The following is a 144179-nucleotide window of genomic DNA, read 5'->3' on the forward strand; positions in this document are numbered from 1 at the left end:
CCAAATGATGTGTCTCCCTCACATTGCTTTTTCTCTTTTTCTGTCTCTCTTCCTACCTTCTACTTTCTCTAAAAAGCAATGGAAAAAATAGCCTCGGGTGAAGATTAACCAAATAAATAAATAAATAAGATTTATTAACCCTGTTAAATTTATTAATTTTTATGATCCATCTGTAGATTCTTTTGGATTTGCCACACATGATTTTATCATCTGTGAAGATTAACAGTTTTGTTTCTTCCTAATAAACCTTTTACTTTTCTTGCCTTACTCCACTGGCTAAGGACATTCAGGGACAATATATGTAGCTCACTTTTTTTAAAAAAATATTTTTATTGATTTCAGAGAGGAAGGGAGAGGGAGAGAAACATCAATGATGCAAGGGAATCCTTGATCGGCTGCCTCCTGCACACCCCACACTGGGGATGGAGCGCCCAACCCGGTCAGGTTCCTAGGTGGATGCTCAACCACTGAGCCAGGCCGCCAGGCTGTAGCTCACTTTTAATCACTACAAAGTCCTTTTGCCTCAAACCAACAGCTTTGGAATTGTTGGTTCCCTGCTGCAGGGTCAGGAGTAAGAAGCCCACACTCCTTTTCCAGCGTCTGCAGAGAGAAAGGCAGAGTACGCCTCTATAAACCTTCTTCCAATCCCGAAGAAGGAGCGGGCCGGGCCTCCGGTTGCCACGCAACGGCGTCGTCCTGACCCGAAGTCGGTGCCTGAGGGCTCAGGGCACGTGCCTCCTCTTCTACATTCTGGGACTACAACTCCCACAATGCCGCGCGCCGCGGGCCGTTCGCCTCCGAAGAGGGGGAAGGGCCCGGGAGGCGGAGCGGAAGCGGAGTGCGAGGGACAAGCAGAGTAGAATCTCCACAAGCTGGAAACCAACCTCGTCGCCGATTCCCAGCCGCGTCCTTTCTTCATCCCGACCTGGAGGCTGCTTCACCAGCGCGGGACGCAGCTGACGCCCTCTAATCGGCTTTCGCTGCGCCGCCCAGGAGCCTGTTGGCGGCGGCGACGGTGACAAGAAGCCCCTTGGCAAGGTAATGGGGAAGGGGCAGAGGGAAGCCGGGGCAGAGGCGTCCCAGCCGGCTCGGCCCGCGTCGCTCGCGGAACCCCTCCGGCGGCGGCCGCCCCTGCTCCGTTGTGCCCCGCCTCCCGCCGCACCCCGGTCGCTGCTGCTGGGCGTCCGAGGAGACCTGGCTTGGGGACCGGCGGCGGCGGCGGCGGGGGGTCGGGGTGGGGAAGGGGGGTAGACGGCTCTTTGTCCCTGCCCCTCCGGGTCCGACAGCGCGGAGAACCGAGCGTGGCTCTGGCTGCGTGATCCGAGCGGGGCAGGCTGGGTCCCGCGGCCGCCGGCGCGGGGGTGCGCGGACCTGAGCTGCAGGGATGGAGCGGGCGCTGCAGCCGCGCTCACTTCTTTTTTTGTGTTTTGACAGCTCGGCTCTGTTCTACTTTGTCGAGGTTAGAAACGTTCAAATCTGTAAGAAGTTTTTGAGTTTATTTGAGCCACACTGAGGTTAATTGTCGGGGAGCAAAATCTCCACAGATTGATAAAATGCTCAGGGCAATGGCAGTTTTGCCACTTATTTTACATATCGGAATCAAAGGGTAAAACCTAAGGGGGTTCCATGAAATCCATTGGTGATAGATAGCTTAGGGAGATGGGAGAAAGCAAAGCAGTGACATCTGAGATTGGAAAAAAAGTAAAATGGGTCCACACATACTTTTATATTGGCGGTATGGGATAGGTAAAACAGTCAGCAGGTAACAATAACAATGAAGGGTTCTGTGGTCTGTACTCTGATGCAGTGATTGTACCCTGAGGGGTCTGGAAAAAGGGAAATTACCATGACATTCCAAAGGTATGTTAGATGCAAAAAGACCACAGACAGGTTCAGTTAAGGGAAAGATGGACCTTTGTCAAGGAAGATGGCAGCCTAGGACAGGACTACCCTTGCTTTTAGTTAGGAAGTTTTAATTTCAGACCATCCTATGTGGTTACCTCTGGTCGCCGAGTTTGTAAGGTTCACCAAGCAGGCTTCCCCCGAGCTTCTCAGGTTTAGTGTGTGGCCCCTTTTGCTTCCACAACTTGGAGAGATAAAGTCAAGTGCCTCCTGCCTCCCCTTAAACTGTCACAAATAATTTTTATTTTTTTGTTACTCCTCACCCGAGGATATTTTCCCATTTATTCTTTAGAGAGAGTGGAAGGAGGGGGAGAGACACAGAGAGGAACATCCATGTGTTTCACACCTATTGGTTGCCTCCAGCACGAGTCCGGGCAGCCTGCAACCAAGGTACTTGCCCTTGACCAGAATTGAACCCAGGACCCTTCAGTCCGGGGGCCCAGGCTCTATCCCCTGAGCGAAACCAGCTAGGGCTCAAATGCCTCTTTTTAGCTTCCTCTTCAAAACTCAACTCCTGGGTGAGTGGTAAGCAGGAACTGAAACTACTCTCAAAAGTGTGGCTCAGACAGCCTGGGTTCCAAGCCTGAGGCCTGAGTTTTCTCATCAATCAAATGGCAATAAACTGCACACCTTTACGTTATTAGGATAAGAAGTAGTATACTTACAATGACACTAATTCTTTATTTAACAAAAAATAAATCTTTTGAATATGATACTTTCATTAGCTACATTGAAGTAGCCTCTGGATTTGTGAATTTTGTGTTTTTCTTTCTTTAATCACTATCACTCTAGTGTTCTTCACTTTATGCCTGTGCACCTTAAACCTAAGCAAAGAATTTTATAAAACATGCTGTTGTAATTTACACTGTTTTAAGATGGCTGAGAATGTTCTTAGGAAATTGATGACTCTGCTTTTCTGTGGATCAGCTTTGGAAACACATACAAGGACTCCTTCACCCCCCTCTCCCCTGCTTTGTCCTTTGCGGGATCCTTAGAGGAGCTTAAGTGTTTTGGCAGAGTAAGCATCTGCAATCCTGACGAGGGGTTTCACCATCTTTTCAACTTCACCATCTTTTCAACCCTGTATCAACTTCTTTTTACTTCTTTCTCACTGGTTAGTCATTTCCTCCCTTTGGGATTTGTGTTTCCAAGTTGCAGTTTTTTGTTCTCAGGACAATTGATTCAATGTAATACATTTTGTAAGGAAATGACTTGAAATATTTCACGTTAGCCCCTCTTTCGTTTGAGTTGTTCTTGCACTGTTTTCTCCTAAATTTTACTGATATTTGTGATGAGTTTTTCTTCAAAGAAATCTTTATGGTCCTTAGTTGAAATTTTTTTTTCATTTAAAATGTCTGTTTTGTATTATTTTGAGTTTGAACACTACTGTGTAATAGGTAAATTATGTCCTGAGTGATGCTCTACTTGAATGTACAGTTATAGTGGGGCCTGATGAATATTCCATGCAATGTCTTTAGTGACAGATGTATTTAAATTTTTTTTTCAGTAGAAAAGGAGATATCTAATGACTGTATTTCATAAAGCCAGAGAGTATGCAAGTGGAAAACGTAAACTGTGGGAGATGGCATATGCACATAAAGATTGCTGATTCATTTAAAAACGTGGCAAAAATACTTGTTTAGAAAAAAATATGTTTCCATGTTGGTGTTATTTAGAATAGTGTAGGAGAGGGTAATGACTACAGGAATGGGAGTCCTTGGTTCTTGTCCAGCTCTGTCACGATCTGTGTGACCTTTGGTTCCGCTGTGGTCCTCAATTTCCTCCTCTCTAAAATAGTGTGTTGGTCTGATTCCAGGGACTCTTCTAGCTCAGACTTTCAACGATAAGGGTTTTTAGACATTCTTCCTAATGTGGAAAAAAAAGCATGCAAACCTTTTTAGTCATTTATTTGTGTCTTAGGGGTGCATTTCCACCGTGAGGAAGGCAGTACATGTGAAAGATCTAGAAAGCTGCCACAAACCAGAATCTCTTTCATGAGCTGCCTGTGCTTCCTCGGCATTGTTGATGTGCTTAGTTTTCTTCCTCCTTACTTCCTGCTTGGACCTCTGTTCTTCTACTCATAGCCTCAGTTTACCTGTTATGTCTGCTTCTTTGTATACAACTCTGGCTGTCAATCCCCGCCCAACCTAACTTCATTGTTTCTTTTTTTCTGAATTCTTTTCCCTTTTGCTCCTGCTCTCAAATTAACATTCTGGTTTTCTTAAGGGCCTCTTTTTGTCCAAGGCCTCAGGCAAAGGTGCACAGTGCTAGTCTAGTCAGCTGTGGAAGGGGAAGTGGGGTCACGTGGCACAAACATGGTTGGCTGAGGCTGTGGGCAGGTCAGACTCCGTGACTGAAATATCCAGTGCTGCATAATATATTTTAGATTAAAATTTTACTGTGGCATAGTGACTGAGTAGTTTCCCTTTTGCCTTGACATGTTCTATTCTTAACCCTGACTCACTTTACCCAGATTTTTCTATCTTTTCAGTCTTCAGTGTTACAGTCTTCTCTCCCCTCTCCCAAACATGCCATCTAAAAATGATCTAATATCTTTAGCCCTAGCCGGTTTGGCTCAGTGGATAGAGCATTTGGCCTGTGGACCAAAGGGTCCCGGGTTCAAGGGCGTGTATCTTGGTTGCAGGCTCCTCCCTGGCCCGGCCCTGGTTGGGGAGCGTGCAGGAGACAACGAATCAATGTGTTTCTCTCTGTTTTTCCCTCTCTCTTCCACCTCCCCTAAAAATCAATGGAAAAATATCCTCGGGTGAGGATTAGCAAAAAACAAAATAAAAATGATCTAATATCTTTAGATATGATGTTTCTGTATCTCAGCTGGAATTTTAGGGTAGCTTTTCTCAAGGCAGTTCACATTTTTAATCTTATAGCTAATTAGGAGTGAATGACTGTGTCCTGTGTTAGTTAAATCCCCCCCCCCTTCCCCCAGAGATTAACCTTAGGCAATATTATGTAGAGAAAGTATTTTAGTAATTCAAGACATTTAGAAATGCCCTTTCCCCCTGAAATTACATTCCAAGATCAAATCGGAGGAGAACTTGTTTCTGAGCCTTTTTTGGAGAGAACTCTCTGAACCTCTGAGCTCTGGTGAACATACTGTCTCCTTTTTGTAATAAAGATCTGCTTCTCTAGCTGTAAATTTCTTAGGAGACTAATAGCGATTCTTGCAGTGTAGTACCTTTGGCTAAGTGATAGGGTCTCTGCTTGCTAGTTGCTGATATTGCTGAAGGTAGTTGCTTTAGCTGTGGCTATATTGGTTCATGAAGCAGATTGTCAAAGAAATGCAGAAATGGGATTTGAAGGAGAGGTTTTTAAAATAGGATTAGACATCCATTAATGTTTTTTATGTTGCTATTGCAATGTTGACATAAAACTACAAGGAAGTATTTTAGGACAGGTAGTGTGAAATGCAGTGGTTTTAAATTTTTTGACTGCAGCCCATAACAAGAGTCTTTATGTCAAGACTCCATAGATGTATAGCTCTGTGTGTGCATGTGTGTACCTGTGTATGAAAAAGATATATATATATATATATAGATAGATAGATAGATAGATAGATAGATATTGATATGTAAACAGAAAGAAAAGTTTTGCAAAATGAAATCTGTAGTGGGCGCAGTCTACTCTGATGGTTTCTATTTTATCTTGTTTTTTAAACAAGTGCCAGTTGCAAACTATTAAGTTGATTTTGTTTCTTGTTTTTGGAAAACATTGGAGTCCTGGGCTGAAAGTTTGGATTCCTCATTTTCCCCTTTTGTTTGATGTTGGGTAGTCAGTTCTCTTTGTGCATCACATTATGTTTATGAGTGTTCTAGTTTAAATATTCACTGATTATCTGTCTTTATTTGTCCTTAGCAATAATGTTAGATTAATATATTTGTCCTGGCTAGGGAGAAACCACTGATAATTTGCTTAAATATCTAGTTGTTTGATGTTTGCTGTTTGGCAAGTGACATAGTAAAATTTAAACCAGATCTTTGGAGCTTCACAGATCTCCAAAGGTCTTGCAAATTGGAGTGGGGACATTAAGTCCAGTAATAAATACAAAAATAAGGAAAATAATTTCCCCAGGTTCTTTGTTTTTGATATGTTTGTGTTCTTTAACAAGGAATATTTTAGAGTTTGAAAACATTAAAGTAAAAATGCTTAATAACAATGATAAATTAACATGACAGTGGATTGCTACCTAGACTTTATTCCACACCCCATCTTGCCACTGCCCCTTTCATATTAGAAAACACCAATAAGAATACATTTTTCTGTGTAAAGATCACCCTATTAAATCATTATTGTTCCTGTATATTACCAAACAGCAACTGTCATTCTCATAAGAAAGGGGAACACAAAGCTTTCTTTGCTTGTGGCTTTCTTCTGTTCACTTTGGATGATTTCTGCAAACCAGGCCATTCCATGCTGGGGACTGGGATCCCTCTCATTCTCATTGGTTTGTGCTAAGGAGGGTAAGAGTAAGGAATTTACTGTCTGCTCCCAAGATTCTGGTCAGAAAAGAATTCTAAAGGTTTTAGTTGAAAGGTAATTGGAACCAGACTTTGTACTTCCTCTTCTTTCTCAGATCAGAACTCCGGTCTTCCTTGACCTTACACCTCCTCTAGACTCCCCAGACGTTCTCACATTGTCCTGCTTATTTTCTCCATAGCAATTTACAGGCTGAAATTAGTTTGTTTCTGTGTATGCTTGTTAATTGTCCTACTTCTACTAAAGCATATTCTCCAGAAGAACAGGGATCCTGTCTTACCTCCCTCGTTTCACCTTTTACATCTCCAGTTTCTGCCACATAGTAGGTGCTTTAAATAAATGTTGTGAGTGAATAAGTGAGCAAAATGAATGAATAAACCAAGTTCTTTCATGCTTTAAATGAAACTGCATGTGGTAAAGGCTGTGCTTGAGCCTAGGCCTTTATGCATCCTCCCCTCAGTTCCTTCTCCCCAAGTTCTTTTTTTTGAAAATGTGTTCTTTCTTCTTAGTGTGTTTGCTGGTCATGGTGAAGTTGTCTACATCCAGAAGACCTTGTATTTATCTTTGTTTTACTTCATATCTTTTCAATTGTAGTATTTTGCCTATGTAAAAAAACACAAAGGTCTAAGATTGCTTAAATCCTTTTTGTAGCAACTTTGTAATACTTTGATTTATGTGAATAAAGTATATTTGAAATGTAAATGTGCCAACTAGATAATTGAATGAAATAACACAAGTTATATATCTTAAGAATTTTGAGATCATTGCTCTAAACTGCCATTACTATTTTCTGGTTATATTCTTTTTTTAAAAAATATATATTTCATTGATTTTTTTTTTTTTTACATACAGGAAGGGAGAGGGATAGAGAGTTAGAAACATCAATGAGAGAGAAACATCAACCAGCTGCCTCCTGCACACCCCCTACTGGGGATGTGCCTGCAACCAAGGTACATGCCCTTGACCGGAATCGAACCTGGGACCCTTGTCTGCAGGTCGATGCGCTATCCACTGAGCCAAACCGGTTAGGGCTTCTGGTTATATTCTTTTATTTTTTATTTTTTTAATTTAATAAATCTGTATTGTTCAGATTATTACAATGGTTCCTCTTTTTTCCCCCATAGCTCCCCTCCACCCAGTTCCCACCCCACCCTCTGCCCTTACCCGCCCCCACTGTCCTCATCCATAGGTGTACGATTTTTGTCCAGTCTCTTCCCGCACTCCTCACACCCCTTCCCCCCCCCCCCCCGAGAATTGTCAGTCCACTCCCTTTCTATGCCCCTGATTCTATTATATTCACCAGTTTATTCTGTTCATAAGATTTTTTTATTCACTTGATTTTTAGATTCACTTGTTGATAGATATGTATTTGTTGTTCATAATTTTTATCTTTACCTTTTTCTTCTTCTTCCTCTTAGAATACCTTTCAGCATTTCATATAATACTGGTTTGGTGGTGATGAACTCCTTTAGCTTTTTCTTATCTGTGAAGCTCTTTATCTGCTCTTCAGTTCTGAATGATAGCTTTGCTGGGTAGAGTAATCTTGGTGTAGGTTCTTGCTATTCATCACTTTGAATATTTCTTGCCACTCCCGTCTGGCCTGCATAGTTCCTGTTGAGAAATCCGCTGACAGTCATATGGGTGCTCCCTTGTAGGTAACTGTTTTTCTCTTGCTGCTTTTAATATTCTCTCTTTGTCTTTTGCCCTTGGCATTTTAATTATGATGTGTCTTGGTGTGGTCCTCTTTGGATTCCTTTTGTGTGGGGTTCTGTGCGCTTCCTGGACTTGTAAGTCTATTTCTTTCACCAGGTGGGGGAAGTTTTCTGTCATTATTTCTTCTAATAGGTTTTCAGTATCTTGCTCTCTCTCTTCTTCTGGGACCCCCATAATTCTGATGTTGGTACGCTTGAAGTTGTCCCAGAGGCTCCTTACACTATCTTCATATTTTTAGATTCTTTTTTCTTTTTGCTTTTCCTGTTGAGTGTTTTTTGCTTCTTTGTATTTCAAATCTTTGACTTGATTCTTGCGATCCTCTAGTCTGCTGTTAGATCTCTGTATAATATTTTTTATTTCAGTCAGTATATGCTTAATTTCAAGTTGGTCCTTTTTCATATCCTCAAGGGTCTCGCTAAATTTATAGGCGTTTTTTAGAAAATTCTTGAAAAACCTTATAACCATGGTTTTGAACTCTATATCCAGTCATTTGCTTTCCTCCATTTCTTTCATTTGTGATCTGTTTCTTTGTCTCCGCATTTTGGCTGCTTCCCTGAGTTGATAGAGTGGCTTTGTGTGCGAGGTGTCCTGTAGGGCCCAGTGGCTCAGCCTCCCCAGTTACCTGAGGTGGACACTCTTGGTGCACCCCTTTGTGGGCCCTGTGCACAGTCTTGTTGTAGTTAAGCCTTGATTGTTGTTGGTATCACTGGGAAGAATTGACCTCCAGGCCAATTGGCTGTGAGGATCAGCTGTGTCTACGCTGGGAGAACTTCTGTGCTGGAGAAACCCTTATGGGAGAAGACTTGCAAAAGCCTCTGTGCTCAGCTTGAATGGGGCGGAGTCTCAGGGCAGAGCAGACAGCATTGGTTTCCTGTCAGCCCTGCCCTGTGAAGCCCCTGGGTCTCAGTGTCCCTCGGTAATCGCTGCAAGCACCTCTGAGAGAAAGCCGCCCTCAAGTTTTGCCCACTGCCAGACTGTCCAGTTTCTCCCCGAATGAGTCTGGGTCCCCAGAGTCTCACCCGGAACCGGAGTTCAGCGCAGTCAGGAGCTTTTGTCTCCCCTCTGCTTGAGAAAGCCAGCCGCGCATTCAGTTGCCAGTCCTCTCCACGCGCGCGTCTGTCTCAGTACCTCTGCCTCCTGCAGCTCTTCTGAGCCTCAGTGTGCTTTTCTCTTTCCTTCTAGTTGTAGAATTTCCATTCAGCCAGCCTTCCTGTGGTTCTGGATGATGTCCGTTTTGTCTTTTAGTTGTAGTTTTGAAATTGTTGTGCGAGGCAGCAGTTTAGGTGCTTACCTATGCCGCCATCTTGGTTTCTCCTCCCAGGCTTATTTTTATTATTTATTTTTTTAATTTTTTATTTTTTTTAAATATATATTTTTATTCATTTTTTACAGAGAGGAAGGAGGAGGGATAGACAGTTAGAAACATTGATGAGAGAGAAGCATCAATCAGCTGCCTCCTGCACACCCCCGACTGGGGATGTGCCCGCAACCAAGGTACATGCCCTTGACCAGATTCGAACCTGGGACCCTTCAGTCCCCAGGCCGACGCTCTATCCAGTGAGCCAAACTGGCTAGGGCTATTTTTATTATTTAAAAAGCAGTTTGAAAGCACTTGTGCTAGGACAGTGGTCGGCAAACTTATTAGTCAACAGAGCCAAATATCAACAGTACAACGATTGTTGCCAATGTCAATATTAAAGGGAGTAAAATTTAATTCTGTTACAGTAGCATTAAGAGGTTTTTTAACAAAGGCTAACGTTGCTTTGCTGTTTCTGAATTCCTGAAACCTGTTGAGAAAAGCTTCCCTCATATTTAAAAGTGTTGTTTTGAAATAGCAAATTTCAATATCAGAATTATTTTATTTTCTTTTTTAAAATATTTTTATTGATTTCAGAGAGGAAGGGAGAGGGGGAGAGAGATGGAAACATCAGTGATGAGAGAGAATCATTGATTGGCTGCCTCCTGCCCACCCCTAACTGGGGATCGAGCCTGCAACCCAGGCATGTGCCCTTGACCGGAATCGAACCTGGGACCCTTCAGTCTGCAGGGTGACGCTCTATCCACTGAGCCAAACCAGCTAGGGCCAGAATTATTTTCTTGGTGATGTTTCAACAGGCTTGGAAAGTGAATCAAAGTTTCTCTTTCAAAATCTTGAGCAAAAAGATAATTTGTTTTCTAATGAAATAACTTCTTCTAACATCGAAAAAATTGTGTTTCCTTTCCCCTGTAGTCTACGATTAAGCTGATTTAGATGAGAGGTAACGTCTACCATGAAATAAAATTTTTGGATCCACTGATCGTTCGTTAGTTCTGGATAGTGAACACCCTTCTCAAGGAGAAATGCTTTAATTTCTGTTAATAAGGAAGCGAAACGTTTCAAAACGTTTCCTCTTGATAACCAACGTACCTTGTTATGCAGCAGAAGATCTACGTACTCACTCTCCATTTCAACTAAAAATTCTTTAAATTGGCGATGATTAAGAGCTTTAGCTATAATGGAGTTGATAATGTTAATCACCAATTCCATAACTTTGCAAATTTCTTCTGGAAATGTCTGCGCACAAAGCGCTTCTTGATGAATGATGCAATGGTAAGTAAGTATCTCGTGATTAATTTTTTTCTTTCAAAATAGCAACAAACCTGTTTCTTACGCCGGTCATACTTTTCTCCCCGTCTGTTGAAATTGAGACAGTTTTATCAAGTGGAATATGATGTTTTCCAATGTACTCAATTATAGCATTTGCTATATCCTCTCCACATGTTTGACCTTTGAGTGGCAATAATCCTAAAAATTCTTCTTTAGGACCTGTAGATGAAATAAATCGTACAAAAAGTGAAACTTGTGCTCTCTCATTTATGTCACAAGACTCGTCAACTGCTATTGATAAAACTGAAACCAATTTAAGATCTTCGACTTGCTGGTCGGTTATATTTGAAGACATTTTGACTGTTCTATCTTTCATTGTTTTAGCAGACAACGGTAACACTTTAATTTTTTTAAGAATATCTGCTTTGGCCGAAACCGGTTTGGCTCGGTGGATAGAGCGTTGGCCTGCGGACTGAAAGGTCCCGGGTTCGATTCCGGTCAAGGGCATGTACCTTGGTTGCGGGCACATCCCCAGTGGGAGGTGTGCAGGAGGCAGCTGATCGATGTTTCTCTCTCATCGATGTTTCTAGCTCTCTATCCTTCTCCCTTCCTCTCTGTGAAATATCAATAAAATATTAAAAAAAAAAAAAAGAATATCTGCTTTGTTCTTAAAATCCCAAAATAGCTCTTCGGATGCATTTATAAAACAACTTTTTATGTATTCACCGTCTGTATATGGCAGTGGTCGGCAAACCGCGGCTCACGAGCCACATGCAGCTCTTTGGTCCCTTTAGTATGGCTCTTCCACAAAATACCATGGCCTGCGCGAGTCTATTTTGAAGAAGTGGCATTAGAAGAAGTTTAAGTTTGAAAAATTTGGCTCTCAAAAGAAATTTCAATCATTGTACTGTTGATATTTGGCTCTGTTGACTAATGAGTTTGCCGACCACTGGTATATGGTTTTCCTCTCTTAGCAATCTCTTAACCACAAAACTTGCAATATTAACATTGTTGGAAGATGGCATCAATTCAGAACTTGATTTTTCTTGACTCTTCTGAAGTTCCTCAACTGCTTTCTTCCTTGCACCACCAACAGGATATTTAGTACTAAATGACACGTGTTTAGTTGTAAAGTGTCTCTCCAAATTTGATTTCTTGTTATGCGCCAATTTTTCCTGACAAATAAGACAGGTCGGAAGGCCATTTAAATTTTGAATAAACGTGAAAGTCTCGGTCCATTCAACTTTAAATTCACGGTTTTTGTCTTCCATTTTTCTTTGCTGCTTCTTTGTAGCCATGTCAAACAGGGCACCTAAAAAAAAGTTTCACTTTATAATAATAAAGCCAACAACACAAAATAATTACAATTCTTAAATTGATGACAAAAATACCTGTAGGATTTGCAGCTGGTTGGAAAAATACAGGTAACTTTATGCTTCGAGTAGGCACTTTTGTCACCGCGTGATTTGCGGACGCGACTAGCACTAACCACTGCACATGAGACTGCTGACTGACTGGCTCACTCAACTCGTGCATGAATCGCGTGCGCCTCCCCGGCGCTGCGTATCCCGCAGCCCGGCTGCGCGGCGTCTCCTGTCGTCCCACCGACTGACACCCCCACTTCCTCTAACGCCACTTCTTCAAAATAGACTCGCCCAGGCCGAAAACCTACTTCTGCGCATGGGCCACGAAGTTTCAATTGCACTGTACGTGCGCACCCGCACGTGGTATTTTGTGGAAGAGCCACACTCAAGGGGCCAAAGAGCCTCATGTGGCTCGCGAGCTGCGGTTTGCCGACCACTGTGCTAGGAAATAAATTTCTAGGGCAAGAACATAGTTTCCCCTAGTACCTAGTATATACTGTCCCAGTAAATATCTGTTAAGCTGTGACATGTATTTTTTGACTCCAGGTATATTTCTACCTAAAGAATATACTCCATTAAACATAATTAAAGATTACATAAATTATATAAATTAATTTAAAAACATTTAAAAATTTAATTTATTGGGGTAGCATTGGTTATGACATTATACAAGTTTCAGGTGTACAGTTCTATAATACGTCATTTGTATGCTCACCACCCAAAGTGTGGTTTCCTTCTGTCACCATATACGTATTTGAACCCCTTTACTTTCTTCATCCTCTCCCCAGCCCTTGAAGAATTTTCTTCACTGGAGACTTTGGTGATTCATACAAGTTATTACTCTTCAGGTCTCTAGATGCTGTAATTATCATCACCTTTCTTTTCTTTAAAAAATTGAAGTATAACCTTTTCTTTTTTCTTTAAATTATAAAAATACATACCTGCATCATTTAAAATTTAGAATTGTAAATTTGAAAATATTTTAAAAAATTAACCTGTTTTAACACTTGTCAATATTTCTGGCAAGTGTTAAACTTAGATGTATAAACTTAGACCTTATTATTATTTTCTTTTTTTAAATTTTTTATTGATTAAGGTATTACATATGTGTCTTTTTCCCCCCATGGCCCCCCTACCCGCCTGCACATGCCCTCACCCCTCTAGTGTCTGTTTCCATTGGTTATGCTTATATGTGCACATACAAGTCCTTTGGTTGATCTCTCCCCCTTCCTCCCACCCTCCCCTGCCTTCCCTCTGAGGTTTGATGGTCTGATTGATGCTTCTCTGAATCTGGATCTGTTTTTGTCCATCAGTTTATGTTGTTCATTATATTCCACAAATGAGTGAGATTATGTGATATTTATCTTTCTCTGACTGACTTATTTCGCTTAGCATAATGCTCTCCAGGTCCATCCATGCTGTTGCAAATGGTAGGAGTTCCTTCATTTTTACAGTAGCATAGTATTCCATTGTGTAGATGTACCACAGGTTTTTAATCCACTCATGGGCTGATGGGCACTTAGGCTGTTTCCAAATCTTAGCTATGGTAAATTGTGCTGCTATGAACATAGGGGTGCATATATCCTTTCTGATTGGTGTTTCTAGTTTCTTGGGATATATTCCCAGAAGTGGGATCACTGGGTCAAATGGGAGTTCCATTTTTAGTTTTTTGAGGAAACTCCATACTGTTCTCCACAGTGGCTGCACCAGTCTGCATTCCCACCAGCAGTGCACGAGGATTCCTTTTTCTCCGCATCCTTGCCAGCACTTGTCATTTGTTGATTTGTTGATGATAGCCATTCTGACAGGTGTGAGATGGTACCTTATTGTCGTTTTGATTTGCATCTCTCGGATAATTAGTGACTTTGAGCAGGTTTTCATATGTCTCTTGGCCTTCTGTATGTCCTCTTTCGAAAGGTGTCTATTTAGGTCCATTGCCCATTTTTTATTGGATTGTTTATCTTCCTTTTGTTAAGTTGTACGAGTTCCCTGTAAATGTTGAAGATTAAACCCTTATCGGAGATAACATTGGTAAATATGGTCTCCCATGCAGTGGGCTTTCTTGTTGTTTTGTTGATGGTTTCTTTTGCTGTGCAGAAGCTTTTAATTCTGATGTAGTCCCATTTGTTTATTTTCTCTTCAGTTTCCATTGCCCTAGGAGCTGTATCGGTGAAGAAATTGCTTTGGCATATGTCTGAGATTTTGCTGCCTGTGGATTCCTCTACTATTTTTATGGTTTCCCGTCTTATGTTTAAGTCCTTTATCCATTTTGAGTTTATTTTTGTGTATGGTGTAAGTTGGTGGTCTAGTTTAATTTTTTTTGCATGTATCTGTCCAATTTTCCCAACACCATTTATTGAAGAGACTGTCTTGACTCCATTGTATGTTCATGCCTCCTTTGTCAAATATTAATTGCACATAGTGGTTTGGTTCGATTTCTGGGTTCTCTATTCTATTCCATTGATCTATATGTCTGTTCTTGTGCCAGTACCAGGCAGTTTTGAGACCAGTGGCTTTGTAGTATAGCTTGAAATCTGGTATTGAGATCCCACCTACTTTGTTCTTTCTCAGGATTGCTGCAGCTATTCGGGCTCTTTTTTTATTCCAGATGAATTTTTGGAAAGTTCGTTCTAGGTCTGTGAAATATGGTGATGGTATTTTAATGGGGAATACATTGAATCTATAGATTGCTTTGGGTAGTATGGACATTTTGATGATGTTGATTCTACCAATCCATGAACACGGTATGTTCTTCCATTTGTTTAATGTCTTCCTCTATCTCTTTTTTCAGTGTCCTGTAGTTTTCCCAGTACAGGTCTTTTACCTCCTTAGTTAAGTTTATTCCTAGGTATCTTAAATTTTTTGGTGCAATGGTAAATGGGATTGTAAATGGTGTATAAAAATGCCATATATTTCTGGGCGTTAATTTTGTATCCTGCTACATTGCAGAATTCATTTATTATGACTTATTTTTAATCTTAGGATTAATGCTTCTTAAGATTCTCTAATTGCCATTAGTAATATCTTCTAGTGACATTTTCAAATATTGGCACATTTACTTATATTGTAGTGTTGTTTTTTTAAGTCAAACAGGTATTTTGATTTTCCAGTGTTTTACTTTTCCTCATTTCTAACTTTAAGTTTGGCATTTTTTTTAAAGAGGAGGAGGAATAGTTTTTGGATATTCAGATTGGTGACCTGTTTTGAATAGACTGAAATCTCCTATAAATCTTACATTCATAATTTTAGCTACAAATGACAAGAAGTCATTCAAAGAATTTTATGATTATGATGGTATTTTAAAAAGATATTTTCAATGAATCGACATTTCTGTTTTAAATTTTTGAAGAGCTATGTAAAGGAAACTGATAAAGATCTGAAAGTTTGCCCTGACTGGTTTGGCTCAGTGGATGGAGCGTCGGCCTGTGGACTGAGGGGTCCCAGGTTCGATTCTGGTCAAGGGCGTGTGCCTTGGTTGCGGGCACATCCCCAGTGGGGGATGTGCAGGAGGCAGCTGATCGATGTTTCTCCCTCATCGATGTTTCTAGCTCTCTGTCTCTCTCCCTTCCTCTCTGTGGAGAATCAATAAAGTATATTTAAAAAAAAAAAGGTCTGAAAGTTTGCTGAGTGGTGGAGAAAGTTGGCAAAGAGGATGATACAGTTTCAAATCAAAACTATTTATAGAAATTCTTCTTAAATCTGTCATTGTTTATTCTGTTACTGATACAGGTTATGACTAATGGCCTTTTTTCTTCTCAGTTTTACAGAGGTAATTGAGAGTTGGCGGCAATCTTGTTGAAGATGAAGAATATACCATATTAGCAGAGGAGGAGGCGGAGGGAATTTTTTTTCCCTTCAAAAATCTTGATCGGTGGCTTGCCTCTAGTTACCACTCTTCAGCTTAGTCTGTTTGCTTCAGGAGAAATGATTTTTGCAATCTCCAGAAAAAATATGTCCCAGAAATTGAGTTTACTGTTGCTTGTATTTGGATTCATTTGGGGATTGATGTTACTGCACTATACTTTTCAACAACCAAGACATCAAAGCAGTGTCAAGTTACGTGAACAAATACTAGATTTAAGCAAAAGATACGTTAAAGCTCTAGCAGAGGAAAATAAGAACACAATGGATGTTGAGAATGGCGCTTCGATGGCAGGATATGGTAAGTTAGCGTAGACTATTTCTAGTTTTCTCCTCTTGAACCTATCCCTATTTAAAGATAGTCATGGAAAAAGAAACAAAATAAAGATAGTCATGGAAGTCTAACTCTACTTAGTGCATAGGCCTTTACAAATAATGTTTTCTTTGTTTTTTATTATGAAAAATTCAATTGTACTGAAAAAGAAATAATATGATATTCATATATCCATCACTTTAATTTAGTAATTATTAATATTTCGTAGTAGTATGTCTAATTTTTTTAAAAATATATTTTTATTGATTTCAGAGAAGAAGGGAGAGAGAGAGAGATAGAAACATCAATGATGAGAGAGACTCATTGATTGGCTGCTCCTGCATACCCCCAACTGGGGATTGAGCATGCAACCCGGGTATATGCCCTTGACCAGAATTGAACCCGGGACCCTTCAGTCTGCAGGCTGATGCTCTATTTACTGAACCAAACCAGCGAGGGCCCTGAGACATCTTATTAATATAAACTATCAGGTGTAGTCACAGGGGCCCACCATGAGTAACAAAGTCTCTTTACCACTCAGGAAATTCCAAGTATTTAGAGCTACCTCCCAGGAATCCGTGATAAAGGCCAGCTAATTCTTTATTATACAATGTATTGTATTCTTTGGGGTATCCCGAATCTTAGTGTATTTAGGTTTTTCCTCTTGACCTAGTCAAATTCCCTAGAGAAAGAGTATAGGTCTCCCAAGTGTTCTGGGACCTGAGTAAGAGGAAAAGACTGGGGGAGAAGGGGCAGCCTCAGCACTTACTATGTAAACTTCCATTACGCCCCAGTGCTCAGTGTGGTCCCCAGGTCCTCAACTGCTTACTAGCCTCGGAAAATACATGAGATTTTTTGCAATGGGGAGGGGCTGTTGCTCAGTTTTGGAGTGGTATAAAGACTTTAGGAATCAAATTGCTTTATAAATGTTCATCTAGTCCTGTTTTTTAAAAAAATATATTTTTATTGATTTCAGAGAGGAAGAGAGAGATAGAAACATCAATGCGGAGAGGGAATCATTGATTGACTGCCTGCTGCATGCCCCCTACTGGGGACCAAGCCCACAACCCAGGCATGTGCCCTTGACAGGAATCAAACCTGGGACCCTTGAGTCCACAGGCCGAAACTCTATACACTGAGCCAAACCGGCTAGGGCTAGTCCTGTTTTAATTCCTTCTTTACCCATGTTTTTATTGGTACTTGGTACTGGGCCTTTTAGGGTGGGGTTCGGAGGAGAAAATCAAATTGCTTCTTGGTATTTTTCCTCTTTTAAGATCCAACGTTTCCAGGTCTGCTAAGTCAGTTAGTGCTCATCTGCTTTTCAGCTTCTGGAATTTTGTTGCTATTGTCTCCTCTTGTTATCTTTGGCCTCCTGGGTTTAAAAAAGAAAAAAGAAAAAGAGAAAAAAACACCTTCATTGTTTTGGTGGCATATTCAGAGTCATCAGAGGTTAAATTCCTTTGTTCAGTTTACCATCTTTATCTGGGAATGCCCTGGACACTTGCCATTTTTTCTTCTCCCTCTTATGATGTTTTTTATGAAGTGATGAGGGTCAAATGTAGGTGACTAGAGTTGAAGGAGTTGGCATAAATTGAGATTGGTGTACTTGTGGCAGATGTAGATGCAGGCTATATTGTTTTGCATTCTGCTTAGTCCAACAATGAAGAAGCAATTCTTCTGGAACAAGAGAAATACTTGAAAACAAAATTCATTCTACTTGAGCAAAATAACTGTGATATTTTAAAAAGTAGAGCTGTCTATGCTATGCTGCCCAGCTTTGTATAACAACTCAGTTTTAAAAGCAAAAAGGAGACCCTCTACCCCTGATATTTTATAAACTGTTTAAAAATATATATATGTATATATATATTTTTTAAAATATATTTTATTGATTTTTTACAGAGAGGAAGGAAGAGGGATAGAGAGTTAGAAACATCAATGAGAGAGAAACATCAATCAGCTGCCTCTGGCACACCTCCTACTGGGGATGTGCCCACAACCAAGTTACATGCCCTTGACCGGAATCGAACCTGGGACCTTTCAGTCCGCAGGCCGACGCTCTATCCACTGAGCCAAACCGGTTTTGGCTAAAAAATATATATTTTTATTGATTTCAGAGAGGAAGGAAGAGGGAGAGAGAGAGAGAAATATCAATGATGAGAAAGAAACATAGATTGGCTGCCTCCTGCATGCCCACTGCTGAGGATTGAGCCTGCAACCTGGGTATGTGCCTTGAGCAGGAATCAAACCATGACCTCCTGGTTCATAGGTCGACCCTCAACCATTGAGCCACACTGGCTGGGTGGGATTAACTTTTTAACCAGACTTTAAATCTGTTTTATTGCTCTGGAAAAGTGAGAGTTCCCCCCATATTTATAACACTGAAATTCCCTTAAGAAGCTCTGATGCTATTGATTACAATAATTAGGCCTTTTCTATTTGTGGTCTGAGTGCTTTCTCTTTAGTATATTTTCTTTCAGATGACTTAATAATTGTTCACTTTTCCCCTCAAACTATGAAAACACAAATATTAATGCTAATGTTTAATATGGTTTATTTTTATTTCCCCCCCCCCCAGCGGATCTAAAAAGAACAATTGCTGTCCTTTTGGATGACATTTTACAGCGGTTGGTGAAACTGGAGAACAAAGTTGACTATATTGTTGTGAACGGCTCAGCAACCAACACTACCAATGGTACTAGTGGGAATCTGGTGCCAGTAACCACGAACAAAAGGATTAATGCATCTGGCAACATTAGATAACAGTTAAAGATCACCTTGTGCTGCTGCATCCCCATGGGTTAGGTCCGAGGACAGAAAAGCTTTTAAACCGCTGGCTAGGATAGAGTAATACTTCGCAAATACTCTGCATTTTCAAGGAATATGCTGGAATCATGGAACTCTTATTGTGTATATAAATTTTTAAAAGTTATTAGTTTGCTTTCAGGCAAGGCTCTTCAATGCTGAACTATATCCTTAAAGGGAATTTGGTAACATGGTTGATGTGGTATGCAGATAGGTGATCTTTATGGAAACCTTTTGTGTTTGAGGTCAAGCTGAAATAAAAACACTGAAAGACATGGCTTCATTTCTAGAAAATATTTATTTAAATATATAACATGTTTTTCAGACAGGTGAAGAATATTGTTATTGAATCATTCTGTCATTTTTTCTCAATATATGTAATCTTAGACTGATACTGTTAAAAATGTGCTTATTTCCAGTACTATATTTTGTTACTCAGATTATGAGCAGAGCAAGGAAGTATAATGTTGAAAATAATGTTTTGAAATCATGACCCAAAGAATGTCTTCATTTGCACTATCCTTCAGAATAACTGAAGGTTAATTATTGTATATTTTTAAAAATTACATTTGTATGAGAATAATCTTGAAATGGGTAGTAGCCACTGTCTGTAACCTATTCTTAACATTGGGACAATTAAAGAACATTAAGATAGTAATTTCAAATCTCATATGTAACATTTTCTTACATGTATTCTGAAGAACAAATGATATTTTTATGATGAGATAAAAATACGTATTAAAAGTTTAACCCGTTGAGTGTCTATGCTGTCAGGGAAGCACATTATTTCCATATTTGGATAATTTTGCCTTTATGTTGGCAGGGGAAGGGAGACGGAGATATTCGTGAGACTGGGGCTCTTAAAGACTTTAGCCAGATGCATAGATGTATAAAGGTATTTGTGCTACATTAAATTGCTTGAAAAATGTTAACATTATATAAGAGTATCCTGCTTTATGAAATTTTGGATTTGTATAATAGATACATTATATGTTCATTTTATGTAATGACCACTTAAAATAATTAAAAACATTTAAGATATAATTTAAATTATGAAGATTGACTCTTCTTTCAGGAAAACAGTTAATGTATATAGCACAGAAGATCCTAATCTTGGGTAATTCTAGCATAGAGCAAAGGACACCTTTATTTAAATGTCCCTTGTAGCAGATTTAATTGCCATATGGTGCCCTATATTTCATAGTATTTATTCTCTATAATAACTGCCAAGTGCAGCTAGCTTCTAGATTTAGACTATATTGAATTTAGTTTTGGATATTACATTGTTCATTATTGCAATATGCTACCACACATAGTAGCAATAATTAAAATGTTTTATTAAAATAAGTATGAAAAAAATTTCATGAAAGGGAGCTTTCCAAACTTTCTCTGTACTCTATGTGAAGAAATGAATTATATACCATTGCCAAGTGAAGTTTGGAATAATTGTTCTGTCTTTCTTATTAGATGTGGACATTTTTTTTTGTTTTTTTGTTTTCAGGGATGAAATAAAATGTATTATTTGTACTTACAAAGTGTTATCATAAGTTTTGTTCTTTACTGGTGATTGTGCATTTAATAACTGGTTAATGATTAAAAGGAATCTTAGAAAATTTGGGTTTGTTCCACCAACTTGAGATAACTTTTTCAGAAGAGGGAAGTGGATGGTTGTCTTGTTTAGGATAGGAGAGACAGTGCAAGGGTTCATGGGAACAAGTCTGAGGACTGTGAGCGAAGGCAGTTTCCTAGGTTTCATACCCTCAAGTTGAAGTTTATTAAGTTTTTCTAAGTCATGCCTTAGTATTTACATATCAAGTTAATCTTAATTGGTTATTAGCACGTAAGACATCACTAAAGATACTAAAAACTTTAAAATTTATTTCAGAGTATCTTTGAGTTTACTCTAAAAAGCAATTTAAACATTTTACATAGTTGATGATGATAACTTGGGTCTCATTTGTCTTTCAAGAAACACTTAGGAACTTGGCTCGATTAAGTAGATTATAAAGGCTTAAGTCTATTTTTTTTTTTTAATCCTCACCCAAAGTTATGTTTTTATTGATTTTAGAGAGAGAGGAAGGAATATAGAGGGAAACATTGATGTGAGAGAGAAACATCGACCAGCTGCCTCCTGCATGCACCCTTACCTGGGATTGAACCCGCAACCCAGGTATGGTCCCTGACCAGGAATCAAACCCATAATCTTTTGGGGTATGGGACCATGCTCCAACCAATGGAGCCACCTGGCCAGAGCTCAAGTCTGTCTTTTTTTTTTTTCAAAATATGTATTTTATTGATTTTTTTACAGAGAGGAAGGGAGAGAGAGAGATAGAAACATCGACGAGAGAGAAACATCTATTAGCTGCCTCCTGCACACTCCCCACTGGGGATGTGCCCGCAACCAAGGTACATGCCCTTGACCGAAATCGAACCTGGGACCCTTGAGTCCACAGGCCGACGCTCTATCCACTGAGCCAAACCGGTTAGGCCATCAAGTCTGTCTTTTTAATGATAACCATATTCTTCCATATTTTGATTTAGAGAATCTGCCTCAGCTCATTTAATAATTTCTCTGAAACACGAAGTGTTAACAGCTTACAGAGGAGCCCCTGACTTGCACCTTATGCTTAAATGCAAACCAAGTTATTTTTTACACCACTTTGAGCTGCATAGCTTTCAGTGCAGTTACAGCGTTTCCCCCCACCCCCCCCCCCTTTTTTTTTAGAGAGAAATGTTTATCTGAAAAGGGGACATGATATATTGGAAGAGACAAAAACAAACAAAGGAGTTAATTGAAACTATTTTTTAATACTTGAAATCTCGTAATGATTCTTAACTTTTGTTTGGAGGAATGGTAGGATTCATCTTTTGCGAGAGCTCAAGAGATAGGGAGAAAAGAGAAATAACTGAATGTGAAAATTAGGATATACAGAAAAGCAAAATGTGGGGAAAAAATCTGAATTTTTTTTTACCCAGGAATAACTGCTGTTGACATTTTAGTATATAAATGTGAATCTGATTTCCCCTTCTGACACTCTTCATTAACTTCTCATTGCTACTTAAAATCCAGCATTCTCACTGTGGCCTCAAAAGCCTCATTTGCTCCCGATTATCTTGTAACCTTGTACCAACCTCCTCCTCCTTAATTCCTCTCCAGCCATGTTGACTTTTTCTTTCTAGGGCATACCAAACATGTTTTTGCATCAGCAGCTTCAAACTTCATATTTCTCCATTTGTAACTATTATTCCCAGATATCTTCATGGTTCCCTCCCTCACATTCAGATGCTCAAATGCTACTTCTTTTTTTAAAAAAATATATTTTACTGATTTTTTACAGAGAAGAAGGGAGAGGGATAGAGAGTTAGAAACATCAGTGAGAGAGAAAAACATCAATCAGCTGCCTCCTGCATACCCTCTGCTGGGGATGTGCCTGCAACCAATGTACATTCCCTTGACCGGAATCGAACCTGGGACCCTTGAGTCTACAGGCCAACACACTATCCACCGAGCCAAACCCGTTAGGGCTCAAATAGTACTTCTTAAGGGAAGTTGTCTTTGACCACCTGCCTAAAATGGCATACCTCTAACATTCTTCTAACCCTTTTTTCTTTTTTTTTCACAGTTGTGGTATATATAACATTAAATTGTATATTAATTTTTTTTCCTGATGCTTCTTAGAATATGAGCTCCAGGAAGACAAGAACTTCATTTCATTCACTGTAAAACCTGGGCATATACAACGTGTCTGACCCAGCATAGGTGCCTGATGAATATTTGTTAAAATGAGTTACTAAACCATTCTACACTTTCTGCTTTGTGCATATATACCTTTATTTATATTTTTTAAATTTACACTGTACGTTCTTTTTGTGCAACCTATCATGAACTTCTTTACATTACTTTCACGGTTATTCTGTTATTCTGGTTATGTCACAGTTGATAATCATCTTTCACTCAGGCATTTCTGTTGCAGTTGAAAGATTTAGACCTAGGTGTGGAACAAGTCTAAGGCCTGTCCTCTTCCTATTATGTTATGCTAGATGATCATCCTCAAACCTTGTTTAATGTCATGAGCAGCAGGCCAGACGCATACTGCATAGTTGGAAAAAGCCTGGGAACACACTGTACAGTGGCTAATCCATAATTGGATTAGAGAGCTGGGAGGGGATTGGTTAGTGGTCAGACTTGTGCTTAATCAGATCAAGTTTGTCAACTTACAGTTTTTCATTTAAAATGAATCAGTAATACTTGTGTATATTAAAATAAGGCAGTTAAACCATAAAGATTTTTTTTAAATTAGAGTGTTTTAGATTTTACCAATGCTAGCATCTCTTAAACATTTTTTTCAGAATGAGTTTAGGATCTCCAGTGAGGCCTTACTAGGTCAAGTGTAACTTCACATTGCTTAGCAGCATCATTCATGTGAATAAACCATTATTCTTCATTTAACTTTCTTGGGTGCTTACATCATCACCCATTCACACTATCTTTAGTATCTACTGATTTTTTTAGGCAAAGAAATAAACCATGATTGTGAGGAGTCTTTTTTTAAGTTGGGGGTAGAGGATGGGGGAGAGGTGCTATGGTAGATAGGATATCAGGGCTTGAGGAAATGAAACATTTTGAACCACCAGTGCTTAGGAATTTACACATAACATTAGGTTATGCTTAATTTTGATATAAATGTGTTTGTTTTGTTTGCTTGTTTGTGTGTCATCTTCATGAATTTGAAACGGAGGGGAAAAGTACCTTTACTCTTTTCTTCAAATTTGAACTGGGAGTCTGAAAGCCTTGACTGATGGCTGGAGCCGGAGGGCACAGATAGGGGACCTCGGCCAGGTAAGGAAGGCCTCTGGCTCTGCCTCCTGGAGCAGGGGCTATGTCTTGCATATTAAATTAAAACTTTTCAAAACAGCAAAGTGTTCCAGGAGGATTTAGAGCAGGAAGGGTTTGGAGAATTTGTTTTTAATAATGTCTCCCATGTAATGGGATTGTTGTAATAACAATTATTGAGCATCTACTCAGGCTCTGTCCTGTGCCATCCTCTTCAATATCTCATTTAATCTTCAAGACTTTGTGAGGTAGGTTCGGTTAGTGAGGGAGTGTGGTACAGAGAAGCTGGAAACGGGGGCTACAGTCACACCTTATAGACTGCATAGCAGAGATTCACACCCAGAAGGGTCTGTCTCGAGTCTGTGCTCTTGGCTGCCAGGTCTTACTAGCAGCTCTGCTGATCTTGGCATGAGTAAATGCAAGTATTCCCTTTACTCCCATCATCTAGTCCCTGGGACCTAGCAGCTCCTCTGATCCAAGAGAAAAATGCTTCTCTGTCCACTCCTCACTTTGTCCTCAAGGGGTCAGCAATGTGCAGAGTCTGCAAAGATGTCACACTTTATGCATTTGGCTCTCGGGCATTGGTGGTAGCCCCCTCACTCAGGCTGATGGCCAAGGATGGCTGGGGTTGGGGGTGATGGGACACGAATCAATTCCTGGGGAGTTAGTTGGAAGCACCAGGGTATGGTATTTGGGAGCTTGTGGCTGAACCTGCCACATAGTGTCTCTCACATTTGATATAAAGGGAAGGTAGGGACACACGAGTGCATATTCTGCAGGGTGAACCGTCTTCTCAGTCTACCCTCGAGGCCATTTTCTGCACCCACCGTGGGACTCAGGGCACTTTCAACTCAGCTGCGGCAGTTCTCTGGTGCTAAGATTTTATTTGCCAGGTTTAGGTTAGGGACTTTCTGGGATCAAAATATTTCATTTTCCACTTCCTAGAGGCTAGACAAAATGGTATGCAAGACCACACTCTTGGTCTATTGTTTTGCTCCTTTTAACCTCTTTATGTTTTACAAATGGATCATTCGGTGATTTTTTTTTTTTTTAAAGAAGCCTGCAATTGTCTTAATAGTGACTTCACTGTGTCTAAGATGATCTCTCTGGGTTTTCTAAAATGCTAACTGGCAGAGCCTTAAAAACCTCAAGCTCTTTTTCCAAAGCTTGGTGCTGACTTGCGAACATTTTAAATTGCAGAAGCTCTGGATTCACCTTTCTGCTTCGTCTGGGATGGTTCATGCACTGGTCCCCAGCCTGGATTGATCTCCTGTGGAGAGGTGAAGTGAAAGTGACATGGAAATCCTCTTTGTGTTTAGCATTGTCCATTATTACTGGCCCATATAATAAAGGGGCAGCTTTTTCTTTGGTCTGCCTCTGAACCTGATTATTAAAAAAGGTAAAGAACGTAAACAGGGCTTATTGGGAACTAAGAACATTTAGCCACAAATGCCCTTCTCTTATCTTCCAGGCAAAGGCACACTGAGAGGAGGAAAGCAGGCAGAAGTTGCAAGGGGTGGGGTGGGAGTGTTTGATATATTAATGTAGTTTGTTCTTTTTTCTCCTCAAACAGGTTTCTGTCATTTTTTACCTTTGAAAATAAATGGCTCCCTGGCCAGTGTTCCTAAGTGGTTAGAGCGTTGTTTTTCTCCCCCCTCCCCCCGTCCCCGCCCTCCAAGGGTCACAGGTTCAATTCTGGGTCAAGGGCATGTACCTGGATTGCAGGTTCTATCCCTGGCCCTGGTCGGGGCATATGTGCAAAGCAACCAATCAATGTTTCTCTCTCACATTGATGTATCTCTCTCTCTTTCTCTCTCTCACCTCCCTCCCACTCTCTAAAAATCATTGGGGGAGAGGGGAATAAGTGGTACTTGGTATTAAACTCTCCCAAAGAAAGTGGTATGAGTAGTGAGAGTTTTAAGTAAAAAACACTTTCTGCCTCTCAACATGATTTAATTCTGTTTATCTTCTTTCCTAAGTATCATTTGTTAAAAACAAGATTGGGTTTAAATACAGTGCAGAGTGCCCACGGCTACTAACGGAAGAAAGCTTAATGCCCACGGTTATTAACAGGAAAAAGCCCTTTCTCTGATGAAAACAAGTGACTTTTCTGACACAGCCTCAGCTGAGGGGCTGAGAGATGGCCGAAGTGGCTGCTCTGCCCTCTGTTTCTAGAAAGATGAGCTTTTCCTGGGGCTAAAGGAAGCCAAGGCCAATTCCGAAAGGGGGACGTTTTCCTTATTGTTGATTAGTATTCAGGTGACTTTACCAGTGACAGGATGAGCTTGGTCCTTGCTTTTACCATCAGGAAGATTTAAGCTGTACCTTCCACTACCTTCTTCTTCCCATATCCTGGTGCCCAGGTGAGGACAGTTGGTTTCGTCACAAACCAGGCCAGATGGAAAGTAGTATTATCCTTTGCCTCTGCAAAACCAAAATAGCTGGTTTTTCTTGCTGGTGATTAGACATGAGTGCGGGCCAGGCAGAAAGTGCCCTAACTCTGTCACAGCAGGGCCCTTTGCCATATTAGAATGTCCTGTTGGAATTCCAAGCAGATGAAGCTGAGCCCAGAGCTGGTCACAGTATAAAACAATCCTGTTTTCTATTGCCAGGCTTTGCCCAATCTATTTTATACCATATACAATAATACTCCCTTCTTATGATTTGCCTTTCGCAGTTTGTTATCCAGTCAACTTCGGGCCTCAAATATTAAATGGAAAATTCCAGAAATAAGCAATTTAATAAACAATTCATAACTTTAAATTGCATGCTGTTCTGAGTATGATGAAATCTCTCGCTGTCTGCTCCATCTCTTTGTCCAGGGGGTCTGTGCTGAATTCCCTGTCCACCCCTTAGGCACTTAGTGGTCATCTAGGTTATCAGATTGTTATCATAGTGCATGTGTATATTAAGGAATACACTTTTTGTGCCATTTCACATTCTCACTGGTAACAGAGTTTTGATTGGATGTCTCCATGTTCCCTCATGTTTAGGACAGGTAACAAGCAATGAAGGGTTGTAATACTTCACTCCTTTGAGACATTCACCCCATAGTGCTCATAGAACATTTTGAGGACCTGGGTAAATTTAATTAGAGAAAGGGTATGAGATGAAATTAAGGAGCTATTTTTATTTTGTTGGAGTAATAATACCACTTTATTTAGATAGAAGAATGTCCTTATTTATTTTTTTAGAGTATTTTGGCTTTAAATGTCATAATGTGTGATACTTTGAAACAGCTCAACCACAATAAAAAACAACATAGATTGCTAAATCAAGGGCACTAAAAGGATGAGGGCATCTACACCATTTGTCTGCATGAGAGTTTGCCTTTGGGACCTGAATTATTCAGGAGAGTAGCTTTAAAATATTGTAGTTCAATGAGTTATTTTTCTTGTTTGTGGATACTCCCTCCCAGGTAATTTATAGAGAGAGGTCAAGCTGATCTTCAGGGAGCATCAGAGTTTAATGACTACTGAGCAGTGATGGATTTCCTACCCCCTTTTCAGGTTATTAACCCAAATTATGGCCAAATTACCAATCACATGGTAATTCAACTTTAAAAAGGACTTTGTGATGAATATTTCTAAAGGTTTTTAAAAAAAGTTTAAATTGTTTTTACTTTTTCCCCTGCTTAAACCTACAATTCGCTTTCTTCAGATATGTAGGTTTACACCCAAACTGGAAGGAGACACCAAGGACTACCAGTATTGCTTTTACATCACTGTTTTTCTTTAAAAACAAATTTTTTTTTTTTATTGATTTCAGAGAGGAAGGGAGAGGTAGAGAGATAGAAACATCAATGATGACAGAGAATCATGGATGGGCTGCCTCCTGCACGCCCCCTACTGGGCATGGAGCCTGCAACCTGGGCATGTGCTCTGACCTTGACCAACTGGTACATAGGTCAGTGCTCAACCATTGAGCCACACTGGCCAAGTTCTATCACTGTTTTTTAAATTCCCATTTGGAAAACAGGGCTGGCGATTATGGGCAGGCAGGCCATATCCAGACCCTCCTCAACACTGGAAAAGCGCTGTACAAAGAAATAAGCAATGTTCTGTGCGTCCATTATATGCAAGGAATTGCACTCCATGTCACTTTACAAGGAGACCTGCCAGACTAGGGAAAGAGATCGGCAAGGTGTGTGGAGGGCGGTGAAGAGCATCCCCGGTAGGGCGGGGCTGTGCTTGCAGACAACGGGTTTCTCGCGTCCGCGTGGGCCGCCAGGTGGGAGCGCGCGCCCTGCGGCGTCACCGCGGTCTTCAGGGCGGACCAATCAGGAGGCGGCAGGGCGGGGGCGCGGCCGGGCGGGGCGGGGCCGGCTCTGGCTGCTCCGAGGTCCTCTCGCGCGCGCAGCTGGGTTGGAGCGCGCGGCGTCGGAGCCTTTGGCTTCCCCGCGGGCCATGGAGCGGCTGACGTTGCCTCCGGGCGGCGCGGCGGCCGTGGACGACTACCTGGAGTACCGGAGGTGAGGCGGGCCCTCCGCCGGGCCCTCGCCAGCCTGGGCGCGGAATTCGTTCCCGGGCGGGCTGTTGGGGAGGCTTCCACGGATTGCGAGTTGCGTCTTTCTGTAATTAAATATCGCAATGACACGCAGTCCTGTACTAATAAGCCTCTTCCGAGGCTATTTACGAGGTCCCCGCTTCGACCCTCCCAAGAGGGATGATTAACGCTAGATTTACGCAAAGGTCCAGGGCCCCCGCCCCCAAGGGCATAGAAGAATTACGCATTGAGTACTCGGGGCGGGTGAAAATGAACAGACATTAAGTTTGCATGTTAGTGTAGCAGACGGGTAAGCCGTGAACTTGCAAACGTGCTCCCAGTCCCGAGGTGCTGGTTTTGGGAGGACACCGGCTGGTGGTGGAGTTTCGGTGGTTCTGGAGATAGTTCCCCCCCCCCCCCCCCCCGAACGGGAAACGCAGCCGCCCCTTGGGCCCTGACAAAGTCTGGCGCTCCTGCGACGACGGGTTCTTTTTTCGGTCTCCCAAGGCAGGCTTATGACAGTTGGGAAACGCGGTGAGTGGGAATTTCACGGGCAGGAGGATGCGGGGTTGGAGGGTGGGGGGAATGAGTGTGCATAAACGGGACGCGACAGAATCACAGCCCCACCTGCGAAACCTGAGCAAGAGGGGCCGCGCCGCTTGAAGGTGGCCGCCCCAAATCACCCAGGGGTGTTCGGGCACACGGGTTTCCTATCTGACTGCACTCCCTCCGACTGTCTCGTGGTATGGGGTTGGGTAACGCCTAGAAATGCCTGGTAATTCTGAGACAGAAAAATGTGGGCGAGGAACGTGATTGATGGGCCAGGCCTCATTCTGGGTTCGGGTGGGTCCAGGTAATGCCCGGAGCCCTATGCCCAGAACAGCTCCCACCCAGCCCTCCCCTCTCTGGCAGAGCCGGCTCCTTAGCCGCCAAGTCTCCAGGGCTTTTCACTGGGACCAAGTTGCTGGGCCCTGTTGTTGACTGATAACTTGGGTGTTTAGATGTTTAGATATGCAGATCGTGGGCCTCCGTTGTAGTCCCTTGCTTATGTTAAGGCCTGGTGGAAAATTACTTTTTTGCAAACACAAATGACCTGGAACAACCCCCTTTGAAAGTTAGAGCCTGCCATTCAAAGTGTAGCAACCGTGGACCAGCCAGGTAGGAATCCCCTGGGAGCTTGTGGGAAACGCAGACTCTCAGGCCCACTCTGGACCATGAATCTGAATCTGCATTTGACTGATTTCCGTGAGGATTGTGTAATGCAATAAAGTGTGAGCTGCACTGGGTTAGAACTTAGATATAAATGATCTCTTTTTTCAAAGAACTGAATTGATCTTTAAGTTCTTTTCAGTACCTGTTGGTATACTTCTTGGTAGCTATAATAAAGTGAAATGGCTCAAAAATGATCTCAGAATAAAATGTCCCTTTGTCTTTTTTACTATTGTGTATCTAAATTATTTGAGGAAGAAGGTTGTGATGGTTCCATAGCTTCTGAATTGGTTTTATTCATCTTCCTCAAGCTAAAGACTTGAACGTATGGAAAAAGGTATGGATTGTAGAACAAATTATGTAGCATTCTGCAAACAACACTTTTCATGACTTTTAAGAGGGGCATGTAGTCAAGGGGAAATTTCTTCAATTTTGAGGAAATACTTTTAATTGTTGCTTTTCCTCTGGAGAGGCCAAATCTCAGTTTCTTAAGAAATTAAGAAATATTGGTGACTTAATTTCTCCCATACAATTTTGAGGTCTTCTGGAATTGAACAGTGATGCACCTGGTTTTGAGCTTATGCAGGTCCAAGGGTGTTTATGATCTCACACTGAACTCCTGGCCAGGGTTTGGGCTCAGGTGTGGAGATTAGTATGTTGTCTTCTTCACTGATTTTTTTTTTGTACTTTTCTTTTTTTGCGGGGGAGGATGTTAGAATTTTTAGTTGTTTAGGCTCCAGCTTTTAATGAGAAGAATGAGCATGTTTGCTTCAGAATCAAAGGAGAAATTGAGATGAATATATGGCAGTTCTCCAGTGGTAAGCTGCCATAAGGAAAGTCAGATGTCATGAATTCATTGACTTTCTTATTTAGAATCCTTTTTTATATGGGAAGCAAAAGCTTTATTACCATTGTGTGCAATTTTGAGATTGACATAAACCTAAAGTAAAAAATCAGTGCCGTGTCATTCTTTCCTTTGACTGTACAAGTATAGTTTAATTAGTTAATTATCATTTTTTTGTTAAGCCTCTCCTGAGGATATTTTTTATATAGGTTTTTAGAGAGAGTAGAAGAGAGGGAGAGAGACAGAGACAGAAACATCGATGTGAGGGAGACACATCTATTGATTGCCTCCTACACTCACCCCAGGGATGGGGCCTGCAACCCAGGTACGCACCCTTGACTGGAATCGAACCCTGGACTCTTCAGTTCGAGGGTGAACCCTCTAACCACTGGGCAAAACCGGTCAGGGCTAGTTTAATTTTAGAGTATAGTATTTTTAACATGGAAGATAAATAATCAAGGCTTAAGAGAAGGGTTTTGTTGTTGTAGAATTGTAGGTGAGGACGATGGAGGGAAACTTTTTACTCCTGAAGAGTATGAAGAATACAAGAGAAGAGTTTTACCTATGCGCTTGCAGAATAGATTGTTTGTGAGCTGGCGATCCCCAACTGGAATGGATTGTAAACTTGTGGGCCCAGAGACACTGTGTTTTTGTACACACAGGTAAGATATTTTATTGCTAAGTTCTCTGGTGATCAGAAAATATAAAACTGTAGCAGAGCGTATCTTCCTTCTGTAAGTAGCATTACATGTGATAATAGAGAAACATTTAAATAGGCCTTTGTGTTATACACTAGAAATTATCTAAAATTCTTTTAAATGTAATTTAAAAATCCTATTATTTCCTATTAGAACTCAGTACAGTCCATGACCTTAAGTATCTCTTCTCTTGCCTTTGGTAAAAACGGTATTGATGCCCCGGTGGCTTTGTCAGGGGCCTCTCACCGAGGCTGGGAGCACCGCTGCCGCTTCCACCTCTGGACAAGGTGGTTGAGGACGGGTCCTCAGACGGCAGAACTGCTTGAGTTGACCCACATCGACCAGGTTCTCAATCTACGCAAAGAAGCATTTCTCCTCCAATGTCCTAATCTCACTTTATGCTTTAAGAAACACGTTTTGTCCCTACCTTTCTTTCAACAAACAAAAACACTGAGCTCACAGCTTTTTATTACGCTTGGTCCGTTTCCAAGCAACGCACACGGAGCAAAGGAAATACCTGAGGCCCCACGCCTTGAGGCGTGTTGCCTGTACCTGAGGTTTGCATTTGGCTGTGTTTGTCGTGTTCCACTTTACATTTCACTGCTGCAAAGCTCAAAAGGACAAAGCTGCTGCAGGGAAACAAATCACTGAACCCGTGATGTGTTTTTAGGTAACAGCTCTAACTTTCTGTTCCCAAGCAGCCGTGGAAGAGGACCGGCCTGCTCTGGTAGCGTCTGGGCCTCTGTCACGAGACACTCTGTGTAGTTGCTATTTACAGACTCGCAGTTTGCCAGAGGTTGTTAGGCAGTTGCTAGGATGAGTAATGTTGTATATAGATTGATTTGAAATTTAGTTAGTAACTCCAACTGAAAATACTGTGGAGGAAAGGAAAATGTGAGTTGCATTGATATCTTTCAGAATGGATAAATTTGTGTTAGTTTTAATTTTTATTCTTATACCGATGTAGTGCCTGTCTCTTATCTATAGAGCATGACATTAACCTTCAAAATGGACCCAACTCAACTTTAAAAAATATGCATATTTTTATTGATTTCAGAGAGAGAGAGAGAGAAACATCAATGATGAAGAGAGAATTGTTGATTGGCTGCACAGTCCCTACTGGGGATGGATCCCACAACCCAGGCATGTGCCCCTGACCGGGAATCAGACCATGACCTCCTGGTACATAGGTTGATGCTCAGCCACTGAGCCACGCCGGCAAGGCACCCAACTCAACTTTGATGGAAAAGTTCTTAAGTACCAGAACTCAGGTCTCTGTCTACATAAGCCCCTCCCCCCATAATAAAAGTTAAACATGTTTATTAAGGAAAATGTAGAGGATTATATAGAAAAGTAGAAAGAAGACTCACCACCCAAAGCCAGCTGCTGTTAATATATTTTATTATATTCATGTAATTTATTTACATAGTTTATTTAGTTAATTATGTGTGAGTATAAATATTGAACCAGTTTTTCATGACAGAATCACAGAAATATGTTTTCACATTATGTGGTAATCACAAGCAAGATTTTTAATACCTGCTGGATGTTTGAGCTGGTTCACTGTGTGTTCCCCAGGGGTGTGAGTGTCTAGGGCAGCCTTGGGCAAACTACGGCCCGCGGGCCGGATCTGGCTGTTCTATCCGGTTCTCTTGCTCTCCCCTCCGCTCCTTTACTTTGAATTTATATTAGTTCACACAAACACTCCATCCATGCTTTTGTTCCGGCCCTCTGGTCCAGTTTAAGAACCCATTGTGGCCCTTGAGTCAAAAAGTTTGCCCACCCCTGGGCGTACCAGGTGGAAGGGTAGGTTAGGGGAAGGGCAGACTCTAATTCTGGCTCTTTGCCTTGCTTCAACCAATTCTGCTTTTATCTATTTTATATATTATGGTCTGTAAAAGATTTTATTTGAACAAAGGGTTTCACTAGTAAAAAGTTTGATAACTTTTGTTTTGTAATTTACTTAATCATGCCTTTGTTATTAGTGGTGTGTGTGTGTGTGTGTGTATATGTATGTGTATGGTTATGTATGTATGGGTGTATACGTATATATTTGCTATTGTAAGTACTGTTGCTGATACTATATTTATGCCCACACTCAATACATGGAATTATTTTCTTAGGGTATATTTTAAAAAGTGAACTCTCTGGGTTAAAGGATGGAGCTATTTAAGTTAAAGGATGGATCTGTTTAAGTTTCTTAAAACATTAAATGGAATTGGTTCTTTTTTTGTTTGTTTTTAATCCTCACCCAAGGATATTTTTCCATTGACTTTTAGAGAGAGGGAAAGACAGAGAGAAACATTGATGTGAGAGAAACACATCGATTGGTTGCTTCCTGCACTGCACTCTGACCAGGGCCCAGGCCAGGGAGGAGCCTACAACCGAGGTACGTGCCCTTGACCAGAATTGAACCCAGGACCTTTTGGTCCACAGGCCAACACTCTGTCCACTGAGCCAAACCGGCTAGGGTGGATTGGTTCTTTTGTAACACTCTTGTCAGCATTGTAAATTATGTAGAGTTTAAAAAAAGCTTTGGCTCTCTTTGCTAAGTGAAAAATGGTATCTTGTTCTTTTAACTTCTATTACCTAGATTAATACTGAGAATAATAAATTTAGTATCATTTTACTGAATACCACCTTATGAGAAAGAAGGGAGTAGTCTAAGAAAATTACTTAGTATTTTAACCTATAAAAATAAATTCAAGTAATGTGCTTTAATAAAAAGGATTTTTACAAAGAATTTATTTGTAAGAGTATGGGTGGCCTCCCATACTCTTAGGTTGTGCTTTCATTTAAAAAAATCTGTAGTGGTATGTACTTTAAGGGAATCATATAATATTTATAATATTTCTAGTATATTGCTGTGATTACTAAAAATAAAAATCTAAGAATGAAGGTTTTTTTGATCAAAGTAATATAGCTGCCAGAAATACTGCAAGTAGGGGAGTTTATTTTCACCTTACCAACAAGAACAATGAAACAAAAATAAAATGAAAAAGAATCATTTTGCATTTAACAGAATAGAAATAATGATTTCTGACATTACCTGCACTGTGTTTTTATCTCCCTCCCGCCTTTTTTTTTTTTTTTTTTTTTAGGTACAAACAGCATAAAACTGACTTTGAAACGGTTCCACAGCAGCGCCCCATTAGTTTGCCTTGTCGAGTGACCGGCTGCCAGTGCAGGGCTTACCTTTATGTGCCTTTGAATGGCACGCAGCCCATTCGCTGTAGGTGCAAACACTTTGCTGATCAGCACAGCGCCACGCCTGGCTTTATGTGCAGTGCCTGTGAGTGACATTATTGTAACTACACCAACAGAATGTTTTTATTTCTTTATTGAATATTTAATGTGTCTTTGTGCCAGTTTTATTGTCAATATGAAACAACTAAAAATTTTTGCTGGGTAGCTACTCTAAAATTTTATTTTATTTTATTTTAAAATTGCCTCCCACACACACCCTGACTGAGGATCGAACCTGAAATCTGGGTATGTGTCCTGATCGGGAATCAGACCCCCAACCTTTTTGGTGTATGGGACGATGCTCAGCTATCTGAGCCATCTGTCCAGGGCCTTCTTTCCCTTTTATTGTTTTACAGTATTCTGTTGCATCCTTTCTTTGTCTATGTGTTGGCCTCCCAATATGGCTTTCGTGGGGAGTTGACCCATAGAAAGGCTTTCACATTATCTCTTCACCTGGACCTGGCCACTGGTGTCCCCACCACACCTGCTTTTATCTCAGTATTTGAGGAAAGGGCCTGCATTCCTGGCTCTCCAGCGTTCAGCCCAATTTCTTTTAGTCTTCATTGGCTTTCCCAATTTTTCCCCTGCTAGTATCATTACTGCTTTAGAATCTTAGAAGTAAGAGCAGTGGCTGGGAGGGGGTTCAGGGTCTGGAGATAACAGTTATCAGGGTTAGAGGACAGCACACGAGGAATCCAGATTCCGGTGATTAGGCCACGCTGAGCATTTTTGGAGCAGGCAGCTCAGTCCCTACATTTAAGAACTTAACTCCCTTTACACCTTGATTCAGGTTCCAAGTGTTCAGGATTCCATAGTTGCTTCACTTGTGCTTGTGGTCAGCCTGCGTATGCCCATGACACAGTAGTGGAAACTAAGCAAGAGAGACTGGCTCAAGGAAAACCAGTGGGACGGGATGTTCCTTATGCAGCAATGGGAGGATTAACCGGCTTCAGCTCACTAGCAGAAGGCTACATGCGGTTAGATGACAGCGGAATTGGTAAGTGATGCAGACGTGTGAGCTTGTCATATTGTTTTTATGTGTGTGGACAATAGTGAAGCCTTATGTTTGTTTAGCACTTTATATTCTTCATGTTTTTTTCCCCAGAAAACATTCTCTTATTTCATTTTTATTTTTTAAAAAAGGTTTAATTGCCACTACACAATATAGTTATTACAGAAAATTTAGAAATCATAAGAGAAAAGATCATTCTTTTCCCCAATATTTGTACCCAAATCCCAACCCATAAACAACTGTTGTTTGTAATAGCTGAATAATAAATAATATTTCCTTTATTTGATATGATACAGTTTACCTATTATTTTATTGTCTGCAATTTTTACCATTATAGCCATCTCATTTTGGAAACATACTAGTAGGCTTATGTCTCTGTGTGAATATGTACATGCATGTATATGCATGTAATCACATCTATAATAATGCATGCTCACAAGCATGTATATGTATGTACAGAACCTGCAACCTTTTGGTATAGCGGATGATGCTCCAACTGAGCCACACCACTCAGGGCTAATTGTTTTTCTTCATAGTGTGTTTTGATATTTGGTATGGTAAATTCCTCCCGTTTGTTTCTTTATTTTTTCAAGATTGCCCTGATACATTTGTGCTTCTCTTCTAACTGGTTTTACAAGTAGCTTGTTAAATTCCGTAAATAAACCCTTTTTCAATATTTATGGATACCTGATTCTATTAGGTACATGCAGTGATTACAGAATACACAATTACCGCCAGCAAAAAAGAATTATAATGATGTTGATGATGACCAGGGGTTGTTCCAACCTCTTTACATCTATTACCTCATTTATTCCTCACAACTATGAATTAGGTGCTATTACTAATCCCATTTTACAGATGGGGAAACTCAGCACAGGAGTAAAACATCTTATTCTGCGTTATTCAGCTAGTAAGTGGTAGGGTTGGGTTCAACCCAGGTTGTTCTGGGCACCTTAGTCTGCCTTGTTGTCTATTTCAAAAGCAAATGTTTTATGCTGCTTTTGTTACTAGTCATTATTACTGTACTTAATCTGGGAGTTTTAAATAGGTGTTCAGCTAACTTTGCAAGTAATGGTATTTTTGCCTCTTCCTTCCAATATTTATGAGTCTCCTTACTCTGACTAACCAAAATGTCTGGTACTTTTAGAACGATACTAAGTAGTAGTGGTAGTGGCTGATATCTTTTTTCTAGTATTTTATCATTTAAACATTTTTATAATATAAAGAAAGAAACCCTGCCCCTTTTGGCCTTTGAGGGAAGGGGAGGGGAAGAATGGTGAGTGTGAGGAGAGGAAACATAACATATTTTTGTCTGGACTTCAGATATAGGGGATCCAGGGTAAAGGGATGTCTGCTTGGTTAGCTACGTAGAGTCCTGGACAGAGATGACCCCTTGCTGGAATTTGGTTTCTCAGTGTTGCAGAGGGAGTCCAGAATTCCCAGCTCGTAACTGAGTTGTGAGGCTGGGGGCCTGCCACGGTCTCTGTCATAGCAAGGGGCAAGGGTGACCTCAGAGCGGAGCTAGAGGTGGGTCCCCTGAGCTCTGGGGGATTCAGTAGAGGAAGTGGCAGGCATCGAGGGGCCTGCACTTCTAGTGAGAGTAAGAGTGAGGCTACCAGGCCCTACCAAGCTGAGAGACTGAATTGGCACTTACGTCAGCCTCGCCGCGTTTGAGGTCTGTAGTGCACGAAGCAACCAGAGGAAGGCACAAGGGCCTGGCTGGACCTGAGCACCCCTTCCTGTGCTCCACCAGCCACAGGGTAGAGGAGTGTGGAAGGAGGGGCGGGAACCTGAGAGACTGAGCAGCTGCCCCACGCTGCTTCGTTATGAGTAAGGACTAACTCTTAAAACCAAATAGGACTGAAAGTGTTTTTGCTTTCCCTCTACCGGCAGGATGGAGATAGGGGTGTGGGGGAGGGGAGGTTTGTGAAGAAGATAGAGCACTTATGCATACATTTTCTCTGCACTTCCTTCCTCAAAAGTCAATTATTTAGCAGTTGGTCTTTGTAGGTTGTGGTTTTGGGTTGTGATGTTTCCTCATTTCATTGAAGAAGGTTTTTTTTTTTTTTTTTAATACTCTTTGTAGTTGTTTTTTGAGTGAGGGATAGAGTAAAAACACACTTATTCTTCCCTTATTGCAAATCTTGCTTTTGATAGTGTTTTATAACTATGCTAACATTTTGCACTCTTTGCTGATATTCAATCACATTTGTGCATATATATTTTTTTTTCTGTGAAAAAGGTCTCTGAGAAATTAAAAAAACTCTTTTACCCTTCTGCCCTTACTTTATATGGATGGTAAAAATCTAAAACAAAAATTTCCTCTTTATAGAATGGATTTAAAAAATACATATTTTTATTGATTTCAGAGAGGAAGGGAGAGGGAGAGAGAGATAGAAACAACAATGATGAGGGAGAATCATTGATCAGCTGCCTCCTGCACGCCCCACACTGGTGATTGAGCCTGCAACCTGGGCATGTGCCCTGACCGGGAATCGAACCGTGACCTCCTGGTTCATAGGTTGCCACTCAACCACTGAGCCACGCCAGCCGGGCCAGAATGTATTTTTCTAAGGATTCTGATAGGTTCTAATTTATTTCGTATTTGAAATAACTTCTTTGTATCATAACAAATAGAGGTTTATTTTTCATTTTTCATGTACTTTGTTATCAGGTGCACCTTCACCTGAATTTTTAGACTCTCCAGGTACGGCCGTGGACCACCCATTTCTAAAGGCGTTTCAAGCATCATCTACTTCCCCAGAAACACTAACAGATGGTAATGAAATTAAATTGAGAAATATATTTGTATGTACAAAATAAGAATTCAGATTGAGTCATTGATAAGCTCTCGTTGCCCCCGGTATCCACAATTTGATTATCATTTTGTTTTATAATGGCCAGGCAGTGAGAAAAAGCAAGAAACTTTATTTTTTATTGGGGAAAATTGCTAAATCTGAGAATTATGAGGATTCTGATAATACAATAATTTGAAGTTTTAAAACCTTACTGCTTTGATGTCTGAGTAAGAGAGCCCTCTAGTGGACTAATTACCTTGATCCTTTAGGTTGACAGAGTGTGGTTATACTCTGTGGTGTTTATTGGGAATTACATGATTTTTGTGTTGCTGGTTGAGGGTACATTCATGTGTTTTGTTTTTTTAAAAATATATTTTATTGATTTTTTTACAGAGAGGAAGGGAGAGGGATAGAGATTTAGAAACATCGATGAGAGAGGAACATCTATCAGTTGCCTCCTGCACACTCCCTACTGGGGATGTGCCTGCAACCAAGGTACATGCCCTTGACCGGAATCGAACCTGGGTCCCTTCAATCCCCAGGCCGATGCTCTATCCACTGAGCTAAACCGGCTAAGGCCATTCATGTGTTTTAAAAATGAGAACAGATGTTCAGGTTGATACTCTATTTTGGATGTGAATGAAGGGATCCAACCAAGACATTCACCTGAAACGAAGGTGAACTTTTCCATGGAACTGGGCTCTTGGTGTACCTATAAAGAAAACCAGATTTTTCTTCTGAGGCAATTAAAAGTTTCTTTCAGCACATACACTAGTGCTCTTATATGAAAAAGCTATATTGTGCTATTTAATATGAACCAGTTGAATATTTGCCGAACGTTTGTCAGTGAAAGTTACTTTTGTGTTATGATGCTTTGCTTTCTAAAAAAAGAAGTAATAGGAGCAATTCTCCATTTAGGCCATTTCTGGTTTGAAAAATAAAAAAGTCATCACCAGGTAGGAGGAAAGTTTTCTGTTTTTATTTCAGGAAAATTTGTAATTATGGAAATATATTACTTAGAATTGTTTATTTTCTTATTAGTAGGTACAAGTAGTCAAGTTTCTTCCTTAAGGAGACCAGAGGAGGATGATATGGCTTTCTTTGAAAGACGATACCAGGAAAGGGTAAGTCTGTGGAGAAATCTGCTTACGTTAAGCAGTTACTTGTAACAGAGACACCATAGAACAATTAAATATTGATTGTGGATTGTTCTGAAAAATAATTTATGAAGTCTTTACTTATAGGTGGTGTTAGGCCATGGGGCTTATTTAGAACAATTCAGAGAGAAACAGGACTGATGTGTAATATGATAATACACTGGTTAATTTATGGAGCTCATTAAGATTGACTAAATATACAAATAAAATTGTCAGTAATAACCATCAACCATCAGCAGATTTGTAAATTATGTGTGTCTTGAATTCATAATATGTGGTGGTTCTTCTTCTTAGCGACTTCTAGGTATATCCATAGTGAAGTTAAAATTTGTATCTATTTTCTCTCTTTCCACGTCCAGCGCGGCTAGAGAGCGGGTTCAGTTCCTGAGTAGAGGAGCTGGGGATTGAGAAATAAAAGAAAGAGACAAGACACAAAATGGAAGGAAAAAGCTGGGACTGGGTGGGACCACCGTCCTCTTCTGATGGAGGGACAGGGACCCAGAGCCAATCCAGCAAGTTTATTTTATACCCCCACATACCAGGAAGTTTCACCAAAAGTCAAGACAAAGAAGATTATTTGCATTCTTTTTTTTTTTTTTAATATATTTTATTGCTTTTTTACAGAGAGGGAGAGGGATAGAGAGTTAGAAACATCGATGAGAGAGAAACATCGATTCAGTTGCCTCCTGCACACCCCCTACTGGGGATGTGCCCGCAACCAAGGTACATGCCCTTGACCGGAGTCAAACCCGGGACCCTTGAGTCCGCAGGCTGATGCTCTATCCTAGCCGTGGGCAAACTATGGCCCACTGGCTGGATCCGGCCGTTCGGCTGTTCTATCCGGCCTGCTGAGCCAAAAGAGCGGAGGGTTCTCTTGCTCTCCCTTCTGCTCCTTTACTTTGAATTTATATTAGTTCACACAAACACTCCATCCATGCTTTTGTTCTGACCCTCCGGTCCAGTTTAAGAACCCATTGTGGCCCTCGAGTCAAAAAGTTTGCCCACCCCTGCTCTATCCACTGAGCCAATCTGGGGAGGGCGATTATTTGCATTCTTGAGTAGGCCCGAGCATTCCTGGTGCTTGACTGGATTTACATATCAAAGACACACTCCCTGATACCTGGGCAAAGGTAAGAGTCAGTGCTGATAACACATCTGCCTTTTTGGTAAATGTGTATCCAAGATGCGGCTTTGCCTGTCGCCTTGGGTTCTGCTGACAATAATTAAAGAAATGCCCATGTGCCTTCCCAGGGGCCCTCTACAAAAATTATTCAATAGCCTTTAAGAAACAGAACACGAATCATACATGCATTTTAGCATTTTCTAGGGCTCAACAACTACAGTATTAAAGTGTTCCTAGATTTCAGTAATGATAGTGTTCATCAGTTCTCCACCACACTGTAAACTGCTTAGGGCTAAGAGTAGTCTTTTATTCATCAGAACTAAGTACAGCGCCTTGTACATAATATGTTTTCAATAAACATTTATGGAAAAAATAAACATCATTGATATTCCTTTCTTTTCTTTTTTTTTTTTTTTAAAAATATATATTTTATTGATTTTTTACAGAGAGGAAGAGAGAGGATAGAAAGTTAGAAACATCAATGAGAGAGAGACATCGATCAGCTGCCTCCTGCACGCCCCCTACTGGGGATGTGCCCGCAACCCAGGTACATGCCCTTGACCGGAATCGAACCTGGGACCCTTTAGTCCGCAGGCCGACACTCTGTCCACTGAGCCAAACCAGTTAGGGCGATATTCCTTTCTTATATGTCATCTGATTACATATTTGATGTGTTTCATGTGTTCATATTTGAGAGTTTTGTTTTTTTGTTTATAGATGGATGAAAGCATGTTGGCTTAATGAGGTTTGGGGGTGTTATCCAGCCATATGGCACATTCCTCAAAGTGCTTTCTTTAGGATTATTTTATAGTTGCCTTGTGGGCATTTTTAATTTCTCCAACTAGGTAATAAGTGCCATGAAAGAAAAGACACTCTTGTCACTTTTTGTCCTATCTTCCACAACTCTTAGACAAAAAGATGAAGAAAAAGAAGACTATTATCTAAATTACCTTCCAAGTGAAGAGGAAGTGAGTAGGGGACAGAGATAAGCTTGGTTTTCCTGCTGAAGAATTTTGAAGCACTGGGGAGAGTCATATGATTTAAGGCAGAGCTAGAAAATGGAAGTTTCCACAGTGATGGGAATGTTCTGTATCTGTGTTGTAGCCTTGACTCTGTAAGTCTAAATTAAATAAATTAAAATGTACTTCCTCAGTCACACTAGCCACATTTCTAGTCACATGGGGCTAGTGGCTACCTTCCTGGACAGGTCTAAGGGAAAGCTCTGGTTTAAGGGAAAAAGGGGGCAGTAGGAACCCAGGAGGAAGATGACATGATCAGAGTGAGAAAAGAAAAGGTGATTTTTGCGACATTATTAAGGATCAATTTTTAATCAAGCTCTATTCTTGGAACACACACTGGATTTACATATCCAGTTAATGGCTGAATTTTAGTTTTTCCTCATAGGCTTATGAGGGACAGGGTGCCAGAACTTCTCCCTTCCCTACTCCAGAAGTCCAGGTAGTGTGGGCTGCCTTGAAAACATGCCAGTGGGATTTGCTTGTGGGAAGATAATGGAGGGGAGTTCTTATCTGTGAATGTTTTGGAGGATATACCTGGCCCACCCAGGCTGCTTATTATAACCATCCAGACTGCTTATTATATCTAGACCTAGAATTTATGGATTTATGAGATGTAGTTTATAATTCTTTGCCTTGTGTGATTTATGGATTTATGAGATACAGCTTATAAACTCTCCAGCCTGTGTGATTTAATAGAGTATAAAAACTGAGAAGCTCAGACTTAAACTACTTCTGAGCTGACATGTGCTGTACACATTGTTAGTACTCTTCTGTTATTCCAAAAAACCAAGACATGCACCATTGTAGAAAAGGGGGGATTAGGAAACGGAATCTGATGGGTTCAGAGCAATTACAAAGTAATGTTGTGCTTGTACAGACCTACCTGGGAGGGAGCTATTGTGGGTTTGGTTTTCCAGCCCTCCACAATAAACTGAGTATCGCAATAAAGTGAGTAGTAGTCTTTTTGCTGGCAGAGGTCTTGCCTTCATTTTGTAAAAAAAAAAAAAAAAAAGCAACATCTGTGAAGTGCAATAAAGATAAGTACAATAAAACGAGGTGTACCTGTATTTCAGTGAGCAAACACTTCCTTGACTTTTGTTTTTTTAGCATCTTTCCTAATTTTTAATGTTGCTATAAATCTAACACTTGGTCCTAAATGAGAGAGGAAAGGAGACTAGTATTTGTTGAGTGCTTAAGTATGTTGATCTTTATATATACGATCTTATTTACACCTTTAGAACAACCCTGAGATGTACCTATTACTATGACCCTTATTTTCACAAATGAGAAAACTATTGGTTAAATAACTTGCCTCAAATAGTTAATAAATGACAGAGGTGGGGTTTGAGTACTCTTCCCTCTGACTCCAAAGCCTATAATCTTTGCCTTGGAATAGGGTGTTTTTTTGGGGCCCTTCAGATGACCTTTTGACTGACAGTGTGCAGGAGTGATATGAGTGTATGGTCTCTGAATGAGGTGCCAACTTAAACAGGAGCGAGAAGAAAAACGGGGAAGAGACAGAGATGAGATTCATTCAATTTTATTATTAGGAAGTTATTATTTATAATTTGAGGAGATTGGGAAGACTGGTTTCCTGATATTATTCCTGTCACCTTAGAGGGTAGGAGGCCCTGCCTGCAGCTGCCATGCCCCAAATGTTCTCAGCCTTCTCTTGCCCGGAGTGAGGCAGTGGTGCTGCCCCTGGGAACGGGTGTGTGTGAGTGGCAGGAAGAGGCAGGTGGGTTTTGTGTTGTCTATTTTTGTTGTTGTTTTTCCCCTATGGAAAGTGATATATGTTTCTGAAAGGTCGGAAGGCTGCTGCTTAGGGTATGCAAGCTTCTTTGCTGCAGTTTCAGAGGAGAAGGACAGCCTTTAGGAAGGGAACTGTGCAAATGTAGAAATGAGAACGATAGGGAACTGCCTTTAAAGCAGCCCACATTCCAGAAATACCCGGCTGGCTCAGGTGTGTTCTGTAAGTGAATGTGTGTAGACTGATGGAAAGTTAGGTATTTCAGCTTTTAGAAATTAATATTGAATGGCCTTTAAAATGATATTTATTCATTTTCTTCAAAGAAGTACTCATTATACATTCTTTTTATTAACATGCTTCTGTAAAGTTGAATTCAAACCATATTTTTAAAATGCAATTAGGTTCCTTCAACTCTCAGATTTTGGCATTAGTATTCAGTAGCTTAATAACTGCTACGTAACTGTATGAAGTGGCTGTGGTAAGTAAAACATGAATCCAAGTGAGGTATGTGCAACCTTTTCTTTCTTTAGAACGGTTTACAAATTATTCTATCAACAAATATTTTACATTTACAGATAAAAATGGAAAAGGCTGCTAAGCATAAAGGAAAAGCACCAGTGCCATCAAAAACAAAACCTTCATGAAGATTATTGGGGAAATTAAAACCATCATCCAAATATATCTTTTTTTGTGTTTATTTAAATATGCTATAGTTCATTGTCTCTTAAATTGTTTACTTCTGTTAGTATATAAAATGCCTTTTTGGATGTTTTCTTAATTTAAATAAGTGAAATACCTTATATTACTTTTATAAAATTTTATGATTTACTATTTTGTCTATACTTTTTTTCTTATCTCTCCTAACAAATGAGGCTATTTTCCTATTAGTCAAAAGAATAGTAAATATCTTTAGTCTATCATAATTTAACTTTTTCAAACTGTGTATCTAAAAATTAAAGTCTGCCTTGGCTGGTGTGGCTCAGTGGGTTGAGTGTCATCCGTGGACCGACACGTCACCAGCTCCATTCCCAGTCAGGGCACACGCCCAGGCTGCAGTGCAATCCCTGGTCTGGGTGTGCACAGGAGGCAGCTGATCAGTGTTTCTCGCTCACATTGCTGTTATTGAGGTTTTTGAACAAATATATAGGGCCACTGTTTCAAAATAGTAAGTTAAAATGATCAATTTTTTGTTTTTTAAACTTTGTAATGTTGATTTATGTTTTTAATAAAAAGCTATTTCAAAATTGTATAATCATTTTCTAGCAGTATCTCCTGATTTTTAGGTTGTTTTGTTAACTATGCCTTGCATGTAACTGTATTGACACCTCTTGTGTCCACTTCAAAATCTCTTTGCCCTGCCTCATCCTCCAGTCCTGCTGTGAAACACTTCCAAGCAGGCTTCTGTATTGGGACCATGTCAAGACTCTCCAGGGATCCTTTGACACTGTGGCTTGGGATACGCACTGGGGGAACCCTTTGCATCATACATGTGTAAAAGATATGGGGGAGTTAATGACATTGGGACCACCCTTGACTAACCCCCAGGGGGAAGCCAATAGATAAATACTCCCTCGTCTTGTCTGTCTGCTGGGAAGGCAATCCTGAGATGCCTTTCATAAGCTTCCCCAGTCACCCCAAATAGTGGCCAACTTCATAACGTATCCTTATTTTAGCTTTCTCTTTCCCCCCTTTCCACTCCCCGATTCCTTCCCTTTGGTTCTGTGGAGGAGAGGCTGTTCCATGATGTGACCGCTGCAGACCCACAAGATGGACCTGGGCCAGAACAGAGAGTGCTTCCCGTAAACCCTCTCAGAGACTGTCTGATCATAATCGGTACTTTCCTTCTGACGTAAACCAGGCCCTCTCCTGTGTCCCCTGTTGTGCTGGTTCCTGGAACAGGCCATTGTCCTGACCTGGCAAGTATGTACGGCACTTTTCCCGCACCCGGGACAGTACCCCCATCCATCTCGCCCTTTTCTGTATAATTCTTGGTGCCTGGAGGATATCCACTTCCTTTTGTAGCCGCCACACCAAGACATGTCTGGTATGTACGTTTCCCTGAATAAACTGTTAATTGCCAGACTCCAGTGGCCTGCCCTCTTCGGTCTTTCCCTGCCCTGCTTTCAGGCTTGGGGCTTTTTCTTGGGAATATATGTACGAACAGGTTCTCTAAGATCACTTTCCAAATAAATTACCTGTATGTATTAACATTTGTCTTAGGCTTTGCGTTTGGTTGGGGCGGTTAAACCAGGCTAAGAGGGGTACCAGGAACACAATTAACAAAACTTCAGGATGGGGTCCTGTGACCAGATCCTTCACTGGACAGCTGACAATAAAGACCCCACAGGTGTGGGTAAGTGGGACACTGATAACGCCTGGCAGGAAGCGTCACAGTTACTGCACTGGATTTGGGTGAAGTGCGGGTGGAAGGTGACATGTTAGGCCACACAGTAGCTGTGGCATTACAGTGGAATAGGACTGGTGGAAATGATAAAGATGGAGATGTTTGTGAGCTATTGCTCACTGCTTTAGAAACCTTGAACGAGGAAAATGACATAGGTTCATGTTAGCCGCTTACCTCAAGGCATGCCGTCCATGCCAGACTGCCTCGATGGCACCCTTTACGGAAAGTCTGTCTCATCTCCTGCAGATGCAGACAATCTGTGCTGACAGCTGGCCCACAGTTAGTAGTAAAGTGCCAAGGCTGCGAAGGAAACAATGCACAGCCACGTTCATCCCCTCCAACCAAGGCCACATACTGACAGGATAAGACTGCCACCCGGAATCACGGGATGGGGACATTTGTGTTGGTGAGCCTGATCTTGAACCCTTGGGTTTTCTTGAACTGTTGAATTGGCAGAAGCAGCTTCCCTGCTTTTGCTAGAGGAGAGCAGCCTGTGCTTGCCTGGAGGTCCTGCAGAGACTTTAAGGCACTTGCATTGTAAGGTGACACTGGTCTTCCTCCATAGCCACCCCTGCCACCTCTCATTCACTTCAAACTGATAACTAGGATCAGGTCTCAGCATACCCTAGGTGGGGACATTCAGTCCTTCCTATAGGACGGGTAGGGAATGTCCAGCTCCCAGGCCATATAAGACCCGAGAAATCATTTGGTCTGGCCGTGCCAAGGCATTAGGGGTGAGTTAATTAAATGTTTGACTAAATGTAGCAGGCTAATTTTTAAGATGATAATTTTGTATGGCCCACAAATGATGTGATAAATATCCAAATGGCCCTTGGCAGAAAAAAAAGGTTCCTCCCTCCTGCTTTAGGATCCATTAAAATCTGAAGGAATTGCAGGTTCTGGTTAAAATGTATTGGCAGGAAATATGTCTAGGGGTAGATCTCGAGGGAGTTGGATCGAGGGATGGAGGGCTTTCTAGGAGAGAGTGACGTGGATATTCATATGTAAAGAAATAATGCTTTGCATCTTACATAAAAGTCAACTCAAAAAAGATTTTAAGTCTAAATGTAAAACCTAAACATGTAAAACTTCTAGAAAATAGAGGAGAAACCTTTTGTATTCTGGGTTAGCCAGAGACTTCTTAGAAACAAGACAAAAGCATGATCCATAAAAGACAAAAATGGTAAGTTGTATTTCATCAAAGGCTCTTTGAAATACCCTATTTTAGAGAATGAAAAGTCAAATTGGGAGAAAATCTTTGCAAATCTAAAGAACTGCAAAACTCAACAAGAAAACAAACAGGAAAAATTTTGGACACTTCACCTAAGAAGCTATATAGATAGAAAATAAATGACACTCAATATTTTTAGTCAATTCAATTAAAAGCACAAAAAGATACCACTATACATAAAATGTCTAAACTTAAAAATACTGATCATGAAAAATGATGGTGAGGATATAGAACAACTACAATTCTTGAACACTGTTGGTGGGGATATAAAAATACTAAAACTACTTTGTAAAACAGCCTATCAGTTTCCTGAGAAGTTAAACACACTCAACTATATGACCCCACTTTTCTACTCCTATATATCAACCCAACAGAAACCAAAATATTTGCCCATACAAATACTTGCACCTGATTGTCCATAGCAGCTTTATTTGAAACAATCCCAAACTAGATACAATCTAAATGTCCCTCAAAAGTAGATAAATTATATTGTAATCATTCAATGGAATAGTACTTAGCAATGAGTAGCAACAAACTATTCATACAGGTGACAAAATAGATGACTCTCAAGAAAATTATGCTGAATGAAAGAAACCAGAGAAAACGTATGTACTGTATGATTTCATTAACATAGAATTATAGAAAATGCAAACTAATGTATGGTGACAGAAAGCAGAATCTGCCACTTGGGGTAGGTAGGAGAGCCAAATAGGAGAGGATACTATTTTGGGGGTAAATGAAATGATTATCATCTTGATTAGGAGGATGATTTCAACAGTGTATACATGTTAGGTTTACTCAAATTGTGCATTTTCAATACCTGCAGCTTGTTAATTATACCTCAATCAAGGAATTAGTGGAGATAATTTTAACTGTCGTACAAGGTTTGCCACAAACTGTATTATGTGTATATAACCAGACACCTGTCCTAAACTATATTAATTCCCCTCCTTTCCTTCTGCGCCCCCCCCCCCCCACTCCCCGCAAGCGGTGGAAAAAGCCGCAACACAAGAGAGAAATCGAGAATACTTGTGAAGCTACGAATCTGAAAACATTTTTATGCACCAAGGTCATTTTCTCCTTTTCCTCTTGTAAAACGAATGTTGGCATTTTTCTAATTTCACTGTTTTAAAATTGGAATCAGCGCGAACAAATTAGGAAAGAGCACAAAATTCACGCCACTACTTGACAGTCTTCGATGTCTTGCGAAAGGAACCTGCCTTTACCCGCAGATGCGAGGTAACTCCCCCATATCTCCCCCACTTCCCATCTCCCCCCGCATCTCCCACCCCACCCTCCCCCCAACCCCCTGCACCCCCCCACTCCCCTGCACCCCCCCCCAACAACCCTTTCCCCCCTCCCCCCGCAACCCCGCTGCACGCAGTCCCTGCGCAGGGCTCTCCCTCGGCGTCTGCGTGGCCCCGCTCAGCGTGCCCTGCGGGGCCCCAAGCCTCAGCGGCCACGTGAGCACGTGAGCCTACCGGGAGCGGGATGGCGCAGGGCGGTGTGCGCAGGCGCCACTTGGAGCCCCAGCGGCCGAGGGTCGCGCGGTAAGTCTGCGCGTGCGCCACGGGGACGGTGAGCCGTAGTGGCGGGAGAGGGCTGCGGGCCCAGCATGTGGGGCTGGGAACACGCTCCTAGGGACTGTGCCGCGGAAAGTGTGAGGTCAGTAGTCGTCCTTCGGGTAGGTGCGCTGGTGGTCGCTTCCAGGACCACAGCGTGGCCCCTGGGTGCCGGTTAGGCCTCCGAGAGGGCGCGGCCCACCTCCTGGCCTTCCCTCGCCCTCGAGCCGCCGACCCGCTTGCGAGGGTGCGGCCCCCAGTCCCGGGCCCAGAGGCGAAACCTGCTTGCAAATACCTCTGGCCGAGGGTTCTCGGTGAAGACGGTGGAATTCTCTCTTCTGTGCCATTTAAACTTCAAAATCTCTCGAAATAGTTGTCGAGGAGCGACCTGGACTCACTCCAAATCATCTGGAGATTTGCGAGTGCCCACTTGGTAACCCAGGTTTGCAGAAAAGTCGTTTTGACCCACCCCCCACACCTTAAATTAAGATTTAAAACGATTCTAGAAAAAGCTTCTTAGGTGTCTGGTGGGATTTCCAAAGCCAACATTTTCATTTTTACTAAATTGAAGTCACGGTGTCTGTCCTTAAACTGATTCCAGCTTGGTTTTATATTTTTGCTCAATTTAAATATTAACTGTTGACCAATATTAGAGGAAGGATCCTTGTTTTGGAAAGGTTTTGATGCTGCTTAGTGTATGTGAAAAAAAGTTTTTAAAGCTGTAACAAAAATTAGGAGACTAAAATTAAAAAAATTCTCCCCGCCTCCCCCCCCCCCCCCCGACAGAGTTAACTTTTACCTCTTTCAGAGAACATTTTTTTTTAAAAATTTATTTTATTGATTTCTTACAGAGAGAGGAAGGGAGAGGGATAGAGAGTCAGAAACATCGATGAGAGAGAAACATCGATCAGCTGCCTCCTGCACACCCCCCACTGGGGATGTGCCCACAACCAAGGTACTGTGCCCTCAACCGGAATCGAACCTGGGACCCTTCAGTCCGCAGGCCGACGCTCTATCCACTGAGCCAAACCGGTTTCGGCATTTCAGAGAACATTTTAAACTTCAGTATAGTTAGATAACTTTAAAATCTCTTAAATATATACTTTCAGTTTTCTTTAAAGGACTAACATTTATGCATGTGAAGTGCAATATCTTAGTGTATTAAGTGTAAAATTATAGAGCAGTAGGTATTTATTTTGAAATATTTTGCAGTTGGCAAAGTTTGTTATGTAATAAAAATTATTTTAATCCTCACCCGAGGATGTCTTTATTGATTATTTAGAGAGGGAGGAAGGTGGGGGCGGGGAGAGGAGGAGAGAGGAGAGAAACATGGATGGGTTGCCTCCTGTAACCGGGGATCGAACCCTCAACCTTTTGGTGTACAAGTCGATGCTTCAACAAATTGAGCCTCCCAGCCAGGGTTGAAAATTATTTTTTAAATAATGGGCAAAATTTGATTCTTTTTGCAAGTCTCTAATTGCAAGGTATCTTCAAAAGCAGAAGCCACTGTACCTTTTAAATAAAATTGATTACCAGTCTGAGGCATTTGTTCTCTATATATTTGTAGTGTCTCTTCTTGTTTAAATTATAGAAGGCCTGCTCTTGTTTTGGGAGGACATCAATTAATTTAAAAGAATATGCACATTGTTATGAGGTATTGATTTATGTAACTGATCACAACGTGCATGAATTATCCACTTTGGTGTAAATTTGTAAGTTTTGCTGGAGAGATAATTTCAAAGATGGCGTTTGTATATGGTGAAATTGGAAAATACAGTATACTGAAAACAAATAAAATAATTATTGAACAAATATTTTTGAGGTCTTTTTAAATACAGAGTTGAATTTTGATAACTTTATTTAGTGCAAAACATATTTGTAGGAATTTGAACATTAGGTTTAGTCTTTTTTTTCACTGCTAATGGACAGATTATTAGAACCTAATTCAAGATATTGCATTGTTTTAGTTTTTCAGGCATTGTCCAAATGGATGAAGATATACATTACAATAAAGGTACTTACACTAAAAATTATTTTTGGATGTAAAAGTTAGATGATCTTCATTAATTTCTAATTTTCTTCGCATTGTGATTTGGTTTTAGTTGAAGATGTGGTTGGAAGTCATGTGGAAGATGCAGTAACATTTTGGGCCCAGGTAAATAGCAGCCTGGTTGATTTTCTTTCCCATCCTTCCTCCACTAACACAGGTCCTCCCCAACAAAAACAAAAATAAAAATCCCAGAATATATCATTGTCATTCTCAGTTTCTAATTTTTATTGACAATCATTTAACACAAGGCATTATTAGAAGACAAATGGCTACAGCTGGAGCTTAATACCTGAGTTCTGAGTTGAATGTTCATAATATACTAAGTATAAGCAAACAAGAGTGTAATCATGGTTCAGAATTACATTGAATCTAACACCAGTGATCTAGGCTGCATAAATTACTGAAGATGCTGAGAAATTTTTATTTGTGAAGTTACAGCTCCATCTAGCGATATTTTATAAGATTGTTTCTTGAAAGATAATGTCCTTTTTTTCTAATGGCTTAATTTTGAATTTGATTTACAATATCTTTATCATTGCAAAATTGAAAGCAGTAATGAAGTACTAGTAAGTTTCTATTTACTAGTAAGGCTTCAAGTCAGATACGTTTATTCAGGTTTAAATAAAAAGCCCGGCACCAAAATGCATGTGTTCCTGAATTTAAGATGGTGAATCCCTCTAATGAACATAAGTACTCACTTTTAATTTTGTGAACTACACATGAAGGGAAGGGAACGACATTTCTCTGTACTTCCTACAGCATGAGAAGTCCTTTTTAAAAAAAAATATATTTTATTGATTTTTACAGAGAGGAAGGGAAAGGGATAGAGAGTTAGAAATATGGATGAGAGAGAAACATCGATCAGCTGCCTCCTGCACACCCCCTGCTGGGGATGTGCCCACAACCAGGGTACATGCCCTTGACCGGAATCAAACCTGGGACCCTTCAGTCCGCAGGTCGGACGCTCTATCCACTGAGCCAAACCAGTTAGGGCAAGAAGTCCTTTTTTTGTGTGGGTGGAGTGAATTGGCAATGTGGGAAATAGAATTTATGAGAAGAAAAGTTATAGAAGAATCTGGTTAACCCAGAGTTCTTTTTTTTCTTTAAATAAATATTTCTTGTTCAGATTATTACAGGTGTTCCTCTTTTTTTCCCCCATAGCTTCCCTCCACCTGATTCCCCACCCCACCCCATGCCCTTACCCCCCGCCACTGTCTTCATCCATAGGTGTAAGCTTTTTGTCCAATCTCTTCCCGCACCCCTCACACCCCCTCCCCCCTGAGAATTGTCAGTCCACTCCCTTTCTATGTCCCTGATTCTATTATATTCACCACTCCATTCTGTTCTTCACATTTTTTATTCACTTGATTTTTAGATTCACTTGTTGGTAGGTATGTTTTTGATGTCACTTTGTTGTTCATAATTTTTATCTTTACCTTTTTCTTCTTCTTCCTCTTCTTAAAGAATACCCTTCAGCATTTCATGTAATCCTGGTTTGGTGGTGATGAACTCCTTTAGCTTTTTCTTGTCTGTGAAGCTCTTTATCTGACCTTCAATTCTGAATGATAGCTTTGCTGGGTAGAGTAATCTTGGTTGTAGGTCTTGCTGTTCATCACTTTGAATATTTCTTGCCACTCCCTTCTGGCCTGCATAGTTTCTGTTGAGAAATCAGCTGACAGTCGTATGGGTGCTCCCTTGTAGGTAACTAACCGTTTTTCTCTTGCTGCTTTCAAGATTCTCTCTTTGTCTTTTGCCCTTGGCATTTTAATTATGATGTGTCTTGGTGTGGTCCTCTTTGGATTCCTCTTGTATGGGGTTCTGTGTGCTTCCTGAACTTGTAAGTCTATTTCTTTCACCAGGTAGGGAAAGTTTTCTGTCATTATTTCTTCTAATAGGTTTTCAATATTTTGCTCTCTCTCTTCTTCTGGCACCCCAAAAATTCGGATGTTCGTATGCTTAAAGTTGTCCCAGAGGCTCCTTACACTATCTTCATATTTTTGGATTTTTTCTTTTTGTTTTTCCGGTTGGGTGTTTTTTGTTTCCTCATATTTCAGATCTTTGGTTTGATTCTTGGGGTAAGCTGATCTACAGTTGAGTTTCTGTATATTCTTTTTTTTTAAAAATATATTTTATTGATATTTTACAGAGAGGAAGGGAGAGGGATAGAGAGCTAGAAACATCGATGAGAGAGAAACATCGATCAGCTGCCTCCTGCACACCTCCCACTGGGGATGTGCCCGCAGCCAAGGTACATGCCCCTGACCGGAATCGAACCCGGGACCCTTCAGTCCGCAGGCCGACGCTCTATCCACTGAGCCAAACCGGTTTTGGCTCTGTATATTCTTTATTTCAGACAGTGTATGCTTAATTTCTGACTGGTCCTTTTCCATTTTTTTGGTATTCTCATTAAGATCCTTAAAGGTCTCACTAAGTTCCTCAGCGGTTTTTAGAAGATTCTTGAGTAACCTTATAAACGTGGTTCTGAACTCTATGTCGTCCAGTAGTTTGCTTTCTTCCATTTCTCTCATTCGTGACATGTTTCTTGGTCTCCGCATTTTGCTGCTTCCTTGTGTTGATGGAGTGGCTTTGTGTGGTAGGTGACCTATAGGGGCCAGTAGCTCAGCCTCCCCAATCACTTGAGGTGGACACCTTTGGTACACCCCTTTGTGGGCTGAGTGCAAAGTCTTGGTGTAGTTAAGCCTTGATTGCTGTTGGTACACTGGGAGGAATTGACCTCCAGGCCAATTGGCTGTGAGGACCCGCTGTGTCTATAATGGAAGAACTGCTGCGCTGGAGACACGCTTATGGTGCAGGACTTGTTTCAGTGGGGCTTTGGTGCTCACTGAGTCTGCCTCTTGAATGTGTCATTTATGGATGTGAGGAGTTGAAATTTGGTGTCTCACTCTGACCACTAGGTACACTGGCTTCTGGATCTCCAGTGGGGTGCAGGTCAGCTACTGTCTGAGGCCACCCAGCAGGCGGTATAGCGAGAACTACAGTTTTCTCCTCTTTGCTTGGGGTTTGGAGGTTTTGGAGCTGTCTGACCCGGGCTGCAAGTTTGCTAGGTTAAGCTGCAATAGGGCAGACCATTCATATGCTAAAGCCGCTGCTTGGAGCTTGGGTGGGTTTGTAGGTTGTGCGGGGCGGGGTCTCAGGGCGTCACTAGGCTAGGGCGTGGCAAACAGCGATGGCTGCCAGAAGTCGGCTCTGCGTCTCCGACCGTGTCCCCGCGTCCTGCGCCCCAGCACAGTAAACAATTATTCCTGCGTGCAGCCCTGCAAGCAAGCCTCCCTCACTTTCCGACCCCATGGCAGACAGTCCAGCTTCTCCCCGTAGGAGTTTGGGTCCCCTGCGTCTCCCCAGAAACTGGAGTTCGGAGTAATCGGGAACTTATCTCCCTTCGGGTTGAAAACAGCAGTGCTCCCGATTAGCGCGTCTCCGTACCTCAGCTTTTCCGCACTTCTGCACCCCTCAATGCTGTTTGCTCTTTCCTTCTAGTTGTAGAACTTCCACTCAGCCAGCTTTCCCGTGGTTCTGGGTGATAGACGTTTTGTCTTTTAGTTGTAGTTTTGAAATTGTTTTGAGAGGCAGCAGTTTAGGTGTTTACCTACGCCGTCATCTTGGATCCTCTCTCTAACCCAGAGTTTTTAAGTCTGTATAGAAAACATATTGGAGAAGGAAAACTTGTGGCAGATTTGTCTCTGTATTTTCTAAAGTGTCCACATGTTCTGGTTCTATGCCCTTTGTATTAATAGCATCTGTGTCACTCTCAACAGTGTCCCCCGTTGAATGATAAGTTAGGTTTAAGCTCATTATATAGGAACAACATTTATTTAAGATTTTCTAAACCAGTGCTATCCAGTAGAATAATATGAACCATATGAATAATTTATTTATTTTTTTAAAAACTGTCTTTTTTTTTTCCAAGTATATTTTATTGATTTTTTTACAGAGAGGAAGGGAGAAGGATAGAGAGTTAGAAACATCGATGAGAGAGAAACATCGATCAGCTGCCTCCTGAACACCGCCTACTGGGGTTGTGCCTGCAACCAAGGTACATGCCCTTGACTGGAATCGAACCCGGGATCCTTCAGTCCACAGGAGGACGCTCTATCCACTGAGCCAAACTAGTCACGGCCACATGGCTTCTCAAATTGGTAGTAATATTGCAGAAGTGAAGTATCCTGTTCAGTGCATCATATTGGGAATTCATGATATTGATATATCTCATTATTGATGACAGTAACCTTGATCCATTTGGTTATGGTTATAACTGCTAAGTTTCTTTACTGTAAAGTTACTATTTTTCCTTTTGCAGTTAATAAATGTTTTAGAGGGAGCTACATTGAAACTAATTTTGTTTCTCTTCAATGTTGCACCCATAAATTTTATTATTTATTAATATGGTGCTTACCAAATGATGATTTTCTATTTCATTCCTTCTACATTTATTAATTGGAATTCTGTAAGGAAGAGTTGTCTGTTCTCCACCATTTATTTGATGATTTATATTACTGTGGACAGTGGGTATCCTATCTAATAAAAGCATAAAATGCAAATTGACCATCACTCCAAACCACAAGATGGCCACCCCATGTGGTCAAAGATAGCTGCCCCCATGTGGACACAAGATGTCTGCCACAAGATGGCCAGCAGGAGAGGCAGTTGTGGGTGATCAGGCCAGCAGGGGAGGGCAGTTGGGAGGGACCCAGCCTGCAAGGGAGGGCAGTTGTGGGCGATCAGGCCTGCAGGGGAGGGCAGTTGGGAGCGACCAGGCCTGCAAGGGAGGACAGTTGTGGGGGACCCAGGCCTGCAGGGGAGGGCAGTTGGGGGGAACCAGGCCAGGAGGGTAAAGCAGTTAGGGGCAACCAGGCTGGCAGGAGAGGGCAGTTAGGGGTGACAGGGCCAGAAGGGGAGGGCAGTTGCAGGGGACCAGGCCTGCAGGGGAGGGCAGTTGGGAGGGACAAGGCCTGCAGGGGAGGGAAGTTGGGGGGAACCAGGCCTGCAGGGGAGGGAAGTTGGGGGGGACCAGGCCGGCAGGGGAGGGCAGTTCGGGGCAACCAGGCTGGCAGGGGAGGGCAGTTAGGGGTGACCAGGCCGGCAGGGGAGGGCAGTTAGGGGCAATTGGGCCGGCAGGGGAGCAGTTAGGCATCGATCAGGCTGGCAGGCAGAAGCGGTTAAGGGCAATCAGGCAGGCAGGCAGGCGAGTGGTTGGGAGCCAGCAGTCCCAGATTGGAGAGGGTGTAGGCTGGGCTGAGGGACACACACACACACCCATGCACGAATTTCGTGCACTGGGCCTCTAGTGTGTGTGTGTGTGTGTGTGTGTATATATATATATATGTGTGTATATATATGTACTCCATGGGATATAATCCAATACTATATTTATTTTATAATTTAATTTGTTGCAGCTTCAGCCATTAGGAGATTGTTCACATTCATTGGCTATTGCATCCTTTAAATATATACTCATTCTTTTTTTTTGAGCATTTATTTACTTTCTGGCCCCGCCAGATATTACAGGATTGCCTTTTATTTCCCTTTTCTAGCCCTGGAATCAACCTCTTTCCAAGGAACACTGGTTCCTTTTATTGGAGAATGGTGTTTAGAAATCAAAATGTCCTTATTGCTACTGGAGTGTCATTGCTTCTAGGCCCTCTCAGCAGACAGAGCTAGAAAAGATATCTTATATAATAAAAGCCCAACGATGGAAACAGTGGAACGACCAGAGACCAGAATGACCACGGCCCCTTGCCCTGGCCAGCCCCACTTCCCAGCAGGGATCCCCACCCTGATCGGGGGCGGGGCCGGCCTGCAAACTGCTTGTGGCCCCTTGCCCTGGCTGGTCTTGTCCCCCAGTGGGGACCCCCACCCTGATCCAGGGCCCCCATCAGGGCAGGCTGGCTGGCCCCCACCCATGCAGTGGGCCTCTATCCTATATAATAAAAGGGTAATATGCAAATTGACTCTTAACGGCAGAATGACCAGAGTGACCGCTCGACCAGTCACTATGAGGCATGCTGATCACCTCTCCGTCTTTTTCCCTGGCCGGCAGGCTCCGATTACCCAATGGTGGGTGGGGAACTGGGGGTGGGTGGTGCCAGGCCAAGGCCCCTGCCCCCCACACTGAGGGCAACCCACAGAGGGCAACCCACAGTGAGGACGGGGCTGGCGAGAGGGCAGGAATGGCCTACCTCTTGGTCCCTTCCCCCAGCCATCAGGCTCCGATGGCGAATGGAGAACCGGGGTGGGTGGCGTCGGGGAGCAGGGCCAGCGAGCGGGCAAAACGGCTGACCTCTCGGTTCCTCCCCTCGGCCGGCAGGCTCTGATCACCTGATGGCGAAAGGGGAACCGGGGGTGGGTGGCAGCAGGGGGCAGAGCCAGCTGCAGGCAGCCAGGGAAGATGGCGCGGATCGCAGGCCAGGCCTAGGGACTACCCATGCATGAATTTCGTGCGCCGGGCCTCTAGTATATGTATAAGAATCCACTCATATACACATGTATATTTCTCTTTATCTCTGTATGTCTCTTTCATATATGTACATACATAAAAAACATAATGCACACACATGCACCAATAACATGTATATTATGAGTTCATTCTGATACCTTCCAGTTCTAGTCTAATGCTGTAGATATATTTAGCCTTCCTTATTTGTAATTTCTTTCTTCCTGCTCTCATTATTTACAGTATATTTACTTATTTGTTCAATCCTAGTATATACCTAATTTCAAACTGTTATCCCAAGAATCTATAAGAAATGAATTTACTAACTAGATTACAGTAATTGTGTACAGGGAAATGTATACTTTTGAAATTATGTTTGCATGTTTCCTTTACACAACAACAAATATGTGAGAAGACTTAAGTCATTAGACCAAAATATGGTATCCACTTTGAGCAATTAAAGTTTGATTTAAAGTAAAATCCAGAGACAATTGTTTATAAAGTTACCTCTTCATATTAATAATGTTTGGTATCTTGGTTTGAATTCCAAGTAATTTGAACTCATTGGGAAGTAAACATTTTCTATAGCCTAGTCCCATTTTTTACAAAGAACTCATTTGAATTATGAAAAACTGACGTAAGAATTTGATTTAATTTCCAGTGCTCCAAAATATTTTAAGTATTATGCTTAGTAGAACGCTTAATTGGATAACACTATCAAATAATATTTTACTGAATCATACTATATCTGTTCTTCCTTCTAGAGTATCAGTAGAAATGAGGATATTATGAAGATTGGTTGCTCACTGTCTGAAGTTTGTCCTCATGCCAATTCAGTTTTTGGGAATCTTGATCTAAAGAAGGTGAGTCATATTCTTTGATATCGTTACTCCATCTGTCATGTTAATCTTTCCTATATCTTAAATTTTGTAGTTTTTGAAAATTTTGATATATTTGAAAGGAAGAGGCAAAATTTTAGAATATGTATAAACTGTAGTCATAGTAAGTTTTTTCTTTCAAAATACTTACGGACTGTCTGCTATGTGCCAGGCACTGTGTTAAGCATTGAGTATACACTGGTGAACAAAATAGAGTCCTTGTGTGAAATTTAAGGAGGCACTTATGCAAGTGCAGAGTTGGTACCTCAGAGTGAGTGAGTGCCTCTTTAAATTTTGTGTGTTGGGTGCCTTGCTTAGTTAAATGAGAGGTATATGTCTGTATTTTAATATGGAATTAGATGCAAAATAGCATATGTAAAATTAGCTCATTTGTGTAAAAAATGTATAAACATATCCTAGTGTATATGGAGCATTAGTGTAAAAGTAAAATTATTTTCAAGAGGCTCATGTTGAAGAGGGTTGGGAAGGAAGTCTTATTCTTTACCTTTTTCAATATACTTTGATTTTCTTCTAATAATATGCCTCTATAGTTTTATTTTAAAATTATTAAACCCCAATAGCATATATAAAAATGTGTGAAAAGAAGAAATTTACAAGGAAGGAAACAGTGTAGCTTGGAGTTGAGCATCAGAATGGAGAAGGAAATGCAATTTGTAAAGTTTTTAGTTTTTTTAAAGCATCCTTGTAGTCTATGACTATGTTTGATAGTGTTAAAAATTAGACACAGCTGCTTTTCTTCTGTTGAATGCAAAATCAACTACTTGCTTAACAAAAAATTTAAACAAACTTCAATAATAGACTTATAAATGATTACTCAGTCATCTCTGATTATCCATGAATGGATTATACTTTGTAAATTTTCTTTAGTGATTGAGTGGCTCTCTCCTCACCATGTAAGCAGGTCATGAGCTGTGAATAGTTGAGTTGGAGAGAAGCTTGGAACCGGGCACAGTGGGACTATGTTTAAAGACAAATAAATCTGTTTGGGATAGACTTGTATTTATGATAACTTCAGGTTCCTCAAATTGGTTGGGTCCCAGCTCTATTCCTGGATACAAAGTGTCCCCGCCTTTACCTAGACTGGGTTGCAATGACATACCATTTCTGTCACCTGCCTTATATCCAATTGTTTATTTTATTAGTATAACTAGGGGCCCAGTGGACAAATTCGTGCACCTTGAAAGGAACCGTGGACCGTGAGGCTGCAGTGGGCACAGGGGTGGGTCTTGGCCTATCCTCCACACCCCTACCTGGTCCCTCCTGCCGCAGCCCCCAGTTCCTTGTCTGCTGGCAGCCCTGCTCCCGCCGCCATCGCTCCCATGTGCTGAGGGCACTGGCCTGGCCCCGCTCACACCTGCTGACTGCAATTGGGGCTGGCGCCAGCAATGGATGCGAGTGGTGGCTGCTGCCCTAATTACCTCTCAGGAGCAGGGGGAGGTGGAGAAGCCCTCAGGGGTGATTGGGGCCTGCAGCTGCCCCTCGCATCCGCTGATGGCTCTGAGCGATTGAGGCCGGGCGCCAGCAGTGGGTGCGAGCAGTAGCTCCGGAGCTGGCAGTGGGTGCGAGTAGGGCTGGTGCTGGCAGCAGGTGCGAGCGCTGGGTAGGACCGTGGCGCAGGGGAGCAAAGAATTTTCAGTAACCGCCACAGGCTCGCCCCAATGACAGCAACTGGTGCCCTGCCTTGGTCTGGTGACCCCGCTCACCTCCTCCACCATAACCCCATGGTCGATGCCTGCCATGTTCCGCGTGCGCCCCCTGGTGGTCAGTGCATGTCACAGCAACTGGTTGTTTGGTTGTTCCACCATTCGGTCTATTTGTGTATTAGGGTTTTATATATATAGATAGATTACAAAGTCTTAACTAAAGATAATGTGACCTTTTGTAGAGTTTGGAATTGAATAAGACTGTAGATTATCAGCTATTTTTGCTACTAAGTCTGTTTGCTTGTTGGAAAATTAAGTGAGATGGTTGGGAGAGGGTACCATGCCATGTGTGCCCTCTCTTGCCTTCCAGTTGAATGTTAGCTGAGGGGACCACAGTCAAGTGCTAATTGAACACACCTATTCTTTGTAGCTTTTGCTTTGGTAGATATCCATGTGTCTCAATTGACTTGTACTTTGTTGCCTTGTGAAATTAAGAATTTTAAGTTTCACACGGTTTATCCCTTTTGCTTTAAAATCTGTGAATTTGTCCTAGTTCAGAGTGATACACTGAAAATTAGTCTTACTCTGTCACTCAACCTTTTTTTCATTATGCCCTTCTAAAGCATTTTTCTCCTAATGGTTCTCTTTCCTCCAAGACATTTAAACATTACAGATATACTATAGAGCTATTTATGCTGTTAGGTAGGGTTGAACTTTGGAGGGCTACAAACCATTGTAATATCTATAATGCCTCCCCACACCCCAAGAACCAGTTTTAACTTCCTTGGGGATATTTTCCCCATTGAGAATGAATGAGTTAAAGTGGCTTTCTGTGCCATGCCTGCACAAAGGGTTCGGCGAGCCTGAGGGAGGGCGGCGAAGGATGTAGAAGAGACAGACAAAGAGAATAAGCTGGGTCTAGGTGGATCTCCTGTGCCTGGCTAAGGCCACTGAGAAAGATCCAGAAGGTAAGCTGATGCTTTATTTTATAGTCAGAGATAAGGTAGTGGTCAACACAGTTACAATGTTGTTGTGAGTTTCACTTGTTTTGGCAGCACTTGCTGCACCTCCCACAGCCCATTAGCTACCCAGGAAGGCTCTAGGGAGGGTCATAGGGTCAAGCTTAATTATGCTAAGAGAGCTGTGCCCTCTAAGCTGGGACTTGTTTGTGGCTTTGCTAACAGGTCAGTCCCAGGCTTAATCCTATAGCCACTCCCTACAGTTTTCAACCGGGAGTGATTTTGTATTCTTCATTCCAAGGAGACTTGGGCAGTATCTGGAGACCTTTTAGGTTGTCACAACTGAGGGGGTGTTACTGGTATCTTGTAGGTAGAGGCCAGGGGGATGTTGTTAAACATCCTGCAATGGACAGGACAGCCAACACCCCCCTGCCCTTACCCTGCAAAGAATTATCCTGTCTCAAATGTCAGTGGTGCTGAGTTGAGAAATTGACTTAAAATATGTAAATTTTTCTCTTTGTTCTTTTATTAAACACTAGAGGCCCGGTGCATGACATTTGTGCACTGGGTGGGCGGGGGGCGGGGGTGGCGGGTGGGTTCCTCAGCCTGGCCTGCGCCCTTTCGCAGTCTGGGAGCTCTTGGTGGATGTTTGACTGATGGCTTAGACCTGCTCCAGGCCTAAGCCATTAGTCAGAAATCCTTAGCACTACCATGGAAGCTGGTCACTGTGCTCGCCAGCCATCAGCCTGGCTTGTGGCTAAGCGGTGCTCCCCCTGTGGGAGCGCATTGACCACCAGGGGGCAGCTCCTGCATTGAGTTTCTGCCCCCTGGTGATCAGTGTGCGTCATAGCGACTGGTCATTCTGCCATTTGGTCGATTTGCATATTGCCCTTTTATTATATAGGAGGATAATTAAATTAAAATACTAATTTAAAATAAATGATAGTTTGGTGTTAAGTATATTACCTGATTTAATTTTATCTACTCAATAGCTCTAAACTTCTTATCTTTACTAATAAAAGGGTAATATGCTAATTAGACTGACGTCTTTCCAGATGTCCTTCCAGATGAAGCTGGGGCTGGAGCGAAGCCCAGGTCCCGGGTGCCTGTCGCTGGCCAGAAGGAAACAGCCTGGGTCCCGGGTGCTGGAGGGAAGCCGGTGCCGGCAGCTGGGGGAAGGAAGGCCTACTCTTGCATGAATTTTCGTGCATCGGGCCTCTAGTCTATATATATGAAAGCCTAAGTGACTCAACGACCGATGCACAGGACCAGGCTCCCTCCTGTCTGGATCAGGCCTGTGGGGATCGGGCTCCCTCCTGTCTGGATCAGGCTCCCTCCTGTCTGGATCAGGCCTGTGGGGATCGGGCTCCCTCCTGTCTGGATCAGGCTCCCTCCTGTCTGGATCAGGCCTGTGGGGATCGGGCTCCCTCCTATTTGGATCAGGCTCCCTCCTGTCTGGATCAGGCCTGTGGGGATCAGGCTCCCTCCTGTCTGGATCAGGCTCCCTCCTGTCTGGATCAGGCCTGCGGGGGTTGGGCTCCCTCCTATTTGGATCAGGCTCCCTCCTGTCTGGGTCAGGTCTGTGGGGATCGGGCTCCCTCCTATTTGGATCAGGCTCCCTCCTGTCTGGGTCAGGCCCGTGGGGATCGGGCTCCCTCCTATTTGGATCAGGCTCCCTCCTGTCTGGATCAGGCCTGTGGGGATCAGGCTCCCTCCTGTCTGGATCAGGCTCCCTCCTGTCTGGATCAGGCCTGCGGGGGTTGGGCTCCCTCTTGTCTGATTGGACCGAAACCGGCTATCTGACATCCCTTGAGGGGCCCTGGATTGCAAGAGGGCACAGGCCATGCTGAGGAACCCACGTGCACTGGGCCTCTAGTATACAAAATAAAAAGTAGAAAAACCATTCTTGGGAAAAACCATTCTTGGCTGGTATGACATACGGATCTCATCATAATTAAGAATTAGATTAAGTGGCATGTGCTTGGAATATTTGTGTTTAAAGAGCAATTAGTTGTGTCAGTTACGTCTTCTTATATTAAAACAGCATGATTTCAAGTCTTTGATGCTTGTTCATTTTTTTTACTAAAGTATAGTTGATGTACAATCAATATTAGTTTCAGATGTACAACATAGACATTTAACGTTTTTGCTTATGAAGTGATCACCATTAAGTCTAGTAACCATCTGTCACTGTATAAAGTTACAATATTATTGACTATATTTCCTATGCTGTACATTACATCCCCATGATTTATTTATTTTATAACTGGAAGTTTGTACTTCCTAGTTCCTTTCACCCTTTTTGCCCATTCCCTGACCCCTGCAACTATCAATTTGTTCTCTGTATCTGTGAGTCTGTTCCTGGTTGGTTTGTTTGGATTTTTAGATTTCACATATAAGTAAAATTATAGGTATTGGTCGTTTTCTGACACTTCATTTCTTTGTTAAATATGTTTTTTGTTGATTTTAGAAAGAGGGAGAGAGAGGCAGAGAGAGGGAGAAACATCAACGATGAGAATCATTGATTGGCTGCCTCCTGCACGTCCCCTAGTGGAGACTACAATCTGGGCATGTGCCCTAACTGGGAATCGAACTGTGATTTCCTGGTTCATGGGTCAGTGCTCAACCACTGAGCCACCAGTGGCCAGGCTGTCTGACTTATTTCACTTGGTGTAGTACCCTCTAGGTTCATCATTGCTGTTGGCACATAGCAAGATTTCATTTTTTATGGCTTAGTAATATCCCATTGTATATATATGTACCATATCGTCCTTATCTGTTCATATATCAGTGGATACCGAGGTTGTTTCCCTTTATTGGCTTTTGTAAATAATGCTCCAATGAACATGATGCCTTTATCTCCAAAGAATATGAAAACACTAATTTGACCGCCTTTTTCTGTTGTCTGTTTTTTATCTTTCCTCCCCTCCCCAATGCCACCCCTTTTCTTTGAAAGGCAGAATAGCATAATGGACTCTGTAGTCATATATCTTAAGTTTGAATCCTTGTTCTGCTGCTAACTAGCTTATGACTTCAGCTGTATAATGGTGAAACACAGTTCCTGCCTGTTCAGGTTGTTTTAAGGATAAAATAAGGTATAAATAAAGTATTTATTGACATGTAGTTAAGTGGTAACCACTATCTTACTCTACTTAACATGCTTTGATTAATTAAAATTCCAAATAATTGTACTTTCTTTTTCTCTTTGTAGATTTATGGTGGATTATTTTCTGAAGATAAATGCTGGTACAGATGCAAAATACTGAAACTCATCAGTGATGAAAAGGCAGGAATAAATGTTCAATTTTTTTCTCCCTAAGGAATATTTATTCTGGTTCTAAAATCTGATGCTTATTTAACCCTTCATTGCTTATTCATAGTGGTAATAAGATCTGGTTCAGGGAGTTTTTAAATGGTTTAAAACATGCATTTTTTATTTTTTTTAACCTAGTGAATATAAAAGAAATGAATTGTTTAAAAAAAAATCCAGGTCAGATTCAGGAACATTCTTCTGAATTTATGTTGTCATATAATCACTTTAGATTGTCCAAGAATAGATTAAATAATTTTTTATCTTTTTGTATATCTCAGTTCTTAATAATTATGTTTGATTTTTGCTGAGAAACTTTGAAAAGTTCATTCTATTAAGATTAAGTAGGAAAATAAACATTTTATTGGTCCTGAAGTTATGTTTATTTCTTAGTTCATGTGCATATTGTTAATGAAGATTGGCTTGAAGCTTTCTCCTGTTTTTGTTAAATGTAATGAATTTTCTTTGTGTTTAGCTATATATAAAGTGCACTTTGTAAGCTGTGTAAATGCATCTCTGTGGGCTTTCCTATATTATTTTTTTCAATGGTGGTTTTCCTGGATTTAAAATATTTTATAATATGTATATATATATATTTTTAAATTTAATAAATCTTTATTGTTCAGATTATTGCAATTGTTCCTCTTTTTTCCTCCATAGCTCCCCTCCACCCGGTTCCCACCACACCTTCTGCCCTTACCCTCTCCCCCCGTCCTCATCCATAGGTGTACGATTTTTGTCCAGTCTCTTCTCACACCCCTCACACTCCTTTCCCCCCGAGAATTGTCAGTTCACTCCCTTTCTATGCCCCTGATTCTATTATATTCACCAGATTATTCTGTTCCTCAGGTTTTTAATTCACTTGATTTTTAAATTCACTTGTTGATAGGTATGTATTTGTTGTTCATAATTTTTATCTTTACCTTTTTCTTCTTCTTCCTCTTCTTAAAGAATACCTTTCAGCTTTTCATATAATACTGGTGGTGATGAACTCCTTTAGCTTTTTCTTATCTGTGAAGCTCTTTATCTGCCCTTCAATTCTGAACGATAGCTTTGCTGGGTAGTGTAATCTTGGTTGTAGGTTCTTGCTATTCATCACTTTGAATATTTCTTGCCACTCCCTTCTGGCCTGCATAGTTTCTGTTGAGAAATCAGCTGACAGTCATATGGGTGCTCCCTTGTAGGTAACTAACTGTTTTTCTCTTGCTGTTTTTAATATTCTCTCTTTGTCTTTTGCTCTTGGCATTTTAATTATGATGTGTCTTGGTGTGGTCCTCTATGGATTGCTTTTGCTTGGGGTTCTCTGCACTTCCTGGACTTGTAAGTCTATTTCTTTCACCAGGTGGGGGAAGTTTTCTGTCATTATTTCTTCAAATAGGTTTTCAGTATCTTGCTCTCTCTCTTCTTCTGGCACGCGCATAATTCTGATGTTGGTACACTTGAAGTTGTCCCAGAGGCTCCTTACACTGTCTTCATATTTTTGGATTCTTTTTTCTTTTTGCTTTTCCTGTTGAGTGTTTTTTGCTTCTTTGTATTTCAAATCTTTGACTTGATTCTTGGGATCCGCTAGTCTGCTGTTAGATCTCTGTATAATATTTTTTATTTCAGTCAGTGTATGCTTAATTTCTAGTTGGTCCTTTTTCATATCCTCGAGGGTCTCGCTAAATTTATCAGCCTTTTCTAGAAAACTCTTTAAAAACCTATTAACCATGGTTTTGAATTCTATATCTAGTCGTTTGCTTTCCTCCATTTCTTTCATTTGTGATGTTTCTTTGTCTCTGCTTTTTGGCTGCTTCCCTGAGTTGATAGAGTGGCTTTGTGTGCGAGGTGTCCTATAGGGCCCAGTGGCTCAGCCTCCCCAGTTACCTGAGGTGGACACTGTTGGTGCACCCCTTTGTGGGCTGTGTGCACAGTCGTGTTGTAGTTAAGCCTTGATTGTTGTTGGTATCACTGGGAGGAATTGACCTCCAGGCCAATTGGCTGTGAGGATCAGCTGTGTCTACGCTGGGAGAACTCCTGTGCTGGAGACACCCTTATGAGACAAGACTTGCAAAAGCCTCTGTGCTCAGCTTGAATGGGGTGGAGTCTCAGGGCGGAGCAGATAGCATTGGTTTCCCGTCAGCCCTGCCCTAATAGGCCCGTGTCTCAGTGTAATCGCTGCAAGCACCTCTGAGAGAAATCCGCCCTCAAGTTCTGCCTGCTGCCACAGTCCAGTTTCTCCCCGAATGAGTCTGGGTCCCCAGAGTCTCACCCGGAACTGGAGTTCAGCGCAGTTGGGAGCTTTTGTCTCCCTCCCGCTTGAGAAAGCCAGCTGCGCACTCAGTTGCCAGTCCTCTCCACGCGCGCGTCTGTCTCAGTACCTCTGCCTCCTGCAGCTCCTCTGAGCCTCAGTGTGCTTTTCTCTTTCCTTCTAGTTGTAGAATTTCCACTCAGCCAGCCTTCTTCTGGTTCTGGATGATGTCCATTTTGTCTTTTAGTTGTAGTTTTGAAATTGTTGTGCGAGGCAGCAGTTTAGGTGTTTACCTATGCCGCCATCTTGGTTTTCTAATATGTATATTTTATAAATATTTTTCTTTTTTAAAAAAATATATTTTATTGATTTTTTACAGAGAGGAAGGAAGAAGGATAGAGAGTTGGAAACATCGATGAGAGAGAGACATTGATCAGCTGCCTCCTGCACACCCCCTACTGGGGTTGTGCCCACAACCAAGGTACATGCCCTTGACCGGAATCGAACCTGGGACCCTTTAGTCCACAGGCCGACGCTCTATCCACTGAGCCAAACCGGTTAGGGCTAAATATTTTTCTTGTAACAAGGAAATGCTAAGATTAAACAATTTGAGTAATGTTTCAAATATCTTTTTAAAAATCTCACATTTTATTACTGTCAAAAATAATGATTCATCTTAATGAAATAGACCTTTCTAATAGAGCTTTTCCCCATAATTTGACAACTGACAACTGTAGTTGATATTTTGCATTTGCTTTTGATTTGGCTTTAACTTTTTAAATTAAGAAGCAAGCTGCCCTTTGACCTTGTGATAAGGTATTTTTCTTTTTAAACAGATATAGAGCTGGAGGTAAAGGTGAATTTGCTTCATTTTCAAGGTCTGATAACTGGAGTGGGTTTAATTTTACAGGAAGCTTGATAACTTTGTCTTTTCAGCTTGAATTTAAGAATGTTGATTGATTTTAACATTCCAGGTAGGAGAGGGCCATAAGCTTCATAGATTTATATTTATTTAATGCCAGTTGTTTAAAAACAAATCCAAAATGAGAAATGGTACTGTTGGAAGTAGTACTGTTTGATACCAAATATAGAAATCACTGAGTTCTCACTGGACTATGGATTTTCCTTATTTTGAGGATATTGCTGGAGCTCTTATTTGCCAGTTTGAGGTAAAATGGTATCTTGATTTATAGCTAATTAATAGAAAGCAGCAAATTTTGGTGGTTTCTTTGAGATATTTAGTTCATTATTAGCATTTGTTTCATTTTTTCCTCCCAGTGTCTGGTGAGATACATTGACTATGGAAATACTGAAATTCTAAATCGATCTGATATAGTTGAGATTCCTTTGGATCTGCAATTTTCTAGTGTTGCCAAAAAGTATAGACTTTGGGGACTACAAATTCCTTCTGGCCAAGAAGTTAACCAATTTGATCAGGCAAGTCACAGATTTTAAATATTTTTTGTTAATGGAACTAAAACAAAATATAAGTGTAGTTAAATTTCACTAATTTTCCTTAATATAAAAGCTTGTATAAATAATAAAAAATATGAATTATAGAATGATTTAAAAGCAATTATATAAAAACATGTTTGTGCTCATCTTTTGCTAGGTACATTTGTTAGTATTTCTGATAAAAGTGGTATATATATGTATATCTATATATATAAAAGCCTAAGTGACCGTCCGAGTGTCTGACTGGTAGCTATGACATACAGTCACCACCAGGTGGTAGATGCTCAATGCAGGAGCTGCTGAGCTGTGGTGACTTGGCAGCTGTGGTTCTCAGGTGACCCACCTGGAACCAGAGAGGAGGGAGCCCGATTCCAGGGTGCGTCACCCGAGAACAGCCCTTTCGCAATCTGGGACCCCTCAGGGGATGTTGGAGAGCTGATTTCGCCCGATCCCCGCAGGCCAGGCCGAGGGACCCCACCAGTGCACAAATGCGTGCACCAGGCTTCTAGTATTTATATAATAAATATGAATAGTTTTTCCTATTATGAAAACTTAACAGTAGAGTCTCATATATGATGGAGAAAATGATGTTGTCTTTGGGTTTTGAGACAGTATATAAGTAAAAGTGAACTTTAACCTAGTCCTGGTCATAAATATCAGACATTTGAAATTAGTGAAGTTGTAAATTACCCAACTTTATCATTTTGGCAGAGGCTCATACTGTTTGATGTGGTAATTGCCAGTGATGTTCTGCTAATCTAGATTCTAGTTTGTATTCATTTCCATTAAATTTTGGATTAGTAATCTAATTCTGGAAGACATCTGATAATTTCAGGGGTAGTCTTACAATTTAATTAAATTGTATTCCAAGTTCAGGGTTCTGTCTTGGTGGTTACAGTGTATCAAAGTAATTTTAAGAATTTTAATATTTTTGAGCTATAAGCAGGTCCTTATTAAAATCAAATCTCAAAATATCCTCCCTTCCAAAATAGGTCTTAGGTATATTTGTGCTTAGTGCACAGGATGGATAATTAATTAAAAGTTAGCAAATACATAATTACTCATATGGCTTCTTATATACCAGTTGTACAAGTGTTATGCCCTTAAACAAAATTCAGTTTAAGAGGGTTTTGAATTTAGGAATTTCTAACATCTCATATTCTGTAATTTCAATTTGTTGATTTAAAGCAGTGGTCGGCAAACTCATTAGTCAACAGAGCCAAATATCAACAGTACAATGACTGAAATTTCTTTTGAGAGCCAAATATTTTGAACTTAAACTTCTTCTAACGCCACTTCTTCAAAATAGACTCGCCCAGGCCCGTGGTATTTTGTGGAAGAGCCACACGCAAGGGGCCAAAGAGCCTCATGTGGCTCACGATCCGCAGTTTGCTGACAGCTGATTTAAAGAAAATTGTTGATATTTCGTGCTCTTAGTTCTGTTTTTTGCTCCTGTTCTTGTTTGTGTTTAAAACCAGAGTACTTGGTTTTGCCTTTAAAATATTTTTGAAGTTTTGTTGAATTTTAGCTCCTTTTCTAGGTATCAAAAATCTATTTTTATGTGCTGTAGCTTCTGAGGACACCACTATATTTAGTTGGGGCCAAAATAGCCAGCAGTCTGATTGGTTTAAAAAAATTATTTGAGGATATTTAATTGATACACCTTAAAAATACACACATATGGGTGCCTGTACTTCAGGTATTCTACTTCAGCAAGTGTATAATTGGAATATATTCATGCACATGTGGAGTGTATTTGCATAACAAGGTAAGAACACTTCTATAGAGATGTGAGAATGAAAAATACAATTATTGGAAACATTGGGTGGAAACAAGTGAAGAATAATATGTTGGTGTAGCTGGCTTATGCCTTTTTTTCCCTGTCTTTCTTAGGGTAGAACCTTTCTGGGGAGCTTGATTTTTGAAAAGGAAATAAAAATGAGAATTAAAGCAACCTATCAAGATGGAACAGTTATTGCTCAGGCTGAGTATGGCACTGTGGATATAGGGGAAGAGGTGGCTAAGAAAGGATTTGCAGAAAAATGCAAACTCACTTCCAGCACTAACATCTGTGAGGAACAAAAACCAGATCCTGGTCAGCTTGTTCTCAGGAACCTCAAAGGCCCCATTCCTCTGTGGGGGCATAGATCAAACCAGTCAACATTCAGCAGGCCAAAGGGGCGATTAAGTGGGAGGCAGACACTTGACTCGAAGGATAAAAATGATGTAGGAAATCATGTGCCATTTCCAAAGTAAGACTGGTGGGGTTTTAGTCTTACCTAATATTTAATTCATGGTAGAAGCCCTTGTCATAGTAGAAGTCAACGGTTATGTTTTTGGAGTCCTCAGCTATGTCATGATTTTGAGGAATGATACTAATTATTTCTGTTTTTCTAAAACATGTATTATTCTTCTCTTTGGAAGGAATACTTTTGTAAGAGCCATTTTGAAAGAAAATCATTACTGAATTGTTCAAAGTTCATATACCAACTATTCATGCCAACTCCTTTTTTAAAATTCTTATTTTTTGTTTTATATTTTTCAATTACAGTTTATATTCTTTATTATTTTTGCATTAGTTTCAGGTGTACAGCATAGTGGTTAGACAATCATATACTTTAAAAGTGTTCCCCCTGATATTTCTACTGGTACCATGCAGAGTTATTACAGTATTATTGAGTATACTTCCTATGCTGTACTTCACATCCCCATGACTGTTTTGTAACTACCAGTTTGTACTTCTTAATCCCTTCACCTTGTTTACCCAGTCCCCTAAGTCCCCTCCCTTTTGGCAACAGTCAGTCTGTTCTCTGTATCTATGAGCCTGTTTTAGTTTTGTTTGTTTAGATAGATATTTTATTCTTTAGATTCCACATATAAGTGAATTCATATATTGTTTGTTTTTATCTGATTGACTTCTTTCACTTAGCATAATACCCTCTAGGTCCATCTCTGCTATTGCAAATAGTAAGATTCTTTTTTTATGACCAAGTAATATTCCATTGTATATATATGTACCACAACTTTTAAAATCCACTCTTCTATTGATGGGCACTTGGGTTGCTTCCATATCTGGCTATTGTAAATAATGCTGCAAAGAACATAGGGGTGCATATTTTTTTAAAATTAGTGTTTTGGATTTCTTTGAATATATACCTAGAAGTGGAATTGCTGGGTTATAAGCATGCCGACTCTCTTGAATACATTGATCAAAAATAGAACCTCCCCCTAAATCTGAATTATTCAGGGAAAGCTAGAATTTCAAATAAACTTTGAAGTTTTTCCTGTGGCTTTAGAAATGTTTTAATGAGTTTTAGGGAATTGACTTTTTTTTTTTTTTTTTTAAATCAAAAGAGAGGCCCTTTGTTCTTCCTGTGAAAACTTGATTATTACAAAAGGAGTTCACTTTTTACATAATTTTGAATCATAAACTTGAAGTGGAAAGCCACATTTGATGTTTATAAGTACCAAGCCATTCATATTTCTGTTTCATGATCCAAGTCATGATGCCATATGTTAGGTGATGTAGCTATTTGTTGGGATATTGTCAGTGCTTTAGGAATGAAACTGTCAAATGGAGTGGGGGTGACGGTGAGGAGGATTGGAAGAAACTGATAACAGAGTGCTTTTTACAGTATTTACTGGAGTTGATATTGCTGTGAAAAACCTGGAATATATTTTCTTTGAGAGTTGGAAGCATTGTTTCTGAAGTATGACTTTAGTCATAAAATCTAATTTGCGTTAAGATACTTTTTAGTGGTGGTCTAGGTAAAGTTTTACAATAGTTTCCAAAATTAACTTTAAGATATATTAAAGTATAAAAAGCCTAACATAAATTAGTTTAGATTTCTGATCTCTGTCAGCCTTACACAGTTTGGTTTTTAAAATGAGTGAATTTGTTTTTAACAGGGAATGTTTGGCTATTGGTGACTTTAATTTAGGGTCTAATGTCAGCCTGGCAAAAATTAAGCAGGACCAGAAACTGATTGAAGAAAATGAAAAGCTTAAAACAGAGAAGGAGGTTCTTCTCGAAAGTTATAAGGCATTAGAATTGAAAGTAGAACAGACTTCCCAGGAACTGCAGGTATGGTATGCTCAGTGGTTGAAGTAAGGTAAAGAATGACCAACTGGGATCTCTGTATTCATCTAGTCTTGTTAAATTTTCTGTCACTTTTTCTTTCCTTCCCTTCCTCTCCCCCCTCTTCATTCTCTCCTTCTTACTTTATATTAGTTTATAGATGAAATTTTTTTCTTATACTCCAGACTGATCATCTTTGGATTTCATTGGATATTTAAAAGATTAATATTTTCACATTTATGTTTCCTTTTATGTGTTTTTTTTTTTTTTAAAAAAAACTTTTAACTATGCCTGGCTCAAGTGGCTCAGCTGGTTGATCATTGTCCTATGACCAAAGAGTTGCCAGTTTTATTTCTTGTCAGAGCACATACCTGGGTTTTGGGTTTGATCCCTGCTTGGGGCACATACAGAAGGCAACTGATTGATGTTTCTCTTACATAGGTGTTCCCCTCACCTTCTTCCTCCACTTCCTCCCTCCCTTCCTCTTTCTAAGCATGTGCTCAGATGAGGATTGAATAAAACAAAACTTTTAACAATGGAAATTTTTAAACATTACTAAAGGAGAGAATTGAATAGCTGAGTAAAAGGAAGAGATGCATCAGGGAAGTTATGGGGTGGTGGTGGAGGTGGGGTTGGGAATAGGGGATAGGGATGTCTCTTGCTTGACATTTTCCTAGTACATGGATTTGGTCACCAGTCTGGAAGTTCATCGAAACCTCATCCTGAGGTTTGTGTTTTTTTGTTGTTTTTTTTTAAAATCAAGGTTTCATTACAAAGGCCTGATTGGTTAAATCATTGACCATTGGTAATTTAAAAAAATACATTTATTTATTAAATTGATTGGGGTGACATTGGTCAGCATGAACATATAGTTTTCAGGTGTGGGTTTCTATGTTACAAGATCTGTATATTGCACCGTGTGCCCACCACCCGAAGTCAAATCTTCTCCTGTCACCTTATATTAAGTCCATTGGTAATTGAATTCAATCCTTAGCCCTTAAATCCGTATGTGACATTCTCCAGGGAGCTCTGTCTCAGAAATCAATAAAACTTGGGTTCTATCCACTATAACTAGTTCTTTAGCTAGGGACATCCTGCTAAGGACCTTTCAGAGATACAGTCTCTTCCTAGAAAATCGTTTATTTTTTGAGAGGTCTAGTTGACAGGTTAAACTAGTCACCTGCCTTTATTCTTTTCTCTGGGGATTTTCTTCTGTCCCCTTCCATGAAGAGAATAAGTAGATTACAGGTCATCTGCTTTACGTACTGAAGATATAAAACATTTCCTTCAACCTCAGAAAGTTCCTTGGTGCCTCTTTTCAGCCTATCCTCCGTTCCACCCAGGGCAACCAGTGTTCTGATTTATCGTAAATCATATATTTATATCATATTTAAATCATATTTATATCATCGTAGTATAGTTTTCCTGGTTCTGTACTCTATATAAAGGGAATCCTCTGATACACACTCTGTTGTGTCTTGCTTCATTCATTTAATGTCTATGAGATTTATCTATGATGTATGTATCAATAGTGTGTTCATTTTTATTGCTGAGTAGTGTTCCATTTGAAAGTGTACCCATTCTTTTGTTGATGGGCATTTAGGTCGTTTCCACTTTTTGGCTATCATGAATAAATCAGTGGATATTCTTATACAAGTCCTTCAGTGGACATATGATTTACATATCCTGGATTATAGAAATTTTTTCCTCAGCTATATTCAGTCTATTGGTAAGCCTGTTAAAATATTAGTTCATTTCTGCTACAGTGTTTTTGATCTCTGGCATTTCTTAGAATTTCCTTCTCTCTGCTTACATTGCTTATCTGTTCTTTCATGCTGTCTGCCTTATCCATTAAGCTTTTACCATGTTAATCATAACATGTTTTAAATTCCTGGTCTGATTCTTAGGTTTGCTTTGTCTTTTCCAGCTGAGTTTTTTTGTCTTTTAATGTCTTGTAATTTTTTCTTGATAGCTGGGCATGATGTACTAGGTAAAAGGAACTGCTAAAACTAGGCTTTTAGTAATGTGGTGATAAGGTATGAAGGGAAGAGAAATGTTTTATAGTCCTAAACGACTGAGAAGATTTCAGTCTTTTAATGAGCCTGTGCCTCTGGACTGCGAACTTCTCACATGCTTCTCATTCCCATCCAAACCTTTTAGGTAAGACAGATGGCTAAAGTGGGAGTTGGTTATTCCCCTTTCCCCAGGTTAGTTAGACTCTGTTTAAATAAGTTTTCCCTGAGGGCAGATCTTGTTAAGAATTACAGGAAGGCCTAGCACAGTGGTCTGCAAACTCATTAGTCAACAGAGCCAAATACCAACAGTACGATTGAAATTTCTTTTGAGAGCCTAATTTTTTAAACTTAAACTTCTTCTAACGCCACTTCTTCAAAATAGACTCGCCCAGGCCGTGGTATTTTGTGGAAGAGCCACACTCAAGGGGCCAAAGAGCTGCATGTGGCTCGCGAGCTGCAGTTTGCTGACCACTGGCCTAGCATATTTCAAAATGTTTTTTTTTCTCCTCCCCTTGCTGGAAGCTTGAGGGGATTTTTCTCTGTTATTTATGGTGAGAATGTGGTAGAGACTCAGGATGTAAAACTGATCAAAATAGGCTTCCTGAGGAGTGAATCACCCTGTCACCCTGGAGTGTTTAATTCTCAGAGTAGTTCACACCAGGCCCCCCCTCCCCAATTTGAGTTTCAGTTGAGTTGCCCCAGCACTGGAACTCAGGGGGAGTGAGTCCGAGTAAGTCCATATGGGGGCCCTTTAAGAGGAACTGCCTGGGACTCCATTAGCCCTCCATCTCCCTCAGCTTCAATTTCACTGGTTTTTACAGCCAGAAGTTATGGGGACTTTTCTTCCTGGCACTGAAACCCTGGATTGGGGGGTCTGGTGTGGGGCTAGTTCTTATCTACATGTAATTCATTAGCAATTTGTATTAAATATAAGCTTTCATAGATTCTCTGGAAAGCATTAAACACATTTTCAAAGATTAACAACTTTTTATTTTCTCCATCCCATTTTTTAGATTTATGTAATTTAATTATTCTAACAACACAATGGATAGAAACAGACTTAAAAACAAATGTTACTGTTCTCTCTCTCTTTTAAACAAATACTTTAAATTGATTTTTAGAGAGAGAGAAAGGGAGAGGGAGAAACATCAATGTGAGAGTGAAACATCAATCAGCTGCCTCCTGCACACCCTCTACCTGGGATTGAGCCCCAAACTGGGCATGTGTCCCGACTGGAATTGGACCAGCAACCTTTTGATGCATGGCATGACATCCAACCAACTGAGCCATATCAGCCACGGCTGGCACTCTCTATTTAACTGAAAGAATGTGAGGACTGGAGAGCATGTTGTTTAAATATTGAATAAAAGTTCTATGTTTATATAAAACTTAGTTTGTATTAGTGTTAGAATAAAATTACCAGGTCTTTATCCATATTACAACTCTATACATTATTTTGGATAATCATGGTAGACATATCTTTGAGATACCACTTAGAATCAGGGAGTTTAATCTAGCTTGGGTCTGGGAAATGATATTTTTGGTTCTTTAGTAATGCAGAATGACATAAGACTTTCAAGAAAAGAAATTGTCATTGATAATCATTTTGTTTCTAGGATGATCTTTCATTTATCTTTTTAAAATGTAAGTATTGAGGCATACAGTGTGTGAAATTTTGTTTCTATTTGGCCTCTGAAATACAGTCAAAACTTGGTTCTCGAATGTCTCTATCTCAAGCAATTCGGTTCTCGACCAAGTTGTTCATGGAAAAAATGACTTGGTTGTTGAACAAAACTTTAGTTTATTCGAGTGATAGCCTTTTCATGCCAGTTCCTCAGCATCACAAAAAACATCTCTCAGACCACAAACAAAGAAGAGAATTTTGTTGCTGGTGAAATAAATGATTAGCACAATTTTAAAACAAAGAGGCCATCAAAAGGCTAATTTTTGCTAAGGGTACAGGAGTGCTCACAAAGCAACAATCACAGGCAATTGAAGAGGTAGAAAAATTGTTGATTTGGATAAATGCAAAGCAGTTGGCCAGTGACAGCATTTCAGAAGCAGTGATATGTGAAAAAGTGAAGGTGCTGTATACTGACCTCCTGAAAGACACCCTTGGAACAAGTGCTGAAAGTGATTCATTTAAGGCTGGTAGGGGGTGGTTCACTAAATTTAAGAAAAGATGTGTTTATTAGACATGTACTGTATATAAGAAAGGTTAAAACAGAGATTCATTTGTGGGTCTGGAATGGATTAATTTATATTATTTCTAATGGGAAAAATTGTTTCAGTTTTGGAACAAATCGCTTCTTGAACAGCCTTCCAGAAAGAATTAAGTTTGAGAACCGAAGTTCCACTGTATGAATCTAGTCTGTATGAAGGCAGAAGACTGTAATAGATTATACTTTTCAAATCCGAACTAGTAGGAAAATCATTGTTTATTACCCTGTGGCCTAACGTTTTTTAACCTTTAAAATTTTAATTATTTCTAAAAATCATTTAAATAACAGTAAAAATACAGTTTCCTATTTCGGTCTCACTAGGATGTGCTTGTTTTGTTCTTTGTTTCAGCAAGAAAAAGCAACCATCATGGATTTAACTAAACATTTAAAAAGCACTCTGAAGACTCATGTAGGTACCAGAATGAAAAATCTAGCAGCTAAGGTTGAAAGATTGAAAGAAATTAGGTAGGTAAGAGCATATTTTTGAGAAGGATAATTTAAAGTAATTGTTAATTAGTTGGTGCTGTGTATGACCACCATTTTTGCTTTGAAATTTAACTTTGTATTTTTATAACTTTAAAGAGAGAAACTAAAAATAGTAACTCCTGATTAAACAAATTTTGTAGTGTTACATTGTTAGTAGAAGGAGTTATATTGTCCTAAAGTCATCTGTGAGAGTGAAATTAAAAGTTCAACACATGGGGAACTACTACCTCCAGTTTTTTTGCTTGATGTTACTTTCAGGACTATACTAAAGCTAAAGATTTCAGTAATCTAAATTAATTATACTCTGTCTAAAGAAAGAAAAAATGTAGTCATCATGGAGTCAAAAGAAAAATGGATTAGCAAGTCTTGTGCAGAGTTTATTTAGCATTTCTCAGACTTTGTATGTGAATTATGTAGGTATTTTATCTAATAGAGGATTGCTTTATTGCTGGTTAGGAAAAATTTGTTATACTTTTCTGAAATGTGGAAAAAATAGTTCTCAGAATAACCTAGTTCCCTTTCATGCTACACACAGAACTTAAACCAGTAATTCATTTTCTCATGTACTTTGAAACACTAAGAAATTGCCCTCAATGAATGCTTCATGTTGGTCTTCTGTCCAATGAAAACATTCTCCAGTATAAATCCATGAATTGGCATCCTATATAATAAAAGCCTAATATGCTAAGTGGCAGGTTGTCCGGTCGTCCATTCAACCAGTCAAAGTGTAATATGCTAATGATATGCTAAGATGCTCAACCGCTCGCTATGACATGCACTGACCACCAGGGGGCAGACAGTCGACTGGTTGACCAGTTGCTATGACATGCACTGACCACTAGGAGGCAGACAGTTGACTGGTCGACCAGTTGCTGTGACATGCACTGACCACCAGGAGGCAGACAGTCGACAGGTTGACCAGTCGCTATGATGTGTACTGATCACCAGGGGGTAGACAATCCAACCGGTAGGTTAGCTTGCTGCTGGGGTCCGGCCAATTGGGACTGAGTGAAATGGGCCCTGGAGTCCTCCCGTGGTCCCTCCCTGGCTGGCCAACCTCCCGTGTCCCTCCCTGGCCCCGATTGTGCACTGGTGGGGTCCCTCGGCCTGGCCTGTGCCCTCTCATAATCTGGGCTGAGGGACCCACCCCCTGAGTGCACGAATTTTATGCACCGGGCCTCTAGTCTAGTTTATAAGTGTCTAAATAGTTTTGAGTATTTTGGTCCCTCGGCTAATCAACCTTTGACATACCTTGAAAAATTAAGTGGCTACATTGCAAAGATGTGAAACAGACTTCAGACCAAAAAATCCAATATATTTCAATCTATATTTGAAGACATAATGTGCTACTCGAATGATGGCAATCTAGCTGGAAGCTAGAAAAAAGAATATGAATGGACCTTGTTAGTTTTGCTAGTTGGCCTCCCTTTCTGATTGCCTTTTCTTTTTACATTTCTTTTTAAAAGTCTACAAATGCTGGTCTGCTTATTAGGGTACAAGGGTTGTGTGCCTGTAGTCTTGGTAATTTAAGTCTAAAATTTGTAAAAATATATTTACAAATCTAATTGTCGACAAGAAGTGAAGGTCGATTTGATATTTAAATTCTGCAGACTTTTGAAGTTGTCCTTTTATATAAAGTTTTTAAAAAATACTTAATTTTTCTCTCAGTCATATATATTTTTTAATTAAAACTTCGTGCCAAAGTTATTTATGGTTTTATATAAAGTTTAAAAAGTACCTTTTTATAGCCAATTTTATAAATAGTAACTTTAGACCATAATATTTAAGCCCAACTTTTTCTCATACCAACTTAAAAATTTTCTCTATCTTTTCCTTTTTCTATTTTTTTTTTTTAAATAGACGTGTTAACATCAGTGTTCGTTTGGGAAATGACCTTTCGGATGCTATACAAATGTTGGATGAAGAGCGCTTTACTACCCCAGTTTCTTTGAATGAATTAGAGATAATTTGGGCAGAATACAGCCTGGCTCAGGAGAAGATTAAAACTTGTCAAAATGTGGTGGGTCAAGAATTTCTCTCTATTATGATTTTTTTTTGGTGTTTAAGGAAATATCTTTTGAGAAAGCAGGACTGCAGCTACTATAATGATACTTTGCACGACATATTAATTTTTACAGTATCTTTATCATTATTTGATTCCTTTTATTGCTTGTAAGAAAGGTAGGGAATAGTGGTTGTAGATAAAGGGTTAACAAAATCTTTTCCACTTTTGCATGAGAATTTGATCTTTGGTTAGTTCCCTTGGTAATGTGATAAAATATTTTTGTCATGTTACTAGGCAATATTGTTTAGGAAAATAAAACCCCTGATTGGTAAATTGTATATGGATGGGTAGGAACTATAGACTATGAGTACTTGGTGGAACTCTTGCAACTGGGCATACCCCCTGAGGGACCCTGGATGCTATGCCTGTAAGAGATAGTAGTTGTTGAGGGGCAGGAGACTAAGTCAGGGTGGCTACCACACCTGCTACCAAGGATCTTGTCTTCTGGTCTGAGGTGTGTTTTATGCTGTAGCTTTGGACTCTGCCTTACTATTAAATGCTATTTAAACCATTTGTTGAGAGGTTGTTATTTGTGGGGAGGAGAGAGATATGAAGAAGGAATATTTCACATGAATTCTTTATTAGTGTAGGTACAGTATATTTATTTCCTCTTATTTTCTTTAGTTTATTATATTGAGCTGCTGGGCAGAACTCCTTGTTTTTTATATAAAGATATTTGGCACAACAGTCATTGTTTTCCTTAGTACTTGTGAGTTCTATGCTTGTGTTTGGAACTGTCTAACCTTTTTTTTTTTTTTGTCTTTATTTTTTATTTATTTATTTTTTCAATTTTTTTTTTATTAAGGTATTATATGTGTACATATCTTACCATTGCCCCCCCCCCACTCCCATACATGCCCTCACCCCCCAATGTTTTGCATCCGTTGGTTACTCTTTTTTTTTTTTTTTCAGGTTTTATTAGTTTTATTTTAATTTTATTTTTTTAAATAAATCTTTATTCAGATTATTACAATTGTTTCTCCTTTTCCCCCCCATAGCTCCCCTCCACCCGGTTCCCACCCCACCTTCTGCCCTTACCTCCCCCCCTCTGTCCTCATCCATAGGTGTATGATTTTTGTCCAGTCTCTTCCTGAACCCCCCATACCCCTTTCCCCCTGAGAATTATCAGTCCACTTCCTTTCTATGCCCCTGATTCTATTATATTCACCAGATTATTCTGTTCCTCAGGTTTTTAATTCACTTGAATTTTAGGTTCAATTGTTGATAGATATGTATTTGTTGTTCATAATTTTTATCTTTACTTTTTTCTTCTTCCTCTTCTTTAAGAATACCTTTCAGCATTTCATATAATACTGGTTTGGTGGTGATGAACTCCTTTAGCTTTTTCTTATCTGTGAAGCTCTTTATCTGCCCTTCAATTCTGAATGATAGCTTTGCTGGGTAGAGTAATCTTGATTGTAGGTTCTTGCTATTCATCACATTGAAAATATCTTGCCACTCCCGTCTGGCCTGCATAGTTTCTGTTGAGAAATCAGCTGACAGTTGTATGGGTGCTCCCTTGTAGGTAATTAACTGTTTTTCTCTTGCTGCTTTTAATATTCTCTCTTTGTCTTTTGCTCTTGGTATTTTAATTATGATGTGTCTTGGTGTGGTCCTCTTTGGATTCCTTTTGTTTGGGGTTCTGTGTGCTTCCTGGACTTGGAAGTCTATTTCTTTCACCAGGTGGGGGAAGTTTTCTGTCATTATTTCTTCAAATAGGTTTTCAGTATCTTGCTCTCTCTCTTGTTCTGGCACCCCCATAATTCTGATGTTGGTACGCTTGAAGTTATCCCAGAGTCTTCTTACACTATCTTCAACTTTTTGGATTTTTTTTTTTGCTTTTTGCTTTTTCAGTTGAGTGTTTTTTGCTTCTTTGTATTTCAATTCTTTGACTTGATTCTTGTGTTCCTCTAGTCTGTTTTTGGGTCTCTGTATAATATTTTTTATTTCAGTCAGTGTATGTTTAATTTCTAGTTGGTCCTTTTTCATATCTTCGAGAGTCTCGTTATATTTATCAGCCTTTTCTAGGATATTCTTAAAAAGCCTTATAACCGTGGTTTTGAATTCTATATCCAGTCGTTTGTTTTCCTCCATTTCTTTCGTTTGTGATCTGTTTCTTTGACGCCGCATTTTCACTGCTTCCCTGAGTTGGTAGGGTAAATTTGTGTGCTAGGTTTCCTATATGGCCCAGTGGGTCGGCATCCCCAGTTAACCTGAGGTGGACACTCTTGGTGCACCCCTTTGTGGACTGTGTGTACAGCCTTGTTGTAATGAAGTCTTGATTGTTGTTGGTATCACTGGGAGGAATTGACCTCCAGGCCAGTTGGCTGTAAGGATCAGCTGTGTCTATGCTGGGAGAAGTTCGGTGCTGGAGACAGCATTATAGGATTAGACTTGCCAAATTGCAATAGCCTCTGTGCTCAGCTTGGATGGGGTGGAGTCTCAGGGCGGAGCAGACAGTCTTGGCTTCCCGTCAGCCTTGCCCTTGCGCGCACTCGTAGACCTCTGCCTTCCCCAGCTCCCGAGTCTCTGCCCAAGAGTCCAGACTCCCCCCACAAGAGCGTGGGTCCCAGGGGCTCGCCTGGAACTGGGGTTCAGTGCAGTCAGAACTGGGGCTCAGTGCAGTCAGGAGCCTCTGACTCCCTTCCACTAGGGAAAGCCTGTGGCAACCTCCGCTGCCTTTGTGCGCACTGGCACGCGCGCATCTTCAGACCTCTGCCTTCCCCGGCTCCCGAGTCTCTGCCCGAGAGTCCAGACTCGCCCCGTAAGAGCGTGGGTCCCCAGGGGCTCGCCCGGAACTGGGGTTCAGTGCAGTCAGAACTGGGGTTCAGTGCGGTCGGGGGCTTCCTTCCCCCTTCCGCCAGGGAAAGTCAGCCAGGCTCTCAGCCGCCCTTCCTCTCTGCGCGCACAAAGACCCTTTGCCGTACCTCCAACTCTCTGTGAGCTTTTCTCTTTCCTTCTAGTTGTAGAATTTTCACTCAGCCAGCTTTCCTGTGGTTCTGGATGGTGTCCCTTCTGTCTTTTAGTTGTAGTTTTGAAATTGTTGTGAGAGGCAGCAGTTTAGGTGCTTACCTATGCCGCCATCTTGGTTTCTCCCCCGTTGGTTACTCTTATGGAACTGTCTAATCTTAAGTGTCGGTGTTTTCTGCCTCTGAGGAGTATTTTCTGAAAGTCTTATTCCCTATTCAAACCTAGGTTGGTCAGTTGGCATCTAACTGGCTCTGAATGAGCAGAGTGAACAGAATAACTAGGCCTCAGGAAATGTCAGGAATATTTAATTTGGAGAAAGGTTAGATTTGGGTTATTTTACATATTAGACCCTAACTGGTCACTTCTGATTATGGAAGGAAGAAAGTGACAGAAGTAATAATTTTTGAATCTCAGTGAAACACTGGCAATGCTATAGGTACTTTATAAACTTCTCCTTACACTAACTTTTTTTCCTCCTTTTTGTTGAAGGGTGACATTGGTTAATAAAATTATATAGGTTTCAGGTGTACAGTTATATAATACAGTCCATCATCTCTATATTGTATGTTCACCACCCCTAGTCAAGTCTGTGTCCATTGAGGGTAGGATGGGAATAGGGGGAGACAATGTGTAATTAATAGGAACTTGAATGTTTTTCTTAAGAAAAACAAAAATTTCATTGTTGCAGAAATAATGGGAAAAAATAAAGATTAGCAGAACAGGATTGTTGAATTTAAATGTCTTATTTTAATTAAGAGAAAGAAAGCTCTTTGTCAGTTTGTTGATCTAGGGCAGGGGTGGGCACGTCCTGCCCGAGAATTCATTTGGTCGGGACCTGCCAAGGCATTAGGTGGTGAGTTAATACAATGTTTGACCGAATATAGCAGGCTAATTTTTAAGTTGATAATTTTTTTATGGCCATTTGATTTATAAATATCAAAACGGCTCTTGGTAGAAAAAAGGTTCCCCATCCCTGAACTAAGGAGAGGTGTTTGTCTTATTTGCTACTGTGTTTGGAGAATGTAATTTAAATTTTACTGTTTTGAAGGGATCAATTAAAAAAAGTTTTTTTCATTGATTTGAGAGAGAAAGGGAAAGGGGGGAGAGGTAGAAACATCAGTGATGAGAGAGAATCATTGATCAGCTGCCCCCTTCTGGGGATCAAGCTCACAACCCAGCTATGTGCCCTGCCTACAACCATTGAACCACACCAGCTGGGCTAAAGATCAATTTTTTTCATATAGGTCAATGTGTAAAAACACTGGGTGTGTATATTAATGATGGTTATTCTTTTTTCTCTTCCTTCAGAATGAAGGGGATATTTTGATTGCCAGAAGAAATGAAGTGCAACAGAAACTGTGCACGGCAGTAGAAGTTTTTATTTTGGAAGTAGATGAGTTACCTCTTAATAAACGCTTGAAAACATTGCAGGTTGGAATTTAAAAAGATACATAGCATTAAATACACATATTTATCATTTGAGAGATGAAATTAGCATTTACCTGGAGACTTCAGATAGTACTAATGGCTGCAAAAGTTTTTCTTCTCTTCTTTGATTCTAATTTCTTCTTAATGGAATTACAATTTCATATGAATGGCCCTACCAGGTTTGGCTCAGTGGATAGAGCATCGGCCTCCGGACTGAAGAGTCCCGGGTTTGATTCTGGTCAAGGGCACATGCCTGGGTTGTAGGCTCGATCCCCAGTAGGGGGTATGCAGGAGACAGCCAATCGGTGGTTCTCTCTCATCACTGATATTTCTATATCTCTCTCCCTATCCCTTCCTCTCTAAAATCAATAAAAACATTTAAAACATTTCATATGAATGTATTTAATATGTTAATGAATATATGTGTATCTGTTCTGCATGTTAAGAGAGTTCTCTTTTCCCACAGATGGTACAGTCCTCTCCAACTTGCACAGATTGTATTCACTTAGTGCTATTCTCTGTCTTCCAAAGGCTTTCTCAGAGTTTTATGATGGAAATTTCAGGCTCTATTAAGTTTTTTCTTGTCTTTGTGACATTTCTTCAGTTTGATTTCTCAAGAGAGCCAGCAGGCTCTCTTGTTTCTTCCAGTTCTTTAAAAAATGCTTTTAAGTACACATATATGTTTGGTGTCTTTCCTTAATTGGAATTATTTGTATATTTTGATGTGTAGTTTATTTATTTTTTTAAATATATTTTATTGATATTTTACAGAGAGGAAGGGAGAGGGATAGAGAGCTAGAAACATCGATGAGAGAGAAACATCGATCAGCTGCCTCCTGCACACCTCCCACTGGGGATGTGCCCGCAACCAAGGTACATGCCCTTGACCGGAATCGAACCCGGGACCCTTCAGTCCACAGGCCGACGCTCTATCCACTGAGCCAAACCGGTTTCGGCGATGTGTAGTTTATTTTTATTAAGTAGTAGGTCTTGGAAACTTCCATGTCAGGATAAAACAGTAGTGATTCTAATTTAAAGCCAGAGAAAATAGGGGGCTTTCTTCTTAATAGCAAGCCTAAGATTATAAAGCTTTCTCTATGTAACCTTAATTCACTTAGTAAACTTACACTATTAGAGTCCAAACAAGTCAGCTTCTAGGTAGTTGTATGCTTTTGTGTCTGTCTAATTGTTCTGTTTTATTTATAAAATTCTCAAGGATAGAGGGTCAACATACTACATTTCTGTCTCGCAGGTTCTAATACAGTGCTTTAATCCTAGTAGGAAGTTAATAAACAGAAATATATCTCTGCAGGATTTGTCAACCTCTTTAGAAGCAGTATATGGACAGGCCAACGAAGGGACAAACTCTGAAGAAATACTTAAGAAATTTTATGACTGGAAGTGTGATAAAAGGGAGGAGCTCACCAGTGTTAGGAGTGAAACAGAAGTTTCTCTACAACGTCTTGTAGCGTGGTTCCAGAGCACCTTAAAGGTAATAAGAGCTCTTGCTCAGTGGCACAAACCAGGGAATTTAAAAGAAAAATTCCAAATGTAACTTACCCCTCTTCTGAGGGATGCGGGGAGGAAGAGAATGAATATGAATGAGAATGTGTGTGCTGAGATGGAGGAATGAGGAATTTACATATTTGTAGTATGTTCAGGACCTATATAAAGACAACTTCAAGCTATAGGTGTAAGATAATATCACTGGAGTTTATTACAAGTAGTGTGTATTTTGCAGCTATAATGTGGAGATAAGGGCATGTAAAAATACATGTGCTTTAGAGGATAGTATAGCTATCCTATTTTTTGTTTTTTTTTTAGCAAGATGAATTTTAAGATTAGTTGGTTAACTGGTCATGCTTAAAATATGCTAATTGGCGTTGTTTAAATCTTTTGAGTTTTAGATATCTTAAAGATCTTAAAGATACCTAAATTAAATAGAGACTCTTAGTCTTAGTTGATATTAGATATTAGAGAAGATGTTTGGTATATCATTCTTTTTAGTTCTTGTTTACTGTTATAAAAACAGCATGTAATTTTCCAAACGGTGTGGGGGCATGTGGTTCTATATTATGTACTCAGAATGCTAATTAAATTTTAGCCTAGTTTTGTTATTGATTCTCTGTTCTTCTGTTTGCTTTACAACTTCCTTAGCAAGGGCAATCTGTGTGAATGACTTCCAAATACGAATTTCTTTGTTTTGGAAAAAACGCAAGTTAATTTCTAGCTACTTCCATAACTGATTTTTTTGTACTTTCTTTTTTTTTCCCCATTTGGCTCTTGCCAGGTGATTTTTTTAAAAAAACTTCTTTTTTTGTTGAAAGTATTACACATGTCTCTTTTTTCCCCCATTGACCTCTCCCCAGCCGTCCCACCCCCCAGCACATGCCCTCACCCCCCTACTGTCTGTGTCCATGGGTTATGCTTATGTGCATGCATAAAAGTCCTTTGGCTGATCTCTTAACCCTCCCTTCCACCAGCCTTCCCTCTGAGGTTGGACAGTCTGTTCGATGCTTCTATGCCTCTGGATATATTTTTGTTCATCAGTTTATGTTCATAATATTCCACAAATGAGTGAGATCATGTGATACTTAATCTTTCTCCAACTGGCTTATTTCGCTTAGCATAATGCTCTCCAGGTCCATCCATGCTGTTGCAAATGGTAAGAGTTCCTTTTTAAAAAAATATATATTTTATTGACTTTTTACAGAGAGGAAGGCAGAGGGAGAGGGATAGAGAGTTAGAAACATCGATGAGAGAGAAACATCGATTCAGTTGCCTCCTGCACACCCCCCACTGGGGATGTGCCCGCAACCAAGCCCTTGACTGGAATTGAACCTGGGACCCTTCAGTCCACAGGCCGACGCTCTATCACTGAGCCAAACCAGTTAGGGCAAGTTACTTTTTTTTAATAGCGTAGTATTCCATTGTGTAGATGTACCACAGGTTTTTAATCTATTCATCTGCTGGTGGGCACTTAGGCTGTTTCCTTTTTGGTACTTTCTTATGGATAATTAATATAAGTAAATTATTGCTTTATTCTCTTTTGTTATTGATCACAATTATCTTTCTGTTTAGGTTTATTATTCGTTATCTTTTTCTTTCATTTCCACAGTCTGATTATTTGAAACGAAAGTCACTGTTTGTGATCTTTAGTTCTATATTATAATTAAGGCCCCTGATTTTATTCTATTTAATATCTTACTATTAAGTTTATTTCCTGATAGAAAATACCTTTGTTTTTCTAATGAATGGAACCATTTGAGTTTAGTCTCTAACTTTTAGTCTCCAGATTCCTAAATACTAGTAAGTCATCACAAGTTATAATCATATTGCTTCCTTGTTCAAGACCTAATATTGCCTGCCTAATACTTTCAGATTTAAGCTTGCCACCAGCACATTCAAGGTTTTGTAAACCAGTTTTTACAAAAAAAATTGCAAGACTAACTCTTACTATTCCCCCCAAACATCTCGATTTTGTCTCTGTTCCCCTCCCCCATACTTTTCCTCTGTATTCTCTTACCTCTGTTAACCACTAACTATAAAAAATATCTGTTGGTTTTTTTTTTTTTTATGTGTGTGATACATCTATATGCATAAGTTACATGAGGGTAGTACTTTCTTTCTATGTATTCTTACTTCCCCCACATTGCTCAGTGAATAGGCTAATGTTCTGCTCCAGTTATAAGGACATGGTACTTATTGAAATAATTAAATGAGATATTTCATGCTTTTATTTTTTATAAATGAGGCTTTTGATCTCTCTGTGGAAGAATCACTGACTTCTGAAGACACAATTGATAATATTGATGAAATCCTAGAGAAGGCGGAGTCAAGTGTCTGCAAAGAGCTGGAGATATCTCTGATTGTGAGTATTGATATTTATTGCTTCCTTTGAAACAATATGGTTTGTTTCTCTTGCTGGTTAGAAAGTATCAAGACTGGTTTTAGCTTTGCTCTTATAGGCCTGTTTGAAAGAGTAACACTGTCAAATTCTAATCCAAATACAAAACAAAATCTCATTCTTCCCCAGGCATGGTATTTTCATTTTTAATAGGACATTTTAACATTAAAAATAAAAACTAATGTTTAATTCTAGGAAATCTAAGTGTAACCACTTTCTGAAGCATTTGATTCTTTAGTCCATCATACTCAAAGACTGAAATAAAAGATTCTTAAAATTTATGAAAACTTGAAATAAATCTGTGAGAGCTTTGGAAGCAGATACACATGGTTGACTAATAGCTCCATTTCTCTATTGTGTATATTCTCTGTTGCTATGTTAAGTTAATCCTCAAAAGAATGTTTTCTTTTTTTTATGTTTAATAAATCTTTATTGTTCAGATTATTACAGTTATTCCTCTTTTTCCCCCCATAGCTGCCCTCCACCTGGTTCCCACCCCACCCTCTGCCCTTACCACCCCCCCACTGTCCTCATCCATAGGTGTATGTTTTTTGTCCAGTCTCTTCCCGCACCCCCACACCCCCTTACACCCGAGAATTGTCAGTCCACTCCCTTTCTCTGCCCCTGATGCTATTATATTCACCAGTTTATTCTGTTCATCACATTTTTTATTCACTTGATTTTTAGATTCACTTGTTGATAGATAAGTATTTGTTGTTCATAATTTTTATCTTTACCTTTTTCTTCTTCTTCCTCTTCTTAAAGAATACCCTTCAGCATTTCATATAATACTGGTTTGGTGGTGATGAACTCCTTTAGCTTTTTCTTATCTGTGAAGCTCTTTATCTGCCCTTCAATTCTGAATGATAGCTTTGCTGGGTAGAGTAATCTTGGTTGTAGGTTCTTGCTATTCATAACTTTGAATATTTCTTGCCACTCCCTTCTGGCCTGCATAGTTTCTGTTGAGAAATCAGCTGACAGTTGTATGGGTACTCCCTTGTAGGTAACTGTTTTTCTCTTGCTGCTTTTAATATTCTCTCCTTGTCTTTTGCCCTTGGCATTTTAATTATGATGTGTCTCGGTGTGGTCCTCTTTGGATTCCTTTTGTTTGGGGCTCTCTGCGCTTCCTGGACTTGTAAGTCTATTTCTTTCACCAGGTGGGGGAAGTTTTCTGTCATTATTTCTTCAAATAGGTTTTCAATATCTTTCTCTCTCTCTTTTTCTGGCACCCCCATAATTCAGATGTTGGTACGCTTGAAGTTGTCCCAGAAGCTCCTTACACTATCTTTATATTTTTGGATTATTTTTTCTTTTTGCTTTTCCGGTTGGGTGTTTTTTGCTTCTTCATATTTCAAATCTTTGACTTGATTCTTGGGATCCTCTAGTCTGCTGTTGGATCTCTGTATATTTTTCTTTATTTCAGTCAGTGTATGCTTAATTTCTAGTTGGTCCTTTTTCATATCCTCAAGGGTCTCACTAAATTTATTGGCGGTTTCTAGAAGATTCTTGAATAACCTTATAACCGTGGTTTTGAACTCTGTCCAGTCGTTTGCTTTCCTCCATTTCTGTCATTTGTAACCTGTTTCTTTGTCTCCACATTTTGGCTGCTTCCCTGTGTTGATAGAGTGGCTTTGTGTGCTAGGTGTCCTATAGGGCCCAGTGGCTCAGCCTCCCCAGTTACCTGAGGTGAACACTCTTGGTGCACCCCTTTGTGGGCTGTGTGCACAGTCTTGTTGTAGTTAAGCCTTGATTGTTGTTGGTATCACTGGGAGGAATTGACCTCCAGGCCAATTGCTTGTGAGGATCAGCTGTCTCTATGCTGGGAGAACTTCTGTGCTTGAGACACCCTTATGGGGCAGGACTTGCTTCAGTGGGGCTTTGGTGCTCACTGAGTCTGCCCCTTGAGTGTGTCCCTTATGGATCTGAGGAATTGTAATCTGGATGGTCCCACTCTGACCACTGGGTACACTCGCTCTTGCATTTCCAAGGAAGTGCAAATTTAGCCTCTGCCTGAGGCCACCCAGCAGGAGCTACGGAGAGATCTGCAGATTCCTCTTCTTTGTTTGGGTTTTGGAAATGCCCAGATGAGGCCCAGCTATGAAGCAATGCAAGCTGCTGTGGAGCCTTGGGCCTTCTTTTGGAAGTTCTGGGGCTCTCTGACCCAGCTGCAGTTTGTTAGGTAATTTTAGATTGCAAAGGGCCAGGCCATTCATATGCAAATGCCTCTGTTCACAGTTTGGGTGGGGCGGGGTCTCAAGGAATCAAAAGGGCTGAGTAAACAGCAATGGCTGACCATCAGCCCTGCCCTAAGAGGCCCTCAGGTCTCAGTGTCCCGCGGTAATCGCTGCAAGACCTCTGAGAGAAACCGCCCTTGTGTTCCAGCCCGATGCCAGACAGTCCAGTTTCTCCCTGTATGAGTCTGGGTCCCCAGTCTTACCCGGAACTGGAGTTCAGAGTAGTCGGGAGCTTGTGTCTCCCTCCCGATTGAAAAAGACAACCACGTCCTCAGTTGCTAGCCCCTTTCTGTGCGCACACACGTGCGTGCTTACTTCTGCAGCTCCTCTGAGTCTCAGTGTGCTTTTCTCTTTCCTTCTACTTGTAGAATTTCCACTCAGCCAGCCTTCCTGTGGTCTGGATGATGTCCGTTTTGTCTTTTAGTTGTAGTTTTGAAGTGGTTGTGCGAGGCAGCAAGTTCAGGTGTTTACCTATGCCACCATCTTGGTTTCTCCTCAAGAATGTTTTTTAATGTTAATGTTGTTCACTAGGATTCTTTCCCAGGTTTTCAGCTGTTTACCAAAGTCTCAGTAGTAATGTTCTTCATTTTACTTACAGTATTTCTTTTTACCATTTGTGATTTTATTTAGATTAGTATTAAAAATATATACTTAACTGTATTCTCTTTTGTCAGATAGTCCTCATTTAGATGGTTTTGTCAGACTTGACTTTAGAAATGGTTGTTAATAGATGATTCTAAAAATAGCTTTGTGTTTAGTTCCTACATTTAGCATTGTAGTATCCCTGATTTTCTTTAATGTTCCTCTATTCCAGACAGCTGTAAGAATAATAGTGTAATGGGAGTAAAATTCCCATATGTACATCTTTGACATCATTCTTTCTTCTGTCTAGAAAAAGATTTGTGTTTAAGAAGTATTTTAAAATGGATATAGAAATTTGTAAAAGGCAACATTTTGAAGTTTTTCCATTGTTATTGAAAGTTTTAACTGTTTTGGATACTCCTTTGTCTATAATTCCATGTATGTGATTTCATTTAGGAGCAAGGTGATGCAGACAAGGAAATCATTTTAAGTACATATAGTCAAGTACTACAGAAGATCCATTCAGAGGAAAGACTTATTGCCTCAGTACAATCCAAGTACAAGAACAGTATTGAGGTTGGATTATGCTTTATTCTATTTGTCTTCTGTGTTGATGCTTTGTATTTTTAATACTTAAACTTTTCTCAGGTAGTTCAGTACCCCGTGTGTACGTAAATTATTTGTTATTGCTAATAAAGTACTGTCCTGCTGTAAGCTGGTATGTAATTAAATTCTCCCTGCAGCTTTCTCACCTCTCAGCCTTCATAGAATTTAAGAGGGTTAGGGCCTTGCTCTGGATTAGGTTTTGGCTTAAGGAAATGTGGCTGGTTTGATCTAGCCAGATCACTAAAGTTTTTCCATATTAGCAATAAGGCTGTTATGCTTTCTTATCATTTGTGTGTTCACTGGAGTAGCAACCTTAATTTAAAACTTCTTTTGCATTTACAACTTGGCTAGCTGATGCAAGAGTCCTAGCTTCTGGCCTATCTCAGCTTTCAACGTTCTTCACTAAGCTTACTCATTTCTAGGTTTTAAGTGAGAGATGTGTAACTCTTCCTTTCACTTGAACACTTAGAGGCCATTATGGAATTATTAATTGGCCCAATTTCATTATTGTTGTGTCTCATGAAATAGGGAGGCCCAAAGAGAAGGAGAGAGATGGGGGAAGGGCTGATCGGTGGAGCAGTCACACATAGCATTTATTGGTTAAGTTTGCTATATTATATGGGTGTGGTTTGTGGCTCCCAAAACAATTACCGTGGTAATATCAGAGATCACTGATCACCGATCACCATAACAAATATAATAATGAAAAAGTTTGAAATATTGTGAGAAGTACCAAAATGTGACACAAAGACACGGAATAAGCAAATGCTGTTGGAAAAATGGTGCCGATAGACTTGCTTGACCAGGGTTGCCACAAACCTTCAATTAGTAAAAAAACAGTACTGCAAAGTGCAATAAAGGAAAGCACAATAAAATGACATGTGCCTTTTTTTTTTTTTGGAATGGTGACTTGTATGTATGTATGTATATTATGTGCATTATATCATTTTGTGAACTATTTTGAAAATGTTTTCTTCATTTAATGGTGTAGTATGAACATTTTCCCATATGATAAGTCATTTTTCAAAAAATTCTGATCCAAGGATATGTTTCCATTGATTTTTAGAGAGAGAAAAAGAGGGGAAAGGGGGAGAGAGAAGGAGAAACATCAATCATTTGCCTCCTGAACTCGCTCTGACTAGGAACCAAACCTGAAACCTAGGTATGTACCCTGACTGGGAATCAAACCTGCAACATTATTTAGTGTACAGGACGACGCTCCAACTAACTGAGCCACCCGGCCAGGGCTGAGAAGTCATTCCTCGTACAGATGTACTGTTAACTGTTCCTCTGCATTAGACATTAATGTTACTTCGAAGTTTTTTTTTTACCATCAATAATACTGTACATAACTTCATACTTATTTTTTTTCCTTTTATGGTATATTTATTCTTTTTAAAAAAGTTTTTTATTGTTTAAAGCAGTGGTCGGCAAACTCATTAGTCAACAGAGCCAAATATCAACAGTACAATGATTGAAATTTCTTTTGAGAGCCAAATTTTTTAAACTTAAACTTCTTCTAACACCACTTCTTCAAAATAGACTCGCCCAGGTCGTGGTATTTTGTGGAAGAGCCACACTCAAGGGGCCAAAGAGCCGCATGTGGCTCGCGAGCCGCGGTTTGCCGACCACTGGTTTAAAGTATTACGTATGAATCCTTTTCCCCCCATGACTTCTCCCCGCTCGTTCCCATCTCCCCAGCACATGCCCTCACCCTATACTTATTTTTGTATGTCTGTTTTCTCAGATTCCTAAAAATTATTAATTATTAAGTCAAAAGGAAGGAACATTCTTAAAACTTGATACATATTATCTCATCATTAGAAATTCCAATTTGCAACTTCTCTAGCAAAGTATGCCTTACTGTATGTAATAGCTTGAGATATTTCTTTTACCTTTGCTACTTTCAATACTGGAACAGATATTCTTCTAAATAGAAATATGGATAATTAAGAAGTCAAGTGGTAGAATTATCTTGTAGACTTTATTTCAACCTGTATTCAGTAAATACTAGTTGAATCTTAATAGATAAGTAATAAATGGTCTTTAAGTGACTATGCTATCTGTTTTGAAAATGTGATAATTCTTTCTCTTACTTAGTTTAAGAAGCAGATTATCGAGAGTTTAAATAAGCGCCCCAATCTGGATCACTTGCTGTCCATTAAAAAGACACTGAAAAACTTAAAAGCTCGACTGAGATGGAAATTGGTTGAAAAGAATAATTTGGAAGAAGTAAGCAAATAGTTGTTTGTCACTGAACTCTTTGTGTGCCTCATTTTACTTGGGCTCTGCTTTATAAAAGTAATGCATAAATGTTCTCTTTGGATAGAATCATTATTCACATTTTGTTTTATATATTTTATCTTTTCCCCTCTATGTATGTAAATAAAATTATTACATTAATAGCGTAAACATTTTTCCATGTCACTAAATGCTCTTTGGAAACAGTTTACATGGCTGCCTTGGTTTTCAGTAACGTAAATATTTTTGAATAATTTGAAAAACGCCTTTGGTTTGGACTTACATAATGTCTACTATAATACAAGCCTACTACATGCAAGGCTTGTATTGGGGGGTTCCCCAAAGGTAGAATTTTGTTATAAACTATTTTTCAGATCATGATGTCTTCTGTTTACTTCTTTTTAATAGCTGCACATACTGTTTCTTGGAAATATTTAAAGTTGTTTTTATATGATAATAGAACTAGAAGAATTAGGACATTCTAATCGTCATTAACTTCCTTCCTTAGGTTTAAAACTTTGTGAAACTTTGGGAATTCTTAGTTTTCCCTTGAGAATTTGATTTAAAAAGAGTTTTATATTATGTCTTAATCCAATTTGAATGAGCTCTGTTTCTCTTTGAAGCACTTAAGTGGAATATAATGGTTTAATATTTTTCCAGTTTTATTGTATTCTGGGCTGTGGGGAATGGTGTCTTTTTCAGTTTAATTTTTTTAACTTTTGGAGAAATATATCTAACTTTGAAAATGTCCCATTTAAGATGGCTTATTATCACTGGAGTCTTTCCTCTAGTAGACATGCCACACATTTACTCATTAAAAAAAACACAAACCCAAATCTTATGTAGAAAACAATTCCAGGGCATTTAGTTGTATTCTGGTTCCTATTCTTGACACTTACTTTCTGATGGCAGTTGGTCATCTTTATTGTAGAGAAATTCTTCAGCAAATTTTAAGAGGTGAGAAAAAAAATCTATGTAATTGACTTTGTCTTTATTTTTTATAATCCCTTTTCATAGTTTTTAGAAAATTAGTGTTAGAATATTAATTCAACAAGTGCTATTATGTGGTAGGTACATAAGGCTATGTAGAAATCAGATGGAGTGATTTGCTTAGCAGTTGCATTAATTCTTACTAGAAAGACTTATTTTCAGTCTACTTTGACAAGCCTGTAAGGTCACTTTTTTTCTTTCTGATTAAAGTCTGATGACCATGATGGATCTGAAATTGAGAAAATAAAACAAGAAATAACTCAGTTACGTAATAGTGTCTTTCAGGAAATTTATCGTGAGCGAGAGGAATATGTAAGTATTGGATTCTTTGAAGTTTTGAATTAGTTTGAACTAGAAATTGAATTAATATATCCATTTTATGAAGTGGACTATAATAACAAGGATAGAGATTATATTGGCATAGTTATGTATTGGCATAATAATGTTTATGTGAATTTAGATATTAATTTTTGATGACAAAGTAATTTATTACCATTGTACCAAATGTGGAAATTACACAAAATTATAAAGAAGAAAAAACATCACCGTAATTTTCCTACTTGTGGTAACAATAGTGATCATTATTAATTTTTGACGTTAACTTTCCTTTCGTCTTTTTTGGCTAATTTTTACAAGAATCGAGATGATAGCATAAACACAATTTGCACACTGCTTGTATTCTGCTTAACAGAAAGCCTGAAGATTTTTTTCCTTTATTAAAATTTATATGAACATCATTTTGGTATAATACTGCAGTGACAGCATTAATAGGGCAGCATAAATTAGTTGAAGAATATAACAAAAACATTACCTGGTTTTAGGGTGGGGGAGATGTTGCATCTTTAAGTCTCTAATCTACCACTAGTTTTTGTAAGAGTCAATCAGCATATTTTATCTTTAAAATGCAAAGAGTATTGTATTTTATGTATCAGGAATGTAATGTGAACATTGCTTTGAAAAATAAAAATATTGTAAAATAATAGACATTTTAAGGTTATATTTCATTTAGCAAACTCACATGACTGTGTACTTCAGTATTCACCTGGAATAAAATAGCTATCTTCCAGTGACTTGATAAGTGTCTAGAAGTTTCACTTAATGAACATGTGATAAATAACTTTTCTAAGAATTCTCAGTTTTCACATTTGCTTCAAAGAGGCTTTTGTAGAGCTACTTATTTTTTTTCAAGGCTTTTATGTGTGTTTCCTCCTAAATGACAAAGCTATTATTTTAAACATGTCACTGTGTTCCTATTTTTTTAGTAGAAATAATGACAATTTCATAATTCAAATTGGTGTATTATCACACTTTTTCATTTTAGCTTGGAAGTTAGTGCAGAGCTTGACTGTAGGCAAGGTTCTGTGTTTATATATGTATACCAGGCATAAATTGGTAATTAAATTTTTCTTCTGTTAGTAAAGATGGTATTTTAGATCTAAGATGATTCTTGGCTTTCATTTGCTATTTTTTTTTTTTTTTTTTTTAGTAGAAGGCAAAATCAGTGATTATGTATCTTAGGGCATACATATCTCTTCTTAGATATATAATAAGGGAGATACTGCTATGTTATTTTTTCCCGAAGACCAACATATCACAATTGAATATATATCTATATTTTTGAAACTTAGGAGAAGCTGAATAACTTGGTACAGAAGTGGTTCCCTGAGCTACCTCTGCTTCATCCTGAAATAGGATTACTTAAATACATGGTAAGCTTTGTTTCCCCTGAGAATTACTACTCTGCAGACAGTGTTGAAACTGATGATGTTAAAAATTGTATGTCAGTGTTAAATTTATAATATCCATACTATAAAAATGTTTATGATGAGTAGTTTCTGGGTATTATGAGAACTTTTTTTTTCAAAACTGACTTTAATACTGGCACAGTGCATTCTAGGTATTTTATTTTTTGAAATGATAGCAGTTTTAGCTGCTGGCCCAAGAGTTAGAATAAAAGCAGGACACTGCTAGTCATGAGGAATTTATGCCAAATGTATCTTTTAAGTTAAAGCCGATTGGAGAAAATTGTAAAGATGTTGGTTAAGCTAGAGATGTTGATGTGGGTATAGTTTTCTAGGCCAATAGGATTCAAAGGCTGGAAAATCAGGGTACTAGACAGAAGAAGGGCAGTGTGGAGCAGGATGGTAGACTCTGGCACTTAAGGCAGAATTTGTTAGCTCTGTGTTTTATATTGCCTGGTAGTGGTGGGGGGCTAGATATGATAGTTACTCTTTTTTTAAAATATATTTTTATTGACTTCAGAGAGGAAGGGAGAGGGGAAAGAGAAACAGAAATATCAATGATGAGAGAGAATCACTGATCGGCTGCCTCCTGCACAACCCCCACTGGGGGTCGAGCCCGCAATCTGGGCATGTGCCCCTAACTGGAATCGAACCCAGGACCCTTCAGTCCGCAGGCTGATGCTCCATCCATTGAGCCAAACCAGCTAGGGCACGATATTTATTCTTAAAGATTGACATTAAGCCCATGATAACAAATATGGGACGCAAAGGGATATTCACATATTTGTGAATTCATAAATGTGAAGATTAATGTCTCTTAAATTGTTAAAGAAATTATTGTAAAATCTTTCCAGATGAAACTTTAAAAATAATGTGGGGTTTTCCATGCAATTATTTAACTGTAGCTTAGAGACTATCCATGTAGAATGGGTGAGTGAATATGTGGTGCCATGTAGGACTTGAAAATTAATATAAAAACATGCTGCCGAAACCGGTTTGGCTCAGTGGATAGAGCGTCGGCCTGCGGACTGAAGGGTCCCGGGTTCGGTTCCGGTCAAGGGCATGTACCTCGGTTGCGGGCACATCCCCAGTGGGAGGTGTGCAGGAGGCAGCTGATCGGTGTTTCTCTCTCATCGATGTTTCTGGCTCTCTATCCCTCTCCCTCCCTCTCTGTGAAATATCAATAAAATATATTTTAAAAAAATTAAAAAAACAAACAAACATGCTAACCTATTTTATTGTGGAAGAATGTAAAAGGGTTGAATCAGGGATTATGGACTTCTTTAATGGTTTTAAGACGTTTAACTGAGATGCATACTTAGGAAACCTCTGTGGATTGATTATAGGTTGTGGGTATTGACAACATTTAAGAAAAACCCAAAGCAGTTTTAAAGTCCTTGTTACTAAAATTGTACAGCAATGAAACTTGCTTGACCTAAGTTGTTGATATTCAAGTTTTAGTGCAAAACATTATTTCTTTTTAAAAGGAGCAGAAATAACTTAGTAGAATGAAAATACTTGAAAGTCATTTTCACTCTTGAGGATTCCACTTCAAACAGATGCAGAGTTACTAGAATTACTTCATAGTAGTCATAATTTTTAGGCTTTTCATTCCCATTTTACAACCTTCTTTTTATTGTCATTTTAATATTTTTAGAAAACACAAGAAGTTTCACAAGTAAACATCAGGGTTCATTGGAAGCATGTCTGGTTTATTCCAGTCTTATTCAGTGTCTGTTCTGTAACTATAGTAGTAATTAAATTGATGATGATAATACTTTGGGTTGTGGTTCAAGAGCCAGGAACTAGAAAAAAAAAGAAATTTTAAATATTTTTATTTCCTTGGTTTCTCCAGTAGGGTTAATGATGTGCAATTCAGCTAATAGCATGTAACTAATTACGTTGATGATTTAAGTATTGGGATTGTTTGGATTATTAGTTTAACAAAAATTTGTGCCTAGAACTCTGGTGGTCTTCTTACCATGAGCTTGGAACGGGATCTTCTTGATGCTGAGCCCATGAAAGAACTTAGCAGCAAGCGTCCTTTGTTATGTTCTGAGGTTAATGGGCAGATAATTCTTTTAAAGGTAAGTTTAAGTTATTCTGATTTACAGGAGATTCAGAAATGTAACGGGCTGTGGTGTTACTTTTTAGGAAAGTGAAAGCCCACTGTTTGTTTTCTAAATTTTATAAGTTGACCAGCTTGATGATTATGCTTCTGGTTTGATAACCAGAAATAATTTTGAATTTAAAGCTTCCCTAAGTAATATATGTTCCTTAATATGAAACTCTTGCTTTCCTTTTTCAAGTGAATTTATTACATTCTGTCTAGTAGCTTTTTAAAATTTTTGTTTTTCTTACACTTCTCTTTGAAATGAGTTACTATAAAATTTTACCTGTTTTGCCAACTCAGTCTTCTATTCTTTGATTTCTTCTCTTAATTGATCTGCAAAACTGTTATCATGATAATAGGTTAATTTGGCCTTAGTGGCTATGCATTGTGGATATATATTAAGTCACAAGTAGAATTGTTCTTTCCTTTCTAAATTATAGCATTCAAAGCAGATAAAAATGTACTTAAAAAGTTTAAAAATAAAATTAGATGTAATTTAACTTATGTAAAAATCATGACGTTGAAGTTGGAATGATGTATCATTAGAGTGGGAATTATTTAATCTTGGAATTACCAGTGTCTCTCTTTTTGGTACAAGGGCTACTCTGTGGATGTTGATACAGAAGCCAGGGTGGTTCAGAGAACAGCTGCCTATCACAGAGCTTGGAGAGAAGCTAAGGAAGAGTCCGGGTTGCTACCACTGATATTCCTATTTCTGTGTAAGGTAAAGTTATGCTCATCTCTTGCAGAAAATGTTGCATTTAAAAAAAGTTTTAGCTTCCAGTTTTAGTGAGGCAGTTATTCATTCTTTTTAAAATAAAGGTATCTTGAACAATCAATATACACTAAAAATATATTGAAGAATTTTTTACTTTGAGTCTTATTTTCTGTTTTGCTTCTTAGTCTGATCCTATGGCTTATCTGATGGTCCCATACTATCCTAGGGCAAACTTGAGTGCTATTCAAGCCAGTATGCCTCTAACTTCAGAGGTAAGTAAAAAAAAAATCTATTTCCATGGATGTGTTGAATGAGAAAATAACAGCTAATATCTATGGAGGGCATATTACTTGCTTTATACTGTGTAAAATTTTGACTCATATTACTGTATTTGTCACATCAACCCTGTGATATGAGTTACCCATTAAATACAGAAGAAAAAATGTGAGGCTCACAGAGATTAAATGACTTGCACAGGGTCCCTTAACCAGTGGTAGAGTTGGGACTTGAAATTAGGTCTTTTTGGTACCAAAGCTCATGCTTAAAACTATTAAGCTGTACTGTAAGTTGCATTGTATATATAGCACTTGGTATTATAAGTACTTGAGTGACAACTTTAATCTCTGTCATAAATTTAAATTAGTAATACCAATAAAGGACATCCTGATTTTTCCTGCCCGGTAACACTATTTCAGTCTCTTTTTCTCCCCTGCATGCCTCATATAGTCATTATTTGTAATCTAAGTCTTCTTAGAGACTGAAGTCTTTTAAGTCATGTATAGATGATATCACCAGTTACATAATCATAGCTTTTGTCTTTCTTTCTCTATGCTGTATTCTTAATAAAGATTCATTTGGAGGAAGCTTTACTAATTTCTGGAATAGTCTTTTAATTATGTATTAAAATGATTTGCCTACTTGACTTCTTTTGTGTGTACTTATCTGTAGGAAGCTTTAAAGGTCATGAAAGGTGTTGCCCAAGGCCTGCATACCTTGCACAAGGCTGACATAATTCATGGATCACTTCATCAGAATAATGTATTTGCTTTAAACCGTGAACAAGGAATTGTTGGAGATTTTGACTTCACCAAATCTGTGGTAAAATAACATGATTTTACAAATAAGTCCTAAACTTCATTTAATATTATTAGGCAGTATTTTAACACTTTTAAATGATATGATAATCCTATATAATAAAGCGGTAATATGCAAATTGACCATCACACCCTTGCACAAGATGGCCGCCCCCATGTGGTCACAAGATGGCCAACACAAGATGGCTAGCAAGGGAGGGCAGTTGTGGGTGATCAGGAGCAGGGGAGGGCAGTTAGGGGCGACCAGGCCAGCAGGGGAGGGCAGTTGGGGGCAATTGGGCTGGCAGGGGAGCAGTTATGCGTCGATCAGGCTGGCAGGGGAGTGGTTAGGGGGTGATCAGGCCGGCAGGCAGAAGTGGTTAGGGCCAATCAGGCAGGCAGGCAGGCAGGCAGGCAACTGGTTGGGAGCCCGCAGTCCTGGATTGTGAGAGGGATGTCTGACAACCAGCAGTCTGACATCCCCCAAGGGTTCCCAGATTGGAGAGGGTGCAGGCTGGGCTGAAGGACACCCCCCCTCCTCCAGTGCACGAATTTTGTGCACTGGGCCTCTAGTTTATTATAAGATCTTTGCCTTTAGTTTAAGTTGTATCATGTAGTATAAGCAATTTGTTATCAGCTAGGTACTGGAACAGAGTTTCTAAATTTTTGCATTATATTTTGTAACCATCAGTCTTAAGAGCAAGCTGACATTATAGTCAGTGGCATTGACAACACTAAACATTATTGTATCATCATCAAGATACATTTAATTGCTAGGAAATAGGGAAAATTAGGTGGTTATTTCCTGCCTCTCCTATTAATACCCTCCCTCCTAATAGATCATATATATATATATATATATATATATATATATATATATATGGCTATTTTTTTAATTAATAGGCATTTTTTAGAAACTTGGGAACCAAGGGTGAAGACAGGAGGAGGAGAAGAGATAATTAACAGTAATATGTGCTAGGTGATTACTAATTATTTTTAGCTTTCCCACGACTCTGTAAGGTAGATATTATTTCCATTTTACAAGTTAATTTAGGCTCAAAGAATTAGTTAAAGCCCAAGGTCACACAGCAAGTAAGTGGAGAGGAGAATTGCAGCCAAGGTCTGTCTAAATCCAGGTTTCATGTTCTTTTTTTAAAAAGATACATTTTGCCCTAACTGGTTTGGTTCAGTGGCTAGAGTGTCGGCCTGTGGACTGAAGGGTCCCAGGTTTGATTCCGGTCAAGGGCATGTACCTTGGTTGCGGGCACATCTCCAGTAGGGGGTGTGCAGGAAGCAACTGATAGATGTTTCTCTCTCATCAATGTTTCTAACTCTCTATCCCTCTCCCTTCCTCTCTGTAAAAAATCAATAAAAATATTAAAAAAGATACATTTTTATTGATTTCATAGAGGAAGGGAGAGGGAGAGAGAGAGAGAGAGAGAGAAACATCGCTGATGAAAAGAGAATCATTGATCAGCTGCCTCCTGCATGCTCCACACTGGGGATTCAACCTGCAACCCGGGCATGTGCCCTGAGCAGGAATTGAACCGTGACCTGGTTCATAGGTTGGCGCTCAACCACTGAGCCACAGAGTGTTCAGTCAACTAGATATCTTTTGTTCTTGTTACCAGATACCTTTTGACACATCAGAAATGGTATACTTAGAAAATGGTCAGTAAAAAGGAAAGTACTTTGTAGACTTTCAGTTTTTTAAAAAGTTACTTAGAATATTTTAGAATTAGAAAATAGCACGTCTTCTTTCCCCTTATGACATTTATTTTAAAAATGTACCAAATGTTTAAATAACTACTGGTTCTTAGTTTTAAGTCTACTTGGGTCTACAGTGTGAAATGTAACTGAAGTCTCACTGTTAATTTTATGACAAGGATTTTAGGAGCAGTTTATAATAGCAGAAATTAGGTAAAAATACTTGATAACAAGAGAATGAAGTATTACAAAATAGTTTTTGTTGTTGTTGAATAGATGTAGAGTACTTCACGGAGAGCCACCTCAACTGTGTTGCCTCTAAGATATTTAACCTACTGTTTTCCTAGAGTCAGCGAGCCTCAGTGAACATGATGGTTGGTGACTTGAGTTTGATATCACCTGAAGTGAAAATGGGAAAACCCGCTTCTCCAAGTTCTGACTTGTATGCGTATGGCTGCATTTTATTGTGGGTATGTTATTTTTTATTGAAATAGGTCATTCATTTATATACTATGTATGTGTGTGTATATATATATATATATATATATCAGTATATAAACTGATGATTTTGTAGGGATTTTCCTCAACAAAAAAGTAGTGATAGATTTTTAGTAGAAAGTTGCTTGTTTTCCTTTTAAAAAAGTTTTATGACAAACTGTTGACATACTTTCTATCACCTATTATGTACTTTCTACAAATTGACTTGCTATCTATACTAATAAAAGAGAAACATGCAAACTGACCATACCTCCGCTACACCCACAAGCCATGCCCACCAGCCAATCAAAAGCGAGTATGCAAATTAACCTAACCAAGATGACTGTGGCCACGGAGTGAGCAGGAGGCTTGGGTTTCCCCGGCAGTGGTAGAGCCAAGCTTCCCGCCCACTCTGGCCGACCCTGGCCTCTGCTCAAGGCTACAAAGTTTCAATTATAGAAGATAAATAAATCCCAACAAAAATGGCGCAGCCACGGAGCTGGAGAGAGCAGGAGGCTTGGGTTGCCCCTGGTGATGGAGGAAGCCAAGCTTCCTGGCTGGCCCTGGCCTCCTCTCAAGGCTACAAAGTTTCAATTATAGTAGATAAATGAATCCCAGATACCAGGACCTCCGCTTGGGTCGCCGGGGGGCGTGGCCGGCCTGCAAACCACCACAGGCCCCTCGCCCAGGCCGCCCCACACCCCAAGGGAACCCCCACCCTGATCCAGGACACCCTTCAGGGCAAACCAGCTGGCCCCCACCCATGCACCAGGCCTCTATCCTATCTTAATAAAAGAATAATATGCAAATAGACTGTCACTCCAACACACAAGATGGCTGCCCCCATGTGGTCAAAGATGGCTGCCACAAGATGGCCAGCAGGGGAGGGCAGTTGGGAGGGACTAGGCTTGCAAGGGAGGGCAGTTAGGGGTGACCAGGCCAGCAGAGGAGGGAAGTTGGGGGCGACCGGGCCTACAGGGAAGGGCAGTTGGCGGGGACCCAGGCCTGCAGGGGAGGGCAGTTAGAGGTGACCAGGCCTGCAGGGGAGGGCATTTAGGGGCAGTCAGGCTGGCAGGGGAGCAGTTAGGCATCAATCAGGCTGGCAGGAGAGTGATTAGGTGGTGATCAGGCTGGCAGGCAGAAGCGGTTAGAGGCAATCAGGAAGGCAGGCAGGCGAGCAGTTGGGAGCCAGCAGTCCTGTATTGTGAGAGGGATGTCCAACTGCCCGTTTAGGCTTGATCCTACTGGGATCGGGCCTAAACGGGCAGTTGGACATCCCTTGAGGGGTCCCAGATTGGAGAGGGTGCAGTCTGGGCTGAGGGACACCCCCCCCATGCACGAATTTCAAGCACCAGGCCTCTAGTATATTTATATATCACACTTGTCTTAGTTTTATTAAAGTCAAGATTAACAGTGAAAATGATTTTGTCCTATATTATCTGGAAGCATTTTATCCATATGTGGAAAATAATGCTGAATGAACCTTAAGTAAATATTCCTGATTTCAATGTAAATCAGATAGCGATTTTTTATTCAGGGTTTAAACCCATTCTTCCTGTGAATTATGAGGGATTAAGTATTAATCAGGGAAGGATATCTGTTCTCACTTATGCTTACAATTGTACTAGAGGTTCTAACCCAGGGTTATGCAAAATAAAGGGCCAGATGGTAAGTATTTAAGGTCTCTGTAGTATGAAAGCAGCCATAGACAGTATGTAAATGAATGAGTGTTATGGACATTGAAATTTGAATTTATTGTAATTTTAATATGTCAAGAAATAGTATTTTTTAATTTTCTTTTAAACATTAAAAAATGGCTTCCAGGCTGTACAAAAATAAGCAGTGGAATAGATTTGGCATGCAGGCCATAATTTGCTGATCCTGGTCTGGCCAGTGTAATAAGGCAATAAAAATAAATAAAAAAACATACTGTTTGAAAAGGAAGAGGTAAAGCTGTCTTTATTATGTAGAAAATGTGTAGGAATGTACATAAGAGCTTCTAGAACTAAGAAGTTTAGTGAGGTTGCAGGAATAAATGTCAGCATGATAATTGTGTTTTCATATATTAGCAAAATAAAATAGGAAATTGAAGTACATCACTTACAGTAGTGACAGCTATACACTGAAAATTAAAAAGTGTTGTTTAGAGAAATTAAAGGAGACCTAAATAAGTGGAGAAATGTACCATGCTCATGGACTGGAAGACTCAATGTTGAAGGATCTGAATTCTTCTCAAATTGGTCTACAGAGAAGACCAATACAATTTCAACAACAATACTTCTAGGCTTTCAGTAATTGTCAATCAGATTCTGTAATTTATATGACAAGACATAGGATCTGAGATAGCTAAAATAATTTTGAAAAAGCATAAAATTGGAGGACTTAAACTACTTGAATTTAAGACTTAATGAAATTAAAAATCAGGAAAGTGTGATGTTGGTGTACACTTAGACATACAAATCAATGGGGGCAGAATAGAGACAGTAGGAATAGACACAATTATATGTGGTTGGTTAATTTAAAATATTTTATTTTTTATTACAATTGACATACAATATTATATTAATTTCAGGTGTAAAACCCAGTTATTAGACATTTATATAACTTAAGTGATAACCCTGATAAATCTAGTACCCATCTAACACTATACAATTAATACAATATTATTGACTATATTCCCTATGCTGTACTTTATATTCCCATGACTGTTCTATAACTACCACTTTGTATTTCCTAATCCCTAAAAAATTAATTATCCTTCTTAAATTACTGCCAGAGAATTACTGCTAGAAAAGACTGCTGGAGTGTATGTTTTTCACACAAATTATATAAATAATCTAAGTAACAATTAACACCGTTTTTCACCCATTCCCTCACCCCCTCCCATTTGGCAACCCTCAGTTTTTTTGTATCTATGAGTCTGTTTCCGGTCTGCTTGTTCATTTATTTTATTTTTTAGATTCCACATGTAAGTGAAATCATATTGCATTTGTCTCTCTGACTTATTGCACTTAGCATAATACCCTCTAGGTCCATCCATATTTTTGCAGATGGTAGGATTTCATTCTGTTTTTTATGGCTGAATCCATTGTATACTAGAGGCCCGGTGCACAAAATTCGTGAATGGCGAGGGGGGTTCCCTCAGCCCAGCCTGCACCCACTCCAATTGGGGATCCCTCGAGGGATGTCTGACACCGGTTTAGGCCCAATCCCACAGTCAGACACCTCTCTCACAATCTGGGACCACTGGCTCCTAACCACTCACCTGGCTGCCTGCCTGATTGCCCCTAACCGCTCTGCCTGCCTGCCTGATTGTCCCTAACTGCCTCTGCCTGCCTGCCTGATCGCCCCTAACCTCTCTGCCTGCCTGCCTGATCGCCCCTAACTGCCTCTGCCTGCCTGCCTGATCACCCCTAACTGCTCTCCCCTGCCAGCCTGATCTTGCCCCAACTGCCTCTGCCTGCCTGATCACCCCTAACTGCCCTCCCTTGCTGGCCTGATCTTGTCCCCAACTGCCCTCCCCTGCCAGCCTGGTTGCCCCCAACTGCCCTCCCCTGCTGGCCTGACCTCGCCCCCAACAGCCCTCCCCTGCCGGCCTGATCTTGCCCCTAACTGCTCTCCCCTGCCAGCCTGATCACCCCTAACTGCCTCTGTCTGCCTTATCACCCCTAACTGCCCTCCCCTGCCGGCCTGATCTCGCCCCCAACTGCCCTCCTCTGCTGGCCAATTTGGTTCCGATTGGTCAGTTTCTATGCCAGTCAGCGTCAAAAGCTCCGCCTCCTAGGCAGCCATTGGCTCCTCACAGTTGACCCAGATTTGGTTCTGATTGCTCAGTTTCTATGCCAGTCAGTGTCTCTGGGCCTATCAACAGGGCCTGATCAAAAAGGCGGGGCTGATCAGCAGCCCTGGAGGCCTGGACAGAAATGGAGGCGCGGCTATTGGCCAGGCTGGGAGAGAGAGGCAAGTTCTGATCAACGGCTGCCACAGAGGCTATGGATCAGACCCTGCCTCTCTCTCTGCAGGCCTCTCTCCAGGCTTGATCCGCAGCCCCCTAGGCAGTCAGTGCTGGGTCGCCATGGCAACCCAGCACTGACTTCTGGTCTGATCGAGCTTTCAGTTGTAATGGTCGTTACAACCTTGGCTCTTTATTATATAGATATGCACCACGTCTTATTCAATGCCGTAGTGAGAATGTGGATGCATATGTCTTTGATTTACTAGTAGTGTGGAGTCAGTTGTTACTCTGCTTTTTCTTGCTGCTTTTAAGATTCTCTCTTTGTCTTTAACCTTTGGCATTTTAATTATGAAGTGTCTTTGTGTGGGCCTTTTTGGTCTCATCTTGATTGGGACTCTGTGCTTCTTGGACTTGTATGTCTGTTTCCTTCACCAGGTTAGGGAAGTTTTTTATCATTATGTTTTCAAATAGGCCTTTAATTCCTTGCTCTCTCTCTTCTTCTGGCAATCCCATCATGCAAATGTTGGTACTTTTGAAGTTGTCCCAGAGATTCCTTAAACTATTCTCATTATTTTTAATTGTTTTTTCTATTTACTGCTCTGATTTGGTGTTTTTTTCCTACCTTGGCTTCCAAATCACTGATTTGATCCTCTGCTTCATCCAACCCACTTTGTATTCTTGATGTCAGATATGGTATTCTTCATTTCTCGCTGATTCTTTTTCATGGTTTCTATGTTCTTTTTCAATAGTTGTAGTTCTCAATAAGTTCTTTGAGCATCCTTATAACCATTACTTTGAATTCTGATAAATTGCTTGCCTTCATTTCATTTCACTCTTTTTTTCTGGAGATTCCTCCTGTTCTTTCATTTGGGACTTGTTTCTTCACCTGTATATTAGATAGAACTGCTATGGGGTAGTCTTATGTAGTAGGTGTGCTGTGGGACCCAGTGATTGTACTTTCCTTGATTTCCTGAGCTGGGTACACTAGGAATGTCCCTTGTGTGGCTTATGTGGGCCCTCCTGTTGTAATTGGGTCTTGATTGCTCTTGGCCCATTCATGGTCGGGATCAACCCTCAGGTTGGCTGACTATGAGGCTCAACTTTGACCACACTGTGCAAGCTGCTGTGCTGGTGCAGTCATGAGGTGTCTTGTTGGGTTCAGTAGAACAATCTTCCAGATCACCTGACTTCCATCCTCCAGGAATGTTTTTTATGGGTTATGTGCACCCCTGCTGTGGTTGAACTTGAATGCTGTTGGCCCTTTTGTGGGTGGAGTTAACCCTTCAGTCTGGGTGACTATAAGGTAAACTTGGATCACCATGCATGAAATGCTGTGCAGGGGCTGCCCGCCGAGGCAGGGTTGTTTCCAGCAGGATCTGGTGCCTGCCAGAATTTCCCTTTGGGTGTGCTACTTGTGTGGCTAGTTGGGTTAAGCTTTGGTGTGGTCTGAAGCCCACCACTGGTTGTGTTAGTTCTGGGTCTGCCTGAGTGGGGTTCATGTACAGGTCACTGTCAGATGTTCTGAGTTACCGACTTTGGGCTGCCTGTCTGTAACTACTACTCTGTTCAGTTTGTGTCTGCATTGATTGGACCTGAGTGTGTGTGGGAGGGAGGGGAAAATCTGTGTAAAAGGACAAAAGCTTCCTGATGTCCACTTTCACCTGTCAGCTACTCCAACTCCTCCTGAGGTTGCCTGGTCTTCCTCCAGAGCCTTCCGAAGAGAGACTGTAGGATGAACCCAGGCTAGCTGCGAATAGGGTTAGGGAAAGAAGCCCCTGGTTCAAAGCCAAACCCCACGGTCTCTGACAGTCTCCAACTCTAGTTTCCTCTATGGAGGTTCGCTGCAGGTTCAGGTTGGGTACAGGAGCAAGCTTAGCCTGCCTGGGATCAGGACGATAGATCAAAACTCTTTCTTGTTGAGGACGATGCCAGCCCAGCCAGCAGGAGGGGGCTAAGCACTTTCTCTGGTCCCAGACAATAGCCTCCCTCTAAAGGTCTTACACTTTGAATGCCCAGCTCTGAGCTGCTCTCCCTTCCTGCCATGGAACTACAGGGTTATGTGGGACTTGGCAGAGCTGATCCAGTCTCCCGTTGAGGATGGTGCTTGTAACGTGAGGAGGTATTAAAAGTGGCTATACTGTGTGCAACCACTCTGACTGATACTTTAGGGGGGGCCCCCAGGCACTATTTGGATGTTTGTGAACAAGTTATTATAATGAACGTATTTTTATCCTGCAATGGTTAATGTGCTTTCTTTGAGTTAGTTCTTCTCTTCTCACCAGAAGCTGAAGAGTTCCAGATTTGACTTTGTTATAGGGTCAGTATTGGTACATTGGGAATTTATTCCTTCTGATTTTCTTTACAGCTTTCTGTTCAAAACCAGGAATTTGAGACAAATGAAGAGGGAATCCCAAAAGTGGATCAGTTTCGTTTGGTATGTGACATTTTTGTCATTTACTTGTTGCAAATGTGATATAGATGTGTAGTAGTAATGTAAACTTAAATATTTGACTGAAAGTGCCCTCTAATTATTGTAAGAATGCCAAATAGCATTCACAATAAAGAAATACTGAAAAAAAATTAATTACCCTTCTTAAATTACTGCCAGAGAATTACTGCTAGAAAAGACTGCTGGAGTGTATGTTTTTCACATAAATTATATAAATAATCTAAGTAACAATTAAGGAAAAATAGTCTTTTCTGTATCTTCCAAGGTGATTTTGTATTAAAATTAATGTTTTACTTTTTTAAAAAAATATTTTTATTGATTTCAGAGAGGAAGGGAGAGGGGGAGGGAGAGATAGAAACATCTATGATGAGAGAGAATCATTGATTGGGTGCCTCCTGCACACTCCCTACTGGGGATCAAGCAGCAACCTGGGCATGTGCCCTTGACCAGAATTGAACCTGGGACCCTTCAGTCCACAGGCTAACAGTCCATCCACTGAACCAAACCGGCTAGGGCTGTTTTACATTTTTTATAAATACCTAGCTGTATCTTTTCTTTGTCACACATCTGTGTCATTCATATTGCTTTGCCATTCATATTTATATTCAGCCAACATATTTTGAGTTTCTATTCTATACCAGAAATTGAACTAGGGGCTGGGTTACTAGGATTGCAGCATTGAAAAAATTAATAATTTGGAAATGTGAACAAGTAAACAACCAAGATCTATAAATAGAATATTTAAAATATATATATATATATATATATATATATATATATATATATATATACACACACACACACACATACATACTAGAGGCCCTATGCATGAAGACTCGTGCAAGAATGGGCCTTCCTTCCCCTGGCTGCCGGCACCGCCTTTGCTCTGGACCAGAGCTGCCTTTCTGCCTTCCCATGCTGCCCAGAGGCCTGCTCCCAGCCGCTAGGTGCCTGCGTATGCAAATTAACCTGCCATCTTGGTTGGGTTAATTTGAATACTCACTCCTGATTGGCTGGTGGGCGTCACAAAGGTATGGTCAGTGTGCATCTTTCTCTTTTGTTAGTGTAGATTTTTTTTACCATTTAGTAAATTTATTTCTGATTTTGATATGGTTAAATACTTAGAATCAGAGTTTCACCAACTAGAAAATGGTATGAATGCCTATCTCCAGAATATAAGGAGTATATTTTCCCCATAAAAGGGGGAAAAATGGCAATCACCTGACCCCTAGGAGAAAGGTAAAGATATCACAAGTTTTTGTTAGATCAATTGTAAGAAGAATATTTTTTCTTTCTCTATAAGAAACTATTGGCAAGACATTGTTTTGAAAAAATAACATAGGTATGTTTAACTGACACAATACTCATGATAAAAATACTTAAAAGGTACAATAAAAACCACAAATCTTACCCTCAATCTAAATTCAGCATTTAGCAGTGTTTTGTATACCATACATATTTAGTAAATATTTACTCATTTAAACATAAAGGAAATGAAAAGGTGTCTTGCTTTTCAGTGAAATCTGGTGCATGTGACAATATTCCTCCTGCTTAAATTTTAACTAACCTAAAGCATAAGGCAGGGGAGAAGGGCCATTTTCCTTACTTACTGAGCAGAAACCAAGTCCCATTCTACATTTATCAAAGTGCCCACAACAAATAAAGAACATCTTTTAAATAAAAAATACATTTTTATTGATTTCAGAGAGGGAGAGATAGGTATATCAATGATGAAAGCGAATCATTGGTTGCCTGCCTCCTTCATGCCCCCTACTGGGGATCGAGCTCACAACCCAAGCATGTGCCCTTGACTGGAATCGAACCTGGGACCCCTCAGTCCACAGGCTGACACTTTAAATAGAGTATTTTTTAAAAAACATATTTTTATTGGTTCAGAGAGAGAAAGGGAGAGGGAGAGAGAGATAGAAACATCAATAGTGAGAGAAAATAATCAGTTGGCTGCCTCCAGCATGCCCCCTGCATTCCCCCTACAGGGGATCGAACCCGCAATCCAGGCATGTGCCCTGACCTGGAATTGAACCGCAGTGTCCTGGTTCATGGGTTGACGCTTATCTATTGAGCCATGCCAAAAAGGCTATAAATAGAGCATTAAGAAAGTACTTTGGAGGAAGCCAATTTTTAATTCTGCAGAGAAAGGGGGAAGCAATTATTTGAGGTGAATCTTCAAGACTGAATTAGGATTTTACATGATGTAGAGTGAGATGGTAGGCATTTCTGATAAAGACAAAAGCCTGCACTAAGGTATAAAAATATTAAATTATTTTGAAATGGAATAGTACAGTATGACTAAATATCAAGAAGTTAAATATTATAGTAAATGAGTCTATAAAAGTATAATGATCAGGCTCTAAAAGTTCAGCTATTTTTTTTAATGAAGAAAATATATTTTACCACTTTTTTATGAGCTTACTTTCTTTAAGAGCAATTTTTAAGTTCACAAACAAAATTGAGATGAAGTTACAGAGATTTGTCATATACTTCCTTCTCTCACGTATGCATAGTCTATCCATTATCAAAGTCCCCCCACAAGAGTGGTACATTTGTTACAACTGATGAACCTATGAACCTACTTTGACACATCCTTATTACCTAAAGTTTAGAGTTTACATTAAGGTTCACTCTTGGTGTACATTCTTATGGGTTTGGACAAATGTATGATGACATGTAGCCACCATTATAGTATTATACAGAATATTTTCACTCCCCTAAAAATCCTCTGTGCTCTGCCTGTTCATCTCTACCTTCCCCAGGTCTCGGTAACCACTGATCTTTTTACTGACTCCATAGTTGTTAGCTTGTTTCCTTTTGGTTTTGACTTTTAGAGATTGCTTTTCTGTTTTCTAATTGTGTTTTATGATTTTGTAAAAGTTTATAATATTTGAGAGGGAAAGTTTAAGGAAAATTTTTTGTTTTTCATGATTTTGGAGAATTGAGTAATTAAACTATTTTTTCTAGTACTTATGTAATTTTATTTTTTAAATTTAGATTTTTGATACATGTGGAATTATCCTAGTGTTTGGTTGGAGAAATATATCTGATCTTTTTCCAGTGGGTAGCCATTTGTCCCAATACCTTTTATTAAAAAGCTATCCCCTCCCTTCATTGGAAAATGCCATCATTTCATTTACTGCCATCATTTGTGTAGGAGTATATTTTTAATTTTTCTATTTCGTTCTGTTTCTTTTTATTCAAATTATAGTGCAATATTCTTTCAATTAACAGACTTTAATGCAGGTTTGTCTTCAGTGTAAACTTTTTAATACTTGGGAAGGCTAGTTTCTGCTATTTTTATCAGGCCTTTCATGTCTCTTCTTGCCTATTCTTCTTCTAAAAGATCTTTATAGTTATTTAGTTTCAAGGGGGGGGTGGCAATGATTATATTTTATTGGAATCATTTAAGTTTATAAATTAACCCAGGGACAGTTGACACATTTGAGGTGAGAGTCTTTTTGTCTGAAAACATGATAGGATTTTCTACTTGTTCTAAATCTACTCCTGTGGCTTTCAAGAGCATGTACTATTTTTATAATTTAGATTTTGTAAATTTTAGTTAAGTTTATACCTATCTCTTTAAATATGTTTAAAAAGATATTCTGGCCGAAACCGGTTTGGCTCAGTGGATAGAGCGTCGACCTGCGGACTCAAGGGTCCTGGGTTCGATTCCGGTCAAGGGCATGTACATTGGTTGCGGGCACATCCCTGGTGGGAAGTGTGCAGGAGGCAGCTGATCGATGTTTCTCTCTCATCGATGTTTCTAGCTCTCTATCCCTCTCCCTTCCTCTCTGTAAAATATCAATAAAATATATTAAAAAAAAATAAATAAAAAAAAAAATAAAAAGATATTCTGTAGAGTGCATTATGGGCATGGACATTCATTCATTTAGGAAATGAATGTCTGCTGTATTCCTGACACTGTACTAATTGTTGGGGATGAAGTGATAAGCTAAAATTTCTGATCTTAAAGATATTTGAATCTAATGAGGACAGGTGATTTTCATTCACTGTGAAATGTGCTCTAATTGGAGTCATCATAGGGGGCCAAAAAAGGCATATCCCGGTGATTTGGGAAGTAGAAATAATGGAGGATCAACATAATGGTGTTGTTTACATGTGATAATACTAAAAAACGTTCTTTGAAATGGTGGCACATAAATACTGACTCCCATAATGATAATGATGCTGATAGTGGTAGTAGAAGAGTTCCCAGAGGAGATCACTTCAAAAGTGAATCCAGAAGCATTTGAGAGGTAAAGCGGGATACCCGCCCAGACAGAGGAGCTTCAGTGTACATTTTTATCATGCCAAGCTCTGACTATTGCCCTAAAAAACGAGGGGAAAGGGGAAGTCATAAAATATCCTGTTTTGGAATTTCACTTGTTTCTTGAGACATTTCAGCTGTGTTTCTTTTGTAATTCAGTTTCATTGTTTAATTATTGAGTAATTCATTTCTGGTAAAAACTGGTTGACTTTTGTAGAAATCTTAAAAAATCTAAATAGGAAAAAGTGATTTTAGATCTGTAACATTGGTTAAAAGTGTTTTTGAATTTGATCCTCTTTCCTTATTGCAGGTTTGTCCTTTTGCTTGTTTGTTTTGATTTGATTTTTGTTTTGCCACATCTCTTTTTCCTTGCAGGGTGATAATGTCAAATCCCTCCTATGTAGTTTGATCTATCGGAGAAGTTCAATGACTGCTGAGCAAGTTTTGAATGCTGAATGTTTCTTGCTACCAAAAGGGAAATCAACTCCAAACCCAGAAAAAGATACTGAAGATGCCCAGTATAAAGAGGAAGAAGAATTAAAGTTGGAGAACTTGGATAAATATAAAGAAAAGACAAGAAGTGGTGAAGCCAACTTTGATTGATAGATTAGGATTCTTTTGTTGTTGCAGATGTTCCCTTTAAAAACTTAATTTAGTTTGGTTAAATAAACAGGAAAAAACCTGGAAGTGTTTTGTAGCTAGTTGGGTTATGTCTTTGGTATTCCAGTTTTGAAAAATAAAAGACATTTATATGCAAAATGTTGTATACTTTGAAGTTTCATTTAACTGGAGGTGTTAAGGAAAGATTTTCTGTCTATTACTTTTTGAAATTGCATAATTAGACTAATATACTTGTAATAGAAAAGGCTATTAGATTGTTGGACAGATCCTAGGCAGATTTTTAGCATGTTGGCCAGCTGATGATGAAGGGTGATGCTTTTGTTCAATAAATGATAGTTGCTTCACTTTGTACCCAGTTCTGGGGATAGAAAATAAGTAAAACATGGTCTTTACACTTACAAAAGCACACAATCTATTGAGAAAGTCAGAGATATAAACAGATCTTCATAATACAATATGGAGCATCCAATGATAGCTCTGGACAGAGCCTTCTGAGATTGAAGAGGAGGGGTACTTATAGTATGAAGGAAGGTAGTACCTTAGTTAAATCTTAAAGGACTAGAGGCCTGGTGCACGAAATTCATGCACGGAACAGAGGGTGTCCCTCAGCCCAGCCTATACCCTCTCCAATCTGGGACCCCTCGATCGGGCCTAAACTGGCAGTTGGACATCCCTCTCACAATACAGGACTGCTGGCTCCCAACTGCTCGCCTGCCTGCCTTCCTGATTGCCTCTAACCGCTTCTGCCTGCCAGCCTGATCACCCCCTAATCACTCTCCTGCCAGCCTGATTGATGCCTAACTGCTCCCCTGCCAGCCTGTTTGCCCCTAACTGCCCTCCCCTGCAGGCCTGGTCACCCCCAACTATTCTTCCCTGCAGGTCTGGGTCCCCCCCAATTGCCCTTCCCTGCAGGCCCGGTCACTCCCGACTTTCCTCCTCTGTTGGCCTGGTCACCCCTAACTGCCCTCCCCTGCAGGCCTGGTCCCTCCCAACTGCCTTTCCCTGCTGGCCTGATCACCCACAACTGCCCTCCCTTGCAGGCCTGGTCCCTCCCAACTGCCCTCCCCTGCTGGCCATCTTGTAGCAGCCATCTTGTGTCCACCTGGGGGCAGGATCTTTGACCACATAGGGGTAGCCATCTTGTGTGTTGGAGTGACAATTTGCATATTATTCTTTTATTAGGATAGAGGCCTGGTGCATGGGTGGGGGCTGGCTGGTTTGCTCTGAAGGGTGTCCTAGATCAGGGTGGGGGCTCCCTTGGGGCGTGGGGCAGCCTGGGTGAGGGGCCTGTGGTGGTTTGCAGGCTGGCCACACCCCCTGGTGACCCAAGCAGAGGTCCTGGTATCTGAGACTTATTTATCTTCTATAATTGAAACTTTGTAGCCTTGAGTGGAGGCCTGGGCCCGCCAGGGTGTGCGGAAAGCTTGGCTTCCTCCATTGCCAGGGAAACCCAAGCCTCCTGCTCGCTCCGTGGCCGCAGCCATCTTGGTTGGGTTAATTTGTATACTCATTCCTGATTGGTGGGCGTGGCTTGTGGGTGTAGCGGAGTAATGGTTAATTTGCATATTACTCTTTTATTAGATAGGATGAGTAGTAAAGGTCAAGATGGGGCAAGAGTGTCTTAAGTAGCAGAGGAAGCATGATGAAAGCACTGAAGAGAGAAACAGTTTGCGCTTAATAGTATAAAATCTGAAGCATGAAATAGTCATACAGGTAGATGAGGGCTTTGTATGGAATAATAAAGGCTTACACCTAATCATTCTATAGGAAATATGGAGTCATTGAAGAATATTAAATAGCTTTAGTTCCCTCCAAATCCCTCTCATACCCACTACAGGATAGATGGTAGGGAGATTGGTTAGAAGGGTATTATAAAAAAGTAGGTGACAAATGATGAAAACAGAGATCTAGGGAAGTAGAAATAGTGATGAAACATGAGACATAATTATAAAGTAATTAGGAGGCAAATCAGTTGGACTTGGTGATTGAAATATATGTAAAGTGTGATAGAATTTCTAGTTGCCTATGCAAAATCTAGTTTTCCTTTTTTCTTAGTAATAGATTCCAATGTTATTTGGGGTGGCAGTGTACTTGACTAAAATATTACATTCACCATTTTCTCTTAATTGAGGCCTTTTGACCAGGTTCTTGCAAATAAGTCTCCTTAAAAAGAGGTAACTTAGCTGAGAGATGTGCCCCTTTGCCTTTATCCCTTTCCTATTGCCTGGACGTTAACATGATGGTTAGAATTTGAGTAGCGTCCTTAGGATGAAACCCATGAACTAGGATGATGGAGCAGCAAGTCCAAGGAGCTGGTGTCCACAATATTCTGTAGCCTCTGTGCTAGCCTCAAGCTTTCATGTTACATCATGTTACAGCCTCAGCGTCACCTGAGGACCCCAATTGAAATGTAGATTCATGGCTCTCCTCCAGACTCACTAAATGAGAATCTCTGGGTGGAGCCTGACAATCTGTGCTTTGTCAAGTGCTTTAAGTTATTCTAATGTACTGAAAAGAACCATTGCCATACATTCAAGTCATTGCTGCCTTTTGGGTTTCCTGTTTTATAATAGAACTTAACTTTAGCTGATTCAGTAATAAAGACACAGTAATTAAGGTTACAGCAAACTTGGGTAATTAAAGGGAACAAAGAATAGAACACTGTATTTATGCTCACTATTTTAAATAAAGAATTAGACCAGTATTTTCCAAATGTGTTCTGAACCAAGTCCCTTGAGAGGTTCAGTACAAAAAAGAATTCTGTGATTACTTGTTTGGAAAGTAATGAATACTAAATTGGAGGTTGATCTTTTATATTAGATGGTAAAGGTTCTAAGAAGTTCTCTAGAAGAGAAACCTGTTTAATTTTTAGCCCAGCATTTGTCTAAATCAACAATGAAAACCCCCCTTTTCCACATTATACCCAGCAATTTCTGTTCTGTGAAACTAGGGAGAGAATCGGATTTTGTAGCATACTGAATATTTTTATTTTTTGTTTCAAAATTGAAAATACTAATGTGTGATGTAAAGAGACAAATTACTAAGTATCTCTTTAATGCCATAAATGTTTCTTGAAATAGCTATATATGTGTGCAAGAGAAATGCAAAGGCAAGCAAATGGGTTTACTGCCCAGGGGAGTAACAGTGCAATGCAGTATGTAATCAACTATAAAAAGAGAAATAATGTATGTCACCACAGAGAAGAGGAAGGAAAAAGGAATGAAGAAGTTGAGGAACAGACATTTGACTAATTTTAGAGGGTTCCACTTGTTTGGAACTAGAAGTTACTCCAGGCCAAGCAAATTAGAGCTCAAAGGGTAGATTTGGGGAAGGAAAGGGTAAGAATTTGGCTGGAGTGTAGGACATTCACGGGGGAGCTGAGAAATAAACTTGGAAAAGTATTTTGGGGACATACCATAGAAGGTTGTGAGTTGCTCTATAAGAAATTGGACTTTATTAAAAACTCAGAAGCAGTTGACTCACACAGTCCTGTTCATTTTAGAATAAAATAGCTAACTAGAGAGGATGATTTGGTTAGGAAACAGTCAAGGATAGCACATTTCACTAAAGTAGTTGAGGCAAAGAAAATGTCCTGTTTTAGATCAAGGCAATTATTTATTTACTAGAGGCCCAGTGCACGAAAATTTGTGCACTCGGCGGGGGTGGGGGGAATCCCTCAGCCCGTCCTGCACCCTCTCGCAGTCTGGGATCCCTCAGGGGATGTCCACCTGCCGACTTAGGCCCGCTCCTCGGGGGATTGGGTCTAAGCTGGCAGTTAGACATCCCTCTGGCAGCCAGAAGCCTCAGGGGATGTCTAACTGATGGCTTAGGCCTGATCCTCAAGCCGTCAGTTGGACATCCTTAGTGCTGCTGAGGAGGTGGGAGAGGCTCCCGCCACTGCCACTGTGCTTGCAGCCATCAGTCCGGCTGTGGCTGAGCAGAGCTCCTTCTGTGGGAGCGCACTGACCACTGGGGAGGGGGAGCAGCTTCTACATTGAGCATCTGCCCCCTGGTGGTCAGTGCGTGTCATAGTGACCAGTGGTTCTGCCGTTAGGGTCAATTTGCATATTACCCTATTATTATGTAGGATTATTATATAGGATGAGAGAGAGAGAGACACATCGATTTGTTGTTCCACTTATACAATCATTGGTTGATATTTGTAGGTGCCCTAACTGGGGATCAAACCCACAACTTTGGCATATTGGGATGATGCTCCAACCAACTTAGCTACCCAGCCAGGGCTAGATCCAGGTATTGAAAAGGAGAGAATTAAGAGCAAAAACTCTTTTTTCAAAAGAAATTAATGGGCAGCCAAGTCATTTCAGTGTGTATTTAACTGTTAACATTTGTAAAATTTCCTAGGATATCTTTTAACTCATCAAATAACATGCTTTATCATTCCTTAGTTTTTGCTATAACCATTATCTTCTGCCTTTAAAATTATATGCATAAACAGTTCTGGAGTTGTGGAGTAATGGTCTCTGAAAATCTCCATAAAAGCAGTAAGAACATTGACAAAAATTGTCAAAATCAACTTGTTTAGAACTCTTGGAATTAACCAAGGACTTGGAACAATTCGAAGAACATTTATTCAAGAAAAGCAACTGAATCTTGGTAAGAATTACAAGATTTGACTATATAAGCTCAGCCTCTACAGAGTCTGCCTCAATCTTCTTTGCTGGGTGTGTGGTGTTTGTATTTTTTTTTTGGTTTATCTATTGGTTCTGTCGTGTCTTACCCCCACATACATATATATATTCTACTTTTTATTCCTTTGTCTTTTATCCCTTATCTTTTTCTCTCTCTTCAATAGCATTTGTGCTCTCTTTTCTCTGCCCTAACTCTCTTTGCTCAGGTGGTCACTTATATTGGGGTTATTGGTGTTGTGTGTACATTTGTGCTTAGTTCCCTCTGTGTTGTGTCTTGTTGAGGTGAATTTTATCCTATCTGGTCAAGGGGCTTGAGAGCAAGCCACATAACCAGACACCTGGAAAGGAAACTCCATCCACGAACGGGTCAATAACACTCCAGACCCAACTATAGAGGCAGGAAGAATGCGGCAGTGAGGGAAAGAGCATGAGTGAGTGAGGGAGTAAAAGAGGAGCGTGTGGTCAGGTGGTGTGTGTGTGTGTGTGTGTGTGTGTGTGTGTGTGTGTGTGAGAGAGAGAGAGAGAGAGAGTGAGTGAGGCACAGTTAGATCCCACAGGACCTTCAGGGGGGCAGGCTAATCAGGCTTGCCTAACTAGGCAGCTTCTGATACCATTGCAAACAGTACTGGGAGGCCAGCTTGTCCTTAGAGGCCTAGCCTTTTTGAAGGGGAGAGCTGCTGTAACTGGGTTCCCAGCCTCAACTCCACCCAGAGTGCCCTCAGATAACACCTGGGACTCTACAGCCACCCCTGCCAGGGACATGCTACCTAGGCTGTGATCCCACGGTCAACGAAGCTCCAGCCACCCTGGGCGCAGGCTCCTGTGAGTTCGGAAGCAGGCTCCCCTCTGACCGGCCCAATGCTTTAGCCCAGGGCACTGCAACCACGTGAACAGCAGACACGTGAGCAGCCTGCTCCTGTCCAAGAAGCAGCAGCCCCACGAGCAACCCGCCATAGGCCTAAGAGCAGCAGCTTCACGTGGCCTGCCCCTGTCCAAGGAGCAGCAGCTGTGTGAGCAGCCAGTTCCCCCGTCTGAGGAGCAGCAACCATGTGAGCAGCTCGCCCCATCCGAGGAGCAGCAGCCGCTTGAGCAGCCCACCCACTACTGAGGAGTGGCAGCCCCACACAGCCGGCCCCACTCTGAGGAGCAGCAGCTGTGCGCAGCCCACACCCTGCACCTGTCCGAAGAGCAGCAGCTGTGCCTCATGAGCAGCCAGGCGCCTTCCAAGGAGCAGCAGCTGTGCAAGCAGCCCACCCCCTTCCGAGGAGCAGCAGCTGTGTGAGTAGACCTTCCCTTTCTGAGGAGCAGCAGCCACACGAACTGCCTGCCCCCATCCGAGGAGCAGCAGTTGTGTGAACCGCCTGCCCCGATCCAAGGAGCAGCACCTGTGTGAGCAGCCCACTCCCTTCTGAGAAGCAACAGACGCACAAGCCGCCGGCCCACATCCGAGGAGCAGCAGCTGTGTGAGCAGTCTGCCCACATCCAAGGAGCAGCAGATGTGTGAGCATCCCCCCCCCCTTCTGAGGAGCAGCAGCCACACGAGCAGCCTCCCCCCATCTGAGGAGCAGCAGCCACATAAGCAGATCGCCCACGTCCAAGGAACAGCAGCCCTGTGCAGTCCGCACTGGTCCGAGGAGCAGCACCCACACACAGCCTGCACCTGTCCAACGAGAAGGAGCCGGGTGAGCGGCCTGTCCCTGTCCAAGGAGCATCAACAGCATGAGCAGCTCACTCCCACATGAGGAGCAGCAGCCGCATGAGCAGACCGCCTCCCGTCCAAGGAGAAGCAGCTGCACGAGCAACCCGCACCCATACCAGGAGCAGCAGCCCTGCAAGCAACCTGCCCCTGTCAAAGGAGCGGCGGCATCATGAATAGCCTGTCCGATCTGAGGAACAGCAGCAGCATGTAGCCATCTCCCATCTAAAGAACAGCAGCCACGTGAGCAGTCCGTCCCTGTCTGAGGAGCAGCAGCCACGTGAGCAGCCGGCCCCGTCCAAGGAGCAGCGGACACGAGCAACCCGTCCCTATCCGAGGAGCAGCAACCTCATAATCAGCCCACCCCTGTCCAAGGAACAGCAGCTATATGAGCAGCCTCCTCCACCAGACAGAGGAGGCACCACTGCTGTGAACAGCACCCACCAGAGGAGCCGCTGCCAACTGAGAAGTAGCTGCTACTGTAACCGCCTGAGGAGCAACCGCAGCCAGAGAAGCCATTGCCACCCAAGGAGAAGCCCCTGCACAGCTCGACATCTAGATCAGTCGGTGAGACCAAAAATGGGTAGACAAAGATACTCCCAAAGGAAAGAAAAGGAGGAATCGCCAGAAAAGCAGCTAAGGGAAACAGAGGCATGTAATATGTCAGAAAAAGAATTCAGAATAAGGGTCATCGAGTTCATAAACTGGATGGAAGAAAAAATCAACACCTTATATAAGAATCAAGAAGAAATGGATGAAAAAATCAACAACTTATGTAAGAATCAAGAAGAAATGAAGAGTGATATAGCTGCAATAAAAAACAGCATGGAAAGTTTCAACAGTAGACTAGGAGAAGCAAAGGATCGAATTAGTGAACTAGAAGACAGGGAAGCAAAACACAGCCAAACTGAATTGCAACTGGAGAAAAAAATTAAAGGACAGGAGGAGAGCCTAAGGGAGCTATGGGACAACGTGAAACGAAGCAACATACGAATAATAGGGGTGCCAGAACAACAGGAAGAGGAACAAGGGTTAGAAGACCTATTTGAAGAAATAATGTCAGAAAACTTCCTTGATGTGGCAAAGAAAAAAGTCACACAAGCACAGAGAGTCCCAAACAGGATGAACCCGAAAAGACCCACACCAAGACACATCATAATTACGATGGCAAATATTCAGGACAAAGAGAGAATCTTAAAGGCTGCAAGAGAGAGACAGAAAGTTACATACAAGGGAGCTCCCATTAGATTATCAAATGATTTCTCAACAGAAACACATCAGGCCAGAAAAGAATGGAAGGAAATTTACAAAGTGATGCAAACCAAGGGACTGAATCAAAGAATACTCTATCCAGCAAGGTTATCATTCAAAATTGAAGGGGAAATAAGGAGCTTCACAGACAAAAAAATGCTAAGGGAGTTTATCACTACCAAGCCAGCAATGCAAGAAATGCTAAAGGGACTGGTGTAAAAAGAAGAAATAAAAAGGTAAGAAGGAAAACAGACACAAAAAATGAAAATGGCTACAAGTAAGTTCCTTTCAATAATAACTTTAAATGTAAACGGACTAACTGCTCCAATCAAAAGACATCGAGTGGCTGAATGGATAAAAAAACACGACCCATATATATGCTGTCTACAAGAGACCCAGCTCAGAAAAAGGGACTCATACAGACTGAAAGTGAAGGGATGGAAAAACATCTTTCAGGCAAATGGAAATGAAAAAAAAAACTGGGGTAGCAGTACTTATTTCTGACAAAATAGACCTCAAAGTAAAGGTCATAACAAGAGATAAGGAAGGCCACTTCATAATAATAAAGGGATCGATACAACAAGAGGATATAACCCTGATAAACATATATGCACCCAATGGAGGAGCACCCAAATATATAAAAAAACTCCTGGAAGATATCAAAGGAGAGATCGACAACAATACAATCATAGTAGGGGACTTTAATACACCACTGACATCACTGGATAAATCCTCTAGACAAAAAATCAGCAAAGAAACAGCAATTCTAAATGACTCACTAGATCAGATGGACCTAATTGACATCTTCAGAGCATTTCACGCCAAAGCCACGGAATATACGTTCTTCTCAAGTGCACATGGGACATTTTCAAAAATAGACCACATATTGGGTCACAAACAAAGTCTTCCCAAATTCAAAAAGATTGAAATCATATCAAGCATTTTCTCAGACCACAATGGTATAATATTAGAAGTAAACTACAATAAAGACATTCCAAAAAATTCAAACACTTGGAAGCTGAATAGCATGCTATTAAACAATAATTGGGTTATCAATGAGATCAAAGAAGAAATTAAAAACATCCTGGAGACTAATGACAATAGAAACACAACAATGCAAATACTATGGGACACAATGAAAGCAGTCCTGAGAGGAAAGTTTATAGCTCTACAGGCCTACCTCAAAAAACAAGAAAAAATGGTAATAAATCATCTACCTCAACAACGCAAAGAATTAGAAAGAGAGCAACAAGAAAAGCCAACAGTGAGCAGAAGGAAGGAAATATTAAAGATCAGAGCAGAAATGAATGACATAGAGACCAAAAAAAACAATACAAAAGATCAACAAAACCAAGAGCTGGTTCTTTGAAAGGATAAACAAGATTGATGAACCTCTAGCCAGGCTCACCAAGAAGCAAAGAGAGAGGACCCAAATAAACAAAATCAGAAATGAAAGAGGAGAAATAATAACAGACCCCACAGAAATACAAAGGATTATTAAAAAAATACTATGAACAACTATATTCTAACAAACTAGATAACCTGGAGGAAATGGACACATTCCTAGAAAAATACAACCTTCCAAAACTTACTCAGGAAGATACTAAAAATCTCAATAGGCTAATAACTATGGAATAAATTGAAGCAGTCATCAAAAAGCTTCCAGCAAACAAAAGCCCCGGGCCAGATGGCTTCATAGGGGAGTTTTACCAAACATTCAAGAAAGAACTAAAACCTATCCTCCTCAGACTATTCCAGAAAATTCAAGAGGAAGGAACACTTCCAAGCTCCTTCTATGAAGCCAGCATCACCCTAATACCAAAACCAGATAAAGATAACACAATGAAAGAGAATTACAGGCCAATATCCCTCATGAACATAGATGCCAAAATACTCAACAAAATTCTAGCAAATCGGATCCAGCAGTACATCAGAAAGATCATACACCATGACCAAGAAGGATTTATCCTGGGGATGCAAGGATGGTACAATATTCGCAAATCAATAAACGTGATACATCACATAAACAAATTGAGAGATAAAGATCACATAGTCATATCAATTGATGCAGAAAAAGCATTTGACAAAATCCAACACCCTTTCTTGATAAAAACTCTCAGCAAGGTGGGAATAGAAGGATCATACCTCAACATAATAAAAGCCATATATGACAAACCCACAGCCAACATCATACTCAATGGGCAAAAACTAAAACCATTTCCCTTAAGAACAGGAACAAGACAGGGATGCCCACTCTCACCACTCCTGTTCAACATAGTGCTGGAAGTACTAGCCATTGCAATCAGACAAGAAGAAGAAATAAAAGGCATCCAAATTGGAAAAGAAGAAGTAAAACTGTCCTTATTTGCAGATGACATGATACTGTACATGAAAAACCCTAAAGACACCATCAAAAAATTATTAGACTTAATAAATGAATTCGGCAATGTAGCAGGATACAAAATTAATGCCAAGAAATCTATGGCATTTCTATACACCAATAATGAACTTACAGAAAGAGAGACTAAAAAAGCAATCACATTTACCATCGCACCAAAAAAATTAAGATACCTAGGAATAAACTTAACTAAGGAGGTAAAAGACCTATATGCGGAAAACTACACGACACTGAAAAAAGAGATAGAGGAAGACATAAACAGATGAAAGAACATACCATGTTCATGGATTGGTAGAATCAACATCATCAAAATGTCCATACTACCCAAAGCAATCTATAAATTCAATGCACTTCCCATTAAAATACCAACGGCATATTTCACAGACCTAGAAGGAACTTTCCAAAAATTCATCTGGAATAAAAAAGACCCCGAATAGCTACAGCAATCCTGAGAAAGAAGAACAAAGTAGATGGGGATCTCAATACCAGATATCAAGCTGTATTACAAAGCTACTGTTCTCAAAACTGCCTGGTACTGGCACAAGAACAGACATATAGATCAATGGAATAGAATAGAGAACCCAGAAATTGACCCAAATCACTATGCTCAATATTTGACAAAGGAGGCATGAACATACAATGGAGTCAAGACAGTCTCTTCAATAAATGGTGTTGGGAAAATTGGACAGATACATGCAAAAAAATTAAACTAGACCACCAACTTACACCATACACAAAAATAAACTTCATAATGGATCAAAGACTTAAACATACGACGGGAAACCATAAAAATACTAGAGGAATCCATAGGCAGAAAAATCTCTGACATATGCCAAAGCAATTTCTTCACTGATACTGCTCCTAGGGCAATGGAAACTAAATGGGACTACATCAAAATAAAAAGCTTTTGCACAGCAAAGGAAACCATCAATAAAACAACAAGAAAGTCCACTGCATGGGAGAACATATTTGCCAATGATATCAACGATAAGGGTTTAATCTCCAACATTTATAGGGAACTCATGCAGCTTAACAAAAAGAAGATAAACAACCCAATCAAAAAATGGGCAACAGATCTAAATAGACACATTTCGAAAGAAGACAGAAGGAAGGCCAAGAGACATATGAAAACATGCTCAAAGTCACTAATCATCAGAGAGATGCAAATCAAAACAACAATTTGAGAGATGCAAATCAAAACAACATTCTGACAGTTCACACCTGTCAGAATGGCTATTATCAACATGTCAACAAATGACAAGTGCTGGTGAGGATGCGGAGAAAAAGGAACCCTCGTGCACTGCTGGTGGGAATGCAGACTGGTGCAGCCACTGTGGAGAACAGTATGGAGTTTCCTCAAAAAACTAAAAATGGAACTCCCATTTGACCCAGTGATCCCACTTCTAGGAATATATCCCAAGAAACTAGAAACACGAATCAGAAAGGATATATGCACCTCTAAGTTCATAGCAGCACGATTCACCATAGCTAAGATTTGGAAACAGCCTAAGTGCCCATCAGCAGATGAATGGATTAAAAGACTGTGGTACATCTACACAATGGAATACTACGCTGCAGTAAAAAAGGAGTTCCTACCATTTGCAACAACATGGATGGAGATAGAGAGCGTTATGCTAAGTGGAATAAGCCAGGCAGAGAAAGATAAATATCACATGATCTCACTCCTTTGTGGAATATAATGAACAACATAAACTGATGGACAAAAATAGATCCAGAGACAGAGAAACATCAATCAGAACGTCAAACCTCAGGGAAGGTAGGGGACAGTGGGGGTAAGGGGTAGAGATCAACCAAAGGACTTATATGCATGCATATAAGCCTAATCAATGGACACAGACAACAGGGGGGTGGGGGCATGAATGGGAGGTAGGGGTAATGGGGGAATAAGAACACATATGTAATACCTTAATCAATAAAGAAATAAAAATAAAGAATTACAAGCTTTGTCCTATTCCATTCCTTGTCTCCAGCTCTGTTGTAGCCTTGTAAATCAGCAGCCTCACAATGATGTTAGCTATGACAACCAGTGGCCTAACAGCCAGTGGAAATGGCAGAATGTTTGGAGCTCCTCAAAAAGCTCCATTGCCAGAGAATTGTCACTATTTGACCTGTCTGGAAGCTACCTGGAAAAACTCCATTTACAGAGCTTGTTTCTATTTGACCTAACTCAGAGCTTGCTCAGTGGGAAAAATACTTTCCCCAGGGTACTTATTAAAAAAAAAATCATGGAAGTTCTTTTTTTTTTTAAATATATTTTTTATTGATTTTTTACAGAGAGGAAGAGAGGGATAGAAAGTTAGAAACATCGATGAGAGAGAGACATTGATCAGCTGCCTCCTGCACGCCCCCTACTGGGGATGTGCCCGCAACCCAGGTACATGCCCTTGACCGGAATCGAACCTGGGACCCTTCAGTCCGCAGGCCGACACTCTAGCCACTGAACCAAACCAGTTAGGGCCATGGCAGTTCTTTAACATCTTCCTGAGGTAGTGATACTGTTGGGGCAAACAATTTAATAGAAAAATGTGGAAATGATGTTATGTTCCTAGAATACATTGAAAAGCTTTAACAAATTCCTAGGGTTCTAAAAGGCCATGCACATATGTTCAGAGCTGTGTGCATTCCCAGGCAAGACTTTCAGAAGGCCCTAATCTTTCATCTCTGGGTGACCTTCAGGCTCTAGAGAACAGCATGTAAAGTCTAAGGTAGATTTGTAACTGCCAGAGTGTTGAAGATGTGCCCAAACATACAAATCGCTCAGCAAAGGTTGGGAGATTTACTGATTCCAGGCATTTAAGGAGTTGTCTGTTCAGTTATCCGCTGATCACTTAGCTAAGTTGCACATAAAAACAGTACAGACTTCACAATATTAATCCCGGACACTCACTAGCAAACATCATCATCACCACCAATAATTAGCAATAACAACAGACTCTGGGTTGAGGGGGGAAATCTGATTTCCAAAGTTGGAAATTAGTATATTTAAAATGTCCAGTTTTGAACAACAACAACAAAAAAGGTAAGATGTAAAGAAACAAAAGTATGCTCCATATGCAAGAAAAAATAAGCAATCAATAAAAACTGTCCCAGAGGAAGCCTAGATGTTGGGTTTAGTACACAAAGACTTGATATCAACTGTTTTAAATATGTTCAAAGGACTAAAGGAAACCATATCTAAAGAATTAAAGGAAGTTATGAGAGCAATGTCTCACCACAAAAAGAATATCCATAAAGAGGTAGAAATTATAAGAAGGAGCCAAATAGAAATTGGGGAGTTGAAAAGTATAACTGAAGTGAAAAAGTCATTAGAGGAGCTCACCTGTAGATTTGGATTGACAAAAGAAAAGATTGGTGAATTTAAAGATTGATTGAGATTATTTAAACTGAGAAACAAAAGAAAAAAAAATTAAGGAAACTGTGAATAGACTAAGAGGTCTGTGCAGTATTATCAAGTGTACCAACAGCATCATGGGAATCCCAGGCAAGGCAAGAAAGGGGAGGAAACAATATTAGAAGAAGTAATGGTTGAAAATTTCCAAATTTGATGAAAAACATGAATCAGCATATTCAAGAAGCTCAGCAAATCCCAAGTAGGATAAACTTGAAGAGATTCACAACTAGATGTCATAAACTATAGAATGCTAATGCCAAAGATGGAATCTTGAAAGAAGCAAGAGAGAAAAGACTCAAGAACAAGGCATGCTCAATAAGATTAATAGCTGATTTTTCATCAGAAATAATGGGGGCTAGAATGGATGCCATTTTCAAAGAGCTGAAAGAAAATTGCCCACCAATAATTTTACATCTTGCAAAAATGAAAGAAATTAACAATTTATGACATTAAGACATTCCTAGATAAACAGAAACTGAATTTGTTTTCACAACACTTGCCTACCCTACAAAAAATGTAAAAGTATAAGTACATAAGCAAATATAAAAGACAATATAAATGTATTTTTGTTTGTAACTTTTTTCAATCTGATAAAAAGAACTTCATAAAGAATTTTAAAACTGTATTAATGGACTTATAAGAATATAATTTGTATGACAATGATAGTACAAAGGAGAGGAGAGCAAATGGATTTGGGGCAAAGATTTGCTATTGAAATTAAATTGGTATTAACCCAAACTGCATTGTTTTAAGGTTTTAATTGTAATTATCAGGGCAACTATTAAGAAAATTAAAAAAAAAAAAACATGGTAAAGGAAACAAAAAGAGGATGGTACACTAGAAATGTCTGACACCAAAGAAGACAGTAATGGAGATACAGAGAGACAAAAAAGACATAAGACATACAGAAAACAAAAAGGAAGACATGTTCTACTGTAGTAATTATTAAATATAAATATACTAACTTTCCAATCAAAAGGTAGAAAAGTGGAAAAATATACGTGAAATGCAATCATTACCATAGGGCAGTGTCAACATCTTCAGATCTGCATGAGGGAGTGCCTTTCCATTCACATTGGCAAAGTTGATATCCAGATTGGGGACAGTTGTTGGAAACTCTCTTGCCTGGAATCCAGCCAGATGGCATCATTCTTGACAGAAAAAAAGATGTTGGAAAATAATAAAATGGAGCATCTGAATGCATTTTTTTTTTGTTGTTAATCCTCACCCAAGGATATTTTTCCATTTATTTTTAGAGAAAGTAAAAGGGAGAGGGAGAGACAGAAATATCGATGTGAGAGAGACACATTGTTGATTGCCTCCTGCACACACCCTGACCAGGGCCGGGGAACCTGAAACCAAAGTATGTGCCCTTGACTGGAATCGAACCTGTGACCCTTCAGTCCGTGGGCTGATGCTCTATCCACTGAGCCAGACCAGCTAGGGCTGAATTCATCTTTAGATGCCCGTTTTTTGAGACAAGAGCTTGGAAGCATGTGCCCAAAACACTCTTTCCAGACCTAGAACCAAATGCTATAGATGGGATTCATATAGGGAAGTATTCACTCATTCAACCAGAGCAACTAGTTAGCGGAAAGAAGAATGCTGCACACAACTATGCTCAAGGTCACCACTCTGGGCAGGTCCAAGATTGTTTTTTTAAAAAAAATCTTTATTGTTGAAAGTATTACATATGTCCCCTTTCCCCCGCATTGACCTTTTCTAGCTTCCCTCCCGCCCCCCATCCCAGGCTCTCACCACCCCATTGTGTCCATGGGTCATGAATATCCTATATAATAAAAGGGTAATATGCAAATTGACCCTAATGGCAGAACCACCAGGAATGACCGGTCACTATGACATGCACTGACCACCAGGGGGAAGATGCTCAACGCAGGAGCTGTCTCCTGGTGGTGAGTGCGCTCCCACAGGGGGAGCTCCGCTCAGCCACAAGTGGGGCTGACAGCTGCAAGTGCAGTGGTGGTGGTGGGAGCAGCGCTAAGGATGTCTGACTGTGGCTTAGGCCTGCTCCCCATGGCTCCTGGGCTGCCAGAGGGATGTCTGACTGCCAGCTTAGGCCCAGTCCCCCAGGGCAGTGGTCGGCAAACTGCAGCTCGCGAGCCACATGCGGCTCTTTGGCCCCTTGAATGTGACTCTTCCACAAAATACCACGGCCTGGGTGAGTCTATTTTGAAGAAGTGGCGTTAGAAGAAGTTTAAGTTTAAAAAATTTGGCTCTCAAAAGAAATTTCAATCGTTGTACTGTTGATATTTGGCTCTGTTGACTAATGAGTTTGCCGACCACTGCCCCAGGGAGTGGGCCTAAGGTGGACATCCCCCGAAGGGTCCCGTACTGCGAGAGGGTGCAGGCCGGGCTGAGGGATCCCCCTGAGTGCATGAATTTTTATGCACCAGGTCTCTAGTATGCATATAAATTCATTGGTTGATCTCTTGTCCAGGATTGTTGACTGTGAACTACAGAATATCCAAAAATTGGCAGAACAGTGCAGTGGACTTCAGAGATTTTTTATTTTCTGAACCTTTGCATGAGGCATTGAATCAGGATTTACATCTATCTTAATGGAGTGACTCTTGATAAACTATAGCAAGAAGAATAAATTGTACCTCTCTGATATCCAGCCCCTAGTATCTCCACTTCTGTAGCAGAGCCTTATAATTTTATCCTTACCATTCATTCCATCATAGAGCTAGCACTTGGACCACCTGTGACATACATACTTGGCGTAGAATGCCCTTCTTAAGCTGATAGGTCTTCCATTACTGCTTCCTTAAAGCAGTAAAGAAGTAAAAACTGAGAATTGAAGGGAGAAATAGACAATTCAACAAAAGCAACTATAGATTTTATTACCTCATGTTTAATAATGGAAAGAACAACTAGGCAGAAAATCAACAAGCAAATAGAAAACTCGAACAACACTAAACCAAGGGTCACTTTTTAGAAAATGAGATCCCCAAACAGCAGAAAATACATTCTCCTCGAGTGCACAAAGAACATTCTCCAGGATGGACCATATGTGAGACCATAAAACACGCCTCAATAAATTTAAAAGAATTTAAATAAGAAGTATGTATTGCAACCACATGGAATGACATTAGAAATTAATAACAAGGAAATTTGGAAAATTCACAAATATATGGAAATTAAAAAACACACTCCCAAATAACTGATCAAAGAAAGAAATAGTATAAATTAGAAAATACTTTTAGGTGAATGAAATGAAAACACAGCATACTAAAACACACATGTAAATGTTCAACTAGAAATTGACTAAATGCAGAACAGTGAATTGTTTTATAATTCATAATATATCAATGTAATAGACTGTTACACAGCATGAATTATGAAGACACACATTATGTTTATACATAAGGGAAACAAATACCAAAAAAGGTGTTTGTTGTAAAAATATGGGTGACAGATATTTTTTAAAATTCTTAATTGAATGGGAAGGGCAGGGGGCCCGCTGCCCAAGCCCTAATTTTGTCAGCATTTTATTGTGAACATGTCTCTAACATACAGCAAAGTTAAAAGACTTGTACAATGAATATCCATTTATTTCACTTAAATTTTACTATAACATATTGTTATACTTTATTGTATAATTATCTACCTTAATCTTTTTATATTTGTTTTTCATTAAAAATTTAAAGTTTCCCTCAGCTGTCAAGTAATAATGTGCTATTTCTTGAGAGATGCTTATTTTTGATTAATAGGCAGACAATAGGCTGGGATGGGGTGGGAACCAGATGATGGGGGGCAAGGAGGAAAAAGAAGGGGGACATCTGTAATACTCAACAAAGATTACAAAAAAAGGTTTAGAACAATTTTTTGTAAGTTTGTGTTTGGCCACCAGGTGTAGCTCTGGGCCTATGGCATCCTGGGATAAACATACCCAAGGAAGGTTTTAGTAAAAAAATGTTTTAAATGCCATCAAACTTGCTATTTGGATGATGATATAGTAAATTTCTCCTTCATTGAGATCTAAAGCAATTTAGGTTATATATTTTCTTATTCAAAAGTCTTTGCCACTATTTCACTTACTGAGAATTTGACCTTCTTACTTGATAGCCTCCGTAAAAAGTTTTGGGGCCCAGCTGGTGTGACACAGTGGTTGAGCGTTGACCTATGAACCAGGAGGTCATGGTTTGATTCCCAGCCAGGGCACATGCTCGGGGTTGTGGGCTTGATCCCCAATAGGGGGTGTGCAGGAGGCAGCAGATCAATGATTCTCCCTCATTGATGTTTCTATTTCTCCCTTTCCCTTCCTCTCTGAAATAATTTAAAAAAAGTTTTGAGTTATTTATGTTACCAATCTTTGAAAGGATAATTTTAAGAAGGTTTTAAATTAGTCATGGAAATGGAAATGTTCAGACTTTTTTGTACAATGAAAACTTATTGCAACTATAATTTTTCTTTAGTGTGATTGATTAATGTCTGTATCTTTTTAAACAAACACCTTAAGGTTTGGGACTGTATCTAACACGATGACAGGCATTCAATAAATATTTATTGAATGAAAAAATATAAGGAATGACTTGAAACTTTTACTGAAGGCTAATTTGTAGGAATTTTTAAATCTATAAGAAGTATGCTTGCTCCATTTTAATTTCCTTTTAATGATAAAGGGATCAAATTTAAGTATCTTTCATAGTATTAAAATAGCTCATAGATAAAAATATTTTTTTTGTTTTTAGTTGTGAAAAACAAGTCATTTTTAAAGGAAAGTAAAGCCTACTTATGTTAAAATTCATTCTAATCATAATACTTTCTATTCTTTTCCTTAAAAGAATTCTCAGTTACTCTCTATGTTAGATGTCATCAACTATCAATTTGCTTCTACATACCAGAGAATAAAATTATGGAGCAAGAATCTGATAGTATAGCCAAGTAAATTGAAGTGTCTACTGGAATAACTGGGGGGAAATTTTCCAATTTAAAGTCTTTTTTTTAAGGTAAGAATATTTGATAAGCTGTCTATGAAACATAGTAGGTCCCCCTATATCCCCACATAAAATGAAGCTGTTCAGAGTAAAAGATGTTGGGAGAATTTTAGCTTAAGTAGAGGAGATGTCTTTCTCAAAGAATTTAGTGTCATGCTTTTGAATATCTGATAACATGGTAGAAGGATTCATCCAGAGAGAAGACAAGAACAAACACTGAGTTGTGTTTTTTTTTTTTAAAAGAAGGACTCTTATTTTACAGAAAGAGGGGAAATTCCAGAGAAACAAGATCACACAGAATTACTTAGCTCAAGAATTAAGTTACAGACAAACTTCCAGTTTTATCACTCTATTCTGTTTTCACATGTATTCTTTCAGTTGTACTTGACAAGAAAGAGCCATTATATATGTTGCTCGAAGGGCGGGGACTTCGAAGGTCTTTCCTATCTTTCATTTTCTTGAAAGGTAAGTAATGTCCATATTGGATACCTGTCCGGTATACCTTCTCCCTCCTCTTTCCCCATTTTTAATCATTACTAGTTCATTTAGAGAAAGATCAGTTACTGCTGAAACAAATTATTTACAACAGATGTTCTAAAAACATAAAATATTTCTTGAACGACTTCATACTAAGATACAGAGTTAGGTTATTACCATTATGATTTTATAACTGCCCAAAATATTATGCAGGTTAGTATTTTAACATGTACTTGCTTTCCCTTGAACATCATGATTCCTTTTTATCTGATATCAGCTCTATTTATAGCAACCAGCTAGCAACCTATGAATTACCATTGCTATGACAAACTTTATGAAAAATGCAAACATAGTTTTGATCATGATTATTGTGCTTACTTGAGTCATGGCTTGCATCATCTTCTGCACTCTGATTTATGATTCACAGAATTTTATTTCCATTATATCCTTTTCAACCCCACATAATCATCAGCCATAGCAGATGACAGTTTGCTTACGTAGGAAAACCTGGATGAGATCATTCCTTTTGGGCTGCTGTAAGAATCTTCAGCTTTGTCTTTAAAGCCAACAATAAACTTTATGCCCCATTAAATAATTTTTATTTTTTGCTTCATAGTGTTTAAAGTCATGCTAGAGGTTGTTTTCAATTTCATTCTTTACTAATTAATATGATTGACAAAATTATTTCATTGTGTTTTGCAAGCTGGGAAGGGATGTTGTTTTTTGTAGCATGATGGCAGCATATTCAGAGTAAACCCCTGAGCCAGGCTAGCCATAGATGACTTCAATGTAATTAAGTGCAGTGTAATTAAGTGCAGTTAATGTAATTAACTACAGTGCGTGAGTTTGGGTGGGTGCTGGCATTTCATTTACAGTATCTCTACTCTTCACAACAACCCTATGAAATGCAAGTATTATTCCTCTTTTACCCAGGAGGAAGGAAAGTGAGGTGTGGGAGACTAAATTCTTGACAAGGATCACATTTATCATCATTGAAATTATGTGTGGGACACCAGGATAGATGCTGAAGACACTAAGATGTGTGAGTCTTTGTTCTAGAAAGCCTTTAGTATGGCTGTTGAGACAAGGCATATCTGTGAGAAAAAGTGAGACAAGAATTGCTTGCTAAATGCCATTAATCCTGAAGTGGTGTCTCCTAGCAAAAGTGAATTGATCTTGGGGTCAGCAGACCTCTCTAAGACTCTGTCCTAGCAGAGTCCAAAATTAAGTGCAACTACACCTTTTCTGCATAAATCTGTTTACTGCCCTTACATTTTTGATAGAGTTAAAATGTATTTCTGCTGATTATTTCCTTGAAGTGACATAGAAGGATAGCTTCTGTATAATAAACAAAATGTTATTATGTTAGGTATCAAGCCATACATTATTTAACTACTTTGGTAAATTAGAAGCTTTGTAATTTTTAAATGTGAAGATCATTTGCAGGGAGCTGCTCTAGAGTTAAGCCTCAAATTGACCTGTGGCAGAGCCACAAACAAGTCCAGCTTAGAGGGCACAGCCCTCTTAGCATAATTAAGCTTGACCTTATGGCACCCCCTAGATCTTTCCTGGGTATCTGATGGGCTGTGGGAGGTGCAGCAAGTGCTGCCAAAACAAGTGAAACTCACAAGAACATTGTAACTATGGAGACCACTACCTTGTTTTTCTCTGACTATAAAATAAAGGCTCAGCTTGCCGTCTGGATCTTTCTCTGTGGCCTTAGCCAGGCACAGGAGATCCATCGAGCCCCAGTTTATTCGTCTTTTCTTTAATCCTTCATAGCCAACCCCCTCCCGCCCCTCCCCGCCGCCCCCCTCCCCCTCCCCCCCCCCCCCCCCCCCCGGCTGAGGCTCACCGAACACTTGGCTGTGCTGGCACGGCACAATCATTTTCTTGAACGGCTGGCAGAATGATTCACTTTACATGTAAAAAGATAAATTTTAATTTCTGTGCATGTTTAATTTTTTTGGAAAATGCTCTATTGTAGGAGATATGACCCCTTTAATAGAAAAAGCTTATAGCTCATTTTTTAGGCCAAAGCCATTGCCTGGGACCATCTATGTAGAACCGATAAGTGACTGTAATATGGAATACAAAATTGCCAGTTCTGATTTGAGTAAGAGATTAAAGTGAGTTTATTAACTTCACACCAATTTGAGGGAACTATCTCTCAACCTGAGGGGGAAAAAACATGTGAAATAGTTTTTGCTTTTACTCTATTATCAGAGCTTGAGAGAAAGGGAACCCTCACACAATGCTGGTAGGAATGTAAAATGGTGCCTTGGAAAACAGCCTGGCAGTTCTTAAAAATGTTCAGTATAGAGTGATCATATGACCCTGCCAAGGTCTATCCCAAGGAGAAATAAAAACACACATCTCCATCAAAACTTGTAAAGAATGTTCATATCAGCCCTTGCTGGTGTGCTAAATGGTTAGAGCATCGGCCCACACACCAAAGGGTCTCAGGTTTGATTCCTGGTCAAGGGCATACACCTGAGTTGTGGGTTTGCAAGCCCCCAGTTGGGGCTTATTTAAGAGGCAACCAATCAATGTGTTTTCTCTTACATTGATGTTTCTGTCTCTCCCCCTCCCTTGCTTCCACTCTTGGATGAGGGTTAAACCCCCCCCCCCCCCATAAAAAGAATGTTTATATCAGCATTATTCATAATAGCTAAAAATTAGAACAACCCAAGTATCCATCAATTGTTAAATGGGTAAATAAAGTGTGATATAGCCATATAATGGGATATAATATGGTAATTTGTTTATAAAAAGAAATGAAGTATTGACACATATGGACCTTGAAAACATTGTGTTAAGTGAAATAAGCCAGTATCAAAAGACCACATATTTTATGATTCCATTTGTATGAAATATCTGGAATAAATCCATAGAGATGGAAATTAGATTAGAGGTTGCCAGGGGCTCAGGAAGTTGTGGGTAAATCAAGAGCAACTGATAATCTTTTTGGAGTAATGAGAATGTTCTAAAATTGATTGTGGTAGTAGTTGCACAACTTTGTGAATATGCTGAAAACTATTGAATTATATACTTTAAATGGGTGAACTTTATGGTATACTAGGGGCCCGGTGCATGAAATTTGTGCACTGGGGGTGGAGGGTCCCTCAGCCCAGCCTGCCCCCTCTCACAGACTGGGAGCCCTCAGGGGATGTCCTACTGACAGATGGGGAGAGGGCCTATGCCGCAGTCTGGTCTCCCTCTGCGGGAGGCGACCGGGCTGATCAGGGGTAGGTGCCAGCCCCATCACCCCGCTGCTGCAGCCACTGCCAGCCACCGCAGCCGCCAAGGTGTTTTCATTAAGACGGGCTCCAGTCACCACGAAAAAATGACAACTTTCTTTAGGCATTTTCAAGATGTGTCTTTCATAGGATATGACATTCCTTTCTTTCTTTCTTTTTTTAATCCTCACCTGAGGATATGTTTCCATTGATTTTTAGAGTGCGGAAGGAAGAGGGAGAGACAGAGAGAAACATCAGTGTGAGAGGGACACTTTGATTGGTTGCCTCCTGCATGGGCCCTGACCTGGGCCCCAGCCAGGGAGGAGCCTGCAACCTAGGTACATGCCCTTGATCAGAATTGAAACTGGACCTTGTGATCGGCAGGCTGAGGTATTATCCACTGAGCCAAACCCATTAGGGCAGGATATGACATATCTTAGCCCTCCAGCAGTGGACCTTCATTTTTTTCTCCAAGAATGTGGTGGAAAAACCCTAGATCACCGTTTTGGATTCTTATTACCCAAGTTACCAAGAACATTACCAGTGGCGTACAGGGAGCTTAGCCAAGGAGCGGTCAGAAAAGGTGTTTCCTCTGCAGCCCCCAGCTCCGCTCCTGCCCTGCTCAAGCCTCTGCCGCAGGTTGGGCAGGACCCCCCTGGTGTCAGTGCCGGCCTGACAGGTGAACCGGGCTGAGGTAGGGAGGTGGGAATTAAGAAAAGAAAGACAGGAAAGCAGGATTGGGAGGACGGCAAGCCATTGACAGACTGCAGCAACTTTATTAACTGCGCAATACCTTTTATACACGAACACTGACTGGGAGGTCAGTTCAAAAGGAACGTACTCTCCGTTCCTCTTAATCTCTTAAGGGAGATAAAGAGGAAGCCAAATTCTCATTACAGCAAACCTCAGTAAATAGTTACAGACTTCTGGTAAGCCATGAAAGGTCGCTCTCATTCTGCTGACAATTGGAAATCGCCATCCAAACAAGTCAGGGGACACTGTGTGAGCAGGGGACTGAATCTTATCAGTCCCTTCGGGTGCAAGGACTCTGTCAGCTTACACCCGGTCTCCAACACCCTGGGTCCGCTCAGGCCCTGCCCAAGCCTCTGCCACTGTGCCCCTGGCCACTCGGCGCCAAGGCCCATAGGCCAGGAGTGGCCAGGGATTTTCTGGGACACTGGCAGCTCAGGGCCTACATGTGGGCCTACAGGCTCTGAGTGGCCTGGGTCCTGAGGATGTTCCCAGGGCCCAGGCTGCTGGGCACCTGTGTATGCAAATCAACCCACCATCTTTGTTGGGTTAATTTGCATACTCACTCCTGATTGGCTGGTGGGCGTCACGGAGGTATGGTCAATTTGCATCTTTCTCTTTTATTAGTGTAGATAAGTTACATATCAATAAAGCTATTGAAAGTAACTCATGGTTCCATTTCAAATATTTCCAAATATTTTTATTATGATGAAAAGTAAAGGCAAGCAAAACACTTTGAGCATTAGAGGTAATTGGCCAAAGGCTGCCAGTGAATCAAGGTACTCTGGCTTGTAATGGCTACTCAAGACCACAGATAACACCACACAGGTTTACCCCCACTCCCATTTCAGTAATGCTACTCTTTTTTAAAAAAAGTATGTTTTTATTTATTTTTAGAGAGAGAGAGGAAGGGAGAAGTATAGAGAGATAGAAACATTGATGAGAGAGAAGCATCGATTGGCTGCCTCCTGCATGCCCTCTTCTGGGGATCAGACCGCAACCTGGGCATGTGCCCTTGACTGGAAATTGAACCAGCAACCTCTTGGTGCATGGGTCCATGCTCAACCACTGACCACACTGGCTGGGTGGTGATGCTACTCTTAATACTGTGTAAATGCAAGTAAACTAGAGAAAAAGGAATGTGTTCAAAGATAATTTTCAAAAAAGATTAAATCGTAGTTCTCATACAGATATAAAGATGAACATATGTTAACGATTTTGTTTAGCTTATTCAGTGAGGAACCTAGGCAGATGTTATAACTGGTTCAGAAGGGAATTCGAAGAACAGACATTTATACAGAGTTGTGAAATAAAGACAGTGAACAGGGCTAGAATCAGATGACCTGACTGCATGTGCTGTAGGTAAGTGGTGCTCAACAATGGAAGGGCTAGAATCACATGACCTGGAGGGGTATCCTGTAGACAATGCAGAGTTTTCTATTAACAAACACATTTTCTTTCTTTTTTCTCACTAAATGTTTGCCTTAAATAGACCATAATGTGCCTGGAGGGTTAGGGTACAACTAGGGCCGTGGTCAGCAAACTGCGGCTCGCGAGCCACATGCGGCTCTTTTTGGCCCCTTGAGTGTGGCTCTTCCACAAAATACCACGGCCTGGGCGAGTCTATTTTGATGAAGTGGCGTTAGAAGAAGTTTAAGTTTAAAAAATTTGGCTCTCAAAAGAAATTTCAATCGTTGTACTGTTGATATTTGGCTCTGTTGACTAATGAGTTTGCCGACTACTGAACTAGGGTGAGAAGGAGTGAGAGCAGGAAGGAAAAAAACATTCAGTAGTTTGTGCCCAGAGCTGTAGAGCTGACAGGAATGATGGAGGCATATACCAGAGAGGAGAGAAAGGAAAATCTATTGTGACAGGAGACAATAGCTAGAGGAGTAGAAGGACACAGAAGAGGGGAGGGAAGGGCCACCCAGGTGAGGGAGAGGAGGACTGCAATAGATGGACTGTGACATATGCTTGATCAGAGGGGCATTGCCACAGAGAGCCCAGGCCACATCCCTGCTATTGAAATGCAAGGCCCAGCTGTTGCTCAAGAAGTGCTTTAAGAACGACTGATTTTTCAAGTGACCAATTTACCTATTAGCTAGTTTGCCAACATCAATTTACCAAATGATTAACTCGTTCAGTTAATCAATTAATTTGTTTCACTTTTACTATAATATTGAAAAATTGCTCATTCAATGAATTGGTTTTCGGTGAATTGGTTTTCTCTCTCCAGTCAAAATAGTTTGCCAAAGTTGAGTTGCCTTTTGAAAGCCACACTCTCATTCATTAATGTGTGCATTTATTCACTGGCAGATTTTAAAAGCACCTTCTGTGTGTCTGGCACTATTCTAGGAGAGAACTTTCTGTCAGTAGATCTGTGGAAGGAAGTGTTTTCATCCATTTTATAGAATACATAATTGATAAAGATGTCTTATTTTCATAAAAAAGGAAACTAAAGGAGTTACTAAAAATGTAAGCTTCCTATGAGCAGGGAATTAACTTATTCACCTGCATTGTGCTAGGTAGCACATTAAGGGGTAACCAAATGTCCCACAGGAAGAACCCACAGAATGAATAAGTTGGGTTTTAAAAATTCATGTGTAGGTTGCTCGACACAGGTCACCTGTTCTTCCCACAGAAATGATGATATGATCAGGGATTAGGTTCCTGGGTTGGCTCATAGCACTTTAATTCTTTTTTTTTTTTTCATATATATATTTTATTGATTTTTTACAGAGAGGAAGGGAGAGCGATAGAGAGCTAGAAACATCGATCAGCTGCCTCCTGCACACCTCCTACTGGGGATGTGCCCGCAACCAAGGTACATGCCCTCGACCGGAATCGAACCCGGGACCCTTCAGTCGGCAGGCCGATGCTCCATCCACTGAGCCAAACCGGTTTCGGCAGCACTTTAATTCTTAATGTAGCAGTGAGCGTGGCAAGAGAGAGTGTGATATAGTATGAAAAACAAGGATTTTGGAATCAGTTAGACCTGAATTTGAGTAGTTGAATAACCCTGGGCAAATTACTTAAGTTCTCTGAATCTCTTCTGTAACATGATAATTATAATGTCTACCACAACGTGATTGGTAGACATTAAATGAGATAATGTAATATGAAAATCCTTCTCAAGGTGTCCTCTATCTTTTTATATATCGACAACCCTCACCCGTTTTCTGTTTTCTTAAGAAGAACAGAGTAACAGGACTTAGTATTTTGTGACTCTGCTTCATCAGCTACTTGTGTTGTAATATGGTAAGTGTGCCCTCGGGAGCAGTTTATGTATATTGGGCTATTTCTTCTACACTGAATGGTCTAAGAGTGTTATTTTATGTTTTTACAGTTTGGATGCCTCACCTTTACTGTAAAACATCACTCCTGGCTGTTATTGGTGTTTAGTTCTAGCTTTATTAGGTGCTAATCTTAATCTTCTAGGGTGAGAACCCAGAGGACTTTATTCATTAGAATTGCCCATGCGCCAAACTAGACAGGCTCTGAGGATTTAGAGCAGGGGTCCTTAAACTACGGCCTGCGGGCCACATGCGGCCCGCCAAGGACATTTATCCGGCCCGCCGGGTGCCACTGCCTGTCCTGCTTAGCAGCGGACCCGTCCCGGTCCCGCAGTACGCATAGGAATTTGTTCATAGTTTTTTTTTTTAAACTATAGTCTAGCCCTCCAATGGTCTGAGGGACAGTGAACTGGCCCCCTGTTTAAAAAGTTTGAGGACCCCTGATTTAGAGGCTCCATAATGAAGAATGCATGGTCGCCTGGCAGATGTGGCTTATTGGTTGAGTGTCAACCTATGAACTAGGAGGTCACGGTTCGATTCCCAGTCAGGGCACATGCCTGGGTTGCAGGCTTGATCCTCAGTGGGAGGCATGCAGGAGGTAGCCGATCAATGATTCTCTCTCATCATTGCTGTTTTTATCTCTCTCTCCCTTCCCCTTCCTCTCTGAAATGAATAAAAATATTTAAAATATTAAAAAAATGGATGGTCTTTGTTATTACTGTAGAAATGCCTTTACTCACAGTTTCACCACATCAGGAACAGAGCTATACTGCAGAGCCAAAGCATATAATTGCTGCCCTTCTTCACAAGGAGATGGTGGCAGCAGTGCCGTCTCTACATTGCTTATCAGTTTTCCGCATGTTTGCATCTAGTTTTGAGGTCATAAATGAACATTATTAACCTAATCATGTTTCTGAAGTGCAAAACAAAGAATGTTGCTAGTTAAAAAGCATGTGATTAGGATGGAGATGAAAAAAAGAAAATGAGTGCAATGGCAAAAAATGGGCACGTGGGAGAATTGTTTAACAGTAGGATGAATGCTGAAGGCCCAAGAGCAAATTCTATAACATGCACCTGTCATGCCTGTGCAATGGACGAGAATAGGTTAAGAGAATAGGTTATTTGTGTGAAATGATTCCTGCACGAGGCCATTCACTGTAGCTTTGTTCGTAATAGAAAAATCCTGCAAACAACCTAACTGATCAACAAAAGGAGGCGTTTCAGTGAAAATGAGGATAAGTTTTGCCTTTTGGACAGATCATGTTGGTGGTAGGATAGAAGGGTGGACTGAGGAGAATGCAACAGATGAGAAGAAGTGGGAGGATTAGAGAAGGTTGAGTGGGTTGGCAGGGTCTGTAGGTATCTTGGTCTGCGGAGGCTGCCATAACAAAATACTATGGACTGGGTGGCTTAAACAGAACGTGATTTTCTCACAGTTCTGGAGGCTAGCAATCCATGATCAAGATTCCGGCCAAAGGGGTTTCTGGTTAGGTCCACTTCCTGGCTCGCAGATGGCTGCCTTCTTGCTGCGTGCTCCCAAGACCTCTTTTTTTGTGTGCATCCTTAGAGAGAGGGACTGGGGGTGGGGATGCAGGTGCAGGGTGGGGAATGGGGACTCTTCAGTGTCTTTTTTAATAAGGACACAGCCTATTGGGTCAGGGCCCCATCCTTATGAACTCATTTATCCTAATTGCCTCCAGAAAGGACCTATCTGCAAATACAGTTACATTGGGATTAGGACTTCAACACATGAATTTTTTTGGCGGGGGGGAGAGGGGCGGGTGTGGACACAATTCAGTCCATAGCATGGGGTATCTTTTTATCCCTACCGGCTGGGCCTTGCTAGCCTATTTCTCTAATATTTATGAGATGTTGTAAGTAAACACTGGAACATAATACAACACAATGCACTGCTAATAGAAAACAGCAGGGGAAGGAGAGAAGTCCTTTGAATTTTTATTACTCATCTACCTCTATTAACATTCCCAGTTGAGATTTAAGGTTATCTGGGAAGAACACAGAGAGGAAACCTGAACTAGCCACATGAACATTCCATGTGGTAGGTCTTCAAACGGGGCTTTCTGTTTGCTGAGGATTCTGTGGGTACACCGTTTTTTTGGACCGCAATCATATATTTGCAGAATTGAAAACGGAAAATACAGAGCATGTCAAAAGCAGCACTACCCCAGTCTCTTTTTGAGAAGTGAGAAGTTATATGGTTTTGGTGCAGAGTCATTATTGTTTAGATTGCATTAGGCTTGAACGTAAGCATTTACACACTCCCGAGGAGCGTCTCTTATGTAAGTGGAATTAGGTATGTTTTCAAGTTCAAGGCACCCTCCGAAAGAGCAGTCTTTTTGCTAAAGAAAGTGAGTGCAGGCTGCCTGCAGTAGGGCTCAGGGTGCTGTCATCAGAGTCCTGATGCCACATGTGGGGGAGGGACTGGAGGGCAGTTGCTTCCCTGATGGATGGTGCAGTCTTGAGTGAGAACAGCTGTCATTTCATTTGTGGATTCTGTGTAATCTGTCTCAGGGATTGATGAGGAAAGGCAACAATAGGGATGCACAAATTAAAAAGTAATGTGCAGGGAGGCTACTCCCATGAGAATCCCAGTTCAGAAGAACTGGAGAAGGTCCCGGGATAACTCCATCCAGCTCCCTCCCTCCCAGGGACAAGGGGGTGCGGTGACCTGGTCCAAGTCCAACATAGATTGTTACAGAGCTGGTGTTAGGAACCCTCCTGACTGGGTTTTCCAATGAAAGGTGATGGTTTTTTGTTCTTTTTGCCCCTGGGAAACTTTCTTTTATAAATAAAACAATAAAACAAACTAATCATTAAAAAAAATATCTTCCCTGGGAATTTTTGTTTGCCCTCCACTGGGTAAATTAGGAAAGATTGTTGCTGCTATGGACCGAATATTGATGACCCACCCCCCAAATTAATATGATGGGATGAAGCTTCACATGACACATTTGGCAATGTAACCCATCCCTGTTCTGTCAAATAAAGGAGTAATTTGGAGATGGGTAGTGGAAGGAGGGAGTGGCACAGGCGGGAGGAAGAGGGAAGAGAGAGAGAAAGGGAGTGGCCGGAAAGTGAAGGCAGTTTTCCAGGAAGGCGCCCTGATTTTACATGGGAGTGGCTGGGAGCCGAAGGCCGGCGATGACCAACAAGGGTCATGCAGAGCAGCAGCGGGCTTAGAGTTACAGATAAAGATAGAATTACTTAAGAGTTGATGTTGCCGATGAAGATACTTTCAGCGTTATCTCATGGGCCTCAGCATCAGGGTAGACCCGTTGGGAGGGGCTGGCTGGAGCAGGGACTTACTGGGTTGCAGCAGAAGTTCTGAGAGTTTCCTCGTTCTTCTCTCTGCCAGATTCCCACGTCGCACCCAGCATAATTGAGAAAATCAGTCGCTGCCCAGTAAGCATGCTGTGTTTCCTATCTGTGGAATTTTATGAGGGTGCCTTTGACTGTGTTGTATTCCAGAAAGTAATCATTTGCGGTAGAGAATATCAGACTCCATCCTAGGCCAGCTTGAGTTGACACAAGTACAACCTTAAAATCACTCCAAAGATGGCTCTCCCTGTGTTCTAGGGATAACTGCTTCTTGGGGGAAATAAATGCTGGGTTGCAGTGAGGTATTTTGGTACCATCACCTTCCCGTAGGGCAGTGGTCAGCAAACTCATTAGTCAACAGAGCCAAATATCAACAGTAAAACCACTGAAATTTCTTTTGAGAGCCAAATTTTTTAAACTTAAACTTCTTCTAAGACCACTTTTTCAAAATAGACTCGCCCAGGCCGTGGTATTTTGTGGAAGAGCCACACTCAAGGGGCCAAAGAGCCGCATGTGGCTCGCGAGCCGCAGTTTGCCGACCACGGCTGGCTGTAGGCCATTCTCTGTGAGGTGGGAAAGCGAGCTAGAGAGAAGCATGCAGAAAAAGAGGGGAGACCACAGCTGACCCGCGGCCATTAGCCCAGGGAGAGGCACTTAAGGAGGCAGGTGCAGGCCGGCCGTGGGCCCCTAGGGCAGTGCCAGCGCAGAAGTTACCCGGAGCTCAGTGCGCAGCACAGGCCGCTTCCCAGGGCGTGGCTGTGGGCAGCATGCGTTCCACCTGGAGCTGCCGCCAGCGGGCCATCAGGGCTGCAGCTGAGGAGGACCTCTCTGCCGGCTCTGCACCTGGCGTGGCGCTGCTCCATCGACCGACCGCACAGCACCTGGCCAGGAGAGCCGCACCTTGTTCTTCCTGACTCATTCCGACGGGCTCTTGAGGGTTAGGTGGAGAACAGTCTCTGTTGCTGAGGTTACAGGAACAGGCATTAATTACAGCTCAGCGCTGTGCATCTGTTTTCACCAGGACAGCCGTGTGTGTGCGTGTGTGTGCGTGTGCGTGTGTGCGTGTGTGTGTGTGTGTATTCATTTAATAACTTTTTCTCTCAACTTGCTTCCTGGAATGTTGCTGATGCCTCTCGTGTGGGTTTGCAGTCTATCGACTGTCCCTCTGATGGACACCAGCTGGAGGGTTTCTTTAATCGGCAGTTTATCAGCCGGTAGAATATGAGACGTGGACTTTAGTGCAGGCCACCTTCTCTGCATCCAGCCCCTGCATTCACTCACTGCTTCCAACCAACATAAATTGGTTGACTTTCTGCTGTTCTTTTTTTCTTCCACCTTAAATAACATCCTTTTCCTTTGTGATAAGCCGCTTCAGGAAGTGGCAGCTGGGACCGAATCCACCATCCCTTTGATGTGGCAGGTATAGAAAAAAGGAAGGACGAGGCCTGTGTGGGTTACTGGTTTGTTCCTCTTCAACTCTTAATTGGTCTACGTGAGCATTTAATGAACCCACATGGATTTCGACAAGGCCCTCACAGAATTAGAGTGGAAATCAGAGAGGAGTTGAAAGGTCAAGTTTGGCTGCCTTGTTGACGGGTCTTTAGCTTGAGATGCCTTCTCGCAGCCTCCTGGTCCGAAGGAGGAGGACTCTGGCACCAAGCTCTGCTCCGTCTCCTGCGAACCCGGCCTCCGAGGTGCTCCCGACAAAGCGGCATGGAAGTGCTACCCCATCGTCCTCAGGGCACAGGACAGAAGGTGGGAGTTTGACTAGGGTAGCGTGTTCACCTGTTTCTCTCTCTGGCTTGTTGGCTTCTGGACCCCACCTTAGCCGGGCCGGTCCCAGCTCTGCAGGCAGCACGGCTCTCACTCGGGGCCTGGCGGGTGCAGGGCACCACATGCCAGCTTCCGCTGTGCATCCGAGCAGGAGGCGCCACAGCACCAGCAGCCAGCCCTTTCCCTGCATCTGACTGTGGAGCAGGGCCCCCCTCCTGGTCTCCCTCCTGGCACGACTGTGCACCCAGAGCTGCTTGCACGGCAGGTTCCAGTCTGACACCTCCAGCTCTTTGATGGGTAATCTCTGGCCACTGTTCCTGGGCCTTTACAATTTCAGAGGCATTGGGGTGGGGCTTTCTGCTCAGCCATGTCTCTGGCTGCTCGTTTTTCCTTCCCTTATTCTGCCTCTCCCTCCCCACTCATCGTCTAATCTGGGTTTCTCTGTTATCTTCCTGTGCACGGCACTGCTTCTTTCAGTAGAAATAAATGAGTACATAGTGCATAATTTCCGTTTTGTACTCAGACAAAGGCAACATTTTTTTTTTTCAAACATGTAAGAGTAGAAAGAACATTAA

At 40.6% G+C, this 144179-nt stretch overlaps 3 protein-coding genes across 6 annotated transcripts; all 3 read left to right on the forward strand.

Moving 5' to 3' along the window:
• The first annotated feature begins 824 nt into the window (after nt 1-824).
• On the forward strand, nt 825-20563 carry CCDC126 (coiled-coil domain containing 126). Its single transcript, XM_080665587.1, has 3 exons — nt 825-1038; nt 15817-16219; nt 18810-20563. Exons 2-3 carry the CDS (start codon nt 15982-15984, stop codon nt 18992-18994), a joined length of 423 nt encoding a protein of 140 aa, XP_080521713.1. The 5' UTR covers nt 825-1038; nt 15817-15981; the 3' UTR covers nt 18995-20563.
• Nucleotides 20564-28172: 7609 nt separating this feature from the next.
• Nucleotides 28173-45423, forward strand: FAM221A (family with sequence similarity 221 member A). 4 transcript variants are annotated; one of them, XM_080666086.1, is made up of 8 exons: nt 28173-28341; nt 29876-29901; nt 30897-31070; nt 34208-34398; nt 35143-35349; nt 38039-38143; nt 39204-39286; nt 43787-45423. In XM_080666086.1, the coding sequence occupies exons 3-8, from the start codon at nt 30973-30975 to the stop codon at nt 43853-43855; spliced, it is 753 nt and encodes a 250-aa protein (XP_080522212.1). In that variant the 5' UTR covers nt 28173-28341; nt 29876-29901; nt 30897-30972; the 3' UTR covers nt 43856-45423. The 4 variants fall into 4 exon arrangements, with proteins under 4 accessions (XP_080522212.1, XP_080522213.1, XP_080522210.1 ...); XM_080666085.1 differs by having other exon boundaries at nt 28200-28341; nt 29823-29901; XM_080666084.1 differs by lacking the exon at nt 29876-29901 and having other exon boundaries at nt 28185-28341.
• Nucleotides 45424-48337: 2914 nt separating this feature from the next.
• Nucleotides 48338-112497, forward strand: STK31 (serine/threonine kinase 31; the record flags this gene model as incomplete). The annotated part of the gene is made up of 22 exons (XM_080665215.1): nt 48338-48396; nt 50376-50422; nt 50511-50563; nt 57674-57772; nt 69299-69657; nt 71315-71489; nt 76070-76185; nt 78067-78226; nt 82550-82672; nt 83982-84161; nt 86424-86540; nt 89849-89968; nt 92099-92230; nt 93440-93541; nt 94858-94938; nt 96933-97058; nt 97683-97808; nt 97988-98074; nt 98751-98900; nt 100930-101052; nt 107380-107448; nt 112118-112497. The coding sequence occupies 22 exons, from the start codon at nt 48338-48340 to the stop codon at nt 112343-112345; spliced, it is 2832 nt and encodes a 943-aa protein (XP_080521341.1). The 3' UTR covers nt 112346-112497.
• Between the last annotated feature and the right edge of the window lie 31682 nt (nt 112498-144179).

Source organism: Plecotus auritus (assembly GCF_963455305.1).
Source record: "Plecotus auritus genome assembly, chromosome: 4".
NCBI classification, from domain to species: Eukaryota; Metazoa; Chordata; class Mammalia; order Chiroptera; family Vespertilionidae; genus Plecotus; species Plecotus auritus.

What these genes read in the sequence shown, in the direction of transcription:
- CCDC126 (XM_080665587.1), top strand. Translation starts at nt 15,982, where the DNA reads ATGATTTTTGCAATCTCCAGAAAAAATATGTCCCAGAAATTGAGTTTA. An exon ending in CGCTTCGATGGCAGGATATG is followed by an intron (nt 16,220 to 18,809) that starts GTAAGTTAGCGT and finishes CCCCCCCCCCAG; the next exon opens with CGGATCTAAAAAGAACAATT.
- FAM221A (XM_080666084.1), top strand. Translation starts at nt 28,277, where the DNA reads ATGGAGCGGCTGACGTTGCCTCCGGGCGGCGCGGCGGCCGTGGACGAC. An exon ending in CTGTGTTTTTGTACACACAG is followed by an intron (nt 31,071 to 34,207) that starts GTAAGATATTTT and finishes TTTTTTTTTTAG; the next exon opens with GTACAAACAGCATAAAACTG. An exon ending in CCCAGAAACACTAACAGATG is followed by an intron (nt 38,144 to 39,203) that starts GTAATGAAATTA and finishes TTTTCTTATTAG; the next exon opens with TAGGTACAAGTAGTCAAGTT.